The sequence below is a fragment of the Enhydra lutris genome, unplaced genomic scaffold (genome assembly GCF_002288905.1).
Source record: "Enhydra lutris kenyoni isolate GAN:26980312 unplaced genomic scaffold, ASM228890v2 scaffoldscaffold22, whole genome shotgun sequence".
NCBI lineage: Eukaryota > Metazoa > Chordata > Mammalia > Carnivora > Mustelidae > Enhydra > Enhydra lutris.
Genome location: NW_019154106.1, coordinates 27,805,538 through 27,927,697, shown reverse-complemented (window position 1 = coordinate 27,927,697; position 122,160 = coordinate 27,805,538). Strand labels below are relative to the sequence as shown.

The following is a 122,160-nucleotide window of genomic DNA, read 5'->3' as shown; positions in this document are numbered from 1 at the left end:
TTTTGGTTTTTGTTCAACCTCTGAAATATAGTGCTCTATGGAGCAAATCTCAATAGACGAGCCAGGTAGAGCTTTGCGATGAAACCCTTTCTTTGCTGCATTTGTCTGTTGAGCTTAGTTGAAATTATGTTTGTTTTTTCTTGGCAAATTTGCATATGAAATAAAGCACGCTGTCCTACTGTAATTTTCTTTCTAAGGTGTTAGTAGATGTCTCTTCTCTTAATATTTCTTTCTCCATTCCCCATGAGGAAAAGATTTTACAAGCATTTGCAAATTCTCAGAATATTAGAAATCACCATGTGATGGAAGGATATATCTTGGTATTTTTGAAATTATAGGACCCCAGCCTCTTTGAGTTGGAAGAGAATTCAGTGGGGAAATTATCCAGCTTTGTACCCTGCAATCAACACAGTATAAACCTCATGCCCTGTATGCAGGACATTGGCTTACCCCATCAAAGTGTAAGCAGAATTAGGGCTTCTGTGAGGCAGGTATTCAAAAGGAGAGCAGGAGGGGAATGAACAGGAGGTGGGAGGGAGATGGAGAGTGTTAAATATGACTTGATATTTAGGGCAAAAAAAGTAATGTAGTTACCACGGGGTGGAAGTGGGAGAATTGTCTTGATTTTGAATTACACAGGGAGTAAGAGGACAGAAAATCTTTTTTAAAGGTTTTACTCTTGCTCAGAATCTATACCATACCCATTGTTATCACATGGGTAAAGGGATCCCCATTTTAGGACTTATAATCATCCAGACCTGGCTTTGAACCTCACTTTCACCTCATTCTAGTTTTTGAACAAGTCATGTCCCCTCTCTGAGCCTTGTCTGTGAAATGAAGCTAAGATCTAGTCCCTGACGTGACTGCAGTGGTTGGAGAGAATGCCTGGCTTACCTCTGCATGGTACTCTATAAGCATGATGGATTGTTGGTATTTATTTGCCTCCTTGAATACTTCTAGCATCAGGGAACTCATTATCAATTGCCCATTGATCACCCAGAAGGGGTGACCCTTATGCTCAGCCCCTTCTAGCCACCCACTATAAACAAACTCTCTTTTCAAAAGCCCAGGACACCCATAAGTCCCCAGAACAGAGGCGAGCTCAGGACACCCGGGCAGGTAGCAGTGCTGTGAAAGGAAATGCCCTTCACCACCTGACCAAGCCGGAGAACTCCCACAGGTTCCACATGTCCTTTGGATGACAGCCCCACCATGCCCCGGAGTCAGTCTTCAGAACAGTCAAAAGACTCAACTCATCCCAGGCTTTTGACCCTAGTCCCATCAAGCAAGTCCCTGAAAAACACCTGGACTTGGTGTATTTAAAGGTCTGGCAGCAAGGACAGTTAGCTCTGTAAGAAGGACGGGAGACTCACTACCGGAACCAAACAGTAAGCCTGTGGAAAAGGAGACCGCCCACATAATTGCTCAGGCACCGTGTTGTTCAAGTGAAGCTCTCCTGTGCTGAAATCAGGAGAAACCTTGCCTGTTCCTGCTTGAGAGTCCACAGTTTGGGTGGTTAGGCTATTAGCTCACACAAAGGTCCTTGACAGCAGCTGGCTGAGGTGGGCAGAAGGGGAAGAGGGAAAATATCATAGTTTGAAACCAGTTACCAAAAAATGAGCTGAAGGTTTAAGTGATTGGGTTCTGGAGCAGCTTGGCCACGTCCTACTTGTCTTGGCAGCTCTGTAAGTGGTGGGAAGGACATCCTTCCTCATGGGTTGGGCCTGGAAATATTAGTAAGACTCAGGGTGTACAGTGCTGAGCGCAGAGCCTGGCACAGAGGAGTCCATCAGTAACTGGTGGCTGATAGTTGGTACTGGTAGGTGGGGCATTATAGTGGGGGTGGGAAGAAGCCCTAAGAGTGTCTTGAAACCCCATCAGCCTCTCTTGTGCTCAGACCCCAAGACAACATTTCCATTGCTAGAACTGGCCACATCAGAGCATATTGCTCTCTCCCTAAAACAGACTATAAAATTACACCAGTCCTTGAAATGCACCAAAAATAAATGGTCTGTTCGGGATGGATGGAGAAGGGTGCAGTGAAAGTTCAGGTTTGCTCACTGTCCTCTTTCCCGTGCAGAGACTCACACAACCTCCTTCTACAAGAGGGCTGCTCATGCACACAACCGCACGCGCGAGGACACGCGCACACACGCATACCTGGTGTGTGAGCACGCATACACACATGTACGTGTACATGGCGCATGCGCACACACGCATACAAGCTCACACAGAGAACCTTGGTCAAGTGGGGCTGTCCTCATTGTCCTGCGACTCCTTCCACATCACCCAGAGGCTTACACAGAGGAAGGAACTGCCACCTGGAGGTGGTGGGTAGGCTCCACCGCTGACCAGCTCTGTCCCCTATAGGCGTCACCGCTCTGAGCTTTGGTTTCCTCATTATAAAGAGATGCCACTTTCACCCACTCCCCGTCAGTTAACTCTGAAAACAAAGTCTGCGTGAAACCCCTGATTTTCCCAACTCAACACGATCCAATCAGTTAAAGGGGAAACTGTGTCTGTGACCTCTGTCTAGACCTGAATGGTCCAATACAGCAGCCACAAATCCAGCTTAAACTGAAATATAATAATTAAAATGAAACAAAATTTAAAATTCAGTTCCTCAGTTGCACTACACATGCCAAATCTCAATGGCCACATGTGGCTAACGGCTTCCATGTTAAACAGCACAGATTTAGAACATTTCTACCACTGCAGAAAGTTCTACTAGACAACATAGATCTAGACCATCCACCCATTCATGGATAACAATAATAACAGATAATAGGCAAATAGCAGTCCACAGATAAATATCTTTATTTTTATATATTTATGTTTGATTCTTTTTATATGTAAGTAGGTATAAATGTATGTACTTATGGACTGTTTATCTGCCTATTTATCTATTGTCATCCATTAATGGTTGGACAAGTAGATAAATGACAGGAGAGAGAGGAATAACTGAGAATACAATGTAAACGATGCTATAGACTGACATGTGCCACCCCCACCCCAAAACCATAGGTCAAAGCCTTAATCCCCAACATGCTGGTATTTGGGGATAGAGGCCTGTGGGAGGTAATTAGGTTTAGATGAGGTCATGAGAGTGGGGTCCTCAAGAGGGGAAAATTGTGCCTATAAGAAGAGGAGGAGACACTGGAGCTCTCTCTGTGAACTGCAAGCCAGGAAGAGAGCTCATCAGAAACAGGAATGGGCCTGCACCTTGACCTTGGACTTCCCAGCCTGCAGAACTGTGAGAAGTAAATGTCTGTTGTTTAAGCCCCCAGTCTGTGAAATGTTGGCATCACTGCCCAAGTAGACCCACACAAACAATAAATATCAGTGAGTTCAGTCCGGCTTCAGGTTATTCATGTGAACCTGACTTTCATCTTCAAACTGGTTCTGAAGAGATCCTCCACCCCTTTCACCCCATACCCGGCACCCCGTCCCTGTGGGAGTAAAATGGGGCTCTCCACAGGCAGCCCCCTGCAGCCTCAGGGAAAGGACCCAGGCTGCACCTGTGTTTATTTTTGCAGTGAACCCCGCCAATGGCCACAATGTGTCCTCCTCCCTCCAGGTTTCCAAACTGGATTTTCTCCTGGATAACAATGAACAAGCTGATAAATGCACTTCTGGATATGAGAGGACTGGAAAGGGAAGGGGGGGGGGGATCTGTTCCATCCCACTTCCAAGTTCAGGCTGCCCCCTAGTGGATCCCCCCAACAATCATGACCAGAAACCCTGATGTGAAACGTGGCCAGAAAACCCTACCAAGCCAAGTGATGGTGTCAGGTCCTGAGCTGAGCGGTTTTACGCACATTATCTCAGTAATTTTGAAACAACCCCAGGCACAGGGAATTGCCATGTACATTTTCCCAATGAGAAGAGGCTCAGAGAAATTAAGCACCTGCTTCATTGAAAGGAGGCTTGGATGAATAAATGAACGAACGAGTGAGTACAATGAACACAGGCTTAATTTATGGGCAGTGTTTTCAGAGTGATGGATGCGCTGCATTCAAATAAACTCTGAGATGAGATAAATAGCCCTGGGTGAATGGATAGATGGGCTCACTGACAGGTCCTCCTCCCTCGAGAGGAATACTCCTTCCGGTCCCGCTGAATCATCCAGGGACTGTTTGACCTTGACTGCCCTGTCTCTCCACTCTCCTAGTGGACCAACCTTCCATGACCTACCTCCAAGCCAGCCATCCTCCTCCCCCACCCTCCCTCTTCCCTGAGGAACTGTGATAGGAAATTGCTCACCAGGAGCGGTCCTGTGAACCAGGAGCCCATCGTGGTTCCTGTGAGTCACTGAGGAGTGAAGTTAGGAGGATGCCACGAAGGAGAGGCAGGAGGGCGAGGCAGGAGGGCGAGGCAGGAGGGCAGGGCAGGAGCATGGAGCCGGAGATAAGAGGGCGGCTGCTGGATTGGCAGGAGGCCCAGGAGGGGACAGGCAGCATCTTGGAAGGCAGCGGCTCCTCCATTCTGAGTGCCTCTGAGGGGGCTGCTGGCACAGGACACCAGCCACCGCCTCTGGGACATGGAGAGAGAAGGACGCGAAGTCTGGGGGCGGAGGGCCAGTCATATTTTCTCTCCAAGCACTGGTGGCTGGCGTGGAGCTGGCAGCACCCTCATTCCTTTCCTCCTAAAGGCCTGGATGTCTTTTTATTTTATTTATTTATTTTTTAAACATTTTTCTTATGTTTGTTTCTATTGCTTGTAATCAGAGAACCTTCCTGGTAGCCCTCTTGTTATTTAAGTAAGCTGTTTAAGGGGCCCTCTGTTTCCCCACAACCAAAAGAAACCCAGCCCCCTGATATATTTCCCAGATTCCCCTCTAGTAGCACTTCCACGCCCTGGGGTAGACAGACGGAAGCGCTGGCTGGTGACCACAGCCCTCCCTTGGGGGACCCACCTGCAGAGGGGCTCAGCCCTCGGCTTTGCTGCAGATGATGCCGCTTGGGAGAAATGCGGTTGGCCCTCTCCAGAAAAGACTCAAACCTCCTCCCAAACTACCTCCAGGCCCCACTCACCTCCTTATCACTTCTTGTAGGATTGATCCCTGGGGGAGGACTGAGCCCTTGGGGCCCTGCAAGCTCGAAGTTTCTCCCTCCCTGCAGGCAGGCCTCCTTCCAGGTCACAGCCCACAGCCACCTCCACTCCTTGCACCTATAGCCCAACAGTGAGACCAGAAAATAATAATAATGACTCCCAACTGGGGCAGTCTCACATCTGTCATCTTATTTCTTGTCTTCCACCCAACCATCCTGTGAGAGCAGTATCTCCATTTTACAGATGAGGATACAGGCTCAGAGAGGTTAGGTGACTTTCTCAAGGTCACATGTCTGGAGACAGAATCATTGGTTGAAAATGCCAGTGAGCCATGAGGCGCCCAGTGGTGTTCACCTCCAGGGAAAGCTTTGAAGCTGTGATTGGATCTCTCTTCTGTTCTGAGAAACCAGGTTCCTGCAGGTGCTGGGTCCTGCCTGACTCCTTTGGCCATAGAGTGGGGTCCAAATTACCTGCATTAAGCAGAAGGAGGTTTTCCCATTTCACTTGAATTTTCTATTTCTCTCAGGACTAACAGATCTGTGGATGAAAGGGATGTGATATAAATAGCTACTTTCACGCTTAATCAAGTTTCGTGTTCCATCTTGCTCAAAACGGTTCCCACTGGAGAGGAGGGACTTCCGTCTCCCACCTGCAGGCTGTTATCTCTGTACTCCCTTATGCCCTAATTACCCGAAAGTAGAAGTCACAAATCTGATTGGCCAGGGTCCAGAACGTTCCTTTGGCACCATATTACCAGTGGGCAGGCTTACTACATCTTAAAAGTCAGTCCCCATGTGCTCAATGAAAGCCTATTTATTTCAAGGTAAAGCCTGCCTTGGGGGTAGGACTGATCAGGGTTTTTCCTGCCTCCTCAACGTCTACAGCTGAGTGGGCAAATGGGGCCAGAGGAAGAAAGGGGCCTCATTTATACCTTCAACCCAACTTCAAATGCTTCAAAGTAGCTTTCTCTTTAGCTCAGTTATGAACAAAGTGGCATTCTTATTTCTCATTTAATTGGTGGTGTGCTAGTAAATGTTTAACACCCAACTCTTTGGGGGAGTGGAGGTGGGCAGGAACAAACATGATTTGTACATTCGCCAATTTCCGTGGTGTAAAAACTCTCACGATGGTCAATATCCTATGCCAATGTGACATTCTTAGGAAGTAATACACGTTAGTACACTATTAGATAGTATTTCCACCAACTATAGCGGTGTCATGGACATCACCTCAAGAACACAGGGAAATGTAAAATGAAACAAAATAGGCTGTGATGGATTTTGAGTATTCTTTAACTTAGTTGTAAATACAGTCTAATTGTGAGTTGACACAGTTTAATTTTTAATAATGGCTGTATTTAACAACCAGCTGACAAAACTCCAGAATTTTAGCAGTTGGTGCTCACGAGCTATTCAAGCTGGCTCGAGCATGTAAAGCCTTCAGCTATTATTCTTCGAATATGTTCTTCTCTCAATCAGGACTCCTATCATTTTCATCTGCCAACATCCTTTTCTTTGGCAAACAGTCTCTTCCATTTTGTGCTGGGGGAAGCTCTCTTCCCTCATTCCCTAAAACATGCCAAGAGTAGTGCCTATCCCACTAGGTGATGATGAGATTGTTTATATCAATCGTCTTCCTCTGCGCCTTCAGAGGTGGCCAATCTTGTGCACATGGGGGGTTCAAATGGGGGTAAGGTTAGGGGTTAGCAGGAGGCCAGAGCTACTGGGACTGGAGAGGGAATGGGAAACAGGCCCCCACTGGATGTACCGCCCTTGGTTTTCCCCACCCTCATTAAAATTCTCTAGCCCCTCTCACTGGCCTTGCCAGCCAGAAGTTTCTCAGAGTGAAGGAGGGAGCTTCTCCAACAGCAGTCAGCCCCAGGGGCAATAGGATAGGAATTGAGCCCCACATGGGGCTCTCTGCTCAACAGGGAGCCTACTTCCTCCTCTCTCTCTGCCTGCCTCTCTGCCTACTTGTGATCTCTGTCAAATAAATAAATAAAACCTTAAATTAAAAAAAATCAATATTTAAAAAAAAAGGGGGGGGGAGATCTGCCTTTTTCCTGGGGAGGGGAGACGGGCCTGGAATCCCTGACCAGGATGAGAGGACTGCTATGGGTAGAGCAGAGGTTACAAACTCTACCGGACTGTCCAGCCTTTATTTTATTTGGTCCGAATTGTGTTCTGGAAATATCTGAATTCATCGCTAAGATTTAGAAAGCAGGAGCTGTGATCTGGCAGCGTGTTACCCTCCTGGCTGGGCAACAAGCAGTGGGAAGTCAGGGTCAGCTGCTCCACACCCCCCCACCCCGCCTCTACCCCCACCCCCACCTCCTCCGCGCCTCCACCCCCTCAGGTTCCCCAGTTAGCCACTCTCCACCTGGCTTCCTGTACCCCTTTCGCAGTTTCCAGCTGGGTCTTGCAGGCATGCGCATTTGCGTCCTCAAGCACACAGGTTGCTGCACAAACGTTGGGGCAAGGGTCTGCAACTTACCGGAGTTCCGGGCACCCATTCCCCATCTATCGGCATCTGCATGCTCACCACGGACGGAACCTCCTGTGATTGCAGAGGAACCGTCGTCTCTGCTTCCACATAACTCCGATCCTTCCACTGTAAAGTAGGTCCCACCTCTCTTGTCCACTCGAGGACATCATTCCACCCAGGACTCATCGACAGCATCACTTTTTCTCCCTCTGCCCGACCACAAACAAGCAGTAATTTCTCCCTTAATAAAGACCTCTCAACCCCGCTTGCCCTGCCAGTTATTGCCCTAAGAGGCCGCTAACCGCCTCTCAAGAGTCTTCTCCACCCTCGGTCTCCAATTCACCTCCACCCCCTTCTCTTAAAAGCGACTCTGGTCAGGCGTTAAATCCCCCTCACTGAGCTAAAACTACTCTTTACAAGGTCACCGACACTAAGGCCTCCTCGTCAGCTCGAGGAGGGCGTCTCAGGCACGTGGTGCCGGGCGATCGGTGCTATGGGTCAGAGCTGACCACGCCCCCTCCCAAACACCGCCTCCCGCTGCAATTCTAAGACGCCGGATTCGCTCCTTTCAGTTCTCTTTTGCAGGAAGCCCAAATGTCACAAATTCTTTGGCTAGGATCTACCGTGGCTGCAGGCAGAATGAGGGCACGGGGGAGTCCAGATGCCAAGCGTCAAAATGTTACACTGTTTCCTAAAATACTTCCTTCTTTATTCGTGTGCTTGTGTTGCAGAGCTCTTGCTCCTTCTGGCCAGAGAGACAGCACCTGGCGGCAGGGGTGGTGGCCGTGGTGGGTACCCCGCAGGCCATAGACACCTCTGACCCATCAAGGGGGAAAGAGCGGCGGGGCCTGGGCCACACTGGGCGGCACCACTGCTTCTGGCTTAGCTGTATTGTGATGAAGCCTCCTACTTGCTTTCCATGCTTCCTGCCTTAGTCTATTCTCACCTTAGCAGCCCAGGTCAGATGCGATCACTCACTGAAAACCCTCTAACTACTCCATACTCCACTTGGAGTAGAACCCAGAGTCCCATGTTTGCAGAGTCCCACTGGGAAGGACCCTCTGCACTCAGCCCTACCATGCTCCCCTCACTCCTCCTGCTCCAGCCACCTGGGTTCTTGCGGGCCTCAAACACCCCGTATGCTTCCACCTTCAACCTTTGCCCTGGCCCCCCTGTGCCTGGAACGTTCCCCCAGCTGTCACATCTCAACTTCCTCCACACCTTGTTTACATGTTACCTCTTCCAGAAATCATATTTGAAACGCCACCTCGCTTTCCTCTGACCCCTCCTGAGCAACCTTGCCCTACTGTTTTTGTTTACCCCTTGGCAGGTCATCAGTGATATTGTATTTTGATCTACTTACTTGTGTTTATTGTCTAGGTCTCTCCCACTCCCAATTCTGAATCTCGGAGGGCACATAACAAGCCCTTCATATTTCTTGAATATGTGATTTTCTAGGAAGGACCATAGCTTTGATCAGATTATCAGAGTTTTTTGGGCCCAAAAACTATTAAACAAAACACTTCCCAGGTCTAAAGCTGTTTGAGAACAAACCGTTTGTTTCAGGCTTTAAAGAACATTTCTGAGCAGGGAAACAGCAAACCAAATACATATTTCCCTTGGGTTTTCCCAATTCCTTTCACGTGGCAGTGTTGGGTGTCCCCTCCTATGGTCTCAGCAGCTTCCAGACCCTGTGAGAGACCTTCCCCAGCAGCAGCACAGAGAGGAGACAGACCATGAGATTTACCCCACAAGTGGGCACTGTATGTGGAGCACATGCTGGGAGCAGTGAGAACAGCAGTAAATACAGAACAGAAAATAACGATCTTTGAAATGACAACAAACGGGACACATTATCTAAGCACTAACACCTAAGGAGGTGGCTGCCCAGGCTCTGGTGGGCAGCTCCTCAGGAGAGAGAGGCCGACTTCTTTCCAGGCTGCCTTGTCTTCAGTCCTTGTAACTTTTCATCTTTCAGTGCCTTCAAGAATTTATCTGCAGGAGAACAAAACAAACACAGCTGTAGTAAAGATAAGGGCTTTTCTAACACTTCCAAAGTAAGCTTCTGGGAAGCAATTGTGTGTTCCCTGCATGAACCCAAAACCCAACATGGGTAGGAAAAATACCCTAACAGACAAAACATGTTTAAGTGAAGAATATGTAGTAAAGAAATCCAGGACTTAGACAAGCCTGTCTTCTAGGAATTCTTTCCATGGCTGTGGGGAAAAGGACCTTACAGGGGATGCCTGATGAGTTGGGGACGATTCTCATGGTCACATTAACCTGAACATTTAGGTAATTTCATACTCTCCTTCCCTGTATGGCAGGGGAGCCAATTTAACCTGTTGTTTTTGTTTTGTTTTGTTTTACAATAGTGGGGATGGTCTTTCTAGAGCAATATCCCCTCCTCCATTGGTATACTATAAGCCTTAGTCAGAACAGGTCATGGGAAGACAAAGTCTGCAGAACAGCTTATGGCTACTGAATATTCCACAGTGTGATAGGTCCTTATGGGAGTAGAATCAGACTTGACTTTACCCTCCAATGGGAAGGATCAGTTAGCTTGCAAGCTAGAGGAATCCTACCCATATCGCACACCTGGTCTGTCCTGGTCCAGATCCCTAAGACTTTAAACCTTCAGTCAGAGGGCAGAGCTCAGGACCCTGGTGAGACAGCTTCCAGGATCAAGGCCAGGGTTCACAGGGAGGTTTCCTTTCAGCACTGAGAAGTGGAAGGCCCCAAAGCCCCTAGATGATCTGTCCTTGGGCTTCCTGGGTCTTGCACAATTCCCATCTACAGACCTAGGTTGGAGTGTCTTACCTACAGACACACCAACTGACATTTGCTTCCACCTCCTCCCATTCAGGACCAAAGTTGAAAATAAATACTAAAGCTCAGGTCTGTAGAGGTAGGGTGTGTGTGTGGTGGGTGATGGTAATATTACTACCACGGTGGGGGTGGGGGGGGTCACGGTGTAAAAGTTTAAAGTGCAGGATGGGGGCTGTGGTGGTTTGAGTTCTAGGTTTAGAGGCTCATAATTCAGATTACCAAACAGGCTCAGGATGGAAGGAGGGTGGAGTTTGGGCCAAAAGTGTTCATGAAATCCTGACTGTGATGAGGGAAGACATCGGTTGAAATCCAGGATGGGGGCGTCGGGGCGCCGGGAGGTGTGGCTGGGTGCTGGAGGAGTTGATCTGGGATCTGGGATTCCTGGGGGCTGGAGTTTGGGCCGGAGGCCACACTGCAGGGGAGAGGTTTAGGAAGGCTTGGAGCCAAGGAGGGAGCCAAGGAGCGAGCCAAGGCGGGCTAAGAGGGGACTCGAGCAAGGTCACGCACAGCGCTGAGAGTCGAAGCCGTCCCCAGTGATGGTGAGCAGCTCCAGCTCCTTAATTCGGATCTCCAGCTCGCACAATTCCTCGGGGTGGGAGGCGGAGGCGACCCGGGGGGTCGTGGGGCCGGGGGCCAGTGGCGAGGCAGCCACCTCGGGCCCCGGCGGTGGCGAATAGAAGAAGCGCAGAGGCTCGTAGGGGATGGAGGCCAGGCCGGAGGGCCAGGGCGGAGGCCAGGGACGCTCGCTGGGAGGCCCCAGGCCCGGTGGCGGCGGCGGCGGGGGCGCCGGAACCTGGGGTGCCTGGGGCAGGGGCCGCCCCGCCACCGCCCCGCCCGCCGCCGCCCCGCCCGCCTTCAGCGGCACGAAGAGCTTCTTCCAGATGTTGAAGTCGCTGAGAGGGGACGAGGAGATGCCACGATCGTAGAGGGAAGGGAAGTAGAGGGGCGGGGCCGGCCGCTGGCTCATGGTAGGGCTCTGGCTGCCGCGCCGCCCCTTCGGCATCTTTTGAATGGGAGGCTGCGTGGGAGGAACCCCGCGCCGGGAGACGCGCGCCTCAGCCGGGAGTCGCGGGGATTCTGAGGTTCTACAGGCCACGCCCCGACGGAGCGCGGCCCCGCCCTTTCGCCCAGCCCCGCCCCGAACGGGCGGAGTTCTAAGGTCCGGCCTGCCACGCCCCAGAACGTGCCCCGCCCACTGACGGCTGGCTGAGTCCTTGCTGTGGGAGAGGATGGGGAGAGCGGGAGGTCTGGGAGTCTTGCAGGCGCGCTCTCGTCCGCCCTATCCGCACCCCTGGTTTTCCGCTACGCTCGGCGATCGCCCCACATCCGCTGTCCTCCAGCCTCCGATCCGGTCCCTCCCCTCGACTGTTCCCAACGCCTCTACATTTCCACAGGCCTCGCTCCTCTGCTGTTGCGCCCCTGGCCCTACCTCCCATCTCACATCTCCCTTCCCAACAGAACCTCAGACAAGAACAGGAAGCAGGGAGCTGGCCAGAACTGCAAAAATACACTTTCCAGTCTTCCTTTCCTTTCGCAGGGAGAAAAATATTTCCTAGAAACCCGCCCCCTGCCACAGCCTTAGCACCTCTCGCTGCAAAGTATCTGGGGAGATGAATTTTCTTCCTCTACAACAGGAGGCAAAGGAGAAGAGGTTGATGGGGATCGGAGGTTAGAGCCAACGCATGTTTCTGCCAAATTTCCCAGTGTTGTGAAAGATTCTAGAGAACGGGACCCTGGTATGAATTTGTAATAGATCTGAAGTAGAATGTCTTCAATGAAATGCAGTTTACTTTAGTTCTTTTCCAGACACATTATTAGGCATTAACAGGAAACAAGCCACCAAAATAATCCTGCTGAACCCACCTCGAATAGCTTACCCATGCTTTAAGAGGAACCTGTACATACTGTCCAAGAGGCTTGTCCTGCTCATTTTACCTGAGTAGCCTGTGTTATTAGCCACAGACTGAGGGGAGGTAAATTTCCTTGAAAGCCTCCCCCTAGTGATTATTGGTGTAAATGGACAAAGGTGGGTGGGGGCTAGCCAAGATCTGAGTCAGTAGGAGCTCCACTGGCAAATGCTGCATATATGCATTGGCTGTATACATATGGTTCATATAGGGGTTTGTGTGTGTGTGTGTGTGTGTGTGTGTGTACATGTATGTATGTGTGTGTGTGTGTAGATGTTAGGAGTGACCTGGACAGTTAGATAGTCAGGACAAGGGTCCCAACAAGGAAATAGGGAGTCAGAACAGCTAAAATAAAACAGCACTGATGGCCTGTTTTGCAGCTTAGAAAGGACCACACTAACATTTTGCTTTGCAGCCTTTGCAGAAATGACTTCTGCAAAACGTCCTTAAATAAGACAATTAACCACAAAGCGTTCGGCAATATCAGAGGCAAGGGACAGTTAAGACACACCCACAGATGTCAGCAAAAGAAGACCATCAGCACAGAGACATTAACCTAATAAGTAGGCAGATATCTGACTAAAGCCCTGGTGGCATGATTCAGCATATCGTGACTGCTTAAGACAGCTCCACGAAGAGCTCATAGAAACCCTTAAACTTAGACACTCTGGGAGTAACCCACTCACGCTCCCCTCCCTCTCTGGGAGCTTAATACTCTTGCTCAATGAACTTTGCTTTGTTGCCCACCACTCTTTGTCTGGTCTACCTCTTCATTCTTCCAAGAGGCATGACCAAGAACCTCAGGCACGAAGGGGACAAAAATTCTGTAACATATACAGCGGAACAGCGGTCACTCAGATGCCCAAGCTGCATATCTTTGAGTAAGTTGCTTGACTTCTAAGAGGGTTTCCTGTAAAATAAAAATAACAGCACCAGGCTACCTCATACAGTTGTTTGTGATGATCTAACAGAAGACAGAATGATGTGTGTGACTTACTTGGAAACTTAGAAACTCTGTCCAAGTGTAAAGAGCAGCTGTCCCCACGGAGGGGCTTGTCTGAAGCTGAGCAGGTTTGTCTTCCCTGTACTTAAGTGCCAGCTCCTTTAGGACAAGAATTCAGCCTATGATGTTGAGCATATAATAGAGCTCAATAAATATTTGAGAACTTTTAAAAAAAGATTTATTTATTTATTTGAGGAGGGGGGAGGGACAGAGTGGGAGGGAGTGTCTCCAACAGACTCTGTGTGGAGCCTGACTTGGGACTCCATCTCATGACCCTGAGATCATGACCTGAGCCAAAACCAAGAGCTGGGTGCTTAACAGACTGCACCCCCCAGGTGTTCCTATTTGAGAACTTTTTTTTTTTAAGATTTTATTTATTTGACAGAGATCACAAGTAGGCAGAGAGGCAGGCAGAGAGAGAGGAGGAAGCAGGCTCCCTGCTGAGCAGAGAGTCCAATGCAGGGCTTGATCTTGGGACCCCGAGATCATGACCTGAGCCGAAGGCAGAGGCTTAACCCACTGAGCCACCCAGGCGTCCCCCTATTTGAGAACTTTTAAAACAGTGTTATGTGTTTGGGGAACTGAGGGGACCAGAATATAGCACACCAAAATATGCCACTTTGGGATACAGATTATTGTAAATTGAAGGCAGCTGAGAAAGACAGACACAGGAGAAGTTCTGTCCTCTCCCTTTCTGCCTAAAAGCAGGGTATAAATTTCCTTTGGTGAGGGTAATATCAATTTCCCTTGGTGAAGGTATCTGCTCCCCACTCCCATACCAGGAAAGAGAGATGATAATTCTCACTGGAGATGTCACTGACTTGAGTCTGAATAAACTAATTTTATTATACAACCCAAATCTTCAATGAGTTTCCCCCATGTATCCACCTTCCCACAATTTATGACTTCTAGAAGACCAACCCTCTTTTTCTTTGTCTTGTCCCTTGTCTACAATTTTATCACCTTTTGTTAGAATGGCTTATCAGCTTTCAAGCCCAAATGTTTCTTTGGGTTTTCACACCTTTTCTGTGAGGCCCCAAGTGCATGCAAAATAAATCTTATCTACTGTTAATCTGTCTTATGTTGGTTTAATCCACATGACCCAGCTACTGAACCTAAGAGGGTAGAGGAAAAGATTTTTTCCTACTTCTATAGAATCACAGTAGTGGTAAGAACCAGAGTTTTGGACTCAGACCTGGGACCAACTCCTGGATCTACTATGTACTGAGCTGTGTGGATGAACCTTTCTGAACCTCAGTTTTTTAATCTGTATAATGAGAATAGCAATGGTACTTCCTCGTTAAATTGGCAAGATTAAAATGAGGCCGTCTAAGTACCTGGCCATAGAACATGCTCAGTGATGTTAACTCTTATTATATATTAAAGAGCCTTAGAAGGGAAAGCGATTTTGCAGTATGTTTTTTAAATGATGTAATCTAATCACATTTTTATTCATATATATCCATTCAAAGAGAAAAAGCTTACAGACTTTTCGCCCTAACTTCAGGGTAATCTGAACAGTGTTTATCCTGGGTGGCCTAATTATAAAACAATCCTGATGTTACAAGTGGTAGATTAAAAGAAAGGCGGTTTCCTCTAACAACTGCACAACGGGAAAATGCTACAATGAGCATGCACTGAGGCAAATCCCAGTGAGGTGAAGTCCTTATGGGGTACTAACAAACCGCAGGGGTTAAGGCAAAACCCTACAAATTTGTTCTGTAAACACGTGTCTGGTAACGTCAAGTTGGTGATGAAAACGGAGAGCAGGCTTACATCTGTTTTTTGTTTGTTTGTTTTTACATCTGTTTTAAATAGAAACTTTCTTTCCCTCCCCGGGCTCAAAAAGCTCTTGCAGCACTTGCCTCGCTACTCAAATTCCCCATTAAGTGCCAACCTGCTGGGGCCGAAGGGATTTGATTTCTGACACCCAAGCTTCCTGCCTGCACTTGGATCCAGCTTCGAGAGACACTCACCCAGGTCCTTCTTCGCAGATACAGGTCTGTTGGAGGACGTGGCTCTAGGTCTGAAAATCAGGTGGGTGGGCACCTGGGTGGCTCAGTGGGTTAAGCCTTTGCATTCGGCTCAGGTCATGATCTCAGGTCCTGAGATCGAGTCCCGCATCGGGCTCTCTGCTCAGCAGGGAGCCTGCTTCCCCCTCTCTCTCTGCCTTCCTCTCTGCCTACTTGTGATTTCTCTGTGTGTCAAATAAATAAATAAAATCTTAAAAAAAAAGAAAGAAAAAGAAAGAAAGAAAGAAAAGAAACCAGGTGGGTTTGCCAAGACTGAACCTCTGAACTGAGCTCAGCTCTCCAGGGCCAGGCCCGGTGGGAAAACCTCAGGTCTCGTCCGCAGGGGAAGGGCCTTTACTGGCACAGAGGAGAGTGGGCCAAAGACAGGCCTGGTGCTCTCTCGAGACTCATCTATCTCCCATCTCAGGAGAAGGGGGTCTGGCATGTTACCCTTAAGACAGGTGACACAGTTGGGTGGGGGTTTTCTCCCAACTCTCTCATGGCGGTTGGGGTTTATAATTTCCCCCGCCCAAGCCTTGTTCAGCCAGGAAGAGCATGGGTTGTTGGTTCCCTCATCATAGCCTGCTGGAGATAAGAAAGCTTCTTCTGGGTTTGCTCCCCTGGGCCTCCCACTGCCCTTCAGCACCTTAGCTCTGCATCTAGACGCACGGCTGGTGGTCTCATCCTGCCCAGGGGCCCAGCCCCTTTATAGGCACATGGTGATTTGCCAAGCCCGTTGTGGCTCCGGATGTCTTTTTGGGACATGTAGTGCTTGTGGCTCGGAGTACAACAGGGTTGCGATGGAGTACATGTGTGTGTCCCCACAAATCTCTATGTTGATATCCTATCCCCAAGAGGAAGGTGTTAGGAGGTGGGGTCTTTGGGAAGTGATGAGCTCATGAGGATGGAGCCCCCATGAAGGGGATTAGTGCCCTTAGAAGAGGCGCCCCGGAGATCTCCTTTGCCCCAACTGCCTCGTGAGGACACTGGAAGAAGATGGATGTCTGTGAACCTGGAAGTGAGTTTTCACCTGACACTGAATATGCTAGAGACTTGATCTTGCACTTTCCACCCTCCAGACCTGTGAGAAATAAATGTCTGTTGCTCAAGGCCCCCAGTCTATGGTATTTTGTTATTGCAGCCAGAATGGAGGCTTGAACCCACGACTCTGTGAGTTGGGGGAGATCATGTCAGCTCTCTGAACTTCCATTTTCTGGTGGATAAAATGAAGACGACATCGATGCCCCAGGTTTGGTGTGTTTGATGAAGATATGAATAAGCAGTACCTGGGACATATAATAGGTGCTCAATAAAGACCAGCTATTGTGATAATACAGTTGTGGGTGGATTCTTTAGTTCACCATTAAGCCCTGGTAAACTGATGAGGAAAATGGAGCAGGGAAGGGGGGATGTCACTTCTAATGTCACTTTTAACCAAACCCACTCTGGATAATTTAGCAAGGCCTAAACTCCGGAAACCACAGCTTGGTTGTCCCGCCAAGGATAGTGATAACAAACTCACCAAGCGAGGCTGCTGCATGTCACGCACTTGTCTTAACTCCATTAATCTTAATGACCAAGCACTAGGTGTTATTATCCCCATTTTCCAGATGAGAAAATAAGGCATGGAAGGTTAAGCACCTCATCTGAGGGCCTGTGGCTGGTTAGCAGCAGAGCTGGCATTCTAAACAGGGGGGTAGACCCCACTGGCACCTCCTCCGGCCTCCCCATGGGCCCCCAGCCCTCAGGGCAGGGTCACAGCCGGGCATCTGGCCCCTGTCCTCTTCCTGGCAGTGGCCTGGCTCTGCTTGGAAGTTGCCTGTACCACAATTCAAGGGGCCAGCTATTCTGGGAACAGCTCTCCTTTATTACTCATCTGAATTAACCATTGTGTTGGTCTGGACCTGGGGGCCAGGCATGCCCACTTGCCTTCACAATGCCTACTACTTATAAAAGTTTCTAGAAAATACAGTTCAGTCCTTATTCTTTTTCCCTGGGTCGACGTGTCCCTCTGTACTTGCAGAGTGAGCAAATTGTTTAATAAACTGGAGCCTGAGAGGCAATTTAGTGGAATGGAGCATACAGGGGCTTGGAAGGTTGACCAGCTCCAACGAGCTGTGCAACCTTGGGTAAAATCGTCGTAGCTAACACTTACTGACCGTTTAGTATTCCGCGTTCTCTTGTCATCCTGACAGCAACACTTAGAGGGTAGGGCTGTCAGAATTTTCTGAGCACAAGCAACAGAAGTTGACACTGAGAATTTACATGGAGGCCTATGAGAGAGGCCGAGGACTTGAAAGCTTGAAGATTAGGTTTAGGAGGAGCAAAAAGCAAGGCAACTTCAGGGTCAGGAAGCAGGGGGATCAATAGCTTGTTCAGTGTGGTCCTCTTTTCAGGTAGGGGTGGCCATGGGACACGGTTCCAACCAGATAGCTGGGAGATTTCTGGGAAAGACTGTACTCTTCTTGATAAGAGTGATAGAAACAACTGAAGCTTTCCCTTGATCTCCTCTTCCTGCCTTAAACTTGGATGGAATGCTGGAACTTCTGCAATCACTTTGTGATCAGGAGGGAAGCCCAGACATTGTTGAGCAGCTGACCTGATGCCAGCCGCTGCTTACCTGCAGACTGTTTATGCAAGGAAATCAGACTCTGTCTGATTAAGCTACTCTAAGTTGGGTTGTCTATTACTTGCAGCCTTCCTATGGGGCTCACACCTTCAGCCACAAACATTTTTTTTCAGTCCTTGCAGAACCCCACCGGAGACTTAAATTCCAGGTGAGAACATGCCCAACTTTTGGCTGGAGGAGGGTAGGCTACTTTTACTAACAATCCCAGCAACACCGCACTTACAGAGTAGAAGGAATTCCCTAAAAGGTGAGTATGCTCCTGCTACCAGAAGGTGGGGGCAACAGAGGCTGGGAGGCTGAAAGTCCACCGTTCCTGAGGATAGGTGCCGTGGTTACAGCTGGTGATGACACAGAGGCTCGGGTGGTGACATAGTAAGTTCAAAGCCTCTGAGCTAGTTGGTCTCAGGCGCCAAGAAACAGACCCTTCTAGGACCATGCTGCAAAGGTACTGCCTTTAAGGAAAGGACTGTCGCAGTAGGATTTTATTGTTAACCCACCTCTTGAAAAAGGGCCAAAGCTACATTATTCACCTCTTATACACATGTTATCTCCATCCCAATCTTTAGTGTGCTTTTACCTGCTCCCCATAGCTCAGGGAGGAGGGTGGTTTAGTTAGCAACTGTCAGTTAACCCTTTTCACTAGTAGATGTCTTGGTGAGGGATATTTGGCTGCAAAGAACAGAAACTTTCTCAAACTAATTCGAGCACCCAAAAAGAACAGAGGGACATATGGTGCAGATGGACCTGACTTTGGGGATAGACAGTCAATACTAGTCATAGTTACGGAGAAAAATTAAGTGAACTTGTACACATAGTGTTTGGCATAGTGCCCAGCACACGGTAAGCCCTCAAGTTGTGACCACGACACTCCAGGGTTGAAAATTCAGTGCCGTCCCATTTTGTCTAGAGCAGTAGAGTTTACGAACTCTCAGTTCCACTTCTGGCATAACACCGTGCCACACCAATGCACGAGAGCTGTTTGCTTTGGAGGAGGGCCACTGCCTCTTATCAGCATTGACATTGTAGGTTGCCTGACATATATAAAACCTGCAGCCAGATTGGGTGGCGTTAGTTGAGCCAGCATGAGTGTGGTCTGTTTATGGGATCGACCTAATGGGGTCGGATAGCTTGCAGAGAGCCAAGGACGGCGAGGATGGGGACAGCACACCCTCAGGGAAGCCGATCGCAGAGATGAAGGTCCTCACTGCACAACATAAGAACTGTGTTTCCCAGTTCAGTGCACCTGCGCCGTGCAGGATCTGTGCTGTCTCCCTATCCCCCTGCCCCCGTTGCCCCTCCTCTCCCAGAGGCTATGGACCTGCATGGCTGCTGGGGAAAAGGAGAGCATCCTTAGCCACAATGGAGCCTCATAGGTACCCAGCTAGAAGTTCTGTGATTATTTACTTTACTCCAAAATAATGTGTGTATAAATAGGAAGCTTTAGTTTCACCAAGAATCTTAGGGTGCACAAACCTGCATTAAGCAATGTGAAAATAAGATGTCTGGTCATTTTCTCCTTATGCCAAAGCCAGTGGAGGGAATGCAACAATGTGTTCACTGGAGATTCTCAGATTTCTTTCATTTAACCACCCCAGACTCTGGACTCTGTGTAACCTGTGTTTTTATTATAGCCCACTTCCTGCCAGACACTTTCCAAATGCAAGACTGCAAGCCTCACTGCTAGGAGCAGGAAGCCAGAGTTCAGAGAGGGTCCAAAAGCTTGTCTAGAGACCTAGCCAATTCGTGGCAGAGACAGGATCAGAACCCGGGTTTCCAACTACAAAATCCACGCCCTCAACTGCTATTATCCTAAAACGAAATAATTACGAGGCAGTGGGCCTTGGAAACAGACTGTGGCAAACCCTGTATTTTGGAATTATGTTTCTAGAAAGGCCTATCTGCAAAAAAAACAAAAACAACAACAACAACAAAAAAAAAAAAACACAAAAAAACAAAAAAAACCCAAAAAACAAAAAAACAAAACAAAAAAAAAAAAAACAAAACCCAACACAACCAAAAAAAAAATAAAAAAAAAAAAAAAAAAAAAAAAAACCCCACCCAAACACAACCAAGAAAGAAAAACGAAAAAAAAAGAAAGGCCTATCTGGGTTCTATAAAGCTCACCCTGTTGGCTAACCTCACTGTTCAGTGAAAACAACTGTATTTAATGTTTTTGTTTCTAAGAAGAGGCAGGAATCAATCGCTTCAAAGCAAGAAAGCACCCGGCTCTCCTTCCAGGATGTCCCCCAAAGTCACGTTGGTATGTGCTAAAGGTCACAGGGCAGTGGAGTGGCTAACTTGGGGAGCTGAGTGTGAACTCTAGACTTCCCAACGTGTAACCTTGGTCACTGGGAGCAATTCAGCTAATTTCTCCAAATGTAGTTTTCTCTTAAGCAAAGTGAGATGATGATAGCACAGACGGAAATACATGTGAAACCCAGAGCAGAGAACCCCACACCATCAAGTTCCCCTCAAGAGAGAGGATGTCCGGTTTGTACTACTTCTGGTCAGCTTCGTGCCTTCCCAGCACATTAAGAATCTCTTAGAAACGTTAGCATTAGTTCAGCTCTGTTTGCAGACAAACCTACCTAGCATGAGCTGGCGGATTCTGACCACTGATGAGGGACTTGCCATGTGCAGGATGATTCATCAGGCCCCAACGAGGGCTCAGACATGTAAAGCAAGGTTCGTGCTCTCAAGAAGCTCAAAGTCCTGGGGTGCCTGGGTGGCTCAGAGGTTAAGCATCTGCCTTCAGCTCAGGTCATGATCCCAGGGTCCTGGGATGGAGCCCTGCATGGGCTCTCTGCTCAGCAGGAAACCTGCTTCTCCCTTTCCCTCTCCCCCTCCTTGTGTTCCCTCTCTCGCTGTGTCTCTGCCAAATAAATAAAATCTTAAAAAAAAAAGAGAGACCCAAGGTTCAAAACATGTGGGCTAGGCAGGCTCTTATTAGGACACACACTACCTGTTAAGTCCCACTACAAGGACACGGGGGAAATAGACCCATACCTTGAGGCTCAATACCATCAAGACTAAGTTGGACAATGGGTCAGCATCCTTTGGGACACGAGGCGTTCCACTTACTACCCATTGGGTGTATCTTGCATCCATACCTCATTCTCTGAGAAAGAAGAAAAACCCCATGTGGTTAATACCACCCAATATTAAACCCAACATGAAGGTTCCTATAAAGCCATACAAAAGGCTGTTGACTCCCCACTCACCTGGTCTTTGCAGTATTGCCTTTGGGTCAAGACACCCAATGCTCAGTCCATGGCGTGAGACATAGTAAAACTTTCTGCAGAAAGAAACCTCAAAGCTTAAGGCCATTTACTGCGACCCTTGTTGATTTTAGCTCCCAGGAGCCCCCTCCCCATCTCCCCACTAAACAGCGCTCAGATTCTGCTTTAGAGAATCACTCCTTTCTTCGTGCCCTCTGGCCCCAGTGTGGGCACAGGACCCAAGACAGCAGCCGGACAGTCCCACCCTGGAATCCAAATGTTGAGAGAACATCCTGGGACTGCCCAAACCCTAGCTTGCTGTAGTCTGGTTGGATTCTCCCTCAAAGGCTCCCCCAGATTCATTTTTCTGCATAAGTGAGTCAAAACTGGTTCTGTTTCCTAAAGGCCTCTGGGAGAGGCACTGCACTGCTCAGCCAGGGGCCTTGCGCACGGTCAGGACCTCCCTGGGCAGAAGAAGGCCTAGTGAGGAAAGAGTTCCCTGTGGTATTTTGTCTTGGGCAAGAGAATGAAAGACGATGTGAGAAAAGACACTGGGAACCCAGAGCACCAAGGCAGTGCTAGGTTTTGATGAGGAAGCCCCGACCTGTGTCTGTTGGAGGTCGGGCGTGGACAGGAGGAAGCCGACAGACACGGCACAGACTCTCTTCCTCCTGTTGCCCCTGGGCACCCGGCAGACACTGCTCTCCTTCCCGGCCAAGAACCACACCCATGCACTTGATGACATTTTATTTTCAGAAAGGCATCAGTCATTCCAGCCTGTTACGCAGATTACATGAGCAAGGGAGTGGAAAAAATGTTCATCCTGAAGTCCCACCTTCATCTGCAAAAAGCCAAGCTGTGCTGCTGGAGACAGCCGAGATGGTAAGAAAACAAGTGTCCTTCCGTCTGCTGGATCTTGCGAATTATTCAGCAACAGCCCCAAGAAAAAGGCAAAACTATTCCTCAAAAGGTGTACCACTTTTTAGGAAACAGGGAGTGCTTCCAAAAGCCTCAACATTGGTTATTATGCTAATAACCTTGACAAATGTCTCCTCAGCAAATTGTGCTAAGTCGACCAAGGGGCAACGCAGGCCGGGTGTCGGCTAAACGCACCCCTGCTGCTGTTCACGAGGACGTCTGGAGGCCCTGACCGCAGGCCGAGAGGATCCTGCCGCCAGGTTCGCACAGCATCCAGACGCAAAGGAAGAGACTTGCTACCACTACTACTTAAAATAGGAACCCTTAATACTACGAGTCATTTTTGACAAAGAATGTCCCAACGTTCAGTCTTTAACTACGTGTGACAAAGCTAAGATACTCCACCAATCCAATACAAAAGTTGGGGGGATAGTTTTCACACATCATTATTAGATGCTGTTAAGTTTCTCTACTGCAGACAAGCAAAGCCCATTCACAACCGAGCGATAGAGGAAAACTCAGATTTTAGCCACTGCTACCTATTCTTGGAAGACAGACCTTGGCGGGGGGCGGGGGGGGGGGTTCAAGGCCCTGCCGTGTGGAAAGCTCCCCTCCGTCCCTGCCAGACACCCGCGAGTTGAGACTACAAAGGTCACTGCGATCACGCAGCACTGAGAACCTCACGGCCCCTCCCTGACAGCCCACATGCGGGAGCGTGGTCGGGCCTGCTTGGCAGTGCGGATGCCATAAAGGGAGAGGATGAAAGCATTCCTTGGGAGAGGCTGTTGAAAAGAACCCCCTGTCCCAGTACCACCACCCTCCCCGCCCCAGATCAGAGTACTTAATAACCACCTTCAAGCCATCGGAGGGGAAATGACCGTGACGGGGCCCTGCAGAGGATCTGAGGTACTCAAGCTGTCCCTGCGAGGCTGCTCTTGCGAAAAGCCAAGGAAGAAATGTGCGGCCAAGCTCAGATTGCACGTGCTGCACCCTTTTACACCGTGTCCCTCCGACGAGTCTTCGCTGCCCACAGGATTGGCCTTCAACGTCTCTCAGAGGCTCTCTCGTCACCAAGTTGCCCAAGCTAGTGTTAGTCTTGCCCAACGGGACAAGTGAAGTAAAGCCTGGGGCACGCAGCAGCAAGGGAATGAGGAACATACGGAGACACGGAAAGTTCAGGAGAAGGCCTCCCAGTGACATTTAGAGACAAAGCGTCAAGGCTGCCGCCAGCAGGGGGAACAGCATCAACGCTGTCATCCCGGAGACCCTGGCACTCCCGTTGCACAGGTCCTTCTGGCAACAGCTGTACTCGAGCTTCTTCAGCCCCAGGGCTTTGGAGATGGAGAGGTAGCTACAGTCATCAAACTTCCAACACTGGCGGTAAAAAAGTCTTGGATCTGTGGGGGAAAGACACACACAAGGGTAAGCAAGCAAGCAGGGACAGTTCTGTACCTGCCTCTGACCTCTCGGTTCTATGTCCTAGAACAGAGCCACTTCCAGCAGTAGAGACATCTGGGTGGGAACGGGTATCCTTGTTGGGCTGGAAAAGGGAACGACTAGGCAAATGATGATACAGCTCAAGGTGGAACTTTTCCCTAATTCATCAGAGCCCGGAGAGTATGTGCTGCAACAGCCAATCAAGCTGATGTTTTATTAGAGGTTTGATACGATTTTTAAGTCCATTTGCCCTTTGATCCAACAATCCTACTTCTAGAATTTACTCTAGGACATCACTTGTGAAAAAGGTTAAGAGAGATGCTCGAGAATGGTCACGGCATCACTGTCTGTCACAGCAAGAAACTAAAAGACAAAAATCAGTCCATTACTAAAGAAACATTTGAAGAAATCAGGGCAGAGTTCCATACAATGGAAGTCCAGGTAGGTAAGGAGGGACACAGTCCTGCATGTGTCAAAGTGGAGTCTGAGTTTAAAGAAATGTAGGAAAATGGATAAATTGGACTCCATCAAAATTAAAAACTTTCGTGCCTCAACGAGCACTATCGGAAACAAAATCAACCTGCAAAAAGGAGAAGATGTTTGCAAATCATATAACTGATGAGTCTAGTATCCAGACTATAGAAAACACTCTCACGACTCAATAATGAAAATACAAACATGAGCAAAAGATGCAGAGATTTCCTCAAAAAAGATACACAGATGGCCCAGCAGCACAGGAAAAGATGTTTGATATAATCAGTCATTAGGAAAATACAAATCAAAACCACGGTGAGCTTTCCTTCACACCCGATATGACGGCTTTAAGCCAGAAACCGGAAAAGAACGAGGGTTGATGATGAAGTGGAGAGACTGGAAACCTGTTTCCACCATTGGTGGGAAGGCAAAATGGCACTGATTCTCTGGAAAAGTCTGGCAAGTACTCAAAAAGTTAAAAAACAGAGTTACAGATACATTATGATCCAGTAATTCTACTGCTGGGCCTTTACCCAAAGAAAGCAAAAACACCAATTTGAAAAGATACATGCACCCCTATGCTTATAGCAGTATTATATACAATAGCCAAGACATGGAAGCAGCCCACATGTCCACTGATAGATGAATAAAGATGTGGTACACACACACGCACACATACACACACACACACACACACACTGGAATATCATGTGGCCATAAAAAAAGGATGAGATCGTGCCACTGGAGACAACATACATGGAGGGTACTATGCTCTCAGGGTACTATACTCAGTACAGACTGGAAAAGACAAATCCTGTATGATTCTACTCATAAGTGGAATCTAAAAAACAAATAAATAAATACATAGAAAGCAGAATTAGACCTATAAATACAGAGAATAGACTGGTAGTTACCAGGAGGGAAGGAGTGGGGTTGTTGGTAAAAACGGGTGAAGGGGAGAGGGAGATATAGGCGTCCAGTTAAGGAACACATGTCATGGGAAGACAAGATGGTGTAGGGAATTCAGTCAACGCTACTGTAACAGCGGTATAAGGGGACACGTGATAGGTACACTCATGAACACAGCATCACGCACACACTTGTCAAATCCCTAAGTTATACACCTGAAACTATCATAATATTGTGTCAACTATACTCCAAAAAAAAAAAAAAAAAAAAAAAGAGTTACCATATGACCCAGCCATTCCACTTCTAGGCAGGGTCTACCCAGGAGAACTGAAAACTATGTTCACACAAAAGCTTGTTCAGAGCAGCATGACTCAAAACAGCGACCAAGTGGAAACCCAGAAGACAAGTGAATGGAGCAACAAAAAGTGGAGTGATTCAGCCACAAAAAGGACTGGAGGTCCTGATACCTTCCATGACATGGGTGAGCCTTAAAGGCACTCTGCTTGGTGGAAAAAACCAGTCACAAAGGCCACACCCATTGCATGATTCAGTTTCCAATAAATCCGGAACAGACAAATGCACGGAGACAGCAAGTAGATTAGTAACTGCCAGGGCGTGTGGGAGGGAGTGGAGGGGAGGGACTGCTAATGGGTGTGCAATTACTTCTCGGGATAAAAATATTCTGGAGTTAGACAGTGGTGAAACTGGTGCAACTCTGTGAGTATACTAAAAGCCACTGAATTGTACACTGTAAAATGTATGTTTTCTGGTATAGGAATTTGATCTTAATAGAATGGATGCAGACCAGGATGTAGAACAGGGGCTATATGCATAAATGAAGTCTATGTCTGGGGGTAAATGCGTTCATTTTCTCTGGGAAGATTCCCAAGGATTCTTGGGGTTGCCTTCCCAGAAGACTACCCTTCATTTATATATTTCTATATGAATTGAGATTTTTTTTTTAAAGTCATCGGGTGGATTTATTTTCAAAATATTTTAAACTTCATTTAAAAATCATTAGATGATTCAGTAATACAGGAAGAGTTTCCCAAAAAACATGCCATTATGGCCCCAATTTCTACACACATTGAAAAATAAAGGCCCAAAGTATCTATGCCAAGTATCTTATTGTGGTTTTTAATTATTCAGAAAAATTATGTTAAGGGAAAACCAGTGTGCTGGTTGAAAAGCATTATGGTCAATTTTCCTCTCCAAAAATAAGTGTGCACCAAGATGGCGTGCTAGCTGCTGGACACACCCCAACAGAGAAGGGACGGTGCTGGCCCTGGGATCACTCTCTTATTATCCTCTATGCTGGAAAGAAAAAAACACAGAAACAAAAACAAAAAACCCACACAAATGCCTATTTCCTTGTTAAGGACTTGTTGTAACTAACTTAATTTCATTCATAGCTGGGAACTTAACTATACTTGTAACTGCCGGTGCAACTGTTCCATCTTCCGCCTCAGAGGGGACGAGCATTTGGGCTGGCTTCTGACGAAGTCTGGTCAAGTGGCAGAGGCCACAGACTGTTCCAGGGCCTCTATTTTTGATAAGTACTTAAGCGGATGCTTCTAATATTGAACTAGAGGATGCTGTTGAATGGCACGAGTTACTGCCTTACGTGCTCCTAACGAGGAACCGGAGCTGGAAAAACATTCACGTTCCCAGAATTTTAACTGGAGGCGCCTAAGAGCCTGGAGAAAGCTGACAGTAGTTGATTATTAATTGCTACCAATGAATCATTTACTCGTGGCCTGCAGTGAGCCAAGGATTCTACTTCAATGATCTCATTTGCGTAACAACCTGTGATGGAGAGCTCCTCACCAGGCCACTAGCAGAACTACCCAAATAAAGTGGATTATCAGAGGTCCCTGGAATGTTAGAGTTTCTCTCTGCTGGGCCCATCATCCCTGATCTCTTCGAAGACTTCAGTTTGAGTCTAACATCACCAAGAAACAGTCCCTCATTGTCCTTGGCAACTCTACGCGTGCCCCTGATTCAGGAGGTTATCCCGGCAACGATGACTGGGTGCTGTCACCAAAGGCTTATGCCAGAGTCTAATAAGCACGTGGTTTATAGTTCTGGGACTGGCTGGGATGCCAGAAAATAGTGGCTGAACGAACACCCAGCACCTGCCTCTCTCTTCTAGACTTCATCTGGACAGCACCCACACAACCCTTTTCTCCTCTATCTATCCACTGACCCTGGGAGAGAAATGTTCCCCTTTTACAGCAGGGGAGGGGGTGGGGTGTGGCTAGAGTAGTGGAGTGATTTCTCCACTGGAGTACCTGACTTTTGACTCATGTTTGTGGGGACAGTGTGCCATGCGTCTCCCAGGTGACATCAATTTGAGCTGGAGGGGGACTGAGGTGCTCTGGTAGGATCTGTCTTACTGTGAGGTCAGAATTTCTCTATTTCTTTTTTTTTTTTTTTTTTTTTTTAGATTTTATTTATTTGTCAGAGAGGGAGAGAAAGCGAGCGAGCACAGGCAGACAGAATGGCAGGCAGAGGCAGAGGGAGAAGCAGGCTCCCCGCCGAGCAAGGAGCCTGATGTGGGACTCGATCCCAGGACGCTAGGATCATGACCTGAGCCGAAGGCGGCTGCTTAACCAACTGAGCCACCCAGGCGTCCCAGAATTTCTCTATTTCCAGAACTGGTATCATCCCATGTGAAGCTGAAGTCTTGGGACTTAAGTTCATAAAGAAGAAAAATATTTAAGGTTCATATTATCCTTCTAAAAAATAGATTTTATTATTTAGAGGGGCTTGAGATTCACAGCAAAACTGAGCAGAAAGTACAGAGTTCCCATTTAGCCCCCTGGGACCCTTCCCTACCCTAAAGAACCTGTTCTTAGCGTCCCCCGCCAGAGTGGTCTACTTGTGACAACTGACGAAGTGACATGGATTCGCCATTACTGTTCAAAGTCCGTGATTTACACTGGGTTCACTCTGGGTGTCGTATGCGGTTTGACAAAGCAGGACAAATATCCACCAATACAGTATCCTACAGAGTCGTTTTATTGCCTTAAAATCCCGTGTTCCACCTTTTCATCCCTCCCTCCTTCCTAATAACCCCTGGCAACCGCTGACCTCTTTATGGTCTCCTTGTTTTGCCTGTTCCAAAATGTTCTACAGCTGGAATGATCCACGATGTAGCCTCTGCAGATTGGCTTGTTCCACTCACTAATATGTACTGAAATTTCCTTCATGTCTTTTCATGGCTTGATAGCTCGTTTCTTTTTAGTCCACTGTCTGGACGCACTACAACGTACAGTCCATTGACCCATTCCCTCACCAAAGGACATGTCGGTTGCTTCCAAGTCTTAACTACTACAAACATCTGTGTGCGGGTTTTTGTGTGGACATGGGTTTTCAATCTCTTTGGGTAAATACTCAGTGACTACTGAATCACGGGTATGTTTAGCTTATTAAGAAACTGCCAAGCTGTACCATTCTGCATTCCTGCGAGCAGAGAACAAGAGCGCCTGCTGCACCACATCCTTGCCAGCATTTCTGGATTCTGGCCACTCTGAATAGGTGTGTCTTGTTATTGGCGTGGATCACTTTTAAAAGCTGAACAATTCATTGTAAGATGAGTAAGCTCTGGGTATCTAATCTATAGCGTGGTGGGGCTAGTCACTAATACTGTATTACGTTCTTGAAATTTGCTAAGAGGGTAGATCTTAGTGTTCTCATCACACACAAAAGGGGTAACTATGGGAGCTGATGGATGTATTAATGAGACCACTGCGGTAATCACTTCCCAGTGGACAAGAGTTTCAGATCATCACACTATACACCTCAAGTATACATGATTTTTACCTGTCAATTATACTTTAATCAAGTTGGAAAATTTTTCGATAAAAGTTTAACAATCCAGTAAGAAACACTGGGATTCGAGAGCTGGGAAAAAATTCTGGCTCTACTCTACCTCCTCTCCTCGACCATCCAATGTACACATTTCATAAATCAAAAGCCACAGGCAGAGAAAACTCTCTGGAAGCAGGACAGAGGTTGGAGTTCAGAGCTCCTAACTGTGAATCTAATTCTTCCTCTACACATAATATTGCCTTTATTCTCTCATTTGGAAATTACACTTCTTGTAGTGGGGAGGTCTAAGAGACACAGATGATCAAGGTTAACTTGACGGATGTACTCACTCATAACTGGTCTTCCAATATCTGTGGAATGAACGGCTACATTCTCTCCAGAGGCCTTACTGTGCTTTCCGGATTAATAATGAATGACTGTGGTCCTCTGGAAGCAGAGGACCTGTCCCCCAAAAGAATCAGGGACCTCCCATATAGGAATTGGAATCTTATCCACATTCCAGGACTTTCCATCAAAATGATCATCAGATCATCCAGTCTGACAGGAAAATGCTGATGTGTCCTTACTTATTGAGGGATTTCTCCTTTCTAGGGAAATTAATCTTCTCCACCTTTCTATCAGGGTTTTCTGAACTTGTGGGTCTCCCGATCCTTTTATGAGTCTAGTGGACATGTTCAGCTTATTCCCTGATGATGACCCTAGAAGGACTTTGTGGTAGAGGGTAGAAAAATAGAATAAGCTTGAAGGGTGCTTTTATTTTTACTTCTTAAATGGTAACCGTTACTTGTTGAATGCAGGTCTCATGAGAATGAGTGTGACACACATTTTTTTCCCGTGCCCTCATCATCCCATTACCCTGAGGAGATAGGAAAGGGGTGCACTCTTACCAGCTTTGACCAACAGACATGCATCATGATTAACTGAACAAACAGCGGTCTTGTTGCAGGTTTCATTGTCAATACAGGTGTAGCATGTCAGGCTATGACCTAGAGTCAGGAACAAAATCTGTTAGTGCTTGTAAGATCACCATTGACTTGTCCTCCTGACAGCAAAAGAGAGCCCACCACTGCCACTGGTCTGGGGCCGAGGTCAGAAACTCACGGCATGCTTCCCTTCCCACACAAACCCATAGCAGATACATTTTTCCAACCTCAAACTACAGTTCCAGCAGCATTTTTTGGACCCTGATAGAAGTGCAAAAGGAATCTCCATATTTCAAAATCCATATAACTGGGACACCTGGCTGGCTCAGTCGGTTCAGTGTCTACTTTCGGCTCAGGTCATGATCCCAGGGTCCTGGGATCGAGTCCCGCATTCGGTTCTCTGCTCAGCGGGGAGCCTGCTGCTCCCCCTGCTTGTGCCTCCCCCCACCTCTCTCTGACAAATAAGTGAATAAAATTTTAAAAGTAAATAAATAAATAATAAAATCCACATAATCAGGCAATTGAGAAGATTCCTCTTACCTTCAACTAGAAGTGACTTAAAAACAAAAAGGAAATGCTTAATCTGTAATATAATGAGATATTAAAAGGAAACTATCAGGAGAAAAAACTAACAGAATTCTATAAATGCCTTCCAGGCCACGACTACGCTCTGTTTGATCACATTCTCCTAGACTGATACTCAGTTATCCGGTAGTACCTATCTGTGTGAAAAGACATTTTCAAAAATGAAATCTGTAAAATCTCATAGAAGAATGTAATGTTAAACCCAGACCAAGTGTGGGTTTTAGAACCCAAGAGCTGACTCGTAGTTCTAAGTCCAAAGCCTACATTCATCACACAGGGCAGGGGAATTCTCCAGAAGGCCAGAAGAAAGTGGCTTGTCACTATCTGAGCACCACAGTAATCAAGCTCTCTGTAACATATAAAATGGCCACACTGCCTTCCCCGGTGTGAAATCCCATCCTGCACGGGGCCCTCTGATTTATGAAGGTTCCAGATTAACCTTTGAAATGTCAGTACAAAAAAGCTCCCCTGCCCACTTTGTTTGCAGATGACAAGACAGATGCCTGCAGAAGTGAAGGGGCTCACCCAAGGACACCCGAAGGACACCCAAAGCAGCACAGCGGAAGCCAGCCCCCACACCCAGGGGCCGGGCTCCGTCAGCCCACTCTGCCTCCTCCCTCCCACTGTTAGTGTTAGTCGTGCCTATGTGAGAGGGGAGCCACCATGAGAAGGGACGAAGATGTGATCTTTCTGCAGTCCCCTCCCTGTTCCAGATGCATACACGTGCATGGGAGGGGAGGATATAAGAGGGAAGAATGTTCTAGCCTGGATACTTGGGAGGGACACCTGAAAAGGCTGTTCTGAGGACTGACTTCTACTGGCTAAAGCCAGACCTCATTTGGCTTCTAGAGAACCTGCTGTAAACAGAGGAACCAAAGCTCACCCTTAACTTTTTGTGGGGCAGAGATACAGCTAACGTGTTCATTTGGGGTGTGCAGGGATCCCGTATACCTCCAGGCTAAGTTCTGGATCTTGGCAAAATCGTCACGAGAGGTAGGCTCTGTGACCTCCAGCTCTGTGTTTGAAGAGAAAACCAGATCTCCCACGTTACAAAGGGAGAGTTGGGACTCAAACCCAGGCCATCAGTTCTGAAACCTGAGCGTGGTTTAACTGTGACGTTCTTCTAACAGTCCAGAGCAGGAAAGGAAAGGGCGCAAAGTGTGAGGGGATCCGACTCTGGGCTAATGGAGGTGAGAGGGAGGATTCCCTGCATTTTCCTCAGAGCCCAGGCAGCAGCCAGGGAAGCGTCTCCCCGCGTGGGCTCGAGTTCCGGACGGACCCTGACTCTCTATGGAAGGGCTGGGGACCTGTCAGCCGGCCCCACACCCAAGCAGATGCCGACTGGGGAGATTGGGCACGAGGAGGCGATTCTAATCACAGGAAATACACCAGGCAGAAGAACAGAGATGAGCATGTCATGAGCCCCATCACCACCGACCCCAGGAGCCAGTAACAGAGGGAGGGAGGGCAGGTCATAAGGGCTCTTTTTTCTCAGAAAGGGAAAGCATATCCAAACGTGTCCTTGGGCAAATTCCTTCTTTGCCTCAGTTCCCTCAACTGTAAAATGGGAATAACAACAAAGATCCCTCATGGGGTGGCTGGAAGGGTTAAGCAAGACTAGGCTTGGCCTCGTCCCTAGGACACAGAAAAAATTCAGTATAGGGTAGTTGCTAACGCTAACAGTATCTAAGACATGATCTGACACGGCAGAGATCTCTTCATCGCTCCTTGCATTGCTACTTCCCTTTCTGCCTCTCCCCCACCAAAAAAAACCTCTGAAAAACTGGCTGAACTAACCACAGGCAGAAAAAAACATTTGATCCTTATCATGAAGCAAAGCAAGTAACACAGCTGTTCCTTTTTTTTTTTTTTTTTAAAGATTTATTTATTTATTTGAGAGAGAGAGTGAGCAGGGGAAGGGGCAGAGAGAGAGGCAGACTCCCCACTGTGTGTGGAGCCTGATCCGGGACTCAGTCGCATGACCCTGAGGTCAGGACCTGAGCCGAAATCAAGAGTTGAACATCTAACTGACTGAGCCACCCAGGCGCCCCAGTAACAAAGGTGTTTCTACCATTAAAGAACTAAGACTTGGGAACATGCAACTACTTCCAGGAACCAGGGAGGGGTGGCTGGGAAGGAGTTCAGAGCACACTCTGGTGCCAGTCCACTGGGGCTCAAATTCGGGCTGTACCACTTCTGTGTGACATTTTACAAATTATTTCATCTCTTTGGGCCTTACTCTGCTCATTTCTAAAACGATGGCAAAAACAGGACCTACTCCACAGAGCTGACATGAGGATTCAGTAACCAAGTGCACACAAAATGCTGAGGACAGCAGTAGGCACATGAATGCTGCGAACGGGCTGCTGCCACTGCTTCTAAGATCGTCATCATTGCCCTCGTCATTATCATAGAGCAGTCGCCCCCGTGCAGAAGGAGCTCAGCACTTTAAAGCTGGGGCCCACTGGGGTCGCCAACAGCTGGTGAGAGGGAGAAACTTTAGCTGCTGCGTGTACCCCCAGGCCTGCTCTCCCCCAAAAGCTACAGGATGGGGTGTCACTCAGGAAGGTGCTCCAAGGAGAGCAAGAATGTCATGTAGGAAGGAACTGTCACACAGCCCTAGACCTGTCACACTGGAAGGCAAAAGAAGCAAAGCCAGGTCCGAGGCCAGTGGCATCCACTCCGTCTCCCTGAGGCCTAAGAAAAAGGAAGCTTCTGACCAAGGTGACCTAGATGCTCTAAATCCGTGTTCCCCGGACCACTCACCTGAACGGCAGAGCACAGCGAGGATGAGCAGAAGGATGAAGCCTCCTTTGCTTCCCATCGTGATTGTTCACAGAATCTGCAAGGAAGGGACACAGAGGGTTGTCTTGCACCAACAAAGGACTGCTGGCTATTTCAGAAACCAACAGGAGGAAGGCCTGGAGCCTTCAGGAAACATAAGGAAGGAGTTAGCACAGAAAGAAATGGTCTGGGTTGCTATGAGCCAAGGTGCTTTCCTGGTCCCTCCTCTTGCCCCCAGATCTCAGGTTACTGAAGAAATGCTCCCCCTCCTGGCGAGAGGGGCGGCTACCGGGAGTCAGCGCAGAGCGGGCCAAGTGTCAGCAAGCGCCAGGCCCTGCCCCAGCTCCCGCCTACAGTGGCCAGGAGAAAAGAGTTACCTTTGACTAAACTTCAGTCCCTCCAAGTCGCAGTGGTTGTGATCATGCAGTGGGGATAACACTCTCTTCCCCATAAGGGCTGTTGAGTCAAATGAATGAGAATACGAGAAAAATAATACTGCGACTATAATTCCCACCGCGCCAGCCCACCCCAAGCTGCTGGCTGAGCATGGGGGCCTGGCAAGGGCCATCTCTCCAGGCCACGCCACTAAGTGTGTCAGACCAAAGTGGTGATCCTGGAGGGCACTGGCAGGCTTTCTGCACAGAATAGGAGGCAAGGGTTCAGCAGGCCCAGAAGCTCTGGCTCCCCGTCTTAGCAAGCGTGATGCAGACAGCGCCTTGTTCACCTCCTCCCCTCTGGGGAAGTAAAGAGGGGTCCTGGTAACTTCGATGACCAGTGTCCTTACATTAATGCCTACGTGTGTGGCAGTGAGCATCAGGGGAGGAAATGGGAGGGCTGAAATGACTCAAACCCTCCTTTCACCTGACAAGGAAGCTAAAACACAGAGCAGTTTCTTGTTGTCTAAGTCTAAGCCATGAGTGGCAGATCTAAGGGGTCTCCCAATCCCGCCGCTACTTCCCTGACCCCAACCTGAAACAAGGAAGCAAAAGCGCCTCTAAACCAGGGTGCCCATGCTCTCCTCCTCTCAGCCCCACAGGCCAGGACAGCCCGGGGCTCTGGCTGGGTGAACAGCCCCCACCTTGTTAGGAATGTCATCTCTGTACCTCTGAAGGTCATCTGCTGCTCAGAAACTGATCAAGGTCAGGGGAGGGTTGAGAAGCAGAAAGAACAGGTTCTGGCATTGCCCAAAGTCAAAAACACAGAGGAGGTCATGCCTGGATGAAAGAGACAGGTTGCCTTCCTGGGTGGGGAACCCAGGAAGAAAACCAAACAGAGCCCGGCCTTCCTTTACAAGTTGAGTAACGTCCTCTTCCCTCTGGGGTTTTCAATATCTACAACAGCCTATGAATGGTCACCACCCCCGCATGTTGACCCTGCTGGGGCTTAGCTGTCCTCAGCAACCCTGCACAGTGAGGACGTGAGGTGGCCAAGGGCAGCGGTGGAGAGCTCGGACGCTGGCGGACCAGAGGCCTGGCCCTCAGGGCCAGCTCGGTCACTGCCCCGAGCCACTTTTACCTCAGCTGTAACAAGGGAGGTTGCAAAGGCGCTTCCCAACACCGTGAGGATTCAATGGGATAAAACAAGTTAAACGAGTATGTGCTTGAGATACAGCCAAGCACAGGGAAGCGGTGGTTGTCACCCACAGGCCTCGTGCCCTGACCCGGAAGGGCACATCTACCGCACCTCCCATTTGAGAATCTGAGTAAACGCAGGTCTTTCTTCCTGGCCCCTGACCCTGAGAGGTTGGGGCCCTGAGGTCTCTGCCCCCTAACGGATGAGGAAGAGGCCTCACTCAGCCCCTCCTGCTGGCACCCCGTGCCCCCTGCCTGGAGCCCCAGCCACTCTCCCCTCACCAGTGAGTGACCCGGGCCTCAGCCCCCTGCCAGCTCCCCACCCCAGCTTTTCTCGCTCAGGAGTTTCTGGGGAGAGAGAAGGATTTACATGCTCAAGTGAGGCAGGGCTCAGGTCTGTGGAGAACAGCTGCCTGCGAGTGAGCAAAGAGAGAAAGGAATCCATCTGAGGGGCAGGAGCTACTCGAGCACAATGGCTACAACATCCAGTGTCCCCCCTGGAGGAGGTGGAGGGAGCTCCCGACCCGGTTCAGGAGCTGGAGAGGCATCAGGCTGGCGGGAACTGCTGGGATCAGGTCCTCAGGAGTGGCCATTAGCGTGAATGACACTACCACGACAGACAAACAGGGTGCCACACCACAGGGAGCAGGGTTCCTGGATGGACGGCATGGCAAAGAACCTCTCCTAAGAAAGGCTCATCTCTTAACAAAAGCAGAAAAGAAGCCAAGAACTGGGGAAGGGAGAGGCTTTCTGGTCTGGTCTGGAGAGTTCAATCATGGCATCCGGCCGCTCTGGCTCTGCCACACCTATGGTTACTCAACCTCTGAGCTTCTCTTCCTTCAGCCAGCCTGGCGATAAGGACCCAGACCGCAGGGAACAATGCCTGGCACTCGGGAGGCGCTCAAAAAGCAGTTGCCACTACAGCCTTACTGCAAAGTCGTGAGGTTACCGGGAGGAAGCAGCTGGGTAGGGAGGGGGTGCTGGGGGGCGAGGGCTGGGGGAGGGTGGGTGCAGTAGGGAGCCGTAGGTGAGGAACCCAGACAAACACCCTGAAATGAAAGGACCGCGGACATCTCAGGCCCCAAACATTGAGCAGCTCCCAGCTTTTTGGGTTGGAAGGGGTGTCAGGTCTTGGTTTCAACATGCCACCCAGCTGGCTGAGAGTCACAGCAGGGTGACTTGGCTGCGGGAGGGCAGAGATCGTGGAGGAAGCGAGGGGCCAGTGTGTGGACACCAAGGGGAAGCTGTTTAAACTGAAGTAGGACCAAGTCTTCAACAACAAATATGACAAAAATATACCATTTCCTAGGGCAAAACGTTGTTATGGAGTTGGGGGCGAGAGAGGATGGGAAAGACCTGGTTGTTTTCAAGCGATTTTATAAATGCCCCCAAAATGTTGACAGTAGAGGATGCTAAGCAGGATTCCTTATGATTTCTTATTTCTCTTCCTGACCCTTTGCTTTCTGCCATACTTTCCTCAACTGTTCTCTCAGGAGCCAGGCATGACTTCCATAATCAGAAATATTGGGTGAATCTGCACATAATGTTTCCCTTCGGGGAGGCATCTATCACCTACCTTTTCACAAATCTTTTTTCTTTTCTTCTTTTTTACAGTAAGTCTTTGGAGCCATTTTATTTTAAGATTTTACTTATTTATTTATTTATTTGGGAGAGAGAGAGAGAGAGTGTACAGAGTGGGTGGGGAGAAGCAGACTCCCCGCTAAGCAGAGAGCCGGGCACGGGACTTGATCTTGGGACTCTGAGATCCTGACCTGAGCCAAAAGCAGAAGCTTAACTAACTGAGCCACCCAGGCGCCCCTTGGCAAATCTTTCTTGGAATGAAAACACAAACAAACTGAACCTCCTGATTTCAAATACTTCCCCCTGGTCTAAAACAGCCCCCACTGGACACTTTAAATGATGCACGTTCATCAGATGGTGGCTGAGGCAGAGGAGCTGGACTGACTCCTCCAACCCACCCACGCCAAATGCTTCCATGCAAGTTGCAGCCAGAGGGCCTCAACGCTCTCTTTTCCAAACATATGAACTCATCGAAACAGCCGAAGTGAATATAATGACTGCAAACAGACCACAGCCACTCTGAATAAGGTCCACTGAATAAAGACGGGTGAGCCCAGTGGAAACACCATTTTGGGGTTGTAAAACTCACCTGAAGCCAGCCTCAGGGAGTTCGGACAGGTTTTCCTGGGAGGTCCTACACTTGACTCAGAAGTTCTGGCATCTCATCACAGGATGAGGTAAACACTCCTTACTCACTCAAGGATACATACCCATTGTTTAAAATAGCAAACATCTGGCAACAGATGTGCCTAGAAGCAAATGAGTATATAATTCCTTGGGAGGAGTGCACAGCCATGAGGAATTAAGTATTAAGGAAAAAGCCAGTCTAAAAGATAAGTTATAATCTTATTCCTGTTTCTTAAAGATACAATGCTTAGAATACCGTACCACCTTTTCTGAACATTTTCGGAACCTGTGGTTGAAAGAATGGTAGAACTATTGGTAGCTTATTCATACCGAAATATATTCTCTTAACAGTAGACATTTTTATAGAAAGAGCCCTCGAAATGATAGCAGGGTAATAATGTACTTATGAACAATTTCACTTGTCGCTTCTTAACTTTTTATTTTTCTACTACTGAACCTGATTAGGTATAAAACATACATACCACCTTTCAGAATTGGCTTCTTTGAGGTAAAAAAAAGGTTTCGTGTACACATACTCTCCTGAGTCTGTCTGACAGCAATTATTTTAGTCATACTCTGTATTTGTAAAACATGAGGCTCAGGGGATTTTCTAGAAGTCCTGAGAGGGCGAGACCTACATTCTAATCCCACACTGCCGCCAACTCACACGACCTTCAAATAGTCCAACAACCCTTTACTTCCACTCCTCACTTGTGAAAGGGTAATATGGTTTTATATAATGATAAAACATAAGAATAAGACTTGAGAAGTTCATAGCCCAATGTGGACCAAAACATAGCAGGTTAAGGAAGAAGCAAGTGGACAAATGCATGTCAGCCTGATCACTATTTACTCACTCGGATCCACTGAGATGTAAAAGGAAGCTAAGACATTGCAAGGTGATTTACAAGCAAAGGCATTCCCTGTCAAGTTCCCAAAAACGTTTTGGGTAGCAAATTTATGGATATTGTGAGCCTAGATTCCATTATTCCCCCAGATGCCATTATTTTAAAAGGAAAACAAAGACACGTTACTGTCCATCCAAAAGCCCCAACCAGTCCTTCCAAATATCTATCCATTTAAACGAGCCACAGGAATTTAACTATAAAGCATTTAACACACTAACTATTTAATGATGTAACTGAAACAAAAGAAAGGAATTCACTAGTGAGTCTCTTTACTACTGTGAAGTAGTTTCAGTCTTGACAACAACTGTCTGCTGGGGGCAGGTGTCCTACCAGGCACTGCGTTAGTGACCTGCTGAACAGGCAAGGCCCTGCTCTTGGCAAGCTACCAGAGGTGGACACCAGCTAGCGCTAAAGACTAGGAGGAAAATAAAATAAGGACACAGCATTGGTTCTAGACCTTGAGTGGCCAAAAAATCATCTGGAGGGCAGGTAAGCTCAGATGCTGAGTCCCATCTAGAGATTCTGACTCTCCAGGTTTCGGGACCGAAGATTCTGCATTTCTAACCAGGTACACACTGAGAGCCACTGGGTTAGTGGGTGACCTGGGACAAGGGTCAGGCTACTTTAGATCGGGTTGGAAGCTTCTCTCACAATGTTGTGAGAGAAGCTGTCCGTTCTGATTAAATAATTAAAGGCTGCTTCTCCTTTTATGGGCCCGTGTGAGGACACTGGGTCCGATGTCACCGAATGCCAGTTGTAAGCAAACACTTCTTTCAGTGAGCAAAAGTTATGGCCAGTTGCTACACTGGTGTTTGACGTGGTAACTACACCGAATCCTCACACAATGCCGTAAAGTAAATTTAATCCCTGCCTCCCTTTATCAAAGGAGGGAACTGAAGGTTGAGGTAGGGACTGAACTAAGGCAACAGTGGTAGATAGGATAAATAACACTTCTCCCAGAGATGTCCACACCCTAATCCCCCGGCCACCTTAGATGCCAAGTGACTTTGTAGAGGAGATTAAGGTTACAGATGGTTCTGGATTATCCAGAATCACGTGGGTGATTACAATGAAGAGGATGAGGAAGGCAGCAGTGTTTGTCAGAGGGATGGGAAAACAGAAGCAGCAAGAGGGCCTCAGTCTGTGAACATGCGACTCTTGATCTCAGGGTTGTAAGTCTGAGTCCCATGTTGGGTGTAGAGATTACTTAAAAATAAAATCTTGGGGTGCCTAGGTGGCTCAGTTGGTTAAGCAACTGACTCTTGATTTTAGCTCAGCTCCTGATCTCAGGGTTGTGAGGTCGAGCCCTGCACTGGGCTCCATGCTGGGCATGGAGCCTGCTTAAGATTCTCTCTACTTCTCCCTCTGTCCCTATTCACCCTGCTCACATATTCCCTCTCTCTCTTAAAAAAAAAAAAAAAAAAAAAAAAAAAAAAAAAAAGCCTCCAGAAAGGACGCAGCCCCAGTGAGGCCTGGGACAGACTTCTGGCATAGGAAACCGCAAGGCTGATAAATCTGCATTAAGCCACCAAATTTGTGGTGATTTGTTTCAGCAGCAATAGAAAACTGGGACATAGAGCAGCATTTAGACCCAGGTCTGAGGTTAAATGCTCTGGAGGAGAGACTTCTTGTGATTTGAGCTTCTGAAATAAAATAGTTAAGCTGAGGCCATGGAAAGGAGACTTTACATCAGCACGGTTGCAAGAGATTCACAGCAGTTTCGTCTCTGCTCCGAGGACCGTGGTGCCTTAGAGGCTGATGAACGTTAAGGCTAGAAGTGTCCTTAAAAATAAAACCCAATGTGCTCATTTTCTGGAAAATTCTCAGAGGCCCAGGGTATGAAATTACCGTCCCAAGGCAACAAACTGTGGCAGAACCACACAGGGTGGGCCCACTTCCATTCAGCAGGGGCTGGTTGCTCAGAAGTGGGGCTTAGCAACACCGTCAGGAGGCCTGGAGGCCTCCTGGAGCTTTGCTTCTCATCCTGGCCACACACCGCGCCTGCAGGGGCCATGCGCACAGAGACGCCCAGACAGAAATCAACTACTCAGTTCAAGAGGTCACTGCATCAGAAGGCAGAGGCAAAGAGAAAGCCGCCTTCATAATGGCCAGCCCCTCCCAGCCACCCTGAGGTCCTGCTGGCAGAGACAACCACCCCAAAACTCTTTAAACCACGTGAATTGGCAGTTTGCCTCAGGAGGGCCCCTCTGCCATCTGTTCCAGGGCCGCCAAGCGCTGGGGAGCTTTCCCAAGAGGGCCTCTTCTGAGAGATCCTCCTCTAGGCCCTGCCCTTTGAGATTATGCTCGCACAGTGGAAGGTTCAGCGAAGATCTGCACAAAGATCGGGGGCTTAGGTAAAAATATGTCTCCCCCTTTGGAAAACCTCAAACACCTCTGGGCTTGGCTTTCTTTATGGCAGCCTGGCCCAAAGTTATAGCTCCAGGAATTTTGAAAATCTGCTTCTTTTCAAGAGCTTGGACCTGTAGCTGTGAAAGACGAATTCCATTACACACCAGCTCTCATCATTCCAAAGCCCTTTTAATGTGGGCTTTTATCTTCCAAACCATGCAGCATAATGGGCTGTTCTCCTTACATGAGGGTTCAGCAAAAGGTTTGCTGTTTTTGTTTTGAAAATACAGGAGCCCCAAGCTACAGGCCTGTGTGGATCTCAGGGAGGCTACTCCCTCCCCACCCTGGGATACACTTCCCACCACAGTAAATAACCACACTTTGGGGAAATGTTGCCACCTCCTCAGTGAACATTCTGAGCTTGGTGTGGGTTTCTTGGCGGACTGGGAGTGAGATGCCCTGGTGGGGAACAAGAACAGCTGCTGTGGGGTTACAGCAACAGTCCCTAAAATATTAACAGCCATCACTGTTCTCCACAAACAGGTGCCACACTGATTTCCACTAATTATCTCCGTTAGTTCTAATAACACCCTATGAAGAATGGGTCTATTATTTTACTGATATGAAGGGGAAGCTGAAGAGCTTGCTCAGGATTACCCAGCCAGTAAACAGCAGAGCCAAGGTTCAAACCCTGGGGTATTGGCCGGCCCCTAAACACTACCCTGTGACACACGAACTTGGTAGGGAAGTGCAAACTCACCACTTCTGTTCACTGCACACCAGGCTTCAAATTGTACCTGATTCCAGGTGGATTCCAGAGACAACAGATTAAGCCAGACAAGGCCGGACAAAGTGGTGAAAAGAAGTGTTTCCCTGTGAACTGAACACCAAATCATCTCTGGGTTAACCACTGCCTTTGAAGTCTCTCCCTCCCTTTCAAAAATTTATTATCACATGCTAACATGGCAGAGGCGCTGTGTCTCTAAATCGGTAAAATAGGGGCTGATTTGTTTAGAAAGAAGTGGCAATATTGCAGGTGAAAGGGGTGGGGAGCCAGGTCTCCGCTGGGGCCCCCCTGACCTCTTTAGGAAAGTCACCACCCGGTGAGAACAGGATTTTTTAAGACTCAGCTGGTCACAGCGGGCGGCGCCTTCAAAATGGACACAGCGGACGGGAAAACACCCTCAAAAAGGATACAATGATCGGGGCCAGCGGAGGGGTGTACTGTTTCACAAACGGGGCCTCCCGCGGGCAGTGTCAGGAGCCGCCGCCAGCGTGAGTAACAGATGCCCCCGCTCAGTGTGCCACCTCCGAGAGGCCATTTCCCGGACACGGGGCGTGTGTGCCAGCGAGGGGGCAAACGGGACACGTTAACTCGGCACCTTTCCAGCATCCGGGGAGAGCCTGCTTCTCACCAGCAACCACAAAAAACCACTAGCTAACGTTTCTTTAAAACCCGGCTGTCAGACTCCGGGAGTGGTGGAGCCCCGCCAAACAAAACGCCACACCAGACTTGGACTTAAAATGTCTACTTTTCGGCCGCGTCCTTTTCCCCAATTCCAAATTTGTACGTCTAGACCACGCCTGTGACCACTCGCCTGAGAGGGGAGCGGGCTAACCTCCTTTTAAGGCGCGATTCCCCCTCGCTAAGCTACGACAGCTTCCCTACAGTGACGCGACGGCAGGCGGCGGGGTTCCGGATAATGTCCGGATAATGTCCACGCCATGGAGGGCACGGCGCGCGGAATGGGGTGTTTCGGGAAGAGCGCCCTTTTCTTCCCCCGCCCCCCGCGTTTCTCTTTTTGTTAAACAATGGAAGCCAGCGTTCCGCCGGGCTCCCTGGGGAGTCCCAGAAAGGCCACCAAAGGCCTCGGGTGCAGGGATGTTGCGGGCCGCGGGCGGCTCGGAGGGGTCTGGAGAGGACGGCCGCAGCACCCCCCTGCTTCGGGGGCCTCCGCCCGCACTGACCCAGAGGCCCGGGCCGTGAGCGCACACGCCGGCTTAAGCTCGCTGGAGCCGCAGGCTCGGGGTGCTGCTCGGGCCCTTCCCCGCCTCGGACCTTACCTTGCCGGAACCCGAAACCGCTGATAACACCGCGCTGTTTGCGGCTCCGCCCCGCCCGTCTTTATAGCCTGGGTGGGCCGGACTCCGCCCCCTCCCGCAGGCCCCGCCCCCACCGAGGCTCCGCCCGGACCCGAGGGCAGCGGTCTGGAAGTGCAAGGTCACCCGGGTCTTATCGCGGTGTGCAGACCCTTGGCACTTACCGCGAGCTCTCAGAACACCCGAGCGACGGCCGGGCAACCAGCTCTGGCCATGCAGCCGGGCAGCCACTCCTCGCAGGGTGTCAGGCTCCCCGCCCAGGTTCAGAAAGAGAGGGAGACCTCGGCGGGCCTGGGTGTTTCAGTAGGTTAAGCATCTGGCTTTGGCTCAGGTCATGATCCCCAAGTCCCGCACGTGGCTCCCTGCTGCTTCTCCCTCTGCCCCTCTCTCTGTCTCTCATGAATAAATAAAATCTTAAAAAACCAAACAAACAAAAAAACTGTGACTACGAGTAGATTGACCTTTAAAATCCCCAAGACAGAAAATTTATAGTGTCCTCCTCCGATTTTTTACAGGAAACAAAAATATGTAACTCCATGAATTCTGATGTTCCCTTCATTTAAAAATATATTATAATGTTTCAAAAAACTTTCTTGTGCCCGTGCCAAGTTCCCACTTTGGCAGGGCTGGCTATCCAATCCGGCTTGCAGCCCCAGTCTCCTTTGAAGATTTTACTTATTTATTTATTGAAGATTTTGCTTATTTGACAGACAGAGATCACAAGTAGACAGAGAGGCAGGCAGAGAGAGGAGGAAGGAGGCTCCCTGCAGAGCAGAGAGCCCAATGCAGGGCTCAATCCCAGGACCCTGGGATCATGACCTGAGCGGGAGGTAGAGGCTTTAACCCACTGAGCCACCCAGGTGCTCCCCCACCCACAGTCTCCTTTTTTTGCATGAATGCCTGAGATACATTTTATGCAGGGAAATCATATGAAACCAATTATGACATTTGCCTTCTACCATGACCTACCATGACCTACCAAGCTACCTCTGGTGTCTTTGGGATGTCAGGGAATGACTTTCCATTCGTGGTGCCCAAATCTTGGTTTTCCTCTCAATGAATGGGAGTCTCAAACCAGGACTTGCTTTGATATTTAAAATGTGTCTGCTTAAAACAGTGAATACATGTATTTCCTTGTTTACAAAACTCTTTCACATGCATTTTCTCATACACATCCTGTTAGCTGTTAGCTAACCTGTTAGCTGTTCCCTCCTTGGAACTCTTGGATTCTGAGATGCCATGCTCTCCTAGTTTTGCTTCCAGCTTCTTGATCTTTCAGTCTTGAGTCTTTTCCACTACCTCTTCTAAATCTGGTGTTGCCAGGATTGGACTGAGTCTTTTGCTGTGTGCTTCCTCGGAGAGGATACTGCATCCGCTCAGTTTTGCCTTGGGGATATGTATGTTTGCAGATCATTTGCAAATCTTTATTGTCCATCCCTGACCGTTCTCAGTCTTCATATTCACACCCAACTGATTGCTGGAATCTGTATGGCCTACAGGCATCTTGAATTCAAAATATACCCAAATCTCATCTCCAGTGTCCAACTTTATTTCCTGCATTTTCTTTTGCATAAATGAAGCCAGAAACCTAGGAATCACCTTTGATTTCTTCTACTCTTTCACATCTGATCACCAACTCCTACTTACTTTCTTTTGTAGATAACTGTTTCATCCTCTTTTCACTCTACTCCCACTGCTACTGCCCTAACTCAGACCTGTAAGCATGTCTTACTTGTGGAATTCCAAGTTCTTCCCAGCAGGTCTTTATGCTGCTAGTGTTAAATACTCCCTCCACTTCTCTATCCTCCTCATCACTGCTGGAGACCTGGTTGGTTTACCCCTCCAGCCCTATGTTTGATTTTACTTTCCATTTAATTTGTCCCTTTTCTCATTATCTTCCTCATCCATCTATTTCTGGAATAGAATATGACTGTAGCTGCTATATTGCAACCACGAGGTAAACTTCTATGATTAAAGCCCTGTGCTAGGGATGGCAGAACAGAAATCTGGAAGGAATCTGGAATGAAGACACCACTGGGCCACTGTGTCAGTCCTCAACTACCTACCTCTGGCTTTTCACAGAGAAAAATAACCCTTAGCTATTTGCTGCTGTTTAGGTATTGGTCTCATCCTAACTGATACATCAAGCTTTAGACAAAGAGTCGAAGATGGGTGGTGGTCTCACCTCAGAACCAGAAATGGCCTTTGCTCTACAAAAGGGTAGACTGGCCAACTGTCAGACCCTTTCTATGTGTGAAAACACATTCTTGCTGATGAAATAACACTTGAGCGTGTTACCAACTAATCAATCACACCTTGGTATGAAGGACAGGTCATTCACTCAACATACTAAGACAATGTGAATTTAGATGAGAGGATATATAAGCCTGAAGTATTCTAAGGAACAAGAATTGAATGAGGTTGCAGGGAAGATTTGGGGAATCGTGAGTACTCTGGGAACTGAGAGGAGAGATCAACCAGAAAAGACAAAGAAGCAAAAATGGCAAGGAATCCTGGGAAGAGCTTTAACTTTCAATTTTAACTAGTTTTAAATTATTCTTTTATTGGGAAAGTTTATTTTTAAAAAAATCAGTAGGTTGATTTTTTTTTTTTTTAAGGAGAGATAAGCATAATAGATTGATTTGGTAGCCTGATGATAAAATTTTAAAACGCAGGAACTACTTACTCCATTTCAGAACATTCTGACATGTGCCAATAGGAAAGGGTCTTCATGGTGCCTGGGGGCAGCTGCTTAATCCTATATACACGTCTGTCTTCCTACAGTTTTCCCTACAAAAGAAACATTCTTGGGGCTCCTGGGTGGCTCAGTTGGTTGGGTGTCTGCCTTGGGCCCAGGTCATGTTCCCAGGGTCCTAAATAAATAAGATCTTAAGAAAAAAAAAAAAAAGTACTCTTGGGGAAAACGGAAGGTAGAGCATATGAAAGGATATAGTCAAAGCCAGGAAATACTCTGGAATGCCCTCTGGCAACAGGACAATGAATTTAGATTTCCTTTTCCATCCTGACAGCAAAGGCTGATTAGTATTAGTTTATGGAAAATAGGCAATTACACAAGATATAGGATCAGAACCAAAATTCGTTTTTAAAATGTGAGTTTTTGCCACTTGGAGGATTTCATTCCAAACTCTCAATTATATAATTACAAAAAAAATCCATGTTTCAGGAAAACATACTTAATCTTAACATAAAATTCATGTCACTTATCACAAAGTGAGACAGTCAAGTGTATAAAGGAAAAACAAAACAGGAAGCAGTATTTACAAATTCAGACTACATGAGACATTGTGAAGACTCTTGTTAATAAACAACACAATACTTTTACACACTACATTTCAAAAATGATGCATCTGTGAACAGTATGATAAAGGTCATAGCGTTAAAAGACTTTAAATTAAATTCAAGGTTGTCATGTTGAAGATTTTAAATTAAATTCAAGGTTGGCAGAGTTGAAGACTAAATGCAAGGCCAAGGTCATAGTGATGAAGACTTTAAGTTCAAGGTTGTAGTGATGAAAATTTCAAATTCAAGGATAGATTGTCTAAGAAAGGACAAACAACTAGCATTCAAGCTATTTAGTTAGTTCCCTGTGAGTACAAAATATATAGGAATCACTCAATGGATTAGCCTAATTACAAATTCTGTTCATTTCTAAATAAGTCACAACTGCAAGAAGTCTTTTCACAGAATCATTCATAGTTTCTCTCTCTCCTTGTGTTGGTATTTCTGCTACCGTTTTCAATCCTTACTCAAAACAATTCCCTCCCATCTCCGTATTTGTAGAAGTATAAAATATTGTGAAACTAAGAAATGTCTGTTCTTTAGCTAGAGAAGTATTCTCCCTCTGACTGCTACAAGAGAGAGAAAGAAAAAAAGATTCCCATTTTCTCCTCTACCTCAAAACACAAAGCAAACCAAAACAATCCAGTTCCTAACGTGGTGTCTCATAGAACCCAGGGCCTGGAACAATATCTCATGCTAGTTTTCCGGCTATACGTGGAGAACAATTTAATTATTTACATTATTGGGAAATCTCTTTAACAACTGGATTCATGCCAGCGCTTCCATCAGGATGGCCTCCCTAAAAAAGGCGAGAGCAGCGGCGTCTGCGAATGGGCACGTCAAAGACTCTCCTCCGCCTCTCTTCCTCATCCTCCTCGTCAGACTCGTCCATGTCCGCTGAGTCATCGTCGTCCTCGTCTTCCTCCTCCTCCTCTTCCTCCTCTTCCATCTCTTCATACTCATCAGGACCCATCTCCTTGAAAGAGAAAACAATCTTTTGATAAGAACTTCCATCAGTTTTTTATACTTATTTTATGCAAATTCTCATTTATCTAGAATCTAAACAACAGGACATGCCAAATAGGAATTTTGAGAGTTGAACCGTGTATTTTCATAAATGAACATGCTGATGCAAGATTCTAGAATGTACATCCGTAGAGCACATGTTTTAAAAGGCTCGAGGTGGTTTTAATGGTCAATCTATTTCATTAACACAGTACTTCTATTTTACATGACAGTTGATAATTTGTACAAGGCAGCCAACAGACCACTTCCATCAACCCGAGAGAAAATTTTACTGGATTTATTTTAGTGTATTAAGTAACAATTCTTTATTAATCTAAATGCTGACATAAAGAGGACTCAAAAATATTAGTAAGGTATGACCTCTACTGGTAACTTTTATGTATTTTGTCAGAAGTCTAATAGACTTCTGTTGAACTCCTACTATGAAGACACGGTATTCCAATTCAACCACCAGGGGCACTTTGAAATTAACTTGCTCAAGGCTCTCAGAATAGGGCAGGCAACAAGGAGGCTGAACATGCAGTATCTGAACTTCTCATGGAAACGTCACTTCCGCTTAAGCAGTGTCTCTAATGAAGTCTTGACTTACTCTGCTGTCAATTTTCCCCTCTCATACATTTAAAGACTTAATTGAGAGGAGTTGCTAGATTAGAAAGAGTTCTGAACAGCAAGGAGCACCTAGCTGGTATGTGGGAACTATTGGGAAACATGGGATGTGTCGTCAGCAGTTCTTTTCCTGAGGCCTTTGTGGCATCACATATCCAGCACTCACTACCCCTCTGATCTCATCTCTAACCACTCTCTCCCCCGGCCTCAGCCACTCCAGCCACACTGGCCTCTTGCAGTTCCTCGCACATGCCAAGCATTAGTATATTTATGTAACATCAGTGTTTCAGGGCCTTTGCACTTGCTGTTCTTTCACCTGGAACATCCTTCTGCCACATATATCCCCCTGGCTCCCTCTACTTCTTTCAAGTCTCAACTCAAATGTTGCCGAGGCCTTTCTTGACAGATCTTTATATTAGAACCCAACAGGACCCTCCTTATATATCCTTTACTCTGATTTTTCTCCAGAGCACTTATTACTACTTGTTATAACTGGGTATTTGCTATCCTTGTCTCTTCTAACTAGAATGTAAATTTCAAGGCAGAGATTTTTTTGTTTTGTTAATTTCCTCAACTTTCTTCTTTTTTTTTTTATTGAGGTATAATTGACATACAACATTACATTCATTCGTTCCAGGTGTACAGCATAATGATTTGATACTCATATATATTACAAAATGATCACCACAGTAAGTCCAGTTAACATCCGTCACCGTACATAGTTACAGAATGTGTTTTTGTGATGAGAACGTTTAAGATTTATTCTCTTAGTAACTTTCAAATATGCAATGCAGTATTTATTCACTAGAGTCAGCGTGCTGTATAGTATATCCCAGAAGGCAGACTCTGGCTGTATTGTTCACTGCGTCTTCCCCAGCATCTCGTTGGGACGCAATAAATACTTGCTGAGCAAGCAAATTAATTAATGTGGGAGAAAAAAAAATTGTTCTTTAGGAGTTGTCAAAGGATTGTCACTTAGGATTTATTGTAACACTAATAACAACAACATTAACAACAATCAGAGAAAATATACATAAATATGACATGATATTCCATTCTTTTTATTGTTTGATTTTTTTTTTTAAATCTAGGGAATGAAGACTTTAAAATTCAGTAGAAGGTTCAAAAGGGGCAAGGGGGGAGGCTTAGGAAATCCTAAAACATTAAATTCAGGTAGTATGATCATTAGTCATCTTATTGAAGAAGAAAACAGAAAAAAGAAGTTAAAGAAGTCAGTGTGGCTGAAGAGGGAGACTGCTGATGATCTCAGATGAAAGTGTACATACAGAAGCAGCAGATGGAAAGAGGCACACACGGTAAGAATGGAAATAAATAAGCAGCAGGAACCTGTGAAGTGTCCAAAAGCAAACAACAAACCACCTAGAGCAAGAAAAGGCTAAAGACCAACCAAAAGTATATTTTGCAGTGACATTCAAAGTATAAAGCAAAAGGAAGTATCAAGTACAATAATTATCATACGGTTAGGGTACAAAAAAGGAGAACAATTCAGTTTCCATATCAAGAAAACGAATATTTCAACAGGAAAGTTACAATACAAATACACCACCATACAAATACAATCCCCACTGCCTCTTTCATGTTGATTAGAAGTAAGTCCAGAATTCTCATTTCTTTGTATTGATATCTCATGCTTGAAAGAAACATTTTCCATAAGGCAGGTCAAGATTTTATATGCTTATTTGTGGTTGGGAGGAAGTTAAAACTCCAAATAAGTAAGAACATAGTTAAGAGGGTTGAACATGTAATGAGTTTATTATTATAATTTAAAATTATAAATTTAAAAATTATAAACTTTAAAAAAAGAGTAAGTAAATACTATAAAATTTCTCAGTTTTAATTTCTAATATGATAAATATTGATATAACCCACATCAACAAGAGTTCTTTGGAGTCCTCAATAACTTTTAAAAGCTTAAGGGAGCCATGAGACTGAAAAGTTTGAGAACTGCTGTCCTATATTAAAGACTACTTTATATCTATCCTAACAAACATTAAAAACAATTCTCAACAGGATCAAGCTGACCCCATAGTAACTTAACTGTCAGCCCAAACAAACCTCAACATTCTTTACACTTTAGGTCAGGAATATTAGCAATTTTAGGACAAGAAATATTATCAAAGAGAGAGATTTCATAATAATAAAAGAACTTCATTAAAAAGACATAATTATTTTAAGCATATTTGCATATAATTATAGAGCTTCAAAACACATGAAGCATAGCTGATAAAATTAAAAAGAGAAATAGACAAAACTGTAATTATGGCTGGAGATTTCAACAATCATTTTTCAGAGAACAAGGACCAAAAAAAAAAAAAAATCAATTAATATATAGAAGACTTGAGAAACAGTCAACTAATTTGAATTTTCATTTATAGGCTAATATTCCCACAATTAGCAGAATATACATTCTTTCTTTTCAAATACACAGGAATTAGTTACCAAGATAGACCATAATGCTGGGACATAAAACCTTTAAAAGGATTAAAATTACACATAGTGAGTTCTCTAACCATAATAAAATTAGAAATCAGTAAACAAAAGTTAAATGGAAAACCTCCAAATGTTTGAAAATTTAACACATTTCTAGAATAGTTACAGATCAAAATTAAATTACAAGGGAAATCCTGGAATATCTTGAATTAAATGTTAATGAAAACAACACATCAAAATTTATGAAACACAGCCAAAACAGTGCTTTAGAGAAAAGAAAGGCCTAAAATCAATAATCTAAACTTCTACCCAAAGAAGCTGGTAAAAAAGCAAATAAATCCCCAAGTAAGTAGGAGGAGAGAAATAAAGAAAACTGCAGAAATCCATGAAATAGAAAATGAGCAAACAATAGAGAAAACCAGTGAAACCCAAAGTTGTTCTTTCAAATGACTAACAAAAGAGATAACCCCTTAGGTAAACTCATCAATAGAAGATATAAATTACCATTATTAGGAGCAAAAGAGGATATGTGACTATAGTTCTTGCAGCCATTAAAAGGATATCAAGGGACTATTATAATTTTATGCCAATAATTCAACATTTAGACAAATGGACAAATTCTTTGAAAGACACAAATGACCAAAAGTGAAATAAGAAGAAGTAGGAGATATATGAAAGAAATTAAACCCCTATTTCAAACTTTCTCACAGAGAACTCTAGCCCCAGATGGCTTCACTAATGAGCTGTATCGAACATTCATTCATGGACGATACCAATCTCAGACAGAAACTGGACTAGTCAAAAACAAGAGACTGTTACAAGAAGTAACAAATTCCTGGTACTAGAAATATACAGTAGAGAGCATTCCTACACTGGGAGGGAAGCTAAACTTCACTTCCAAACCCAGAGGGTAGATCCTTTTCACCAGATATGCAAGCATTATGGCCTAAAGTCTCATATCATCCTTCTCTTTCCAAACTGGGGTTGGGAATGTATCAGCTCTGGGTCAGACTAATCCTATGTCCATCTTCCCAGGAGCCAGAGGGCCCTTTCTGAACACTCAACACCTACCACTCTGTCATATTCTGGGTATACGAGTCATATTTTATTCCTATTGTATAGTTGGGGCCTCATGATTCTCTTCATTCGTTTTATAATCCGTAAGATTGGGGTACTGCCATTATCATAAGTAGTCCTAAAAGAGAGATTTAAAAATTATACCGAGTTGACTTAGGAAATGATCCCAAAGAGAGAGGACTACAGAGGATTTAACGGGTAGACTTGCACTTTTAGTAGTCTCTCTCTACGATAATTGTATTATTTTATAAAGTTGGTATTTTTAGCAAAAACACTGCAAGAAATTGCTTTTCTAATCTTAATGAAATTAAATAAAGCCTATTCTAACTGGTCTAGTGTGGCGTTTCTCATTACGCCACAGAACTTTTTTTTTGAAATGGTGGAAAAGAGGCTGAACCTTTAAAACCAGGAACCTCTCTACATGATACTACGATGGCGGATACGTCTCATTATATGCTTGTCCAAACCCAAAAAACGTACAACACCAAGAGTGAACCCTAATGCAGACTATGGACTTGGGGGGATTATGATGTTCCAATGTAGGTTTAACAAAAATACCACTCTGGTGGGAGACTGATGTTGAGGACATCTGTGTGTGCATGGGGGTGGGGGGTATTTGGAAAATTTCTGTACCTTCTGCTCAATTATCTGTGAATCAAAAACTGCTCAAAAGAAAAATGACATTAAAAACAAAAAAACAAACAAAAAAACAGCTAAGCAGAGTAGAGTTACTCTGACTGAAGTGTATGGAGTCTAGCTTACTTATTATCCACCACCCCCACATATTCACACGGCCCCCCACAATATTTCCTCCGAATCTCTAGGGTTCTCTGGAACACCATTTATACACCATTTGTCTGGCTAATCAACAAAATCCCTCTGTGGAGTTAATTCTACAAAGTCATGGAAATCAGTCCCAGAGGAAAGTTTAACTCACCAATCGGGCTATAGACACCCTGAATGTTGGACAAGCCATATGGAATCGGGGAATAGCAACATTAAAGATCTTGTCTTTAAAGTAAAGAAAATGGAAGGTATAATATCCTTCCATATATCCTGATGTTGTAGAAAATGTGGTACAACTTGTATATTCATATACCCGACCTGGGCTGATGATTGGAAATTCACCTGCAGAGAAAACAGTAATAAGAAACCAAAGTATAAAATTCAGTGCTTCGTTACAGCAAATAAGATATGTCCTGAATGAGATTATGTAAACTATGTTAAAGTAAATGCACAATAGGAAAAAAGATCTAAACTGTCCCAATAATCAAAATCATGTAAAAAGCTGACGGTCAATGACAATCAGAACTAATGATGATTGAAATCCACAAATAAGAATCTGTGCTACAGATTTTAACGTTTCCCCCAAATTTCAAAAAGATGATCAATATGAAATTTATTTTCTCTTTCTGCCCTATTATTCCTGGTAACTCTATAGAACATGATTATCCAACTTAAAAAGGAAGACAAACTTAAGAAACAAGGAACTCAAGTGATCCACAGAATGAAAAATCAACCCCTGAATACTTGTTTGCTATAATTTTAGAGAAGTTCATGTTTAAGGTAGCAAACTAATAGAATAATGATCTTTACACATTATATTTATGAAGCAAAGAATGGGAGTTACAAGAAGCCCAGAATCTATGATATCTTTCACACTGTAAACACAACTATTAACAGATACAGTCTTGGAGCACCTGTGTGGCTCAGTCAGCTAAGCGTCCAACTCATGGTTTTGACTCGGGTCATGATCTCATGAGTGGTGAAATTGAGCCCGTGTTGGGCTCCAGGCTTAGAGGGGCGTCTGCTTGAGATTCTTTCTCTCCCTCTCCTTCTGCCCCTCCCCCCACTCATTCTGTGTGTGTGTGTGTGTCTCTCTCTCTCATAAATAAATAGATATTAAAAAAAAAATACAGTCTTATCCACTAACTACATCATGCCTTTTCTAAGCTGTTTATCACATATATGCTCTCCAAAATGTCTTACAGGCAACTGATCTGTAAAGCAAATCCTGAGTTACATACATACCAACTACTCCAGGTCCTTGAACTTCTTCTACATCACCTTTAGCATTTGTTATTCTCCAATAACGACTGTCCAACTGACAAGCCTTCTCAGGAAGTGCATCCTTTGACATTTCAATCCTGGAGAAGGGAATGGGGTGGAGACACACGAATCTGGCCTGATTTGGTTTCTCTTGTTTAAGAGGTATACTATTTAGACTGAAGTCTGTGTTAACCATCTATCTCTGTAAGTTCTCAAAGATAGGGGCCTGATTAGCTTGACTGTCCCACAGAAATGCCTTTGCTCAATTTGCGCGCTTGACTTGCCGTGAGAATCAACAATGGGGAACATAAAAATTTACGAACACACTGGTGGTGATAATTTTCTGCTTTTCAAGTAAAGATCAATGTACAAAATGCTTTCCAGAATAAAGTGCAATAAAAAATTCTGATTTTCTTTAAAAATTTGTTATTAAAAAATGAGACTGAAGACATTTTCCTTTTTTCCTTAACTTCTAGAAAGCTCAAAGGAAAATGTCACCAAACAGTTACTAAGATTACATTTTGACTCTTTCCCAGTACTATTGTTTCCCCCCATTCTCTAGGAATCTGCTGTCTCTTATCTTCATTTGGAGTACCCTATAAGCAAGGGTCAGTGTTACTATTCTAAGCATGTTTCAATCTTAGACAGGATCTGAGTTAAACAATTACAATAACAAGCATCTGTACGTGTGTAACTGAACCTATCAAAGGCTGCACATAATACCGAAATCCTAGGATGCTCCCCGGTTAGAATACAGAGCAAAAAAATTCCAGTATGTATATACGCATGTATGTGTATTTTTAAAATATCTGTAATATATCATAAATTATATAAAAATACATCTAAAAAAGAGTATCCTTAATATTTTAAAGCAGTGAGTTATCTTTATGTCACAGCACAAAGTACATCTAATTAAAGCGAATTTAGTGTTTGTTTTTTATTTAACCAAATACAATGCTTAACACCATGGCTGATATACAGGCAGCACCTGATAAATATTTATTAGAGTTTTAATCAATATAGGCAGCCTCAGTGAAATTTAAAATGCACAGCTTTATCTTGAACAATTTGACAGCTTCTCCACTTGATCTTAGCCAAAAGGCCAAGAAGCGATTTGATAGCTTCTAAATGCAACTCTCAGAGTGAGCTTTCGTGAGGATTATAACTTAGTGTCTACCTCACTGGCACAATTCTTTAAACATAGAGCTTTTGCATGAAATAACTTAAGTAACTTGGAGGTTACTGTAAACTCAAGATACTGGATTACACTAGATTATAAAATTATACTTTATAAAATGATATATTAGTATACTAGGTTATAAAAAAGTTTGTTATCCACCTTCTTCCACACCTCAGCAAAAGGCTGTCTTTCAAAATGTGTCTGATGGGCCAGGTCAAAGGGGGCAATAACAACATATTCACAGGCTGCACCCCATTTTCGTTTCTCACCTGATTCGGTATGTGAAGAAGTAGTGGGGTGGGTGGACAGAGCTGAGTTCTGGCAGAAACGATGTAGAAACTGAAACGGTTATGTCCCCAGTTGTTGCCACGCACTCTGGATCATGAACATACCTAGATAATTTTAAAACATTAAACATTTTTAATCAACTAACTTCAAGTCCATAGGATAAAAGATTTTTTAAGATACAACACCAAATAGCTTATATTTTACCTTACGATCAAAAATTTAAAACATATCTGGGAACTTAAATGGGAAATTAAAGGTAAAGTCCTGTGAAGCTTAGAAGAAAATTATAAATTACAAGGTAACGAGAAAACTTTGAAGACTTCAGATCAGTAATGATAGCATCAAGGCTCAATAATCAGTGGTTCGAATAATGATTCAGCAATTACACTGGAAACTAAAAAGAGCTTAAGTCAGTTTTCAGAGCCAGGAAACTTTCGGGACATCTGAAAACCCTATCAACGGTGGCTCTGACAATAAGATGTGCTGGTATGTTATTCTGGAGACCTCTAATTTATAATTAATCTATCATTTCTGCCAGTCAGGCTACTGTGAACCAATATCACCTGCAGTACTATCTATAATACCTGGATGTTTCATTTATAGATGATAAATAATATTTGCCCTGAGTTAATGGTTACTGACTTGCTATTCATGATAAATCCATTAACTGCCAAATAGCCTGTTTGAACCCCCCAAAAGAAACTATGTATAAAAAGAAACTATAACATAAAGCCATAACTTCAAAATCAAAATCAGTTTTTCCTCTGGATCCTTCAAGATAAGAAAAATATTGGCTATTCAAGTATTTGAATGTGGCTTTGAAGTGGGAATAACACAGTGGCACTTAAGATAATGAGAGGTTCTGTTATTTATCTTCTTTGAAACTTCATCTCAAGACATGTAACTAATGGTATTTTCTGACTTACAATCATTTTAATTCAAAAAGTCCTGAGGGAAATACCTGAAAATTTGGTCTCTGATGATTGGGAAGCCACCAGATACAACATTGTTGACATAAGAAGTAAACCAGTCGGTAAAAGTAGCACCTATAAACCAGGAAGGGGTGGGGAGGAAGAAAAGGACAACAATTTTTATAAAATCTATAAAGGAAACAATGACAATTCCTCTATGCTTAAGATACAAGATCAAAAGTAGAAACACTTAAAATTCTATGGCCAATTTCTGTTCTCAGTTCTATCCATCACACTCCCAAATGCCTTGCTAGGGAACACTCCATCTACCTTTTCAAGCTACTTTTTACACTTATAATTAAATAATAGATTTTTAAAATTTATTTTGTGCTGGTACAAGAATGAAAAGCCTTCTTCTGTCTATAGTTTCTAGAGCATACGGAACAAAGGAGATACAGATACAGCTATGTCTAGGAAGAAACTACAGGAAAAATATCAACACCATCCTCAGATCATCAAGGTATATACCCTTGGCCCAGGTACCTCCTGACTCATGCACAAAATTCTGGCAAAAGCCAGGCTCAGTCCAGGCATCTAACAGGGGTATGGCACTGTACAGTTCTGTGTATCAGAACAATCTCAAAGTAGTCTAGTTGTACCCTACAGACTCAAATACACAGTGGTCCTCTATATTCTCAGTGACCAGCTCAAAGTCCAGTCCAGACCTGACCACACATCCGTCCGTGCTCTAGTGAGTGGATCAATGACAAGTATTTATGTGAATTATGTTTGCCCCTTCTAGGTAATATAATGTAACTTTCTCAGACCCCCACATCTATTGTTAATACAACTCAGTGCCCAGCACTATTAGTCCCTGAATCAATGTTTTTTCAGTGAATTTTTCTGTAATCTTGTTTCTATTAACACAGTTCTCACACTCTGCCATGGAGCTGAATACTGGAGCTAAATTTACAGTATTTACCTACTCTTCTATTTAGGGAATAATAGAAGATACAGTTTAAGGGTTTATAGCTTTAAAATTTTAAAGGCATCAGCTGAGAGGAGGTAAACTGCAATATCTGGCTCTTTTCTCGACATATACTAATGAATGGCCAATTCCAACCCTTTCATTATTGAATGTTCTATTCAAATGATCACCTACCATCTATCCACTCTGAATAAGATACTAAGGAGGCACATGAATAAGGTCATTAAAATTCAAAGAAGCTACAATTTTGTTTTTAGAACTAGTGATTTCCCTGTAAAGTTTAAAACATCACTTTGTCTATTTCATGGGAGAAAATGTTACAGTAAAAAAAAAAAAAAAAAAAAAAACACAAATTTTTCATGGTTTACATAAAAATGAAATTGGCATGGTGTATTTTAAGGTACCTTAATTTATAATAATACACATCCAAGTGTGTTCTTTAGAATGAGGACAGTCTTTTCTATGCAGTCTTTACAACTCAACTTACCTGAACACAGATTCTAGTTTTTTTCAAGAATCTACTAATAATTCATTGAACACCAGGAGTTTCCATTTTGGGTTTTACCAGAAATTCCAAGAGCATCAAACTTTGTTGAATCAAGATGTAATTTACACATTTCTAGGTAGTTTACCTTTTAAAGTAAGCCTGTATCTTGGTTTGTCTTTGGTAGCACTGGGATTTTATCAAGGCAGCTTAAAGGAAGCTTTAAGCTTTCTTGTCTTTCCTCCCAGCACTCATATCCCATCTCATCTCTCCTCCCTCAGTGCATCTCAAATCTTTTGCTTTGCTTTCTTATTCCAGGCGAAATTCCAGCTATCAGAATAGTAGTCATCAGATCTTAGAACTCTGCTGTAGTGGTGGGGACTTTCATACCATCTCACACCAGCACCAAACCAAGAGTGAGCAACTCCCAGAGCTCAGCGGGCACTTACCTAAGAGCTCAGGCAGCCTTTAGTCTGTACTTTAGTAGCAACACTGTTCTAGAGCCGTGGTGATCACCTCTGAAGGTATATGCTATGCAAAGATGCCAAAGAGGGCAGTGAGCAGGGGCAGAAGTCCAAGGGGGCACTTAACTTGGAAACCATACACCAACACAAATCAGGGGGAGCTAAAAGCTAGTGGCTAAGTTAAACAGCTTTCTATAGGGCGCCTGGGTGGCTCAGTTGGTTAAGCAACTGCCTTGGCCTCATGTCATGATCCCGGAGTCCCAGGATCAAGTTCCTCATCAGGCTCCCTGCTCAACAGGGAGTCTGCTTCTCTCTCTGACTCTCTAATGCTCTCTCTCCCTCTCTCTCAAAAGAATAAACAAAAATCTTAAAAAAACAAAAAACAAAAACAAAAAAACCCCAGCTTTCTATAACTTTGTACGTAGGGAGAATTTCCTGGTGTTGTGAAATATACCGTAAACCTGGAATGTGTCACAATATGGAAAAAATGGAAACTAATATTCTGTTCAAGGTTCCAATTAGGAGATATAATTAGGGGCACCTGGGTGGTTCAGTGGGTTAAGCCTCTGCTTCAGCTCAGGTCATGATCTCAGGGTCCTGGGATCCAGCCTGCATGGGGCTCTCTGCTCAGCAGGGAGCCTGCTTCCCCCTGCTCTCTGCCTGCCTCTCTGCCTACTTGTGATCTCTCTGTCAAATAAATAAAAACTTAAAAAAAAAAAAAAAAAGGAGATGTAATTAAGTGCAAACACCTCAGCCTACAAGGCCCCTTTGCTATGAATATATAGGGATGTTTAATGTGTGCCTTTGAAAACAGAATGGATAGTCAGGAAGCATCTCCTGAACAAAACCTAAGCAAAACAGGACTGGATGAACAGCAGAGGGTTCAGGAACAGCTCCCTGGATAAGTTGTAACTGCATAAAATCTGGACTGTTCTCAAACTCCTATAAGAAATACCTCTGAAGTTCAAGAAAAAAGAGTTGTGCCAAAGAGGTCACGGAGCCCAGTTTATACTTGTCTCTGAAGATTGCTGTTCTGAGATCTCTAATGTGATTTATCAGTATTTTCCCATAATCGGCACCACAAACTTTATAGATATAAAGTGTTTTAATCTGTCTCCAATTAGCTATTAACATGATGGATGGAAAAGTCACGTATGTGTAAGGTAACTATATACATACTCACAGTAATTCCATTCATTTCCCTGTTCTACAGCAGAGTCCTAAGAGCACAAGATTATAGAGGGCATGGGTTTTTTCCAGGTAGAAAACAAATTTCCACAAAGTACAAGGGCGATTCAAATCAGAGCCTAGATACGGTACTTTATAAACCAGCAAGCTTTAAGAAAGACAAGTTTAAACTTCCAGCTGATCAAGTAACTGCAAAGTTTTTACCTATTTAATTTTTTTGACCAGGAAGAAGAAAGGAAAAGGAAGACTGTTTTTTCTCCTACCTATGATAAACATGTCAATAGCAGCTGGATTCCGAGCCATTTGGTCCTAGATGAGAAAAAGAATATCATAATAGAGAAAAAGACATTTTACTTACTTTCTCATTATTCATTATCTGTATCTTTCCCTGGAGACAAGGCAGAATAGACAAAAATAACAAGAGCTCTAAACAACACTCGGACATTACTCATACTTTTCAGTTCTTGCTCTTACGATTTCTATATTAGGTCCTTTCTAGAAAGTCTTTAGAAGAGTGCCAGGCACTTCTCAGTAACAGTTAAAACGCTTGTGTACTGCCATTACTGTTACAGCGAACTAAAAAATTACCCTTTAAGTTAGGAAGTTACGGTAAGAAGATATACAGCCTATTAAGAAAGGACTTTAGACTCAAGAGTCAAGAGACCTGAACAATTCTAGGTTGGTCACTTCTCTCAGTAAATGGAGGGACCAACCCATCATCTACAACCTTACAGAGGTATCAAGTAAAAAATGAGATAAAATACATGAAAACACTTAGGAAAAAAAATAAAACTATGAAAGCTCTTTAAATATTTTCAATGTTACATGGAGTCCCATGTCTCAGATATCTATGACTTTCAATTTCAAATTCCTCTTTTAAGTTAAAAATTCACATTTTGGGAAAAAGGAAGCCCGAAGATCTACAACTGAGAAATTACAAAGAATCGAAAAAATAAGAAGGAAACCAAATACATATTCTGTGATCATATTTAAATTGTAACAAAAGCCTCCTAAAAAAAGGATTCATACTTTTCCATAACTCAACTATCTAATGAAGAGTTTAAAAAGCTTCTATTACACTCAGGACTTGAGTCAAATGACGTTCAAAAGCTAAATTTTTTGTTAGAAATTCAGTCAGAAATGTGTATCATAATTACTTCAGCAAATCCCATTACTTTTTCTAAAACTTAAACTGCCTTAACACGTATCGCTGCCATCCCTCTGTGTGTATAATGGTTTGTTGTTTGTCCATGGGTAAGATTTTCCTTTGGCGTTCTTTCATGTCAGAATATTATGGCCGAATATTAGCCCTTTAATTAGATGGGTCTATAATCAAATTGTAGAATGCTCTATACCCATTCTACAGCCCTGAAAACTCCTACTGCACATATACATACACCCATCAGAACACATCTGACAGCCGCATTTAAACAGACTTCCTACTTACTGGACACTGGTAGAAAACTTCATTTTTGTTTCGGCCCTCTGCAGCTTCCACTGCTATGTACTGACTCAGACCAGTATGTATGCAAAAAGTTAACGGGAGACAGTACTTCAGTCCCTGTCTCTGCTGGAAGCCTCCAGCAGCTGTATCGACATCTAACAAATCCTCCGAACGATAGTGGTTGGACAGCGCCATACTCCCCAACAACCTGAGAGCACAGACAAAAATTTAATCAATTCCCATGCCAAACAAACATCTGGGCTTCATCGTTTTTGATGAATGATAATTTCCTAGACAGCTCTGTAAGAACTGATTAACATGTCAATCACCAAAAACATTACAATTTTTTTACATTCAAACTCTTGAGTGGAAAGATTCTGATTTAAATGAAAAGCCTGAATGTCTAAAATGCCTAAAAAGGCTTTTTAAAAGAAAAATAGTTTTATTGCTTTCAAGACTATCTTGCCGTGATATACTGATTTGCTAGTGTTTTGCTATATATGCACGTGTGACTATTTTAAAGTTTAAAGGGGTAAAACTCTGATACCTTTATCTTGATACAACTTTCAGCTTACCCTGCCCTCCCAGACAGTATCAATGTAAGTAACTCTAAACCTTGCCCAGATTTCCATAAACTTGGGATGCATGGGGTCTAAATTGGTCTCACTGTATATACATGAGAACAGAGGTACTGGTCCTTGATGGAAGAAATCCTTGATAGGAGTCCTATCCTAAGGTCTCACAGTGTGGACCATGGGTAGACATAAATCCCTGCATAGAAATTATGACCTGTTTGTCGTGTCAATTCCGAGCAACTATTTTAATAAAGTTTTCTCTTATTTGCTCTTGAAATATGACAATTTTCAATTTTTGTCAAGTTTCAGTTCAACAGGGAAAAAAGACTAGAAAAAAACAGCCAGTAATTTCAGCTTATTTAGTCCAAACTGCCCAATATTTGATTTCTGCATTCAACCCTAAAATCTCAGTATGATCACCCTGTATTCCCTCAATCCTGATTTAAGTGGTAAACAGGGCCTCATTTGATTCCTCACAACAAAGAGACGCCATGTTCCATTAAGAACAACACAAAGTTCTCCCTAAGTTCTTACGAACATTTGCTAAGTGCAACATCTCTGAAATAGCTCAATTTCATAAAGGAACAAAAGGAGTAGGCCCAAAGTATATAGCTTTTAACACTGTGAATAAATCTGACAGCTACTGCATGTCTGCTTTTACCAAAAGGTTCCACAATGAATACTTCCTCTTAAAAATAGGCCACTTAATTACAATTACTATTTGCCTGAATAGGACAAAACTCTATGTTCTTTAGTGTATACAGCTCTGAATAAATTATTGATTTTTATATGTATGGTATACAGAATTTATATCAAGCTCTCCAAAACAATTACGTGGCCTATAATAGGATAAAGACCTCAAGGGTTCTGAAGAGTTTTAGTGAAAATATACTTGCACACACATCCACCCTATGTACCACAGCACCCACCACAACCCCACCAGACTTCATTTTAAGTATAAGGATGCATTGACAGAAACGTGTTTTTATGAGATACTTATTTGGGGAAAATCAAATTCAAGCAACAGATTCAGTCTTTTGGATGCTTACAAGGAAGAAGAGGGAATTCCTATACTCCTGTACTCCTTTAATCTGTTAAGATAACTACAAACTGTATTTTTTAATTTTTATTCTGGGAAATGACGTATTACCAATAACCCAAATGGCAAACATTCTTACCCAGGAACCACCAACTTCTGCCCATTGTGGATACGATATGAACATCGATAATCATCAGGAAGCTTGCAACCAATCTGAGCTTCTACAGCATCTAGGTCTTCCTCTCGAGCGCCCTCTGCAAAGGCACAAAAAAAGCAAATTCTGAAGAAATAATAAGCCTTATATCTAAGGAGAAATACAATCTGCTGCTAGCAGATTGCTAAGCGAAACAAACTTAGAGCAAATGAATTCTGTCCAAAATGTACTGCTGAAATACAGGGAAATAAATGGAAAATTCAGGGCGACATTATTTCACTTTAGCTTGGCTCTGACATCTGCAGCACTGAGAACGAAATTCTTCAGTTTCCTCTCAACAGAGAAAACACTGGCACTTAGTGAAATATGGAAAGGTATGCAGCAGGGAGATCCGTTGTAATTATCTCACTTTACGACGCAAACTTTAGCGTATACCTCATTTTTCTTAATCGAACACACATTTAAAACACACTCTATTAAAAAACAAACAAACAAACAAAAAACCTCTCCAGAAGGTCTTTAAACTGATGTTTTTGAGAGCCTTGACATAGGTTCTTAATGAGAAATACAGAACATGGGTAAGTATGGGTTCGTTCTATGGGGAAGCCACTAACTTAAATCCAATTTCGTGTGTTTGTCAGCCCGCCATCTGTTCCAGCTTTAAGAAGCAGGAAGTGATGACAAATACCGAAAGAAGAGATTCACTTCCAGTAATGATTCACTAGGTGGTTGGAGCAGACCTCGTGCTGAGAACTAGAAAAACAACAGAAAATTGGTTTCAAGGCTTCTGGAGAACCTCAAAGACAGTGAGAACTGGGGGAGAGAGGCAGTCAGAAGAACAGGGAAAATGAAAGGTTAGCCGGGCCTTTGGTGCAAGCCCGTCTTGAAGGCAACTGCCAATTCTGATAGTGGACCTGTGGCTGAGAAGCTGAGCAAAACTTAACAGCAGCAGTATGGGGAAAATTTTCCAAATTTAAGAAGCACTATAAACCCTGCGGAGAGTAGTTTTAAAGAAAATCGTATCTAGGCACATTATTGGGAAACTGCTGAGAATCAAAGACAAAGAGAATCTTAAAAGCAGCCAAAGGGTAAAAGCCATATAGTCACTTTGAAAGGAACAACAATAAGAGTAACAGCTACATTCTTAACAGAAACAATAGAAGCTAGAAGAATGACAGCTTCAAAGTGCCGAAAAAAAGAACTGTTGACTAGAATTCTATATCCACTGAATATATACTTCAAAAGTGTCGATGAAATAAATACATTTTTGGACAAAAAAGAAACCTGAAAAAATTCAGCAATAGCAGTCCCTCATTAAAAAAAAAAGATACTAAAATCAATTCTTTGGGTAGAAGAAAAATGATCCCAGATGAAAGCATGAAGATGCAGGAAGAAATGAAGAACAACAAGAAAATGTAAAAATGGAGGTAAATCTATAATAAAATTGAACATATAAAATACTAATAATGTTTGCAGGGATAGAAAATATGTCCAAAATTAAAATCACAAAAACTATAATCAAAAGGCAAGAGGGTGACAACTGGAGTGAGAGTATTCTAAGGTTCTTATTGACCAGGAAGTGGTAAAAATACTAATTTCCAATAGATTTTAATTAAGTCAGAGATGCATCCTTTAATCTCTAGAGTAAGTCACTAAAAATGATAAATAAGAAAGGGAAGTACAGGGGTGCCTGGGTGGCTCAGTGGGTTAAGCCGCTGCCTTCGGCTCGGGTCGTGATCTCAGGGTCCTGGGATCGAGTCCCGCATCGGGCTCTCTGCTCAGCGGGGAGCCTGCTTCCCTCTCTCTCTCTGTCTCTCTCTCTGCCTGCCTCTCTGTCTACTTGTGATCTCTCTCTGTCAAATAAATAAATAAAATCTTTAAAAAAAAAAAAAGAAAGGGAAGTACAGAATAAAAGATAATTAAGAAGAACAGATAAAAAAGGAACACTTACTCAGGAGTACAAATAAAAGACAAATAGGAACATGGTATATTCAAGCTCAAATACATGAGTAATTACATAAAATATAAATAAGCGAAATTATCTAGTAATGAAAAGACTGACAGACCAGATAAAAAACACAATCATGTATAAGAGGCACATCCTAGAGATGTAGACACACAAAAGAAAGTTAAAATAGCTGTACTAAAACCACACAAAATAGACCGTAAGGCACAGAGCATTATCAGAGGTAATGGAAGGCTTTTTGAAATGGCAAAATGGTGTACCTAATAACCCAACTTCAAAATATATTTTTAAAAATAACAGAACTAAAGTGGAAAAAAGATATATCCACAACCATAGTTACTAGCTTTCTATTGTTGTACTATTGGCAGCTTAAAACAACATGCATTTATTATCCCACAGTTTCTGAAGGTAAGAAGTCTGGGCATGATTCAATTGGATCCTCTGCTCAGGTCCCACAGGCTGAAATCACCACGTCAACTGTGGCTGCTATCTCAGATTATGCATCTTATGATGCTTGGGAGTCCTCATCCAAGTTCAGTGGTTATTGTCAGAATTCGTTTCCTTGCTGTTGCAGGACTGGGGCCCTTAGCTCCTAGAAGCTACCTGCCATTATTCTCTATCACCTGTCCCTCCTCACAACATGCCAGCTTATTCAAAGCCAACAGAAGATACCCATGCTTCAAATCTCTCTGCCTTCTGGAAGGGCCCAGTTTTTAAGGGCTCACCTCATTAGGTCAGGCCTGTTCAGGATAATTTCCCTTGTGATTAATGATTAACTCAAATTCAACTAATTTGGGACCTTAATTACATCTGCAAACCCCATTCACCTTTGTCATCTATTACCTAATAACAGAACTGAAATCAATTATATCCACAGTACCACTCACACTCAAAGGGAGGCTATTATTATACCAAGCAAGTATAGCGGGAGTAGGAATCTTTGGAGCTAGCTATCTCAGAATTCTGCCTATCACACTGGTAAGTTTTACCATACCTCTCTTAGTAACTAATAGAACAAGCAGACAACAATAAATAAAATAAAATAAAATAAGATAAAGTAAAATCAGTAAGACTGCAAAAGATCTGAACAAGGTTAACATTTTTTGCCTAATTATATACACAGTATTGAATCCAACAATTGCAAAATATACATTCTTTTCAAGTGTACATGGAATATTTACCAAGACAGATTATATGCTAGACCAAAGAAAAATCTCAACAAATTTCAAACAACTAAACTCATATAGAGTATATTCTTTGATCCCAGCAGAACTAAAGTATAAATTATATTAAGAAAATTACTTTGAAAACCCCCCAAATATCTGGAAATCAAGCAATACATCTCTCTATAAACCTGTGGGTCAACGAGGAAATCAGAAAGTATTATGAACTGCATGTTAATGAAAATACAACATATTAAAACTTATGAGATGAAGCTAAAGCTATGCTTAGAGGGAAATTTATAGCAAAAGCGTTTGAAGAAAACAAGAAAACCTGAAAATTTATGATCTAATCTTCTCAAATCAAGGAAAATGCCACAGTAAACTCAGAAAGAAAACAGATAAATTAATGAAATAATAAGAAATTAACATAGAACTGACAAAGGCTAAAGCCAGTTCTTTGAAAAGGCTAATAAGATTAACCTCTACCTAGTAAGACCGATCAAAAAAATAACACAAAGAGTACAAACAATATCAGAAATGGAAATGTGAGATCACTACAGATCCAACTAGAAAAATAGTCAAGATTGACATAAGAATAAGTAGAAAATCTGAATAATCCTATATCTAATAAAGAAATTGCATCTTTAACTTAAAACCTTCCCACGAAGAAAACTCCAGGATTGAATGGCTTCAATCCATTCTATGAACGGATTCTACGGATAATTTAAGTAAGAATTAATACCAAGCTTACATAAACTGTTGGAGAGAACAGGAAAAAAAAAAAAAAGTAACACTTCCTGACTTGTTTTCTTTTTTTTTTTTTTTTAAGATTTTATTTATTTATTTATTTGTCAGAGAGATTGAGAGCACACAAGCAGGCAGAGTGGCAGGCAGAGGCCGAGAGAGAAGGCTCCCTGCCGAGCAAGGAGCCCGATATGGGACTGGATCCTAGGACTCTGGGATCATGACCTGAGTCAAAGGCAGTGGCTTAACTGACTGAGCCACTCAAGGCATCCCCTGACTTGTTTTCTAAGGCCAGTATCATCTTGATACCAAAACCTGACAAGAACATTCCAAAAAGGAAAGATTATAGGCCAAAGTTTCTCATGAACACAGACGTAAAAATCCCAATCAAATACTAGCATATCAAATCCAACATTCAAAAAGGATATTACAGCCAAAGTAAGTTTATTCCAGAAATGCAAAGTCAGTTTAATATTCAGAAAATCAATGAATGCAATTCAGTAAATTAACAGAATCAAGTAGGCAAATCACGTGATAATCACTCACAACATTGGAAAGTCATTTGACAAAAATTCAAGTATCCATTTAAAACACAAAAACAAAAACCCTCTCCACAAACTAGGATCAGAAGACACTTTCTTCAATGTGATAAAGAATATCTATTTAAAAACCTATAGCAAACATCATTTTGAAAGGAGAAATGTTGAAAGTTTTTCCTCTGTGATCAGAAAGATAAGGATACTCATTATCGTCATTTCTATCCAAAACTGAAGGCCCTGGCCAGTGCAATAAAGCAGGAAAAAAAATGACATGAAGATTGGAAAGCTAGAATTAAAATTGTCACTATTCAATGTTCTTAGGGAAATGCAAATTAAAACCACCACTACATATCCACTAGAAAGGCTTAAAAAAAAAAGAATGACAACATTAAAGTGCTGGTGGGAATGTAAAGTTTTAGAACCACTTTGGAAAATTAATAGTATCTTCTGAAGTATAATATAAGCATACTTTACAACCCAGGAAACTCAATCCTAGATATTTACCTGATGGAAGTATGCTCATATGTGCATCAAAAATTATCTGCAACATTATTTATAATAGCCAAAAAACTAGAAATAACCAATATCCATCAACACTAGAATGAATCTATAAATTATAGTCCACCTATATAATGGCAGACTACACTTGTGGCAAAAATGAACAAGCTATTGTTACACACAACACAGCCGAATCTCACAAACAGAAAAAAAATTCACACAAAATATATACTTAATCATGCAAATTATATAAAGTTCAAAAAGAGAGAAAACTACTCAGTGGCATTAGCAATCAAGATAGTGGTTACTTCTGAGAAAGGAGGAAGATTCTAGGTACAGAAAATCATTCTACTTCTTGACCTGGAGGGTGTTACAATGGTCAGGTTTATGTTGTGAAAATTTACCAAGTTGTACACTTAGAATCCACACACATTTCTGTATGTTAGTTAACATCACTAGTGATGGCATGTGGATATCATGTGTCCCTAGGTAGGATGTGGTAAGAGGGGTACTTCATCTCTGTGGTAATCTTTCCAAAAATCCATTACCCCAATCTAATCATAAGTAATACTTCAGACAAAGCCACTCTGGGGAATATTCTACAACACAGCTGATGAGTATTCCTTCAAACTGTCAAGATCACGAAAGACAAGGAAAGACTGAGAAAGTGCCACACATCAGAAGACACTAAGGGGGCATGACAATTAAATGCAATGTGGTATTCTGGATTGAATTCTGGAATCCAAAAAGGGTATTAATGGAAAACGTGGTGAAATCCAAACAAAGTCTGGAATTCGGTTAACAGTAATGTGCAAAGAAAGACAGTAGCTTTGAAAAATGTCCCACAGGGAGGTATGTTAGGGGAAACTGAAACTGGGTGGGGGGTGTACAAGAACTCAAGAACTCTCTGTACTGTCTTTGCATTCTGTGATCTAAAATACTCCGAAAATAAAAAGTTTATCTATAAAAACGTGTAGTACAAAAGAAACAAGCGAACGGCTGCCTGAGCCAGAAATTGATGAGGAAAGAAACTAATATTGGTATAGTTAGTGCTACATGTCGGACATTTAACACAGAACATTAAGAAACTAAGAATTTCTTGAAGAGATAGCTGGACAGAAAAAAGCAAAACCACAACAAGAGAAAAATATAAAGAAATATATGTTTATAATATGGCAACATCAAGGTTTGGAGGGGCATCCTGCTGTAGGAGAATTCGGGAGCCAACCAGACCAGGTTCAAATCTCACTCTACCACTTACTAGCTCTGTGATATCTGGCAAGTGATTTCACCTCTTTAACCCTGTTTCATCTGCAAAATGGGGGATAATAATATTACCTACTTGAGACAATTATCATGAGGATTAAAGAAGCTCCCTCTGCTTAATAAAGTGCTTTTTGGGCACTCAAAAAATGTTCATTTACTTTCCTTTCTCCTTAGCCTACTTTTAAGGAAAACCAGGGTACAGGTTACCAGGAGCCAAGAAACCTAGATTAAAGTTCTATCTCTGTCACTTACTAGTTATGGGACCTTGTGTAAGTCATCTGAAACTCTCTGAGCCTGTTCCCCCACCTGTAAAACAAGGGAACCCGTATAAATCAGGGACTGGCAAACAACAGCCTGCAGATCAAATCTCAGCCTGTCGCCTGTTTCTGTAAATAAAGTTTTCTTGGCATACTGCCATGCCCATTTGTTTAGGTATTGTCAATGTCTGCTCCCCTATAGTAACAGGAGAGTTGAATAGCTGTGATAGAGACTCTCTCTCTCGCAAAGACTAAAATATTTACTACCTGGCCATTTAAATAAAAAGTCTGCCAAACCCTGGTCTGAGTATCTCAAAGGCCCCTTTCAACTCTAAAGTTCTAAGCCCACACATAAGGTAAATACGAAATTCTAAGACACATGATATATACCATTAGATAATTCCAAAGTACTCTGTAAAACTTTCCCCAAGACCAGGGCCTATTTGCTTTCCAAGTTCACTTTCTATCTCTGCCATCTGCATAATCTTGAGACTGAGTCAGGGACTGTGGCCCTTGAGGTGAGTGGCTAGTTCCTGATTCAGTCCAGCAACTCATAGGCCTGGCACCCCTAGAGTCCCCAGCATTCTAGATATCAAACAGCTTTTACCCCATTCCAACTCACAGCAAAACCCCCCAAAGAACTGGCACCTCGTAGTAAAACAGAAGTTACCAGGGAAGTCTCTGACAACCTCGTCCCCAACCACCAGGTACAGAACAGTGAGCAGCAAACCTGGAAATGCCAAATGGAGGAGGGGGAAAAAAGGAAGAAAGAAAAAGAAACTGCTATATATCTTTAGTTTCTTCCTTTCTTCTAGCTCTGTGCCTAAAAGGAGAACCATGCCTACAGTTTCATATTCTAAACATCCTAATATTGAACTAGCTCTCTAAGAGTCCTAAGGCACTCTGGACAAAATGGAATCGGTCGTCTCTCCCTTCAATTGTTAAAGACCACAGTCTTTATTCAAATCCTGGCTCTGCCTTTTATTTTGTGATGGCAAACAACTTACTTAGTTTATTACGTCTTAGGTATTTTACCTATATAATGAGAATAATAACTGTCTACACCTCATAAGATTTTGGCAAATTAAATGGAATAATATGAAGTACTTAGCTTAGTGTCTTGCTTTGTGTATAATAAAAATAATAGCTATTATAAACCCTTACCTCTTTTACTTATCACCACCAAATACCTATTTTGGGAATTACTCTCCTCTTAAAATTATTTAACCCCACATACCAAGTAGATATTATTCTTTTCCAAAAAAAAAAAAAAGAAAAAAACTATTAAAGATATTAATCAAGGATACTTTCCTTCAAGGATACTCTCTGCCAAATCACTCTTTTCCCTACCTCCTAGCAATTCAGTTCGAAGTACCTAGTCATGCGATCCTGGTTTGTGTGAATTCATGGTTGCATGCGAAGTTACAGTGGAGATATGAAACGTAAAAGGAATATTGTTTCCAAAGGGACCTTAGTTCAAAAGGAATACATGTAAGAACGGATCCCAGTTTCACTTCAGCAAAACCAAAACATGTTTAAAATTCCTTTGGAGAAATCTGAAAAAACTTGGGAGGCTAAAGCAGGTAAGCAGTGATATATCTGCAATCTGTTTATGTACTTGTTTGTTTGTTTTTAAGATTTTATTTATTTTGAGAGATACAGATAGTGAGAGGGAGCAGGAGCAGTGAGCAGAGACAGAAGCAGGTTCCCTGCTGAGCAGGGAGCCTGATGCAGGGCTCATCCCAGGACCCTGGGATCATAACCTGAGCTGCAGGAAGACGCTGAACAACTGAGCCATCCAGATGCCCCAATGTTTATGTACTTTCTTGGGCATAAATTAACAAATCAAATTAGTGGGAAATAGCTTGTTAATATGTCTTGCCAGAGTTGGACAGTAACAGTACAGTAGAAAAACCACAAATTCTGGGGTCAAATAGACCTTAGTTCAAATCTTAGTTTGCACTATTCTGTGAATGTCAAAATAGGAATGAAAGTTTTCCTTACTTTATTATGCTGCTCTTACGCTCTGAAAGACCCCAGGTCCTTAATATTTGGTCTTTCTAAATCATTAGACTATCAAACAAAACTTTACTTGCCCTAAAAAGAAGAAAGAGGGTAAACACAGCAGGCTGTTTTTCAATGAAAAAGGAAAAAAAAAACCTCCTTTGAAAGAAATCACAATAGTTATCCTCAAGCAATCTTAGCATTAGTGAGCTTATTACAAAACAAATTTAAGGACAAAAGGAGTTCAGCTTTCCCTTCTAATAAATAATCACATGGGTCCCAAGGCAGGCAAAATGGGACAAGCAGTAGAGCAAGGGTCCTTTTAGCAAGATAGGTGTCCTATTTCCTTGGCCAAATGTGAATGGTGATTTACAGATAATGTTGGTGAATTACAGATTAGCACAGATGATAGAAACCCAAGTTATTTAACCTATTTATACTATAGTTACTAAAATGAAGGGAGACCCTGCATTGCCAGTACCTTTCAGAGATAAAACCATCCGAGGACATCTGGGCTCCAAATATTTCTTGAGATCATCCCAGGCCTTTTTAATAGCAGCATAATGGTCAATGTATCTTCCTACATCAGAGTAAGTATCTATGAAGAGAGATTTCCAACACTGATTCTTCTGTGTTTTCTCTTCCCTAAATAGATTTTAAAAAATGAGATTAAAAATCTTTTGAAATGAAATTAAACACTTACCGACATACTTTATTGGGAGTTTGTGCTTACTTTTGCCTTCCTTTTCATTTAGTTTAGCTACAAATGAAGACTAGATAGCAAAAGTGATATATACATCAAAAAACTTAACAGGAGTTATTGATGGCATGGTGGGATTATAAATCACCTATTTTCTTACTTTCTACTTATTCTTTTCCCTAAGTTTTCAAATCCTTAATAAAATATAATGTGAATTGTATAGGTTAAAGCATACCAATTATAAAGTTTAAAACACATAAGTAGTTGTTCTATTTTAGAAATTATTCGGAATTTAATGATATAATACTACTAATCTAATTTATCTGCATTGGATTAGCCAGGAAATCATATAGCATTCAAAGTAATCATATGATTTAGTATCTCTATTTGGTACAATTCCACAAACATTTATTGAGTGTCTATTCAGCCACTGAGGACATAAAAAATAAGGCACATTTTTTCCCCTCAAAAATACATACATTCTAATCAGGGAAAAAGAACGAACAGTCAATTTAAGAGTCGGAAGTGGTATAGGATAAGGCAGCCACAAAGGGCCTTCTGGTATCCTGCTAATGAGGTTGGACCTTATCCTTAGGGAATGGAGAGCTACTGAAGGGTTTTAACAGGGGAGTAGAAAAAGCAGAATCATGGTTGTGATTTGGGAGGTGTGTAAACTAGAGGCACAAGAGATGAGTCAAGACAGTTTTGAATAGTCCAGGTAAGAGATGATGAACTGAACTAAAACTGGTAGCTATATGAAATGAGAAGGAAAATTCAAGAAAAATACAGAGGCTAAATCAGATAGCCTTCGTAACTGAATGAGTGTAGGGACAGAAAGAGGAGATCTAGGATAATTCCTATTTCTGGCTTAAATGCCCAGGTAGATGGTACTGCCAAGAAGACTGGGAATGCAAGAGGATCAGGTTTAGGAATGGTGAGAAGAACAATTCAGGGTGTTGTTTTGCCTGGGAGGCGGGGCGGGGGGGAGGGGTGGGGGGGTGGGGGGGGAAAGGGTGGGGGAGGAGCTGGAAGGGAAGCATCTTTTTATTAATCAAAGTAACATATATACATATTATCAAAACCAAAAAGTACCAAAAAACTTATGATGAACAGCTAGTCTCCTAGTCGAAGCCCAACATCTCAAAGGAAACATTAGTGATTACTGCAAGTTATGTCCGTAATTCTAGACGTTCATGCCTTTAGACGTGATTTATCAATTTTACATCTATCTGCTGATACCCCAAAGTAAAAGATCCCCTCATGGCAATACTTAAAATGTCTTCTTCCCCATTCTTCCTTCTCCCAGTGTTTGACAGCCCTGTTACATTTAGTTCTATTAGGTAGCTTGCAGCTCTAAATAATATACTTAGACCTCTACTTCTTGCTTTGCCAACTTGTCACTACTTGACTTCCCTCCATCTAAGAAAAAGATACTGGCAACCCTACCTTTCCTTTCATCTTTCCCAATTGCCACCTTCTGTCAACTACACTTTGATTCTGTCAAAGTTATTAACATTTACTGAACTCAGAAAGCCCTTGTGGGTCATCCAATGGAAAGGTCCAGAAGGCGGGTGTAAGACCTCGGTGGGGATTTCAGGACGGACATTTAGGTTTGGGAGTTAGGAACAAGTGAGCAGCCACCATAAATGGCAACAGTGCATGCAGAATTCATAGAGGGAGAAAAGTAGTGGCCCAAGGACGGAAGCTTGGAGAACACTAGCATTTACTGGCAGGCACAAGAAGAGCCATCAGAGGAGATAAAGAGACAAGGGTGAGAGAGGAGAATTGGGACAGACTAGTGTTATGAAAGCTAAGGGCCAAATTTCAAAGTTACATTATTTCCTGAATACTCACTCAGATATCAGCCAGTATTTTTTGCAATGTCTTCTCCACAGCGGATCATGACTTGATAGCTGGCTAAGTCTTCGACTGACATAGCAACAACTGGCAATAACCAGATTCACGGTTAGTATAAAAGAAAATAAGAAAACAATTTAGAAATAAAGATGAAAATATTCAATGTTGTTTTCTTTCATTCCTTTTGCTCTTCTTATTTCCTACTTTCTACCCTTATAATTGTAAAACAGTATTTTCTAAAACCTGCTTAGCGTGTTAGCTAGTATAATTACTTTGTGAGTGGTGAAATCTTAACTATTTGAGTTCACAAATAAACCCCAAAACCTCTGCAAATGTAATTTTCATATGAAAGTCTATAAAACAAATAAACCACTGGAGTTAATTTCAAATCGAAGAGTTTTCCTACACTTATTATTGGGATGTTATTTCCATATATAGGAAAGAATGTTAATTAAGTGTACACAAAACAGTTTTCTTTTTATGATCTGTGACATATGTTTAATTAAATACATAAGCCTTTTGTCTGTTTCATTCCAATTTTTTCTTAAAAAAATACTGCAGCCAAAATCAATCTTAATTACAGCAACTATTGGAGAGCCCATTTATAAAATACATCAGATTCACAATAGTTCTAATTCAATACCTGTAGTGATCCAAGTTAGTATCAGCTGCTCAAAATCATGGAATGTTGGAAATAAATAATTTTCTTATTATACAGAGATTTCTAATACAATAGGGCTCCAGTCCTGTAAAGCCTACCCTACCTAATTAATCTGCAAAAAGAATGAACCTAGGATTAGGAAAATGGCTCTATCCTCTCAGAAGAGGAATCACAAGTTATAGAAAGTCAATACTCAAAGATCTGTTAGACAATACATAATCAATTAAGTGAATCTTAAATTATATGGGATTTGTCAATGCCACAACTGGGGCATGTTAAAAACCAACTGATGGTAACAACAAAAGAACCTTGGTTCGATTTTCAGATTTCACAAACATCATCCTCATCCTTTTCTGCCAAGCTCAGGATGTACCCAAACAAACACTTGCAAACATAGGAATCCTTCCAGTTTTGTCCATTTGCAGTCCATTCCCTCTTTTCTTGATCCTTCTCTCTCTATTGTCCCAAGATGTAAACAACAAAAAAATAATCTCTGGAATAAGCACCAAAGGAGATTTTGAGGCACATGGAAGGGTGAGAACAACTGTTCTAGACATTCTGACTCGGTTGGCTTGGGGTAAGATCTGTATCTCGGGCATGTATGTGTATGCTTAAAAAATTGTCACATGTAATTCTGATACACAGTAAGGGTTAAGAATGAATAGTATACAACAAGTCACCCTGGATTGGGGGAGATCCATGTTGTGCAGCTGATTATTACACAACGATCCCAACAGACTACTGGAACCCAACCTGATCTAGGTCAGTAAATATGTATCAAAAACTTTGGGGCTCAGTGATGGGAAGGACACTTGGCAAAGGGGAGCAGTGGTACAGTGCAGTAAAGAAGTTGCAGTCCACTGGAAACTTTTCTGTAGATAAAATTTGATGATGTTTGTGATGGTTAATTTTATGGGTCAACTTGCCTGGGTCAAGGAGATACCAGATAGAGGGTTAAACATTATTTCTGTGTGTGTCTGTGAGGGTGTTTCGGGAAAGGATCAGCATTTGAAATGGTGGACAATGTGGGTGGTCCTCATCCAATCCACTGAGGGCCTGAACAGAACAAAGAGGTTCCTATCCAAAGGATTTAAAATAAAATCGGATATCCCTCCTCTTGGCTCACAGGGTCCTGCATGATCTCATCAGTCTCTTCTCAAGGCACTCTGCCTGTGAGTCACTCCTTACCCTCCTGCAACAGCATTCTAGCACCCGTCCTGGCTATGCTGCTGTCCAATCAGCTTCTGAACACACTGTTCCCTCTGCCAGGACTGTTCTATGCCAACCTTCATAGATGGCAACTCCTTCCAATTTGAACTGATCATCCCTCTCTCTCATTCCTTTACAGAGCAATTGGTTTATTTCCTTCATGACAAACAGCATCTCTTGTAATTATGCACTTTGTTTTCCAGCCTTGCCCACAAGATTGTAAGCTTCCTAAAAGGGGCCTTATCTGTCTTGTTCACTATTATATTCCCAACATTTAATCAGCTGGTACATAGCAGGCACTGAAAAAAATCTGTTGAATAAATGGTGAATACGAAGATAAACAAGCCAGTCTTTACTTTTAAGAAGTGCACCATCTATCTGGTATGGCAAATAAACTCTGCAGGGGAAGGAAGAAGAGAGAAGAATCAGGAGAAGGAAGAAATTCCATCTTGCCAGGGTGAAAAAAGGCGGGCAAGGCATTACAGACAGGGTCAAGAACTTAAGCCACAGAACAAAAAAACTAAGTGTGTGGTATGCTGGCAGAGGTCTGATTTGGCTAGAGTGGACTTTGCCAAATTGATAAGCTCCCAGAAGTTCAGGTTATAGTTTGTAAAAGAACAAGGAGCATCATAGGTTTTTAAGGGGACTGGCAGAGAGATCGGTCTTAGAAAAATCATGCTGGCAGCAAGGTACATGTGTCTATGTGTGTGTTAGATTCCTAAAGGGCCATAGCAAGAAAATATTTCAGATGAAAAGTCTGCTTTTGGAACAGGCTTTTCCAAAGAAAAGACAAATATTTCTCTGCTTTATGTACAAGCCTGAGGAGAGAAAAATCAATTTTCCTGAAAGAAAAAAAAAAAAAGTTACAGGTACTACATAAACAGCAGACAGAAACTGGGGTTATCCCTCTATCACCACTTAGCTAGGCCAACCAACAAATACCAATAAATCTAAGAATACTGTATTTCTAAAAGAATTTCTGATAACACTGGGCACAATCATCAAAGGGTTAAAATCCAAATGGTAATCCAAAAAAAAAAAAAAACAACCACGAAATGAATCTTGCCTACCGATCCTTAAGAGGGCGATTTTGCCTCCTCTGCAAATATACATGGTGGCACAAGAAAGAGCCATGCCACCAGCTGTCAAGGGTGTAAACAGCGCCATTTCTTCCACCATACAGTGCCGAGAGCTGAAGGAACTGGGCATTTAACCACCCTTACCAGCAACCGGTGTTTATTTTTGGAACGGATGCTAGTAATGTGGGAAACCCAAAACGTACGGGAGAGAAGAGAGTCACCTGTATCGCACCACCGGAAATCACTACCAAAACACAAAATCCAACATGCAACCGTGAGGAAGAAGGCTGGCAGCAAAACAATGATCAAGCACTGATGTCCGAAAGTGAGCCCTGCTAGATATTATGGGGCCACGGAAGTCGCACCTGAGGGTCAGGGGGTCGCCAGGCTCCTTCTCTCGGGCGCCCCACCTGCCCGCTCTGGCACCCGACTCCGCAGGCCCGGGCCCCAGCGGAAAAGAGCGCTTGGCCGGGACAGAGGCTTTTCCAAAGCTTCCAGGTCTGGGCCAGATCCGGCGGAGACCAGCGGGACGGTGTGCGGTGGGCACCGGTTCGGCGGGGCGGTATAGGGGACCAGTGCCTCCCCACCTTACAACTGGGCCTCGCTGAGGCCTGGGAGAGAGGATCCTCGTCGCTCCTCCGGCCCAGGCCCTGGACCCGAGGTAGACCTAAAGGCGGGGCCCTTTCCGCCCCCCCGTCTCGCCCAGGCCCCGGGGTGGCTCCGCAGGATCTGGGCGGCCCGGGCGTCACCTTCTGGCTGACGCGGGAGTCTGGGTCCTGTCGGTGAACCGGGCCTCCGTCCCTCCTGCCTGTCTCCCCCACCCCGCCCCGTGACCCCACCCCTGCCATGCGCGTCGTCCCATTACTTGATTAGGTCCCGGTAGTCCAAGAAGGATAAGATGAGGAGGAGGGGATCGGTGGGCAGCGATTCTAGGGTCAGCGGCGCTGACTGGGTCTCCATGGCCGCCATCTTGCCTGGCCCGGTGCAGGCCTGGCCCCGCCCTGGCCCCGCCCTGGCCCCGCCCCCCGCCGCCACCGCCCGAGCCGCTCCCCGGCCGCTCGTACAGGTTTGTTATGTAACCGCCTGGACAGCCCCGCCCATGGGGCGGGCCTATGGGCGGCTCCCGGCAAAGTTCCGCCCCCGCCCCCGGGCTCAGCGCTGCTGCGGTCGGAGCCCACTGCAGCTGGGAGCCCGGTTCCTCCACGCTCCGCCAGCTCCGCTGGCTGATAACCCCGCACTCTCTCCTCCCATTCTGATCCTTAAACTTGCCCAGCCCGTAACACTTTCAGCCTTTGTTCCCCGGCGTTCTGCCTGGTTCTGTCTAGCCCCTTATGCGAAATTTTACACCCGGTATCCTCGAATCCTCTCCGTCCTTGGTCCCCGGATCCTTCGTTCGCTTCTCTTCGTTTCCCCCTTCAGCCTCCCTCGCCCTGCTTGCTCCACTTACAAATTGGGGAAATGATGGTAGAGGGCATAATTTTAACCCCTTCCCTGCAGGAACTGAATCTTAAAGTCAGCCGCTCTCAATCTGGTGTTCACGGTGATTTTTCAGCCTATTAGGGCAATGCAAAGTGTATAGTAAATGCATTTTTACCCTCAAGGTTTAATCTCCGAGGGTTTCAGTACCCTGGCTGTGAGATGAGCCGAGCCTGCCCTTGGGTTTGAGGCGCGGTGACTCATCCTTAGCTTTGCTGGTGGGTTAAGTGTCATGCATGCATCATAAGCTAAATTCACTTACCTGAAGCCATCTTTCCCCTTGCATTTCCAAAGGCCGTCTGGTACAAGGTACTTTGGTGAGCCCAGCACTGGACATCAGTCAGGACATTTCCTTTAGAAGTGAAAATGCACTAGCTAACTATGCCTAAATTCTATGAGCCTGTGGACTCATCTCTAAAAGCCCTCCCTCCCCTTAAGTGGTTTATGGATGGCCACGAAGCATTATTTGTGTAAAGTACCTGGCTAGGTAATCAATATTAATCTCAAACCTATGCATAAAACCATTACTAAGTTTTCCAAACGTTTCAATACCCTGGCTGGAGCTTCCTCCCAACTATTTGGAAAAGTAGAAATAATTCCACCACCCACCCCAAAACACTCCATTTCCTCAGTTCACCATACAATTAATGCTTCATGATTTTGTCTATACTAACTCCTCTCCCCACCACACATGTGCTAATATTTTCCCATGTACTAATTTTTTCCATAGCTATGTTTTGATCCTGAAAATCTTGCTCTCAGGGTGAGGTCTGGCCTCCCAGTGATAGGGTTTTGGAATACAGGGGACATTTAATGGGGTGGAGTCCAAAGCCGAAAGCCAAGAAAGAATTCTTGAGACATCTTTGGTGCAAAATGGTGGTTTATTAAAGCACATGGACAAAACCGGTGGCCAGAACAAGCTGCTGCACTGGGGTTGTACAGGTGGCTGATTATATATTATGGGGTTGTGGGAGTTAAGGAAAAAGGAAGGTTTCAAAAGACTTTCATATGCTGAAGAGGACCTACATGATACCAGAGGCCTTGCTCTTGGCACATTAAGGTTGTTTTTCCCCTCTAGCAAGGCATTAACATTAAGATAGATGGGAACTTCCTGGAAGGGTGCCACACATGTCCCACCCTGGAATTGAGGGGTTGGTGGGGGTGTAGGGTGGCAGCTTGTGCTTATCCTCAGCCAGGCTCCTGCTCCCTCAGCATTCCACCCTGAACAGTTTTGACCCTTAAGTATTTCAAGTTTGAAGGTAGATGGTCTCATCTTCTATTAACTTCTTCCTGCTGAATAGGGGCATAGAGACGTCCCTGCGTATGGGTCAACATGGGTCAGTTGAGGACTTGATATACGGAGGAGTTGCTAAAGTCAGAGGCAGCTGAGTCCAGGGGAGACTGATGAAGTGGGTCTTCCAGAGTAGAAAGGACCATCTGTCTGAAGTTACGGGAGTGAAGAGTTCTCAACACCAGGTGGAGACACATAGGGGAGAAAACAGCAGAACGTGGTTAGTTTAACAAAAAGTTCAAGAAAGAGTCCTTTGATGGTTGACAAAAAATCCTTTTCTAGTTCAGGAGTTTAATCATTAAAGGGGAGAGACGGGGACTATTTCCAGGGCCAATTTGAGGCGTGCCTGGGTGGCTCAGTCATTAAGCATCTGCTTCGGCTCAGGTCATGATCCCAGGATGGGGATGGAACCCCACATCCGGCTCCTTGCTTGGCGGGAAGCCTGCTTCTCCGTCTTCCACTGTCCTCCAGCTTGTGTTCCCTCACTCACTCTGTCTCTGATAAATAATGAATAAAATCTTTTTTTATAAAGATTGTATTTATTTATTTGACAGAGATCAGAGAGGCAGGCAGAGACAGAGGGGAAGCAGGCTCCCTGCTGAGCACAGAGCCCTATGCGGGGCTAGATCTCAGGACGCTGAGATCATGACCTGAGTTGAAGGCAGAGGCTTAACCCACTGAGCCACCCAGGCGCCCCATGAATAAAATCTTTTTAAAAAAATAAAGTGCCAGGCGCCTGAGTGGCTCAGTGGGTTGAGCGACTGCCTTCAGCTCAGGTCATGATCCCGGACTTCCAGGATCGAGTCCCGCATTGGGCTCCCAGCTCCTTGGGGAGTCTGCTTCTCCCTCTGACCTTCTCCTCTCTCATGCTCTCTCTCACTCATTCTCTCTCAAATAAATAAATAAAATCTTTTAAAAATAAATAAATAAATAAATAATAAAGTGCCGATTCGATAAATGTCAGAAGCCCAGAAGTATTTTGTGATGATCTGGAACATATACGTAGTATTTTGTTTCTATGATAGCGCAACTTCCACCTTGTGTTACAGGCATTAGATTAAAACATCTAATGCCATTCTATTTCATACAACTGCTTTACTCTTGTGTTTAATTATTTAATAGAGAAATGCTCTTTCTGGTGTCACTTAGGACATTGACCTAAGTGTACTTAAGAGCTTCCATGAAATACCCTCCAGTCCCCAAGAGGGAATGAAAATGGATATTAGTTGGTCATACCAATGAGACATAGAATGTGTTCATCATTTAAATTTGGAAGGGGCTGGGTTGGTAATGGTTTTAATAATGTGTCTGTGCATTCCGGCAGAACTCAGAGTACAGTGGCCTATCCAGCCTAGGGGAAAGCCATGGCCACAAGTTAGTCACTTAGCCACTGGGTTTCAGCCAAGAGCCAGTCATGTGATACTGGGCCTTTCAGTGTAGTCAGGATTTCAATGGCCATTTTGGAGAGCCATTCTTTACATGTATAATAATTTCAGGCCCATATCTGACTGGGGAGTTACAGCTTGGTAATCATCTCCTTTTCTTTAAATTGCTTCATGGACATGTTAAGACTGGAAAGGCATATTTGGAGTCAGTATAAAGATTAATTTTTAAGGCTTTGGTGAATTGCAAAGCACCAAGTGAACACTACAGCATACCCAGCTTTTCTTATTCCTTTTTCCATGAAACTTAAAACTAGGCTTGCCATCAGTAAACCAACTGTCATCTGTATTTTCAATAGGGGCATCTTTAATCTGGTCGACTAGCATAAACAAGATCCATAACCTCTGAACAGTTATGCTTTATAGAAGCTATGACGGTTAGGTCCGGAGGTAAGGGTAGCTGGGTTTAAAGTCTGACAGGTTTCAAGTATTATTTCAGGTATATCTATAAGGATAACCTGGTATTCTGTAAGTTTGCCTCCTGTCATCTACTGGTGGCCTTTGGTCTCTAGGACATTCTGGACCTGATGTGAAGTTATTAGAGTCAGGACTGTCCCATAATTTGAGGCTCCTTTTACCAGGAGCACTGTTATATGCTTAGCTAAAGCTTTGTTTGCAGTCATACCTCAATAGAGGGGGGACTTCTAGAATAAATATTACTAAGGGATGAAACCATTAAGAAGCCCTTTTTGTTTGAGGTCCAGCCTCCAGCCTTAACAAATATCCTAATTACAAAGCATCACTGGCAAGTGGGAAAAAACTCATCAGGAGGTAAGGGGGTTCGCAAGTGCATCATCCAATCCAGTCATGAAGACGTGGGGTCACCCATTTTCTCCACAAGTCCATAGTTAACCCTATAGAGTGGGGTATGCTTCTAGCTTTTAGAGAATGATTTCATTATCCCAGCCATGTAGAACTGGTCAAGGGGATAGCAAGTTATACAATTGTTGGACAATCAATCCCATTTTCCAGTTGTTTGGATAATCATGCCTATGGGGGGTCCTGTTATTAGCCCCACAGAGTTAACAAGCAAGATGCTCTACACATGAGCTATTGTATAGAAATAGAAAAGCTTTCTGTAACATTTACCTCAACTTGTCCAGCATAAGCTAACAACTAAGGATAATCAAAACTAGGATTTAACATCTGCAAAGGTAGGTTATTCGAACAATTTTTCTCTAAAATAACCCTCATTTCCAGAGATAGCCAAATCGGGACCAATTTATTTGAAAAACAAGTCCAGTTTTAACAAAGTTGGCCTATTTCCATAAGCTCAGCAAGAATAATGATAGATCATGTTGATCTTTTAGAATCTGCTTTGCTGAAAAACTTTTTATAAGGAATCTCTAGGTTGAACTTTTAGTAGCCTCTCCAAGCCAGAAGCCGAGCCAAGTACTTGCCATCAGACCCGCCTGTAGCACCTGTAGATTTGGGTGAATTCATCTTCCTGAGGTCCCTGCTCCTGCCAGCAAGTGACATTCTTTACTCAGCTGGTGAGGTTGCTGGGAACTATAAGCAAGGTATCAAGCCAACAGTTCCAAGTGGCTTTCAGGCTCCAGGTTTCATAAAACCAACCTCAATTCCTTGAAGTTTTTTGGTCATATCGGAGTCTATACATATCCCTCAAAAATAAGACGTTTCAGTCAAAGCCTTGGTAAAATAACCAATGTTTCCAACGGTGTCTTGTTACAAGAACAGATTCTCATTGAATCTATGCAGCAAATGGCTAGGATCATCATGGAAGAAAGAATACTTACTGAGACCTTCTGAATTTGAGGGTTCAGGTAGAGAGAAAAGTTAAATGCTTTAATTTGCTTACAAATGATTATTTTATTGTGTTTCTGTAAGTCATAGACATCTTAAGTTTTTCTCAATCTGGAAGAGTAAACATTAGCGAACCAGCAATGTTTTTCAAACAAGGATCACAAAACTGTAATTCGTCTTTTTAGTTCATTTAGTCCTATGTTACTAGTTCTTGTTCCATTGGAAAGCAGCTTTAGTTAGTTCTGGAAATTCTCACCCATTTCAGTTTTGGGATTTTGAAGATATTGAACACCTGTATTTGTCCTAAGAGTCCTTTTTATGAACTTCATTTAAGAGGAATCTCATTTTCCAAGAATTAGGACAATTATAAATGACAGAAACTCAGCATGGACATGGTTCAAGATCTGATGAGAGTTTATAAAGGAGAAGACAAGGAAAGATTATTTCTGTGACACATAACACTTCAACAGCCAAAATATCCAGTAATGATGACCTTGTATTAACACACTACAACTTTAAGAATTGCACATTATCTTTAGAATAGTTACAGCATTTACCCAAATATAACCTAATGCTTATTTGTTTAACAGTACTTCTGGAGTAACTTAGCATACCAAAGAAAAAAGCCTGAAGAGTTAAAGAGAAGGGCACCTGGGTGGCTTAGCGGGTTAAGCCTCTGCCCCTGGCTTAGGTCATGATCTCAGGGTCATGGGATCATGTAAACACCCCACATCGGGCTCTCTGCTCAGGGGGGAGCCTGCTCCCGCCTCTCTGCCTACGTGTGATCTGTCAAATAAATAAAATCTTAAAAAAAAAAAAGAGTTAAAGAGAATTCATTTACAACTTAAATCTTGGGAAGTTTGTCAAAACCTTAGAAAGTTAAAGCACATGCTTGCATAGTATTGCAGATTACAAAAAAAAATTGTATTTAACCAAGGTGACAATAAGAGATTTGAAAGGCTAATATGTAAGGGTTCTGTAGTTGTTAGCAAAACCTACCTCCTTTAATACTGTAAGTTTTAACCAAATAATGGAAGACAGGATAAAAGGCAGAACATAGAAACTGGTTTTCTGGACAGACAAAAAGAGGGAAAAAAACCTTTGTTTACCATTTTCTTATCCAGAGCATATTAACATTCAAGAAAACTTTGTCTTTAGAACAGAGAATTTCAATCTTTTACCAGCGAACCTTTAAAATCCATTTGTTTCCATCTTAGCCAGTCCTGACCGCACCTAAAAATTCCTTTCCAAAGATTTCCCTTCACAAATCCTCCATTACAACTTTCCTTTGCATTGTTTGTCCCATGCTGTTTTTCCAAACAACCGTCTTACCTTAGGACAAAATTACCTTTTACATTCAAAAATGCATTCCCATTCCTTGTATCTTTCTTACATTATCTCCTACTCTTCTGCGTACAGACTTGCTCCCCTTATATCTATCAGTCTTAATTACATTTAGAATTTTGCTTTTTTTTTTTTTTTTTTTTTGAAACCTTAGTCTCCAGTGAAGACTTCGTAACCAGTTGTGAACTGTTACACCAGAATTCTTCGGGTGGCAAATTTGGGAAATCAGTTAAGCACAAAGCGTGTTTGCCAAAAGATTTTAACATCCTTAGTTCTTTGCAATACGAGATCAAAAAAGCACAAACCTACGTTCAGTAATCAACGATTTAGTATTGTATCCTATTTGGAAAAGGCCTAGATTTCCAACGAATTTAATTCCATTTACCATCCAAGGAAAACTTTCAAGTTTCAGGTTACTAAAGACTTTGAAAGCTATTTTAATAATTACCCATGAAAACTTTGAGACAATAGAACATTTCAGTTAGTCACGCTAACAAATTGCAACAGAGATAACACGAGTTTGACCTTCAGTATACCTCGACAGAGTAAGAAGTTTCACGTTTAGTGCAGCTAACTTTAAAGACTCGTCTATCTTTTTTTTTTTTTTAATTTATTTGACAGACAGATCACGAGTAGGCAGAGAGGCAGGCAGAGAGAGAGGAGGAGGCAGGCAGAGAGAGAGGAGGAGGCAGGCTCCCCGCTGAGCAGAGAGCCCGACGCGGGACTCGATCCCAAGACCCTGAGATCATGACCTGAGCTGAAGGCAGAGGCTTCAACCACTGAGCCACCCAGGCGCCCCAAGACTCGTCTATCTTAATTAAACCAACGCACAATTTGGTTTGAATACCAAATTATGTTCCACCTGGATCCTTCCCCTCCCCATTGTCAATTTTTACCCTGAGACCCTGGTGGGGAGATCTGGAGTGGGCGGTGTTAGGTCCAGGGGTTGAGCTTCTTGCTCCTTGACAAGGAAGGGAGGAGGGGGCAGGGTGCCTGAGACACCAAGGATGGTACAGAAGCCAGTCACAGAGGCTGCACCCAAGATGGTACAGAAATGGGAGAGGGGGAATGGGGAGACAGAAGAGAAAAAATGTTGCCAGTGGGCAGAAAAGAGTTCCTGGTTCAGTTTCCCATCAGCTCCAATGGAGAAGCAGATGCCATGTTTTCCCACCAACAAGGCAGAGAAGATAGGCAGTCCACGTCAGGTGAGAGAAGACGGAATTTCCCCCAAAACAAAGGGAGTTTCAGCAGCTGTTTGGGAATATTCCTTAGAGTCACGTCCCAAGGTATGCAAACCACAATTGGCTCTAATTAAAGCCATTAACCCAGGAAATGAGTGAGGGAGAAGCCCCCACATCTATTCAGAGGAAAAATGAGAGAGTGAGTCAGAGTCCCCTTTGCTAGGAATGGCCTTCCTCCAGCAACCTGGGTTTGGTCAGAGGCCTATTTAGAAAATTATCATCTCATGTCACTAGAGTTTACTAACAAATCAGCACTTGCCTAAATTTTGCAATCCGAATTGTTTCCAATGGGTTAAAAGGCATCCCAAGGATGAGAATCCCTGGGGACTGAAAAAGCCCCATCCCATGCTAGAAAGGGTCCATTACTGAAGAAAATTCCCTGACTCCCTAGTGGTGTCCCATGCGCAGGGGAAGTCAGAGGTTCCTGATGTCAAAGCGATCCAAGGTATCCCTTAAATTGTGATGATCGATGCTGCTGTTAAAGGCCCCTGTAGGAGGGAGGCCTGCCCTCCTCTCACTTCCCCACTGCACTCTAGACTACGATGGGTTCCAGCGAATGGACCAAAATACTTTGCCTTGAAGACCCCACCACTTTAAGCCATGGAAAACACTAGAAAAGTTTTATAAGGGGAACTTACCCTATTTTGTAACTCGAGTTGTTTGTAGAAGTCATTGACAGGAAACAGTAAAGATGGAAATCCATCATGGGCTAAGCAGCATTCCAACACACATGGTCCTTAACAGCCAACTTCCCTAGGAAGAGGTTCCCAGTTGGGTTTTAATTCCTTCAGGTACTGGTTTCCATTGGCTCCCAGTGGAGGTCCAGAGACTGGAAGTGGCTAGACCAGGATGTGAAGGGGATCACATTAGATCAATCAAGAGGAAACCTCACCTGGGAGTCTTAAGATAGACAGCTATGGCAGCCACTTGGATGGCCGTCCCGAGCCCAAGACAGACGACTTTGGGTAAGGACAGCAGTAAAGAGAGGGCATCAAGTTTCTGGGTCTGATTACCATTCTGGTCAGGGTACTAACTTCTAGCCAAAAGGCAGACTTTCTCCTCCACCATCGAGTAAACATGGGCTAGACGGAAGTACTCACCCATTTGGCTCCAAAGCTCAAGAGTCTGGATGTAAAGACTCAAAGCCCCATGATCGGTCGCCATATGATGGGGTTTGCTATATAGGTGAGGTTCAGTGGTGTGAGGTCTGGAGCCTGTCAAAGGATCCTTAAGACATTGTTGGTACAAAATGGTAGTTTAATGACAGGTATAAAAGACAGGTCAGGATCCACCGGCCACTACGGTTGTGAGGGGTGGCTGCTTATATACTACGGGGTTGGGGGAGGCAGTGAAAAAAGGAGGTTTTGAAAGAACTTTCATGTGCTAAAGAGGACCTTCAGGATACTGGAGGCCTTGGCATTGGCAAGTGAAGTTTGTTTTTCCCCTCTAGCAAGGCATTACCATTAAGAAGGTTGGGAGATTCCTGGAAGACTGGCACACCTGGGGGTGGGGGGAGTGCTTTGTCCTCAGGGTGCCTTCTGTTCCCTCAACACTAGGGCTCCGAATTCCTAAAGATAGCAAACAACTTGGTTGGGAGATCGCCTCTCACCTGCAAGCCAACCACTCCCTTTACCTATCCCTCACACACCAAGCCAGTATCTCCTCCGCCGTAAGTCACCCGAGGGCCAGGTACCAGGCAGCTAGAGACGGAGACCCTTAGAGCCCAAACAAAGCCCACCATGTATTGTTCAAAGTAGGCAGTCCTAAGCTCTCTCTCTGCCCTCCCCTACCTTCCCACTGGAAACCCCAATAAAGTCCCCCGGATTTAGGAAAGAACATTAGGGTTTGAAGCCGATGGCCAAGAAAATAATTCTTGAGATGTGTTTGGTGCAAAGAGGTGGTTTTATTAAAGCACGGGGACAGGACCTGTGGGCAGAAAAATGCACTGGGGTCATGAGGAGTGGCCCATTCACACTTCCAAGTTGGGAAGGGGTTAGAGATAGCGTAAGTCTCTAAGGAATTTTGGAAGCAAGATTTCCAGGACCTTGAGGGGGCTAGCTGTTGTTGGGAAAAGGTCATTTATTACCAACTAATGAAACCTGAGTCATGAGTCCCTTCAGAGGTATATCGGGGGGCCAGGTGTTTGGGGGGTGATTGCCAACATGTATCTTGGAGGGTTTAGAGATAAAGGAAATTTCTAAAGGAATTTTTATATGTTAAAGTAGACTTATAGGATGGGGGGTGCGGGGGTGGTCAGGCCAGGATTGTCTTTTGCCTTTAGCAAAAACTGCCAACATACAGGAAGTTGAATCCCTAGAGGAATGTCACTCTCTCTGCCTGTTTCAAGGACTTGTCAATGGGCTGTAGGTAATAAGAAAATGTGATAATTCTGTCTTCTGCCTTTATTTCCCACATCGCCTTGCCTAAACTTTCCCCTCACTCCTTCTTCCGCCTCCTAAGAAAGCCTGAAGCTTCCACTGTGGCCCTGCATGGTGGAGAGGACCCCCTTCTCTAAGGAAATGTAGTAAAAATCTTTTTTCAATGGCATTGGCCCCTCCTCACTCACTCACCTCCGTAAGTTCAAATCCCACCAATAGGAACAAGAACACTCACCTAGGAAAAACTGTAAAAACTGGAACAAAACAATCTTTGCTCACATCTCTGTAATTCCAAACGATGTATGCACACATTTAGAGAATTTATCGAATTGGATTCAGGTCAGATGATCCCTATTTGTCTCTCACCAGACTGTTACGCACTCAGTCTTTTTTATCCTTGTAACTCTAGGGCCCAGGGCAGCATTCAGCAAGTAGAGAGTTTAAATGCCGGTTGAGTGGATGAAGACAGAATGATCATTTCAGTTTGCCAGGGAACCATATCCATTGTCTACAAGTAAATGCTTATAAAGGGGCTTGATGCTAATTCATGTTTGTCTTTATTTCTCCTTCAGATAAGCTATTGAACTTCTTTCAAGTTCAAAAACTGGGGGGAGTTTAAAGTACACTACATTCCCTTCTGTTGTCCTATTGTATTTTCCTTTTGGCCTTGCTCCAGTTATGACCTAGTGAGAAGACCACAAGTATGTTACCCTACTGCTGTGGCTGAGATTAAGGGAGACGAGAGAGGTACTCACCTGAGGCACACTTACAGGAGTACCCAAAAAACCCTCAATCATCAAGGTAAGTAATATTTGAATGCAGTATTTTTTTAAACCAAAATTAATGCCAAAATCCATGATGAACCAAACACCAAAATGCTAAATAAAAACAGGATTCCACAGAGCTATTTAAGCTATACTGGAACCTAATGCTGCGGGAGAGCTAGATTCTTGTCTCACCAAATCAAAGAAGGAAATCTCTGGGACCAATGAGAGTGAGTAAAGCGATAGAAGTCACAGCATAAATTCTCAAGATTAAGAGAAGTCTAGACGAGGCTGCCACCAATGGGCTTCAGGGTTGGTCTTTTATAGAAAACTAACCAGGGCACTTCAATCCTTTTAACATCTCCATTGATATCACCACTGAGCAAGGACTAGTGGTAACACCTTCAATGGCTTACTTTCTTCTTAGGGTCTGGTTATTTTTTGTTGGTCGCAGGGGATCATCACAAAAAAGACACCACCCCACCCACCCAGGGTAGGGTAGTCGGGTTTGTTCCCTTATCTCTGGTTTTCCACACCTCCACCTCTTTGGGATTTCTGGAAACCTGATCACAAAGTCCCCACCTATCTTTCCCTACCTAGCCCCTCCTGTCCCTTACTCACTAAGGCTAAAGGAAAGAATGTATGCGGAAATACATGTTTTTATGTCTTTTTAAAGGTTATTTTTTTTCCACTGAAGGTTATTTTTTTCCCACTGCTCAGGTGGAGGACATGCTTCTCCCAGGTAGTGGGGTCCAGAACTCCTGCTATCCTCTCTAGCCCCTCTTTCCCAGGCTGCTGTTTTGGATGCTACTCTTTACATGGAACAGAAGGATCTCACTAAAATAGTATTCGCTTGCTATTAATGTGCCTATGGTAGATCAGAAAGCACAAGGGGGGCCACCTGGGTGGCTCAGTCAGTTGAGTCTGTCTGACTCTTGGTCTCAGCTCAGGCTGATCTTGGGGTCCTGGTGTGAGCCCGGCATCCAGCTCAGAACTCAGTGAGAGTCTGCTTGTCCCTCTCCATCCCTCTCTGCCCCTCCACCCTCCATTAAAATAAATAAATAAATAAAAGTTTACTTAAAAAAAAAAAAAAAAAAAGAAAGCACAAGGTTCTGAAAGAAGAGTTCACCCATGGCATTTTTTTAAGAAAAGCTTTCTCAAAAAAAAGAAAAGAAAAGGAAAGGAAAAAGAAAGAAGAGTTTTCTCTACTCTCAGGACTAGATAACGCTTGAGAAATAAATACACTTACATGTTTTCTTTAGGACCCCAGTGTCACTTGGGTCTATGGTGTAGTTTTTAGCGCACAATGCCCGACTTACAGACAATCCCAGTGCGGTTTCATGGGCTTCTAGGTTCCCATCCACTACTTTGGTAAGTCCCTCACTCAATTCACATCTTATCCTGGGCGAAGGTCGGGCTCAGGCCTATAAAGGATCAAGCACAGAGTGCCTGCTGCTCCAACTTTGATGCCCTTATTCTTTAGAAGGTGAGAGAGATGCAGCCCCTAACTGTTGGGCAGGGGAGAAACCGCAGGGCTCTGGAGGCTCATTTTCTCCCTCACCATCACGGTTTAGCGGCTAGCTGCATCAGCAGATGTGAGTGCGCTGAAAGGCAGGACGAGGTCACCAGATACTGAGTTCTAGAGGCTTCCTCTGAATGGTGGCCTAGCTGTGCCCCGCCCCCCATATGTAAAACACCATAGTTTAGGGGCCCTTTCTATCGAGCACTTTCTGGGACGTGTCCAGTCTTCTGCCCAGCCTAGTGCACAGCTCAGCAGGGATTATGAGAGCCCTGAGCTGGCAGCAGGGATGGGGAGCGTGATGGTCTCTCCCCCTTCATCTCCCCCCACCCCCTCCTCTTGCAGCCCCTCCCCCCCAACCTTTCGTATTTATACTTCATGGTAGTGGTGGTGTGTGTCCTGGGCCCCTGAAAGATAACCAGGTGAGTGTCACACTCCACTTTGTCTTGCTAAGTGTTTTTGGAAATGACCTTGTCCAACTGGGCCGTCCAGGGGCAAGAAACCTTCTTAGGTGATTGGGGCGGGCGGGGGTGGGGAGATGGGGAGGAGGGTGCTGTCCAGCCGTAGGGCGGGCCTGGGAGAGGACAGAACGAACTCTGGCGTCAACACTCCCAGCTGTGGTGAGGCAGCCTGGGCTTCTGGGAGCCCAGGAGATGAAGAGGCAGGAGGACCTGGTTGGAGCCCGCCAGACCCCGACTGACCCAAACAAGTGTGCCCCCAAAAGAAAAACCTCAGGCCCAAAGGCTTCTGCCGATTGCTCAAAAGGAGGCCTGGCCTAAGCAGGGCCCAGAAGAATTCAGGAGTATATGCTTATGCTTTCCGGCTGAAAGCAGGGAGAACGATAAAATTACAGGGATGTGCGGAAATTAGGGGTTGCCACTGCAGCTCAGAAAGGCAACCCAGCCTGATGGCTTGATGCAAAATCCGGAATGGATTCGCGGCTCCAGTGCAGCAAAAACACGGACAGAGCCCCGGCTAATGAGAAGTCTGGAATGGATGTAAGAGTTTGATAGATTGATTTTTAAAGATTTTATTTATTTATTTGACACAGAGAGAGATCACAAGTAGGCAGAGAGGCAGGGAGGAGCAAGCAGAGAGCCCGATGTGGGACTCGATCCCAGGACCCTGAGACCATGACATGAGCCAAAGACAGAGGCTTAACCCACTGAGGCACCCTGGCGCCCCCAAAGCGTACAACCTTTCAATTACAAAATGAATGTGTCTGAGAATCTGATGTATAATATGATAACTAGGGTCACCTGGGTGACTCAGTCCGTTAAGTGCCTGATTCTTGATTTCGGCTCAGGTCGTGGTCTTAGGGTAGAAAGATTGAACCCTGAGAGCGATGTTGGGCTCTGCACTGGGTGTGGAGCCTGCTTAAGGTTCCCTCTCCCTCTCCCTCAGCCCCTCTCCCCCTTGTGTGTGCACAGTACACACACTCTATCTCTCTCTCAAAAAAAAAAAAAAAAAGGGAAAAAACCTCACTCATGATAACTGTAGCTGATAGTATTGTGCTGTATATTTAGAATTTACTGAGAGCCGAACTTAAGTGTTCTCAGCACCCCCAAAAAGATAAATATGTGAGGGAACAGATATGTTCATGAACTCGATTACGAGAATCCTTTTACAATGTATATGTATATCAAATCATCATGTTGTACACTTTAAATATATTACAATTTTATTTGTCAGTTGTACCTCAATGAAGGTGAAAAAATAAAAAGCTAAAATGAGATAATAAAAATAAAATACTAATACAATTTTAAAAGATTATACTTATACTGTTGTATAACTTGTGCTTTTTTTTTTAAGGTTTCAAATGTACTTTATTTCTTCAATCATGCCATATTTTAATGGGTGCAGAGTGTTTTTATTTGGCATCAGTTATGAGTAGGTTTTGAAACAATTCAGTATTACACCAACTGGGATGATTACTGATCTCTCCATTCCTTTGGGGTGACTCTGCCAACAGGGGACAGGTTCCATTCTATTCCAATTTGTGTTGCTGTATATGCCCACACAGCAATACAGAAAGTGGCTCCACTAGCTAATATGGCATTACCATATTTGTCATGGAAATCAGGTGTCCTTTTCTGGTAGCTCTGCCTTGCCACTGTTCGTGGGATGCTTTGAACTCGGAGACGACTTAGAGTGGTTCTGGCCATAGGAAACATCCTGAAGCTGAAAACAGAACCGAGCAACTACAGCTGCCACTTTGCTACTAACTTGTGCTTTTTTATCAAATTGTAAACTCTTTTCCTTCTTAGCAAGTATTCATCTACAGCATCATTATTAATGATTGCATTTATGTTCCTTAATAGAAATACATCATATTTTAGGTAATCAGGCTTCTATTGGGAAATATTTAGAAAATTTCCAATTTTTTATCCTAATAAACAGCATTGTGACAAATACCCACGTACATTCATTTTTGTGAATTATTTCATTTACATTCATAGCATAAATTTTAGGTATGGGACTGCTGGGTCAAATTTGCAAACTTTTTTTAGTTTGTCCCCTATTTCTAAATGGCTCTGGAAATAGGCTACAGACAAAACATTGAGTTCTAGGTATAGAAGTACAGACCACATTCTCTGACCCAAATACAGTAAAATCACAAGTGAATAATAATCTCAAAAGCCCCACCATTTTGACCTCAAAAAGCAAATAAATAAAAATATCCTCTAAAAACTTCTTCAGTCAAAGAAGAAATTAAAACTGGTATTACAGAATGGTCTGACAGTAGTCCCAACCAGAATGGCTTACAATAAAATGTTTTTGTTTTTGTTTTTGTTTTTACCAAAACTTTACCAAGAAGCAAATGTACAACTTTAAGTACTTTCTCTATTAAACCAGGAATACAAACAGACATACACGACATTCTGCTCAAGTTATCAAAGAACAGTTACACTTAGGGGAAGCCAGATATAGATAAATTAAGGGAAAGACATAATGGAAAGAATGAGGGATAGAAATAGTGAAATTGATCGAGAAGTTCCCTATCTTGCTCTATGTGTGTGTAAGTGTTTGTGCATTTGTGTGTGTGTGTGTGTGTGTATTCATGTGTGTTCAAAGGAGCAGGGGCCACGTGGAAACATCCCACATTTTGCTGACAGGTTTAGGAGGCAAGGCAGATTCAACCCAACTGACACTCACAGCAGGATTAACTGAGATAATGTCAGGGTCAGTAGAGAGCCATGAAAGCACAAACGTGGACGTGACTAACGGTGGGCAGGTCAATGAAGGAAAGCATCTTATAGAATGTGACAGCTGAACTGACAATCGTGGGCTGGGTAGGATTTTGCCAAGTAAAATGCCTATAGAGAGAAAGTGAGGACTAGGTGTAGGGACTTGTTTTCAAGGTACTAGAATTTTTTCCATGCCTCACCAGTTCCTGACATCTATGGGACGATTAACTATGCAGCCTTATCATTTTTAATTGTGTGCTTTCTTATAGAGCTGGTATTCTTTTGATTCAAGTAGCCTATTTTTAGATCCTGCTTTATGTTATTAATAATTACAGCAGAAAATGAACTTCATAGAAATGAAATGTCTTTTTATTTCGTATCTGTAATTAGCTATGAGGTGAGCATGCAAGATACATTCAAAATCTACTCTGTTGAGGGGCGCCTGGGTGGCTCAGTGGGTTAAAGCCTCTGCCTTCGGCTCATGTCATGATCCTGGGGTCCTGGGATCGAGTCCCGCATCAGGCTCTCTGCTCAGCAGGGAGCCTGCTTCCCTTCCTCTCTCTCTGCCTGCCTCTCTGCCTACTTGTGATCTCTGTCTGTCAAATAAATAAATAAAATCTTAAAAAAAATCTACTCTATTGGAAGGATATGTTGCATGGATCTAAGTGTATTCAAGGAAAGGAGAGTCTGTAAGACCGTATGGAAATGTTTTCATTAATTTTCAACTTTTGGGGATGCCTGAGTGGCTCAGTCAGTAAGTGTCTGCCTTTGGCTCAGGTCATGATCCTAGGGTCCTGGGATCGGGTTCTGCATCAAGTCCCACATTGGGAAATATTGCTGGATAGTCACATGCAAAAAAAAAAAAAAAAAAGAAGGTGGATCCTTGCTTCACACCACATACAAAAATTAACTTAAAAAATTAATTCAAGGGGCGCCTGGGTGGCTCAGTGGGTGAAGCCGCTGCCTTCGGCTCGGGTCGTGATCTCAGGGTCCTGGGATCGAGTCCCGCGTCGGGCTCTCTGCTCGGCGGGAAGTCTGCTTCCCTTCCTCTCTCTCTGCCTGCCTCTCTGCCTGCTTGTGATCGCTCTCTGTCAAATAAATAAATAAAATCTTTAAAAAAAATTAATTCAAAATGGGTCAATGACTTAAATATTAGAGTTAAAACCATAAGCCTTTCAGAAGAAAGTGTACAGGTAACTCTTTATGACCTTGGCAACGGATTCTCAGATATGGCACCAAACCTATGAGCAACAAAAGAAAATATACAGGGGTGCCCGGGTGGCTCAGTTGTTAAGTGTCTGCTTAAGGTTCAGGTCATGATCCTAGTGCCCTGGGACGGAGCCTGTTCTCCCTTGCCCACTCCCCCTATTTGTGTTTCCTCTCTCGCTGTGTCTTGCTCTTTCAAAAAAATAAATAAAATCTTAAAAAAAGAAAATATAGGGACGCCTGGGTGGCTCAGTTGGTTAAGCAGCTGCCTTCGGCTCAGGTCATGATCCCAGCGTCCTGGGATCGAGTCCCACATCGGGCTCCTTGCTCGTCAGGGAACCTGCTTCTCCCTCTGCCTCTGCCTGCCATTCTGTCTGCCTGTGCTCGCTCTCTCCCTCTCTCTCTCTGACAAATAAATAAATAAAATCTTTAAAAAAAAAAAAAAAGAAAATATAGGTATATTGCACTTCATCAAAACTAAAAACTTATTTTTAAAGATTTTATTTATTTATTTGACAGAGAACACAAGTAGGCAGAGAGGCAGGCAGAGAGAGAAGAGGAAGCAGGCTCCCTGCTGAGCAGAGAGTCCAATGTGGGGCTCGATCCCAGGACCCTGAGATCATGACCTGAGCCAAAGGCAGTGGCTTTAACCCACTGAGCCACCCAGGCACCCCAAATTAAAAACTTTTGTGTTTTAATGGATTCTATACAGAAAGTGAAGAGACAACCCATATGATGGGAGAAAATATTTGCAAAATATATTATGTATGTATGTTTGAATGTATCTACCTACATCTCAATTACTCAATAATGAAAAGACAACCCAACTAAAAACTGAGTAAAATATGTAAATAGACATTTCTCCAAAGGATATACTTAAGTGGCCAGTAAGCCCATGAAAAGATGTTTAACGTCATTAGACATTAGGAAAATGCAAATCAAAAGCAATATCATGGGGTACCTGCCTGGCCCAGTGGGTGGAGTGTGGGACTTTTGATCTGAGGGTTGTGAGTTCAAGCCCCACATTGAGTGTAGAGATTTCTTAAATAGAAAAAACCCCTATAACATCACTTTCCATCCACAAGGACGGTTATAATAAAAAATATAATTACAAGTGTTGATGAAGCTGTGAAGAAATTGGAACCCCCCAAAACTGCTGGTGGGAATGTAAAATTGTTCAGTCAGGTTTTTTTTGATAAAATACTTTCTTTAGTCAAAACGAGTTTACATGTTGACACTTAAGGCTAAACTAGAATAAATCTGTGCAAATTAGAACTGTATTAAGGACCAAGCAGATAATTACTGGTTCATATAATGTGATAGCAAGAATTCCTGCAAAATAGGAGATCCAACTCCCATGGTAAGATCTCTTAAACAGTTTGGCAGTTCCTCAAGAAGTTAAATACAGAGTTATCATCTTGGTATGAGCTAGTGATCCCACACCTAAGTATATACCCAAGAGAGCTGAAAATAAACGTCCACATGAAACTTACACATGAAGGCTCATAGCAGCATTATTCATGATAGCCAAAAGATAGAAACAACCCAAATTTCCGTCAATAAATAAATGGATAAATAAAAGGTGGTATGTCCATACAATGGAATATTACTTGGTGAGAAAAAGCAAATGAAAGGAAAGAAAGAAAGAAAATAAAATGAAGGACTGTTCTACGAGGTGGATGAACCTTGAAAAACGGTATGTTAAGTGAAAGATGCCACATCCTGGGGTGTCCAATACAGGCAAATCCACAGAGGCAGAAGGCGGATTTGTGGTGGCCCCAGCAGGAGTGGAGACTGATTGTTAACCGGTACTCGGTTTCTTTGGGGGTGATGAAAGTATTTTGGATTTAGGTTATAATTGCATAATCCTGTAACCATACTAAAAACCACCGAGCCGTGCACTTTAAAAACAAAGGGATCGGGGCGCCTGGGTGGCTCAGTGGGTTAAGCCGCTGCCTTCGGCTCAGGTCATGATCTCAGAGTCCTGGGATCGAGCCCCGCATCGGGCTCTCTGCTCTCTAGGGGAGCCTGCTTCCTCCTCTCTCTCTGCCTGCCTCTCTGCCAGCTTGTGATCTCTCTGTCAAATAAATAAGTAAAATCTTTAAAAAAAAAACAAAGGGATCATTTTCTCGTGCAATTTTCTCAGCAAGCAGCTGGAGATCGTTGGAGAAATTAACACGCAGCGCTCAATATAATGAAAACTGCCTACCTCTGTGTCATTCATTACACGCTATCTTCATCTCTGTCACAGCCCACAGTGATGGTTCAGCGGCTCTCCTCAACAGGGTCTACTGTCGTACCTAAGTCCCTGCGCTGGGTACCGTCACGGCCCCGTCAGGCTAAGACCACCGGGGACAAACGAGTAGGTGGACAAAGTCAGGTTATTGGCCTATTATAATGAGAAAAAACCACATAGTAGAGTTATTCTGGAGCCTCTCCAAACAGGGAAAAGTAGTGTTATTGTGGAGTTTGGGGGAAGAATGGAAATCTGGGTGAAATTCAAGTGAAACAGTATTTCAGGTGCTTAAGGCAACACAGGGTGCGTGTCAAAATGTCATTATCAGGACTGGACCGTGAAACGGACACGGGATCCTATTCCCTTGGAAACCACTAAGTTAAGATAAGTGTGGACGCTTGTGTCCAGACAACTTTATTGGAACTTCTGCACCTGGGTTGTACCCCAAGTTTGCTTCTTTGTGTCAGACCATCTTAGTTCCTCCAGGCAAGACTGGGATATTTTACTCTTACTGGAATAATTTCAAACAGCAACATTACTGAGAGTCTGATTTTAGAGGAGAAATTTTCTCTGTGACCAAGAACAGAGTAGTCACTCTAAGAAGGGGGCCCAATGGTGCTTTGCAGTCAGCAGTGTGTCCTTGGGAGAAATCATGCTTACTGTGAACTCTGGGCTGTCTCTCTCTGTGTCTGTTTTCCCAGCCTGGTGAATGGCATGGCTGGTTTTTTCCTTCCTTATTATTGAGGGGGTGTTAAGGATTGATGCAAGGTTGTCTGTGCTCCTAGACCTCTGGAGGCAAGAAAGGCAACACTTTAAGGAGGGACCAATGCAGGTTCCCCTGGAGGTTCAGTCCCTCTGCCTTTTAGTGGTTTTCAAAGCCCTGGTTCAGCAGGTCTGAGTTAGCTCTGTTGAAGGACACAGGCTGGACCCCAGAGCTGCCTTGTTTCTAACAAGGCCATGCAGGGAACTCTGCTGTTACTGGATTCCAGAATGTTCCTTAGGGAAATACACATCACCACTAAGCTCCCACTACAGTGGCCAGGCCAGTAAGGCCCAGCCTAGACACATGATTGGTCAGGAGCTGAGGGAGGTGGCGGGAGGAGGTCCTGCCTCCGCTCCTAGGGGTCCTGGGAACCGTATTCATAACTTGTGAGTGGCCCCAGTGAGCTGGGGACCCTTGTCCTCTTGCGTGACCTTCGTGACTAGAAAGGCACACACCCATTTCGTCTCTAATTGGTAGAAGTGGTCATTGCGAGCTGGGCCACCTTAGGGGTGGGAGACATTTCTCCTTAGGAGGTGAGGTAGGTCTCAGGGAGGGCTGAAGACTAGATAGATACCAGCGCCTCAAGTATCTGCAAACCCAGCGGTGGGTGAAGTGGCCTCATCGTGCAGGAATCCAGCTGCTTGGGGTCTGCTCTGAGGTTTGGGAGGGGAGTGGAAGTGTAGCAGGAACTCCGCCAGTCCAAATGGCAAGGCTGCCATTTGGAAAAAGAGTAAATTGACTACAAAAGGGAAGACCCAGTAGCGAGACTGCTCATTGCCGGGGATAGCATATCCTCTAGAAATATATTTGGTGAAACAAGAAGTTGTTGATAGACTCCAGAAATTGCCAATTTTCAAGTTACGTCTAAGGCGAACCCTGCTTTCCACAGGTTCCAAGAAATACTGTTCACCCATTTCTACACCTTTCTTTTCTTCTCTCCCAAGAGGGAGAAGATCATGACCCTCTGTCTTTCCCTGATGGGTGAACTGTCTACAACTCGGACAATCACAGTAATGGTGATGACGGAGAACACAAAACGAAGGCACTCGTGTGCCCATAGACTGCCTAGCTAATTGTAGGTCAATACTCAGTAAATACTCATTAAATCGTCATCTGTGGCAAGTCATTGCCCAAGTATTTACTGAGTGCTGGTGAATAACGTGGTTTTGTGAGATGCCTGATGAAGCTGTAAGGGGACATCATCCCCACCCTTAATGTGTTTTTGTTTTCTGTCTTGTTGCTGTCCTTGCACTGTAAGGAGAGGCATCACGCTTCACCTGCGGGAGGAGGGTGGGTAGTAGACAGCCCCAGTGCTCGAGTCCCCGTCAGAAGCCCCCGACACTGGTTTTTGCTTTGTTAGGAACATGATGTTCCTATGATCTCGGATGAGTTACTTGAATGTCTCAGTATCATCTGAACAAATAAGATGGTCAAACTCGATTTTTATACCTTATTTATTTTTAAAGCTTTTGCTTATTATTTGACAGAGAGAGAGAGAGCACGAGCGAGCCCACGCACAGGCAAGGGGAGGGGCAGGCAGAGGGAGAGGGAGAAGCCAGCTTCCAGCTGAGCAGAGAGCCCAACAGTCCTTGTGCAGGGCCCATCCCAGGACCATGGGATCATGACCTGAACAGAAGGCAGACACTCATCCAACTGAGCCACTCAGGCGCCCCTAGACTTTCATACGTTAAAGAGCTCTGCCAACTGTAGAGTGTGGTTTGGGCTGAGACACAGCCCACAGAAATTGACTGGATATGCAAGGATGGCCTTCCTGTTCTACTTAAGGTCTATATTCCAGGATTGGTCTACAAAGTCTTGTTCATCTTCTTTAAGGGTGGTCAAATCTTCAGAAACCCAGCTTTTGAAACCTAAACTCATCTGAACTGTTTTTTGTTATTGTTGTTCATTTTAAAGATTTTATTTTCTTAAGTAATCTCTACACCCAACATGGGGCTCGAAACTACGACCCTGAGATCAAGAGTCACACGCTGTACCGACGGGGTCAGCCAGGTGCCCCTGGAAATGTTAATTGTAAGAAAGCTGAGTCATTTATTGCTTATTCTAGGACAGGAAACCATCAACACCAGTCAGAAAAAATTGCCATGGTTTCTTGCTGAGGAAGGCATCAGACCTTCAAAAGTAGCTGATTCCCGTCAGCCGCTGTCATCACACAAGAAGCTCTTGCGAGCTGACCTGCCATGTAAGAAGCGAGTAATGTCTTGTCTTCCCTCCCCTGCACCTGTCGACCATGTCAGGGCTCACCCATCCTCATCCTCTACCTGGTTTCCCACAGCTTCATGTAATGCGTTAGCCAGACAGATCAAGGTTGAAAGGTTTTTTTTTTTTGTTTTTTTGTTTTTTGCTGTGACTGTTAAATTTTAATTGAAAGTTAATTGATTTTTCTAGGAATGAGCCTCTAACCGTGGCCACAGCTCAGTGATACTGACCCACCCACTGTCTCTTTGCTGAACCGAGGTAAACACAGAGCAGATAAGGCAAACTGAGAATCATCAGAGGAATAAGGCCCACGCAAACTTGCAAGCAGAATGCATTTGCCAGTCATGAGAACTTGGAAAATTATCGCTAAGCCTTCTTAGCCTTTTCAAATTATGTAAGGTTGAATTTCTCGAAGAGTTGCGGGAGAAAGTCTTTCCAGACCTGGATCAGTGCGTCCCCGCTGTGATTCAGAGGATCCAGGAACTCTGAGCAGCTTGGTAACCCCACAGCCGAGAAGAGCAGTCCCCAAACTTTTATGTGTGTGTACTACTCGGGTAGCTTGGGTTTTTTTTGTTGTTGTTTTGTTTTGTTTTTAAAATATTTTATTTTATTTATTTATTTGAGAGAGAGGCAGTGAGAGAGCATGAGCAAGGAGAAGGTCAGGGGGAGAAGCAGACTCCCTGTGGAGCTGGGAGCCCGATGCGGGACTCGATCCCGGGACCCTGGGATCATGACCGGAGCTGAAAGCAGTCTAACCAACTGAGCAACCCAGGTGTCCCTAGGGTAGCTTGTTGAAACACATATTCTAATTCTTTGGTCCAGAGTGAAAATTGAGATTCTGCATTTCTTTTTTTTTTTTTTTTAAAGATTTTATTTGTTTATTTGACAGAGAGAGATCACAAGTAGACAGAGAGAGAGAGAGGGAAGCAGGCTCCCTGCTGAGCAGAGAGCCCGATGCGGGACTCGATCCCAGGACCCTGAGATCATGACCTGAGCCGAAGGCAGCGGCTCAACCCACTGAGCCACCCAGGCGCCCTAGATTCTGCATTTCTAACAAGCTGTCAGGTGATGACAATGTGGCTGGTCTTGGGACCTTATTTTGAGTAGCATGGTTCTGATAGACTTACCCGACACGGGGAAGGCAAATGAGCACAAACCTTACTCATGTGTCTGACCAGGAATGTCTATGGCCGGGCATAGGATTTTATGAGGCTAAGTGCTGCCTTTGACCTCTACTGTGAGTGCTCCACGATTCAAATGGTGGGGTAAACGCATGTATTTTTTCTTAACAACAAAGCTGAAAAGCCATGGGTGCATGGGCAGCAAGAAGGATGTTAGACTCTAGTGTTTCTAGAAAAAAGGTGGAGATCAATGATATGGCAAGGCATTGATTTTGTTGCTATGTCTAATGTATGGATAATGTTATTAATTTAGCCTAAGGCATCAATGATTTCTTTTTATTTATTTTATTTTTTTTTAAGATTTTATTTATTTATTTGACAGACAGAGATCACAAGTAGGCAGAGAGGCAGGCAGAGAGAGAGAGGGAGAAGCAGGCTCCCCGCCGAGCAGAGAGCCTGATGTGGGGCTCCATCCCGGGACCCTGAGATCATGACCCGAGCTAAAGGCAGAGGCTTTAACCCACTGAGCCACCCAGGCACCGCAATTTCCTTTTAATATAAATGAAACATAGCTATGCTGACCACATTGAAATGAATTTCTTTAACTTAATGATAGGAAAACTGGGGATGATAATGAGAAAAGACAGTGCTTCTTTTCAGGATGGGGTCATTCTTCATTCAACAATGACAATGTATTGAGACCCTTGTGATGGGCCAGGTGCCGTGGAGGACCCGCGGTGCTGGGAGCTCAGTCCCTCCATGAAAGTCTGACATTCACTGGGAGCATATTGACCCCAAACAGCTCATATTAAAATGAATTAAAACTGTGATCCTGGAAGGAGAAACTAAGCATGCTCTGGGAACACTGAAACTGGGGCACATGACTTAATGGGTGTGTGAAAGAAGGCTTCCCTAAGAAGGTGATGTTTGAGCTGAGAGTGAAGGTTTGTTTGGAATGATCTAGGTACAGGTGTTGGTGTTGGAAGGCACCAGAGGAGGGAAGGAGGTTGGCCCATGTGTGAGGTTATCCATGTGTCAATACACGGTCTTCCCCCTTCTGGGGCTTGATTCAGGGAGGCATGGTGTAATTACTGCTGATGTGAAGACGCCCAGGACTTTCATATATATGCCTGGCCTGGGTTGGCCTCAGGTGGAACTCCTTGAACCTTTCTCCTTCTCAATCCCCCTTACACCCAGCCTGCGGACCCCGAGGGACATGGTTCACATTTAATGCAGATATGACTGTCTCCAGAACTAGTCTTTGGGGGTGCTTTGTTGTAGGGAAAAGTGGGGAGGGAGATCTCTGTGAGTCTGTGTATGCTTGGGTCATGGAGAAGCTAGGTCTTCTGCTCCTCTTTCCTCTTCTCTTAATGACATTTTTCCTACCCCAGGTTAAAAAACATAGATGCTGTGGAAATCTGCCTGTAGTGAGATATCTGGCCACCAGGAGGCAGCACGAGACCATAGCTTTTCCGGAAGATTACGCAAGTTCCAATCAGCAAAGCAGGATCTCGGGTTTCCAATAATGTCTGCACATTAGAATCACCTGACGAACTTTCATAAAATCCCAGGGGCCTGGGCTCCATCTCAAGCCAGTTGCATCTTATATCCCTGGGAAAGGGGGCACAGACTTTCAGTTTCTCCAGTGATTCCAATCTGCAAAGAGAGTTGATAACCCCTCATGGAGAACGCCGAATCCTGAAAACTGTAAAGGCTTTTAGGAATCACCTAGTCTACCCTGATTGCCTCATTCCACAGCTGCAGGAACTGAGGCCAGAAACAATAGGCTTAGGAATCACTGGAAAACAGAACCCAGAATCCTGACATTCAGGCAGTTCTGATTCCTCTCAGGGCTGTGTGGTTCCCTGTTCAAGGAGCTCCTGTTGGTGGAAACCTTCAGAATCCATCTATAGAAACCAATAGGAGAGCAACCCCAACTCTCTGTGGGCTGAGGTTCAAGGCCTGTGTGCTCTTGGATACCAGGGGAGTGAGGGCAGCTACAGTCCAGGAGGGCTTCCCAGAGATGAGGCAGGAGTAGATGATTGGCTGGGTTTTAATGATCCATGGATGGTAGGGGCCCAGGACAAATGTTGGCCATTGCTGGGGTCCCCGAGCCAGTATGAGTGAGGCAAAGGTGAGGCCCTGAAGAAAGTGGGAATTACCACTACAGAGAGACATGGAGGCATAACCTACAGAGAGAGGGACATCCAGGAAGAGGAACTGGGGAAACAAGGCCTTTCACGAAATGTTCTAGATCTCAGTCTGGGTACAGCGAGGAAACACGGACAGTGTTTGAGCCTGAGAGGGTCACAGGAGAGCGAGCCTCAGAAAGATGCCACTGCGGGTGGAGGGGTAGAGGCCCAAAGACAGAAGGCAGCACGTGTAGGGTCCCCGTCCAGGGACTCCTTTAGGATCATCTTTTCCGGGCCCTCAGAACGTAGACAGGATGTGACTTTTGGAAGATGTCCTAGCAGGACTGGCCGAAGAGAATGTAAATAGAAGAATTGCCCTCAGCGGCGGCTTGTGGCCGAGGATGGGGATGGCAGAAAAGACACAGACTAAACAGAGTCCCTTGGAGGGTAGCAGGGACTGCATTCCAGAAGCTTCTCAGACAGTTTATGGGAGTGTCAGAACCTGCCTTACCCCCAGAAGAGCAGGACAGAGTGAGGGAACCCCTGGCTCCCCTCCTCTTTTCTAGTCAGGATATTCTTGGGGATCCTTAGAAACTCCACCTTGAGAAAGCCCTGGAAGCCCAGCACCAACCTTCCACCCTCATGTATCTTTAGGCTTTATGACACGGGGGCCCCTCTTCACCACAGTGTTGTCCAGCCCGCTTCCCCCCACCCTGGCCCACCTCTCTGGGGGATTCCGGAGTCATGTGCACTACACGTCCCTTCTTGTCAGATTTCTCCCCCAGTAAACCCTAGTCTGTATTGATACCATATGGCGCTGGTAGGGTGCACCCTTGTCCTTCTTCCATGACATCTGGTCCCCACACAGGTGCATGCTCCATCTTTCCCAGTGCTGGGTGTCTTTGCAAGAGAACTTGAACCAGGCATCCCCAGGGATGGGTGGGTAATATTTTGCTTTCAATCGTCCATGTTTTTATATGGGGGGGGGCAGGGAGGAGCCAAATAATACTGTCTTCTTTTTGCAAAGCAAGACAAACCTTTCAAAACATCATCTCTTTCAATGTTCACCAGAGCCTTCCAGAGTCAAGATGTGCCTAAAGGAACTGCTACCTAGGATGACCCCATCTACTCGGTCCAGCCAATCCCATAGGGAAAGGGTGTTCTTTTCTGTAAAGAACTGCCCAGAGAGTAAGCTCTTTCCTCACATTGGAACCTGGGCTGCACTATGAGACAGGAACACCTAAACCACTAAGTATCAGGGAGTTATTCCAATAATTATGCAGGTTTGAGACTTTATGGACACCAACATCCTTTGTGCACTCTGGGATGCTATAAGCAATCAGCTGGTGTATTCGTAGACTCTGGATCGTTTCCCTTTGGGGTCTACCTTCCTGTGTCTATTTTCCTGTTAACCACGAAGATCTGGCAGGTCTTGAAAAAGTCACCTTCTCAAGGTGACCTCATGGCTTTCTCCTTCCTTAAGGAAGGTTTGATCTCCTTGTCTTCCAAATCACACCGGTCTTCCACTTGGCTTGGGGTCCATGCACGGCTGTCTTCACAGAATTGGATGTAGGCATTTGCCCGCACTAGCTGCTCCCTGGGAAGTTTGGTCATAACTCTCAGGGGTTGAGGACTCCCCTTCATTTTCCCTTTCTTTTACAACAGCCAGAAATCTTTTATTTTCCTATTATAAGATTTATTAAATTAAGGTCCGTGGAATCAAATACACATATGGCCTCCAAGGGGGTCAATCCAGTGAAATTTACACAAAATTTTATTTTAGAGATTTTATTAGTTAGAGTGAGAGAGAAAGAGAGCACAGGCAGGCAGAGTGGCAGGCAGAGGCAGAGGGACAAGCAGGCTCTCCCCACCCCGAGCAAGGAGCCCGATGCTGGACTCCATCCCAGAACACTGGGATCATGACCTGAGCCAAAGGTAGCCGCTTAACTGACTGAGCCACCCAGGCGTCCCTACACAAAATTCTATATGTGCATGTTTCACTAAGGGAAAATGACTAAGAACTTATGGCCGAGACTTTGCAACTGTTGAACAATCCTTGGCAAAGGTTGGTTTTTCTCCACAGTAATGGCGACAAGGTGATGATGTCTGGGATCCCCAGTTTTATTTAACATTATGCAAAAAGGCATAGAGATTGGCAAACTTTATTTGCAGATGACATGATCATGTACATAGAAAATCCTATGGAATCTTGAAAAGAGATCTACTAGACTACTAAGTGCATTTAGCTAAGTCACAAAATACAGGGTCAATATTCAAAAATCAGTTCAATTTCTATACACTAGTGATAAACAACTGGAGATGGAAAAGTAAGAAAATATCATTTATAATAGCATCTACAACACATATATTCAGGGAAAATTTTAATTATATGCAAAACATGTACAGGGAAAACTCCAAACATGCTGAGAGGAAATAAACGGAGATATACACCAGGGTTTAGGAATGGGAGGCTCAATACCGTTAGATGGCCTTCCTCCCCAAGTCGAGTTACGTATTTGATGTGATCCCAATCAAAATCCTAGCAGGGTTATTTTTGGTCTTTTTCTTTTTTTTCAGAAGTTGGCAAGCTCAAACTTATATACAAATTCCAAAGTCAAAGAATAGCCAAAAAATTGTGGAAAAGAACAAAGCTGAGGGATGTAATCTGCCCAATTTTAGGACTTAATGTAAATATATAGTTATCTAAGAGATTACGGTACATTCAAGTATAGAAATAGAAATCAGTGGAATAGTCTAGAAATGTGTATCTAATACACACTTATGATACATATAATATACTGTGCGCACACACATACATACACACACTTAACTGACTTTCAGTTAAAGTACCAAAGTAATTCAATGGGGGAAATGGCATATTCAGAAGATACTGCTGGCAAATGGTATACTTGCTTGGAAAAAAAAGTGAATCTCAACTCTTTTTTTTTTTTTTTTTAAGATTTATTTTAGAGACAGAAAGAGCATGAGGGGGAGGGGCAGAAGGAGAGGGAGAGAGAAAGAATCTGAAACAGACTCCAGGCTGAGCACAGAGCCCGACTGAGGGCTTAATCCCACAACACCGAGATCGTGACCTGAGCCGAATCCAAGGAGTCAGACGCTTAACTGACTGCGCCACAATGTGTTCTGTGAATCTCAACTCTTAACTCACATCACACAAAGGTGGACTTTGAGTCACAGAACTAAATGTAAGAGTTAAAACCACAAACTTTAAAAAAAAAAAATTAAAAGAGAGAGAGAGAGCACAAGCACAATTTTTTTAAAAATTAAAAGAGAGAGAGAACACAAGCAGAGGGAGCAGCAGCCTTCCTGCTGAGCAGAGAGCCCGCTGCGGGGCTGGATCCCAGGACCCTGGGACCATGACCTGAGCTGAAGGCAGAGGCTTAACAACTGAGCCACCCAGGTGCCCCATAAAACCACCAAACTTGTAAGAGAAAACATAGGAGAAAATACTTGTGGGTAAGCAAAGATTTCTTGTGGAGGAATAAAAGGCATGAACTATAAAAGTTGACAGTTGGGCTTCATCGAAAAAAAAATTTCTACCAAAAACATTAAATGAGAAGGCAGGGCACCTGGATGGCCCCATCAGTTAGGACCCCAACTCTTGGTTTTGGCTCAGGCCATGATCTCAGGGTCCCGAGATCGAACCCTGTGTTGGGATCTGCGCTCAGTGTGGAGTCTGCTTGAGATTCTCTCTCCCTTTCCCTTGGCTCCCCTCCCCCAATAAATAAGTCTTTAAAAAATGAGAAGGCAAACTCAGGGACTAGGAGAAAATCTTTGCAATACACAGATCTGCCTAGGGCTTGTACCCAAAATTTATAAAGTCCTCGTATAACTCAATAAGGAGACAAACCAACCAATGAAAAATGGTGTGGTAAGGAGGATTCTGTGGTGACCCCAAGGACCACCCATGTCTTTATATAATCATCTCTTCCTTAAGTATGAGTGGGATCCGTGAATATTAAGGATGTCGTTCCCATGATTAGCACATCGTATTATATGTCAAAAGGCATTTTGACAGATAGAATTAAGGCCAATCAAAAGGAAGATTATCTCAGGTGGGCCTGAGATAATCAGGTGAACCTTTAAACCAGGCTCATGAGATGGCCACAAATCTTTTCCATTGGCGTTGGAACAGAACACCAGGAGTTCCGTAGCCGCAGGGAAAGGCATTCTGCCAACAACCACGTGCGCTTCGAAGGAGGCCTGAGCCCCAGGTGGGACTCAGGTGCTGCCCAACACCTTGGCTGCAGCCTGGGAGACCAGAGGGGAAGACCCAGCTCAGCTGTGCCTGACCCACGGTCACTGGGAGTCAATAAACATACTTGGTTTTTTGTTTATTTTTCAGTTTAACCTGACGAACTTGCGATCTGCAGAAAGCTAACACAATAGGCAAATGATGAACATCCACTTCACAAAAGAAGACATGTGAACAGCCAGTAGGTCCATGAAAAGAGGTCATCACCAGAGAAAAACAAATTGCAAACAAAATCAAAGTTCCCGGCTGGCGCCCACGCGCCCACGTGTGACTGATTTTAGGCAGAGGGGAACCCAGGAATAGGAAGTACGGCCTCTGGAACTCTCATGGGCTGCTATGGAAATGCCAAATGTTCCAACCACGGTGGAAAACAGTTTGGAAGTTTCTAGTAAAACTAAACGTACCTTATCATATGGCCCAGCGATTTGTGTTTCCACACAAGGACTTTTACAGGACTGGTCACTGCACTTTATTCATAATAGCCCCAAAATGGGAACGGCCCAGTTGCATGTCGACAGGCCCGCGGGTGAACGAATCGTGCTCTATCCATACACTGGGATGCTGCCCAGCCAGGGGGCAGCTTTTGGGGGTGATGGTAACGGTTTAGAACTGGACCTTGGTGGTGGGGGTGGTTACGTGGGGGTCTACATTTGTCAAAACTCATGTAACTTTACACTTACCACAGGTGCATTTTATATACAAATTATACCTCCATAGAGTTTGACTCTCCCGGCATGATTTTACTTGCTTGAAGATGACCCTCTGGAGAGGGGGCTAATGGTGCAGGTGGATAGAGGTCAGTTGCAGGAGGGATGTCCTTGACTAGGAAGTAGGGTAGGGTAGGGTCCAGCACTTAAATGGAACGGGTATTGATACAATGGTGGGGGGGGAGTTTATTTGTTTACTTGGCTAAACAGAAAGCAATGTAGCCGCTGAGAGGAGAGAGGAGGGGTGGGGCACTGGAGGTTAAGGGGAATGATGAAAAGGGTGTGCAAGTCATTTCAGAGAAAAAATGGACCTCAGGCCTGCCTTCCCTCCCTGTCCCCACCCCCACCACGTTCCTCTTGGGACTCCTTTCCCACATTCTTCTTTCCCACCCTTGTCTTACCGAAGCAGCCTGGAGGGGTGGCACTTTCAGCTTAACTCTTAAGATCGTGACCATCATGATGGAAACTCCAGGCCATGTAGCCCCTGTGAGACTTCGTGGGAGGTGGGGGGGGGGGGCAGGAGTCTGCAGGGGGCTGCCTCCCCGCACAGTGTTTAAAGATCTGGGGAGCTCTGGGGCTTTGGGGAAGCAGCAGCTGTCAGAAAGCAGCTTGGGGGTGGGGAGTCTGCTTCTTGCTCTCCCGCTGCTTGTGCTCTCCTGCTTTTTCTCTCCATCCCCACAACAAATAAATATTTAAAACAAGAAAAAGAATAAGGAAATGCCTGTTTCCAACAGCCGCTTAGTTACAGAGGTAGACTTACTACACTTTTAAGTATTTTTACCTAACATTTTTTAAAGCTCCCTAAATAATTATTGGCTCAGAGGCTTGGGAAGCAAAGGACCATGGCCCTGGGGCAGGGAGAGACTAAAGCTCAGTTGGACCGCTCTTGACAAGACTGGGCAGAGCACTGAGACTCTGAGAGGTCATCTCCGCCAAATGACACCCTGTTTCTCCCTGGTGTCAGGAGCTCTGTAGGCGGAGGTGGTACACGAGGCCAGGCGTGCTCCAGGAGAAGTCGGAGTTGTGGTGACCCCCCACCCCCTGCCCGGAGTCACCTCAGCCCTCCCAGGTGAGACGTAACCAGCTTGTGCATTCAGAGCCTTTGCAGTTGCGTTTTCTTCCCCTTCGCAGACAGAGAGACAGGACAGGACAGAGACGTTTTGTCATGAGGGCAGTTGTCACGGTTCCCACAGCCTGGCACCTATAGAGAAAAAGGGCAGTATTAACGGAAACTCTATGCAAAACAGCTTCTCTCCCAAGAGCGTGCAAGATATGTTATTGTCTGAGCAGCTCCTGCCAAACTGTGGGGAATCTGCTCATTGAGTTGATCCCCACGGGCGGGGCAGGGGAGTGGGCCGGGCAGGGACAGACCCAACAGAGCTCTGTCTTGGTCTCCTGCCACCAACCGAGGAGCACCCCGAGCCCTAGGCTTCTTCCAGAAGGTCAGAGGAGAAGAAGGTATAAAATAGTCATTCAGAAGAGTGGGCCAGAGAGGACCCCTCCACCCCGGCCGTGCCTGCTTGAGGTTAAAGACCACGAACTCCATCATCAGGGTGGGGAGGTCTCCCCGCCTGTGGGCAGGAGCAGGCTGAGGGCTGAACTCGGCTGGCATTGCCACTTGCCAAAGGATCCCAGGGAAGGGATCAACCTTGGAATTAAGCTGCGTGTGAAAAGACAGGAGGAGGAGGTACGGTGGGATTCCACCCCAGGAAAAAAATGTCCAATCTGCTCTTCCTTCATTCACAGAGTCTGCATTGCGACACCCCTTCCATGAGGCTGTGAGCATCCTGGGATGTACCCCGTGGGCTCCTGAATGGAGCCCTGGACATGGCAGGTGTCGCTGAGGGGTGTGACTGGGGCGTGAAGGGCGGTTTGTGGGTACGATGTTGACAGAGAACCCCGAGGCAGCCCCGGCTGGGGTGGGAAAGCGGAGCCAAGCACCCTGCGGCCACTCCCACCTTCCCCAGCATCTCTGCAAATCCACCTGGGTCCCTCATCCCCTGGCCATGAGCATCTCAGATGTTCTCACGAACGCATGCACCCTCTCCTGCTGAGCTTGGTTGTTGCCCTATGGGACCCCCTAGGTAGTTTCCTACTCTTCGAGTGGAAGGACCAGGGAGCAGAAGCTGGCTTTGTTGTTTCTCAGGATGAAGTCTCTCCCAGAAGACTCCTTACACCCCTGCGAAAGGGCCACCCAAGCTCCGTGGCCCTGGCTGCAGAGGTCTGCCATTCTCACCCTCATTTCTGCAGCATACCTCTCTGTCCATGCCTTTGCAATGCGGGGGGGGGGGGATGCTGTGGCCCCTCCTTTGTATGGGGCCAGCCAAGCCTCAGCTTCCTGTCCACCTCCTCCCCTGTGTGTAGGCTGCAGGGTCCTGTTGACAAAGATCAGCCTTTTCTTCCACTGAGGGTCGGGGAGGGGGAGTTGCTCTCCAAGCTCAGCCCATCTTCCATGCTGACTGGGGCTCCCTCCCAAGTTTCTCGGCTCAGTCTCTGGCATTTAGAGCAACTCTGTCAACCTGTCTCCCCTCCCCTTGGACCGGCGGTCCCTGCACCTTGCCCTCTTCTGCCCAGGGTGGATCCCGGGAGTCCACTTGACTCCAAATTTCTCAGCAACCCCTGTCCATTCACTGTGCCCTCCCCACACTGGGATTCCCCCTGCTCCCGCACACCTGCTCCTTCCAACTGGTGTCTAAATCAGCTCACGTCTGGCCCATCTTAAAAAAATAAAACAAAACCTTGACCTCATTTCTCCTAGGCTGAGCCATCTTCTGATCCCCCACACTGTACCCAGACTTGGGACTTTTATTTTTGAGCTGACAGCTCTCAAACCATCACCTCCTTCCCAGAGCCCATCCAAAGCACCACTCACCAACCACAACTCCTGCTCGACATGACCACCCAGAGGTCCCTTGGGCACAGTAGAGCCCATCTTCAGAACTGTGCTCTCTTCTCTGCCCACACAAACCCCAGTACCCCCCTACCTCCAGCACGACCCTTGCACAAAGGTATACATACTGTCCTCACAGGTGCCAAGAGTCCGGGGTCCCTCCCTGGCCGATTTTTTCAGTGTGCCATTCTGCTACAGGACGCTGCCAGGTCATCCCCGTTTCCCACCTTCAGCTGTGAGCACGCTCCATTCACATCCCACAGACGAAGTAGAGGCAGCTTTCAAAATAAATTCTACCACGGCTCTCCCTACTGAAAAAGACATTAATGGGGTGTCTGGGTGGCTCAGTCATTTAAGCGGCTGCCTTCATCTGGGGTCTGCCCCACAGCGGGCTCCCTGCTCAGCAAAGAGTCTGCTTCTCCCTCTCTGACCCTCCTCCCCACTTGTTCATTCTCTCACGCTCACTCTCCCTCAAACAAACAAAACACATTAATGGCTTCATTAACCTCATTAAAATAAAGTGCAAGGTGCCGCTAGTCCTTCAACCTTCTCCGCACACCTACAGTCCAGCCCCGCTCCACACCTTGCTCCCTCGCCCCCCCGCCCCCGCCCTTGGCCCCGCCCACACGGTCAATCTCCCGAAGCCCTGAGGCTCCCGCAGGGCAGTGGGCACCTGGGCTGAAGGGCTGTACAGCCGGGCTTTCCAATCCCAGCTCCACGTCTGCCTCGCCCTGGTCCCCTGTGCCACTCACTCCCTGTCTATGCGCCTCTGTCTCCTCATTGGTAAACTTGAGAGGGTACCGTTTCCTCGCATGTGGCTGCCCTCGGGTGCTCAGTAGATGTTCCCTGCTGCGGTCCAACCCCACGCTCCTTACAGCCCTGTCCTCCCTGGAACTTCAGAGATGGTGCCCTACCGTGCTGTTGGGAGCCTCTCCAGCTGCTCTTGCTCCCCCTCTCACGCCCTGGGCGCTGCCTGGCATCGACTCAGCCCTCACCTGGTACAGAGCTACCTTCTCCCCATTTTACTCCATTGGTAGGTGTTGCTTTCACCGAAGGTAGCCAGTCAACAGATGCACGTGTTAAAGCCCAGAGGTGATGCCCACCCAGGAAGACACAACCAACCAGGGGCAGAACCAGGGTTCAAATCCAAGCTGTTGGGCTCCGGACCCTTTGCTTGAAACCCCTCCACCCTTCTGTCTTCGGCTCTCCAAGTGCTCCAGGCTGGGTTATGGACTCCTCCTTCCCCCTTGAGCAACTCTCCCGTTCCCTGATGCATTTACTCACGAAGCTTTGTGTATTTCTTTCCCCCAGGCTCAGTTCTATCCCAGCCCCATGTCTGAGCTTGCCGGACACCGCCTTCTGTTGAGTCAGCCTTGGTCTCAGAGAGCCCCAGACTTACTTCAAACCCCTTCCTCTGCTATTGACCCAGCTGACTTTGCAGCTTTCTGGGAAAATTTCTTTCATTCAGCCTTGCAGGCTAGATTCTTGTGAGCGTCCCTACCTCCTTCGCCAGGCCGTGAGCCCCCAGAAGGCAGGACCCTGTCCTCGTGGTGCCTCTCTCTGCCTCGAGTACAGTGAAGGCAGATGAAACTCTGTCTCAGATCATATCCGGTCCTGACTTCCCTCTCTCCATGCAGGAAACTATTCTGTATCCTTTCTTTTGGCCTCTGGAATTTTTCCACTTGCCTCGTCCCTCTCCTGTCTCCCACATCCTGCTGCCCTCGTCAGGGCCACGTTCCAACTGTCTCAGATTCTTCCTGGCCTCCTCATTCCAACTGCCCAACTGTCATCCAGTCCTAACCCCTCACTACCGGGCCTTCGCCCTGGCGTCCCTGCCCTCCCCTTATTTTGAAATGTTGCCCCTAATAACCTAAAACACGGTAATGGTTTTGGCTTTAAAAAAACAAAACAAAACAAAACACATATGTGCCCTGGGGCACCGGGGTAGCTCGGTTGTTAAGTGGCTGCCTTCCACTCAGGTCATGATCCCAGGGTCCTGGGATCGAGCCCTGTGCTGGGCTCCCTGCTCAGCAGGGAGTCTGCTTGTCTCTCTCCCTCTGCTGCTCCCTCTGCTTATGCTCTGTCTCTTTCTCTTTCTGTCAAACACACACACACACACACACACACACACACACACACACACACATACCACGTGCCCTGAATACAGCTGTGGGTCACCAGTTTACTGCCTATGATGAACTGGAGCTAGGAGCAGAAAGGTCTTGAGGAAAAGGAGTGCTGTGTTCAGCCTCCACAATGGGCCCCACGGTCACTGCCTTCTGGTGTTTATGCCTCTGTGTAGTTTCCTTCCACACTGTCTCAAGGCTGGTCCATGTATTGGAGTATATGGCAGAAGTATGACAGGTCACTTTTGAGGTGAGGTTATAAAAGTCACCTCTCTCTCTCTCTCCCATAACTTGCTCTGAGGGAAGGAAGAACACTCAGAAATGAGGCCTTCTGCCAAAAGCCACATCCTGTGAGGCATCCACCTCCAAAGCAGATCCTCCCGCCTCAGTCAAGCCTTCAGGTGAGGGCAGGACTGACTGATGGCTTGACGGCAGCCCCACAGGGGCTCTGAGTCACAGAGTCCCATAAGGCCGCTCCTCAGATTTCGGCCCTCAGAGACTGTGTTACTGAAAGCTCCTGGATCTGCGGGTCATTTGTTACACGGTGGTAGATAACTAATACAGAAGATGAGATCCACTCATGGCCTTTGTCATTTACACATCACTTTGGAGCTGCCATGATGGGTCAGGTACTAACCTGAGCCCTGGGAATGCGGCATGAACAAAGCAGACCAAGTCTTTAGTATCCTAATGCTTTTCCTCTGGTCAGGGGAGGGAAATAATAAAGAGGAAAAAAGAGATATGCCAGAGGGTGATAAACGCTATGAAGAAAAACCAGTATAAGGTTGGGGTGAAGGGTATATATAGGCACGATATTCACATTTTACCCAAGTTGGTCAAAGGAGGCCTCTCTAATCAAATGCTGTTTGAGCAGAGACCTGAATGAGATGAGAAAACAGGGAAGAACGCAGAGACAAATGGAACAGCGGATTGGATAGCTCAGGACCCCCTCACTTCTTACCACTCCTTTGCTCATCCTCAGGAAAAGCTACCTCGTGTCTGGCCTAAATTGCTAGCTTGTCCTCCCAGGAACCTCCAGCTCGTGCTTTACCTGACCACGGTTTCCTCCCAACAAAACTGCCAAAGTGATCATACTAAAACCTAAATGAGATCAAGTCACTGCTCCATGTAAACCCTATAAGGATTCCTCATTTCATTTAGAATAAAAACCGAAATCTTCCTTATGGCCTATAGGGCCTGACATGATGTGGCCCGTCACTGACATTTCGGCCCCCTCCCCTCCTAGTCCCTCCCTCACTCAGTGCCTCCAGTATCCCACCCCAGCCACAATGGCCTCCTTGCTGTCCCTACAACTTAGGCAGCAAACTCCTGCCTTCGGGCGTTTGCTCTGGTGTCCTTTCTGCCTGGAATATTCTTCCCTCTTCCTCACTTCCTGTAGTCTTTGCTCAGATCCCAACACATCAGTCAGTTTTATCTTGACCATATTATTTAATTCTGCAACCTGGCCCCCCACCTACAGGCCCACTGTCCCTAAATATGATCTCCTTTCACTTTTCTCCACAGCACTTACCCCTGTGAATATTAAGTGATTTATATTTTGAGTTTGCTGTGTATTTCAGACCACTAGAAGATAGGAATGCCCTTCTTCTGACTCCCTGAGGCTTTCCAGGTACCTGTGTTCCTGGCACACAGGTGACACTCTATAAATATTTGTTAAGTTAATTAATAAATGATTGGATGAGTGTTCCTCTCTCTCCAGTGACTGATTTGTGACCTTGAGCAAGAAACTTCTCCCTGGGCTTGTTCCCTTGTTCTTTCTCGAGAAAAGGATGAGATTGGTCCCTTCTAGGCTAGACTATCCACCTAGACAGTGGACAAAAGACACGGACAATGAGAGCTCAGTCCCAGACGTCTGCCATTCAAAATGTACTTGGGAAGATGCCTGGATGGCTCAGTGGGTTAAGCTGCTGTCTTCGGCTCAGGTCATGGTCTCAGGGTCCTAGGATCGAGTCTTACATCGGGTTCCCTGCTCAGTGGGGCATCTGCTTCTCCCTCTGGTTGTGCTCCCTTCTTCTCTCTCTTTGACAAATAAATAAATAAAATCTTAAAAAAAAAACAAACCCAAAAACAAAAACAAAAAAACAAAATGTACTTGGGGGGACAAAAATCATGGGAAAAAAGTTTTTTTTGTCTGGAGTAAGTCACCAGCTGGGTCATTTGCCAGACCCTTCCCTCATGCCCATCTTTGCAATACTTCAGGAACAGATACCCAGTCAAGTAAAGGAGCCTCGGGTTCATTAAGAAGAAACTCTGATACAGTACGATGCCCCTCATGAAAATTAAAACACAGAAAGTCATATGACATAGTTCTCTTGCCTTCACATCTGTGTAGGAAAGTACAATATACTGGATATATTGGGGCACCTGGGTGGCTCAGTCAGTTGAGCCTTTGGCTCAGGTCACGATCCTGGGGTTCTGGGATCCAGCCCCACAGCAGGCTCCCTGCTCAGCAGGAAGCCTGCTTCTCCCCCTCCCTCTGTCCCCTATACCCCGCTCACATGCTCTCTTTCAAATAAATAAAATATTTTTTTAAAAAGAAAGTAACAATATACAATATAACAATATACATGGGAGTCAGTCACCAACTCCATGAACGTTTCCTTTCAGGAGCAGATACAGCTCTTAGGAGCAGACTTATTTAATCTGAGAGAGAGAAAGAATTCTGAAGCACATTATTTCAAAATATCAACATTGGTTAAATCTAATTGCTTCTTGTTTTTTGTTTGTTCTCTGTGTGACATAAGTGATCATTCACAGCCAACACTTTTTAAACACCTGGAATAGAGACGTTAGCCTACCGCCTCTCCCGTGACAGCTCAGGCCCAGGGCCCCACGAAGGCGCAGCTGCTTATGCTCCCCAGTTCCCAGTGTGAAATCCGGGGCCTGAGAGCCTCAGGAAACAAAGGCGAGGGGCTGAGCCCCATGGTCAGCAGCCCCTTCTGTGCTTCTCTTATGGGCCCCCTTCCCCTGAGAGATGAATGCTTGGAGGTGAGTCTCTGAGATCAGCACTTCTCGCTGATCTCAGCCAGAAGAGATCATTCACTTCTCTGTGAATGGTGGTGTGGGGGAAAGGCCAGAACACCCAGGTTCTGCAACATCTCTTGCTTCACCAACCCACAAATACGACTTCTTTGTGTTCTGAGAGATTAGACGACAGGTGGAAGCAGGAATGACAACTCACCGTCTGAGCGTGTGGTGTTGTGGGAACTGTGAACACACCCGGGCTGGCCTTTTTGCTGAGTACCTCACTCCACAAATACGTCATCACGGCTGGGTCCTCGGTTGGTGCGTCTGGTTTGGTGGAGTCGGTAACAGACTGCAGAGGCTTGAAGTGCTCAACCTGCCTGCTTCCCTGTAGGAGAGGTGAGGGGACCGGGGCTGAATCCTGTGGAGGTTCATTTTATTTTATATTACGTTTTGTTATTTATTTGACAGACAGAGCAAGATTGAGTGTGAGAGAGAGAGCACAAGCAGGGGAAGCAGAAGAGGGAGAGGGAGAAGCAGGCTCCTCACTGAACAGGGACCCCAATGTGCGGCTCAGTCCCAGGATTCTGAGATTATGACCTGAGCTGGAGGCAGACGCTGAACTGACTGAGCCACCCAGGTACCCCGAAAAGGTTCATTTTAACTTCCAGCTTCCCCGGGAGCACTTCTGGCTCGTCTAGCTCCTCCCAGTGGCCAGCCTGGTCTTACCTAGCTCTTCAGATTAAAAAGCATGTGGCATCAAAGAGAAGGGATGGTTTGTCACAGTCTCTGCCAGGGCCAGCTCATGCTTTCCCCTTGTCACTGTCCTTGCCAGAGCAGGGGAAGTGAGACAGTGCATGTCCTGGGTCAGAAAAGGAGCACCACTGGGCTGGGGGCATGGGCAGCCAGAGTGGGAGCCTGAGGCCCAGGATGAGTTGCCCGCTCTATCTCATAAGCCCAGGCCACCGTGGGCAAGGTACTTCCCCTAATGCTTCAGTTTCCCCCTCTGTATAATACATCCCTCATAGGTCTATTCCAATATTTGAGTGGCCAAATAAATAAATAAATAAAATAAAAAATAAATCACTGAAATGGCTTGCAATGGTACCTGATTTGGGGATGGTCACTGCTGACCCTGCTAGAGGTTTGTAGACCTAGGTAAGGTAAGAAAAGATAACATAAATATAAATTTCTTCCTCCCAGCTTCCAATCTTCTTGAACACTTCAAATACCACTGACCTCTGTGTATGTCCCATTTGGGACTAACCCAAGAGACCATCTGTAATTAAGAGGCAAGTAGGTAGACCCAGGGGTTCCTCTCCCAAAAGAGACACAGCCTGTACTGGAGGATCCTGTTTTCCTGTCAGTTTTCTCCTCAGATGACTTCTGCTTCCCCAGCTGACTCCAAATATTCCAGATATATTAGTCTGATCAGATAGAGCCTCCCCACCTGAGACAATGGGAAGCTGAGCTCTAAGCAGGGGGTCTCCATAGTCGTTATGAAATACCAGCCAACCAAATATACATATTATTATATGCTATGTAATAATTAGTAAGTCATATCATATGTAAATATTTTATGTGTAATAAAAAATTCTCCAAGTCCCAGAATAAATCTTACAGAGATATTTTAAGGGATCAGCAAGAAGATTAGTGTTCGCGTTTGGAAAGGGCTTAACAGGACGCTTGCTAACAGTAAGCCCCCCATAAGGTGGAGCTGCTATATGCTACTATTAATAACTATCATTGACCATCTTTTCCGTCATCATTATCAAACCGGGGCCAGAGACTTCAGCTATAACCTCCACACTAAGACCCGAGTCCCCGAGGCTGGGCGAAAGCGGTGAGCCTGCTGCTAGAGGAGGAAGTGCGCCCCTCACTGGATACACCCACCTACTCCCGGGCACCCTGCAGCGCCAAGAGTCCTGACAGCCTTTCTCTAGGTCCTCCGGGTCAGACTGGGACAAGGCGTAGGGGTTACCCGGTCCCCAAATGCTGCCTCTCTCTTGCAGAGGAACGAGTCCCTCTCCGCGTTCGACCTGCAAGCGCCATTCCCTCGCTGCGCTGCGGGGCTCGCTGGATCTTGTGCTCTCCCCTCCGGCTGGAGGATCCCCAAGCAGCCACCAGGCGAACCCCGGTCCCTAGGATCCCGCGAGGTAGCGGACAGACGCCCGAAAAGCACCCGGAGCGCTCCGCCGGGGCGACAAGGGCAGGGGTAAAAGGAAGAGCTGCTCCCCAGGCTTGCGTCCTCGCTCCTGAGCACCAAGTGGTATCACCACCCCCTCCCGGAGCCCTCTCGGGTATTAAACCAGGCTCCCGGGTGGCTGCCAGCCCTGCGCCCTCCGCTCCCGGTTTCTCTCCCCGCTTCTCCGGGACGAAGGCACTGGCGACGTCCGGCAGGTGGCGCTGGCCGCGCTCGGGGACCCGACGCCGCCTCGGGGGTCCGGGCCCGGCGGCCCGCCCAGTGCCGCCGAGGGGGCCGCAGAGCAGGGCGCAGGGCCCTCCCGGCCCCGCTGCAGCGCCACGCGGGTGGGAGCCTACGGCGCCGGAGCCGCAGGCAGGGGTCCCCACCCCGCGCCCCCCAAGAGGTGGGTGACCATCGCCCATCGGTACAACCGTGGCGCTGCGGCTGCGTTACCTCCGGTGCGTCCTCGCAGCCGGGCGCTGCTCATCGCAGGAAAGCCCGAAGCCGGGAGTTTGACCACGTGGGACCGGGCGGCCTGGGCTCCTGGCGCCGGGGGTGGGGTGGGCGTGCAGCAGCCGAGCCCCGCACCTCCCACCCGAGGGCGCCCGGGACGCCTCGCCCCGCGGACCCCTGCGCGCAAAGCCGAGCGGCGGTTGGAATCTGCGCCCGGAGATCAGGTTACTTGGCTTCTGGCTTCCCCGATGTCAGGTCCCTTAGGTTCCCAGCTCTACCAAAAGACCCCGCCGGGTTTCGCGGCGCCCCTGGGCTCAGTGATTCCGGACGGGTCCCACAGCAACATTGGCGGGGAAGGAGCACCCGCTCTTCGTCAGCGCGAAGGTTTTCAGAAGGATCTCAGAGGACGGGAAAGGGACATTCCCCCCGCACTGGGAGACCCCTCACTTCCTCAGCGACACCTCACCCCCAGCCCCAGCTCCATCTACCACCATGAGCCCTCCTCCCCGCCCCCCCGCCCCCCCAGCACACAAACGACAGACATCTCAGCCCCCTAGTTAAGCTTTCATAGCCTCTTACAAATAGCTGCTCCTTGGCCACCTGTGAGCCTAGGGTGTGCTCACCTGGGGGGGTCTCTAATCCGGAGATGGTGTAGCTGGAAGAAGGCAGAGCCTGGCGGTAGGTTGCTGCTGTTTGGATCTGGAATTCCGAGGTCTAAGCAGCCAGAAGGGAGGACACAGGCTGGGGGAACTGACCCCTTCGTCCCCAGGATTTCTACCCAGTGGGAAGGATGGTGAGTCTAGAGGACAGCGGGGCTCAGGAATGTGTGGGTCTCTTGCTGGGTTTCCCATCTCAGTCTTACCTGAATGTCTCCTCCACCTCCCCCAACCCCATCCCACCCTGGATTTCATTTTTCCCTCATTCCTCCATCCTTCTTGGTAGCCACCATCTCCTGGATCTCATTCATGTCTCCCTGCCTGTCTACCAGGTGGGCTCCACTTCTCTTCCCTTAGTCACACTGAGGGAGTCCATAACAATAATAAAATTCCACACTTACTTCATACCTGCTGTGAGACAAAGACTAAGTGCTTCACATAGATTAATTTACTTAATCCCCATAAAAACTCTATGCTGTAGGCCCTACTACACCTTTGTTCTTAAGGTGGGGAAACTGAGGCAGCCAGGGATTAGATCTTTGTCAAAGGTCACCCAAATCTCAGCTGGAGCATGAACCCCCGCCATCTGGCTCTGGGGTCTCGTCCCTTAACCACCACATTCTGCTGTTTCTGGGCTGGGTTTCTTTTTTAACTTTTGGATATAACCGAGGCAGCAGAAACTTCATGTGGATTCCAGAGATCTTGAAGCAAGTTTCACCTCCTCTCTGGATGCTGTGATCTCTCTAACTCTGTGGCCCTATTTGTACCCCACGTGCTTCCAGTTTGTATTTTACTCCAGCATTTGCTAAGGTTCTGTTTGAACTTTCCAGTCTTGTCTCACATGGCTTTCGAAGAATTAAGAGAGTGGTAAGTCTGAGCAGTGCCCCTGTGAAGCCAGAATGTCAGAGGCAGGGAAACTAGTAAGTGGTTGGTTACCTAAAGAGAAGACAAATCTGTGGTCCCCAGGGTCTGCTAGTGGCCCGGCCTTCTTTCTACAGGTTTGTCCTTCAGTTCCCACCTTAGAGAGTCTGGCTTTGATTTTGTTGCAAAGGTAGCTTTTTATGTTCACTTTCTATCCAGTGTTCTCTCACCCCTTGTGGATTAGAGCCCCAGGTGTGCCCAGCCTCATCTGTGAGTCTGTCCTAGCCACAGAACTCCAATTCCTTTAGGGAGAGAGCTTCTCGGGCAAGATCGGGGCCAACAGGAGGTCAGAGTACAGGGACTATGAGATGAAGTTGAAGACATTCTTACCCCAATCCTCTCTCTGTGGGAAACATGGACCCCTGGAAGAAGAGTTGGTATGGGCCTTGGAAAGGAGGTTTGGCAACATACGTTGGCTGGCCACATTCTGCTCTGGTTATCTCAATGTAGATGATAGGTTCTGTCTTTGGACCAACTGAGTTCTGCCATCCTCTCCCTCCAGTACCATTAGTGGTAACACCCATTAGAGAGTAAACTTTGGGGAGGCCCTGGAGGCCCAGGTCCCCGTAAGTGTTGGGATCTCAGCTTCTATCCCTAGCATATCAGACTGACTTGACTTTGGAATATCTTTTGGACGTTCAGAGGCTGGCACAGTGCTTTCTGAGATTCTGTGGGTAACCCGAAGTGGGCAGTAAGGTTATCGAGCGGGGTAAAGGTCAGGATAGACGTCTAGGGAGCTTGGCTGAGGCTAATTTGAAATTGGGTCCCATTTCAGGGTGATCCTAGGTATATCAGACTCCAGCGGGGGGTCACTGCTATTTTTGTTGCTGTTATAGTTGTTATCCTGATGATTCACGTTTAGAAAAAGAGCCAGAGTAACTGTTACCTGTCTATGTTTATGGTAGATCTGAGATGGAATCCAGGACTCTCTGGCGCCTGGGGCCACACGCCCAGCCACGGACCCCTCTGCTTCTGTCTTGCTGCCCCAGAGTGAAGTTTCTTCTCTACTTTCAATATCAGCTACATCCATTACCTTGAGCCTATGCCCTTCATGTCCATTAGCACCTCTTTCTCTTAAATATTGAATCCTTCCCTCTTACCTCTTTCCCCTTGCTGACAAGATCATGCTCCTTTAAGGTTAAAAAAAAAATCCCTTTCCATTGACTCTACCACTCAAGCTACTGTCCCATTTCTTTCCTTTCACTATCTCCTTTTACTTCTTTAAAAACAAAAAACAAAAAAGTAGCTCTGAAAACTCATCTATGCTGTTAAGAGTCACAAAATCAGCTCTTTGCCGACCTGTATACTATGTACACTTTGCTGTATATAGCATACATAAAATATACATATCATGTATATAAAACACAGCAGGAAATGTTTTATTATAAATATTTACATATAAAAGCATAGTAACTTATACTAAGTATATATATTTGTACTATATATATTATATATATATATATATGGTTGTGTATATATATACATATATATGTATTTGTACAATAAAAAGTTAACAGAAGGAGAGAGGGAGGGTAGCCTAATTAACTTCCTCCTCTATTCCCTCCCCTCCCTCCTCTCCCAGTCACTATCCTCCCTTGAAGTCTGGCTTTCACGCCCACCCTCGGAGGTCACCAGATCCAGTTGCTCCTACCAGATCCTGCTTCCTCCCTAGACCCTGTCACCATGCTTTCCTGACCTTCCCTCCCATCCTGGATGCCCTCTGGGTACTCCTGCTTCTCCTCTGCTACTCTGATCTCCATCCGGAATGCCTTTTCTCTCATCTCCTCCTGCAAACCTTCTGCATTCTTGCTAAGACCTAACTCAGCTCACACCTTCTGGAATCCTTCCCCGCATCCCCGTGTGCTCACCTGGCCTGTTTTGGGTAATTCTGGAGTAGAGTTTTTCTCATTCATTCAACATATGCAGGCTCCTTATGAGCCAGGTACTGGGGCTACTTGCTGCCCTGTAGTAGTTACTGGTAATATTAAATTTTTCTGTTATTAGTTGCAAGGAACGTATAGACTCAACTCAGTATTTTAAGAGCATAGGGATTGTGTAATGGAGTTTTCTTATTACCTTGTCATTTAGCAATTTGTCCTCTTCTGAGAACAGAAAATATTAATGGATTTATGACCACTGTTTCTAAGCAAAGCATGCCAGAGGTTGTGTTAACCTTTTCTAGCAAGATGCTTGTGAATTTGCACTGAAGACTTATGACTAATATGTGTAAAGCTCCCTCCCCCGACCACCCCGACTTAAAGTTGTTTTGTTCAGAGATCCTGGGGGCTCATCCCTAATTTTAGAAAGAGGTTTTTCCGTTTGATCTTTTGCTTGGGCTCACCCACTCCTCTACTCCCACTCCCTGTAGGGTCAGTGGTTTTAGCCACAAGGAGACCAAGTGCAACTCTGTCCTCTGTCCCCCCCGCTAGTGACAAAAGTCCTGAACTCCTAGGGTGACTTGCTGGAGTGAGTCGTCATTCTGCAGAAGTCAAATTGTAAGTTGTATCCCCCTCCCATGATTTCAGCCCACATTATGAATAAGCAATACCAGGTTGGGCCCAACAATGGTTTTACAATCAGAATTTTTCTCCTTTGGCAGAAATTTGAAAGCAACAGGAATAAAATCTAGATAGGGATTGGGGCAGCCACATAGGATTGTTACAGTGGAACACCACACATGTACTCCTCGTCTAAGGGGACATGAGTCACGTCATACATCTTTATTATCCTGAACATTTTTGTGCATTTATTAATATTGCTTATTGCCAACATGGGGGACTGGTATGTTTATTACAACTTCCCGGCAGATGGCGGTAAAGTGTCTGTTTTAAGAGGATTAATATATTTTGTTCTGCTTCCATGCACAAAGGAAAAATGAGTCAGTAATCAAAACCCACCACAGATCTAACGTTGTCTGAAAACATTTCTGTTTCTAAACAAGAACGCTTTTCTCATTGATATGCTGATAGGTGAGTATTTAAAAACAAATCCCATTGTTATCAGTACACCAGCTAATTTAATGTTTCACATTGCATCAAAACGTCTGCTGTTCACCGTCCTCAAAAAGGTATTGCTGAGTTCCCAGTGTAAATCTACAAGGACTTTTCATTACTATATGAATCACCCTCAAACTACATATGGTCAAATAATCCACAAAATAAATTATATGCACATAAATTAGACAGATTACTATTTAAGGACCTGGTAATTACATAATAGCAATTGCCTATTGTTATGATATTCTGTTAGTAAGAACGTTAACACTTGATGGTGTTTGGCAACTTGTTACTTATATATTTTGTATGTTACATACATGTAAATTCTAAAAGAAAATACTCATTATTGACTTTTTGCTCAGACACTATGGAAGAGTTTGAAAAATTAGTTTCAGAATCAGGAAACAGAGGAAAATGACAAACAATAATTTAGATCATTGGGTACATTTTTGGAAAGGATGGATGGGAGTAGGGACAAAGACTGCTGGATTAGGATGTGAATTTACCATCAATATTTATGCCAAGTGTAACTGGTTAATTTTGAGGAAAAGTAGAAGGGGGAAAAAAAACCCATTAAACTGG

At 44.9% G+C, this 122,160-nt stretch overlaps 3 protein-coding genes and 1 pseudogene across 6 annotated transcripts; all 4 read right to left on the bottom strand.

The window, feature by feature from the left end:
* Window positions 1-9,445: 9,445 nt before the first annotated feature.
* On the bottom strand, window positions 9,446-11,368 carry LOC111149409 (chromosome unknown C11orf91 homolog). The gene is made up of 2 exons (XM_022506447.1): window positions 10,873-11,368; window positions 9,446-9,531 (listed from the first exon to the last, which is right to left on the bottom strand). Exons 1-2 carry the CDS (start codon window positions 11,366-11,368, stop codon window positions 9,446-9,448), a joined length of 582 nt encoding a protein of 193 aa, XP_022362155.1.
* A 10,498-nt stretch (window positions 11,369-21,866) lies between these two features.
* LOC111149804 (CD59 molecule (CD59 blood group)) lies at window positions 21,867-42,142 on the bottom strand. 4 transcript variants are annotated; one of them, XM_022507081.1, is made up of 4 exons: window positions 42,099-42,142; window positions 32,981-33,056; window positions 29,594-29,692; window positions 21,867-23,449 (listed from the first exon to the last, which is right to left on the bottom strand). In XM_022507081.1, exons 2-4 carry the CDS (start codon window positions 33,036-33,038, stop codon window positions 23,253-23,255), a joined length of 354 nt encoding a protein of 117 aa, XP_022362789.1. In that variant the 5' UTR covers window positions 33,039-33,056; window positions 42,099-42,142; the 3' UTR covers window positions 21,867-23,252. The 4 variants fall into 4 exon arrangements, with proteins under 4 accessions (XP_022362789.1, XP_022362792.1, XP_022362790.1 ...); XM_022507084.1 differs by lacking the exon at window positions 42,099-42,142 and adding an exon at window positions 40,832-40,853; XM_022507082.1 differs by lacking the exon at window positions 42,099-42,142 and adding an exon at window positions 40,795-40,826.
* A 2,936-nt stretch (window positions 42,143-45,078) lies between these two features.
* Window positions 45,079-76,308, bottom strand: LOC111149818 (F-box protein 3). The gene is made up of 11 exons (XM_022507107.1): window positions 76,167-76,308; window positions 72,350-72,439; window positions 70,277-70,440; window positions 61,344-61,458; window positions 59,594-59,798; window positions 58,410-58,455; window positions 55,073-55,157; window positions 54,093-54,215; window positions 52,626-52,741; window positions 51,532-51,722; window positions 45,079-46,410 (listed from the first exon to the last, which is right to left on the bottom strand). The coding sequence occupies exons 1-11, from the start codon at window positions 76,268-76,270 to the stop codon at window positions 46,234-46,236; spliced, it is 1,416 nt and encodes a 471-aa protein (XP_022362815.1). The 5' UTR covers window positions 76,271-76,308; the 3' UTR covers window positions 45,079-46,233.
* Window positions 76,309-90,330: 14,022 nt separating this feature from the next.
* LOC111150167 lies at window positions 90,331-90,721 on the bottom strand (annotated as a pseudogene).
* Between the last annotated feature and the right edge of the window lie 31,439 nt (window positions 90,722-122,160).

Excerpts from the sequence above, each read along its gene's own strand:
- LOC111149818 (XM_022507107.1), bottom strand. The coding sequence starts at position 76,270 with ATGGCGGCCATGGAGACCCAGTCAGCGCCGCTGACCCTAGAATCGCTG. Across the intron at positions 70,441-72,349 it reads AAATACTGGCTGATATCTGA|GGAAGAGAAAACACAGAAGA; the intron begins GTGAGTATTCAG and ends AAATCTATTTAG. Across the intron at positions 55,158-58,409 it reads TATTGACATGTTTATCATAG|GTGCTACTTTTACCGACTGG; the intron begins GTAGGAGAAAAA and ends CCTGGTTTATAG.
- LOC111149804 (XM_022507081.1), bottom strand. The coding sequence starts at position 33,038 with ATGGGAAGCAAAGGAGGCTTCATCCTTCTGCTCATCCTCGCTGTGCTC. Across the intron at positions 29,693-32,980 it reads CGCTGTGCTCTGCCGTTCAG|GTCATAGCCTGACATGCTAC; the intron begins GTGAGTGGTCCG and ends TCCTGACTCTAG. Across the intron at positions 23,450-29,593 it reads ATGTCTGTTGGTCAAAGCTG|ATCCAAGACTTTTTTACCGC; the intron begins GTAAGAGTGCAC and ends TTTCCCCCACAG.
- LOC111149409 (XM_022506447.1), bottom strand. The coding sequence starts at position 11,368 with ATGCCGAAGGGGCGGCGCGGCAGCCAGAGCCCTACCATGAGCCAGCGG. Across the intron at positions 9,532-10,872 it reads CGGCTTCGACTCTCAGCGCT|ATAAATTCTTGAAGGCACTG; the intron begins GTGCGTGACCTT and ends GTTCTCCTGCAG.